This window comes from Pangasianodon hypophthalmus, chromosome 1 (assembly GCF_027358585.1).
Source record: "Pangasianodon hypophthalmus isolate fPanHyp1 chromosome 1, fPanHyp1.pri, whole genome shotgun sequence".
NCBI lineage: Eukaryota > Metazoa > Chordata > Actinopteri > Siluriformes > Pangasiidae > Pangasianodon > Pangasianodon hypophthalmus.
The window spans coordinates 11,716,400-11,840,777 of NC_069710.1; the positions used below are offsets into that span (position 1 = coordinate 11,716,400).

Below are 124,378 nucleotides of genomic sequence, written 5' to 3' on the forward strand. Positions count from 1 at the left end.
CTGCCCTGTTCTGCATACATGAGCTTACTGATGCCCACGACTGGCTAGTGTTGCTGTAATTGACACATGGAACAACCAAGCAGATAACAATTCAGCAAAACATGCATTCACCATCAAAATGGTAAGCTACACCTACACAACAAGTCTCTCCTTACAAATAAAATTTACTTCAGATCAGAGTCCACTAGTAACAACCCACTGAACAAGCAATCACAGCTTGGTCGATTCACTGTCATGAGAACTGCCTGTCTTGTTCCACAATCAACACAGCCTCCACATCTATAGAGAATAGTTCTGGAATAGCTCAAAACCTCAACCTTCAATGTGCTTATAATCTAGTTCCTATCAGAGAGGGTGATGAATGGAAGACGGCCTTCAGTACAAGTTTAGGTCACACTGAATATTTTGTAATGCCATATGGACTGATCAATGCCCCCCACTGTCTTCCAAGCCTTCACAAATTATGTTCTCACAGGCATGCTCAGAAAATTTGTGATAGTCTGCATAGATCATAATTAAATCCCTATCCCAGCACAGTGAACACATCAAAAGGGTGTTGCAGAGACTCAAAGAGGTCTCTCTGTCAAGGAGGACACAAGTTCCACAAGTTGCAAGGCACTTTTCTGGGCTACACAAGTCAAGCGGGTGCTGACATGGACGCAGCCAAGGTCCAAGCTGTAGCAAAATGGCCAATTCCTAAAATTATTAAGGACATTCAAATTTAACATTTCTATCTGCAATTAATTAGAAACTTTGGCATTGTTGCAACCCACCTCACATCACTCCTTAAAAGAGGATGAAAGAAACTAGTCTGGAAATAGCCAAGCATATAAAACATTCAACACCCTAAAACAAGCATTCACCTTCACTCCAATTCTAAAACCCATGTTTACCATTCATAGCAGAGACTGACACCTCCAAAGAAAGAAACAAGCCAATTACCTAAACACCAGGGTACCCCATCTAGCTTGCATCTCAAGAAAATTTGCATCTACTTAAGGAAATTAAGTAGAAGTCTTAGTGCGAATACTTGGTAAGTACTAATAAATGTGTTCACAGTAAAACATTGACATATTATCCTAGAAGACAGATACAGACATTCCATTTTTGTTAAGCCAGTTGTGATGTGCACACTTGTGCCCGATGTAGTGCCACTTCAACCGAAAACAGCCAGTTCTCAAAGTGCCTGAAATTTTTCATTAAAAAAATTGTGTAAAAAGTGTGATTCCTGCTCTGATGCTCATCTAAAAGCCACCAATAGGAAGATGGAGGGGTGGGCCTAGAGTGGTGAGGGCTCTTGGGCTTGAACCATTGTTGAGGCCCTATATACACTATATTACCAAAAGTATTCGGTCACCTGCCTTGACTCACATATGAACTTAAGTGCCATCCCATTCCTAACCCATAGGGTTCAATATGATGTCGGTCCACCTTTTGCAGCTATTACAGCTTCAACTCTTCTGGGAAGGCTGTCCACAAGGTTGAGGAGTGTGTTTATAGGAATTTTTGACCATTCTTCCAAAAGCGCATTGGTGAGGTCACACACTGATGTTGGTCGAGAAGGCCTGGCTCTCAGTCTCCGCTCTAATTCATCCCAAAGGTGTTCTATCGGGTTCAGGTCAGGACTCTGTGCAGGCCAGTCAAGTTCATCCACACCAGACTCTGTCATCCATGTCTTTATGGACCTTGCTTTGTGCACTGGTGCACAGTCATGTTGAAAGAGGAAGGGGCCTGCTCCAAACTGTTCCCACAAGGTTGGGAGCATGGAATTGTCCAAAATGTTTTGGTATCCTGAAGCATTCAAAGTTCCTTTCACTGGAACTAAGGGGCCAAGCCCAACTCCTGAAAAACAACCCCACACCATAATTCCTCCTCCACCAAATTTCACACTCGGCACAATGCAGTCCGAAATGTACTGTTCTCCTGGCAACCTCCAAACCCAGACTCGTCCATCAGATTGCCAGATGGAAAAGCGTGATTCATCACTCCAGAGAACGCGTCTCCACTGCTCTAGAGTCCAGTGGCGGCGTGCTTTACACCACTGCATCCGACGCTTTGCATTGCACTTGGTGATGTGTGGCTTGGATGCAGCTGCTCGGCCATGGAAACCCATTCAATGAAGCTCTCTACGCACTGTTCTTGGGCTAATCTGAAGGTCACATGAAGTTTGGAGCTCTGTAGCAACTGACTGTGAAGAAAGTCGACGACCTCTTTGCACTATGCGCTTCAGCATCCGCTGACCCCTCTCCGTCAGTTTACGTGGCCTACCACTTCGTGGCTGAGTTGCTGTTGTTCCCAAACTCTTCCATTTTGTTATGATAAAGCTGACAGTTGACTGTGGAATATTTAGGAGCGAGGAAATTTCACGACTGGATTTGTTGCACAGGTGGCATCCTATGACAGTTCCACGCTGGAATTCACTGAGCTCCTGAGAGCGGCCCATTCTTTCACAAATGTTTGTAAAAACAGTCTGCATGCCTAAGTGCTTGATTTTATACACCTGTGGCCAGGCCAAGTGATTAGGACACCTGATTCTGATCATTTGGATGGGTGACCGAATACTTTTGGTAATATAGTGTATATATATATATACACTGTGACATGAATCAGCTCCAACCAGAAAAAAACAAGGAACAAGCCAATACAAGTCTGCTATGTGCTATCTGTTATTCTGTCTATGATTCATACTTAAAGTGCACTGGCTGTTAAATCTAGATAGTACTTCAGATTAATTATTTCCAACTACCTGGAATGTATGTGTTGGCGCTTTCTGAAAAGAAAGCGATCTGAGCGCGCAGAGAGGAGAGACCCATGCTCACACAATGCGAGCATTCCATCTCCGTTAGAGTGGCTTCCGCATGGGGACGGCCTAGGCAGGAAACGCATACTGAGTGGCCGTCGTCAGTGTGCAGGGCGGAGCTGCACGAGCTGCAACGACGGCGCAGCATTATATCAACGCCGCTTGCTCTTTTAGAGGAAAAGTTCTTTTTTGAGAAAAATATAATACCTAATTCATGCAGTAGTTGTTCCTTTAGGAACAGCATTTAGAACTGCATCCAGTTTTGTGTCTCTGAAAGAAGATTGCTGTCACGTGTCACTTATTTACATGTATATACTGGATCATTTTCTGTCTGAACATGCAATTAAATATTTAGTTAAATCCTTATAAAAATGGCAACTCTTGTTTCATGCATTCATGAAGAACTTCATGTAGCATGATTTTATGCATTGTCCTGCTGCTGCATGATTGGCTGTATGGATAATTGGGTAACAATTTATTTTAAGGAACGCATATAAAAGGTTAATGAGGGTATTTTTATGTGTTTACTAACGCACAAATTGGACACATGTAATTTGTTTATTCAAGCTGTATTATTCTTTATTCACATGTTCCATTTTTAGTGACTTATTCAGGTTTTCTTAGCTCATAAGTATTTATTGCACATTATCACATCTAATAATGTGATAATTACTCATTTTCAGCTAACACATCTAGCTTTGCAGCAGTACAGATCTTTAGGAATAAAGACTAGTACATAGTGAATGAACTTTTCACACATGTCTGATTTGTGCTTTATTAAGTAAATAACAAAACCTTTATTAATACCTTATAGTATGTGTTCCTTAAAATAAAGTGCTACCGATAATTGCATAAATGTATGTTTACAGCAGGTTTACAGGGTAATTAAGGGCTTAATGAGTGTATTTTTGATCATATGTAATTTAATGAGAGTAGCCGGTTTATTTTTTGTGGTATATATTGACATCCCAGTTGGAGTCGTGAATAAATGATGCTATATAAATCACCCAGAGAGGAAATTCAAACTACCAGCTCTGTTATTACAGATCATACAAATAATTACATGTTTGTACGTACTGATTCAGGGGCAGATATAGGGTGATAGAGGCCCTTGGGCTTGAACTATTATTTGGGGCCCTATACTTCCACCATGACATGAAAAAAGAAAAAAAACTGCTCCAGATGGGGAAAAAAATAAAGCTGCTATAACACATAACAGTATCTAATGTAATAACAAACAGCAAGTAGTATGTATAAATTTGTAAAATTTATTTTGGAGTGATATAGTTGACATTCAGAACAGATATTTTAAGTTACGAAAAATTCAGAGAGTCCAACTTTAGAGGTGCAATATAATCTAGTGCATAATATTGCCCAATGTATACTGGAGCAACATTGTCAACCTTGCAGAAAACACCATACTGATATGGAATTAGCAGATAATGTATGATATATTAACAGCTTCTCTTGGCCACTCTCATACATCAGTTGCATGCTGGGATCATATTATGTATTTTATCAATTAAGTGGAAAAGTAAATGTTAACCATGCCAAAAAGATAAAAACAATTACCACAGAATTGAACAGAAAAAAGAATAACACTTCCATATGAGTGGTTAGTAACCAACAATATAAAAAAATACATACAGTATCGTGCTTGAAGACAACATTGTGTTAGTTTGTCATATTGTGCACAAATCACTAATGTCAGTCAACTCATTTTTCATAACATCTTGTGTTGATCATATGTGTCCATGATTTTTTGTTTTGTCTGAACACTAAACACAGAAAAATGTCAGCAGTCTTTTTTCTGTCTTCTTTTAATTAAGCCTTACTTGATTAAAATCAGGACAATTTAAAAGAAAGACAACAGGTAAACAAAGTAGCCATTTTTAATCATGTTTTACTAAATACAATTTTAGAACATGTTAAGTTTATTTATTCACTTGACCTTTTTTATCACAAAATGAAAACAGTCAAGAAAATAATGTATCTACCAGGGTTAATGTGCTTTGCTTTATAACAATAAAAACGAAAAAGGAATCATGCTTTGTCATAATTCATACTTACTGAATTCATCTGATTGGTCAGAAGGTGTTGATTAATTATCTTTAACAGCAACTCTCACAATAGCGCTGGCTGTAATTTAAATAGTATATTTACATCAATGCACTTGTTCTAATATGTTATTGTTTCTATAGTAACAACTTATACAGATACTTGTTTGGAGGAAGATCTATATAATCAAAGGCTAATAATATTATTTTCCAAAGATAAATGTGTGTAATTCCTGAAAAGGTGAAGTTTTCTGTAATCAGATGTTTGTTTAACATTTTATTTATAAAGAAAATACATATTCTTAGTAAACTGTTCTTAAAAGGGGCTTGATACTTGCTGCAGGCAATATGTGCACTATTAGTTTAAAATGATCTAATTATATAAAGCATGTAGAAACTGTACAATACAGCAAATAATCACGAGCCTACTCTGGAAAAAAGGCCCATTTTTGTATTATGGATTTGTGGACTTTTTAGAAATTGAAACAGGCTTTGGCCATAACAAGTAATAACGGTTACTCTTTTGATTTTGTCTTTGTGCTGGAAATTACTGACGAGCGTGTGTGCATAGTGGTCATCCTCTCTGAGAACTCACTTTCATTTGTTGTGCAGTGACCAAAACAAACAGGAAACCACTCTTTCAGGATCATTAGAAATAACTTCCTGAATTTCTGCCCCACAAAGGCGTAGATTATGGGGTTGAGGCAGCAGTGAATGAACGCTATGGTTTCCACCCACTGCATAGCCATGTGCAGGTCCTGATTCCACTGACAGGTGTTCATGTAGCCCAGTTGAAGTTGCAGGAACTTCAGGAAGATGACAATGTTGTAGGGTGTCCAGAAGAGGAAGAAAACAGTGACCAAGACCAGCAGGAGCCTGACAGCATTGTGTTTTTTCCGAGACTTCATGGTCGTTAAAATGGGGATGATGCGTGAGTAGCAGAACACCATCACTGAGAGAGGAATAATGAAGCCGAGGATGTTCAGCTCAATGTAAGAGAATAATGTCCACACTGTCCCTTGGGGATATTGCACAAAATCTGATTCATTCTTTACTTGGGAGAAAATGATGGTTGGCAGGGAAGCTCCCAAGCTAAGTGCCCACATAAGCAAAGCCAGGGCTATTTGAGCTCTGACAGACCGGTGCTTGGACAAGAGGGAGGTATAGGTGTGGACAATGACAGTGTAGCGGTCTATGGTCATGAGGACCATGAAGAACATACTTCCATAGAATCCCAACATGTAGAGCGCTGTCACTGCATGGCACATGAAGCTCCCGAAGATCCACTCAGTGATGGCAGCGTAGTGGGCCCAGAAAGGCAATGAGATAAGGAAGAGGATGTCAGAAAGTGCCAGGTTGAAGAGACACAGATCTGGCATGTTGGATGTTTTGTGGTACTTGATCAGGACACACAACACCAGGCCATTGCCAATGAATCCTACAATGAAGACAATGCTGTAGAGTGTAGGGAGGAAGACTCGCATGAAGTCCATTACATAGTTGGTGTTGCAGTCCTGGTACCTGGTGCCATTATCTGTACTTAGGTCATAGTAGTCAGAGAAGTTCTCAGCTGTTTAAGAAAAAAAGCATTGCCTTTATTGTTATGCATCACTAAATACTGTAAATAATATTTAACATACAGCAGTAATGAGCATAGTCCTCAGCTGTTTATGGAAAAACAAAAGAAAACGTTCTCATTATCACTTATTGCATGAAATTTACTATACAACAATATACAGTTATACGCTATACTCAAAAAAGAAAAAAAAAACTATAACATAAAAGCCGTAGGGAGGAAGACTCGGCTGAAGGCCATTACACTGAGTTTGTTGCAGAACTGTGGAATTTGGTCATAGCACGTGGAGAATCAGAGTACTTAGAGTACTCCTCAGCTGTTTATGAAAAAAACATTGGTCTCATTATCAATTGTTGCATGAAATTTAAATTACAACAATGTATACTCAAAAAACCCAATGGGTAAAAAATGGGTAATGCATGTTTTGTTGGTGTTGTTGGGCAACGTGTAAATGCAGCCGTCTAATTGATCATAATCAGAGTTGTCCTTGACTGTTTCTGGAAAAATAAACAAATTACAATGAAAAAAAAAATGCATAGTCAAAAAAAGTAAATTGCAAATGATAATGCATGTTTTTCTCTGTTGCATCACATTTCTAACAATTTTTAATAATGAATCAAAATAGCCTCTTGGTTCAAGTATATTGACAGAACTTGTGAGTTTGAAGAGCAATTACTTTAAAATTCTACAGTAGAATTAATTGATCTTTACTGGGACTATGGTGTAGCTCACTGTGAACTGATTTCAGTGGGTTTGATCATCTACCAATTTGAAATGTCCCTTTTATAATGAATCAAAATAGCCTCCTGGTTCAATTATATTGACAGATATAGTGACTTTGACTTTGCAATTACTTTAAAATTCTACTTTCTACTTTATATTTCTAAATTAATTCATTTCTGATGTGAGCATAGAGTAGATCACTGTGAACTGATATGAGTGGGTTTGAGATTTGAAATGTCCCCTTTATTTCAGCAGTAAGTTCAAGAGAATTATTAACATTTTGGTGTCAGAGACTTCGTCTGTGAAATGAACCATCTACACTTTTAAAAATTTTATTCATGGTTAGATTTATAACAACAACAGCAATAATAATAATAATAATAATAATAATAATAATAAATTTGCTGATCACCTGACTTTCTGCCTGTTCTAGTTTATGGTTTTTGCTTCATGTTTTAGAATTGTTTGCCAGTGTCTTTGTAATAAAACGCTAACCTGCACTTTCAGCAGGTTTTTAGCAATAGCAGAAAGCAGCTATTCAGTTGCACTGTGTCAGCATAAAATGATCTAGACATTTTAGACACACTTTACTAATTGTAGTGAAGCTCATTAATGGCTACAAGGCAGTTGATAGGGTTTACAATAATGCAAAATGGAAAAGGTGCACTTACCGTTTGACATGTTGGAGCAATTCGTGACAATGTCTCCTCAATCCAAGAGTGATTGTGTATATACTGGTATATGACAAGATGCTGAGCTATGATTTTTCTGAGATGGGGCTTTGTCCTGCTGTCAGAACAGTGAAGTCCATAAAGGTTAATGTACTTCAGCTACTGGAATTTTAGCACATCCATGTGTAATTCCAAAAATATATCTTTTTATATGTAAAATATATATTTTTATAATATATTTGTAAACTTCCACAAAGGAGAAATGTAGCAAGAATATCTTGGTCACACATCTTAATATTTATTAAATAGTTGTATTGATATGTATTACATTCAAATGGTAAGATATATTAATGACAGATACCTGAAGTCAGTGTGTTAGTGTCATAATCCCCACTGCTTTCTTTTGATGAAAAACTCATACAGGATATAAAGAAAACCAAATAAATAAATCAATTGAATCACACCATTGTGGCCACACCAAACTAAGCATTTATGTGATTTAAAATATTACAATTTATGTCAATCTTAATGACCTGCTGATACTTTTCATTCAATAACAGACATTTGTAAACATCTCCAGCAGTCACTGAAAGATGGATGCTTTAGAATATGTTTTGAAAAATGTAATTGCTGTGGTTGCCTACATACCGTCTTCACTGGAAGCCTGCAGGAAAGAGTAAGTAAACCAGAGTGTGTGATTGAGCAGCCTATAAATGGGCTGTTACAGTGAAAATCTCATTGTGTATTCACATAAATTTGTGATGCAATGATGTGATCATATCAGCATGGATTACGCAAACATCACGGTTCATAGGAAAAGCAGCTCATACTCTTCCATATCAATACATGCCTATCTACGTGAAATAGTCTTATATCAGACAAGGCACAAATACTTATTACAGACACCATCCTGACAACTAACCTTGTATGGGTAGTGACATGTTAGATCATTTTTTGATCAACAATATAAACAGGGTTTGCACAAGGTCCTTAAAGTGCTTAAATTATTTGTTTTTAATCATTTGAAATGTAAGTAATGGAATACTTGTACAACCCATGTCTTTCGTGTCAAAGTGCTTAAAAGTGCTTAAAATTACTTAAAATACTTTCTTTTTCCCATTATTTCATTTCTGATAAAAGTGAAAGTAACAGTTAGATTTACAATAAATATTCAATTAATAGCAGGGTTAGCACTGCTTAGCTAGTTAATGCTAATATTAGTTACCTATCTATATGCCAACATGAGCTTATCTGTATTCTAAAGGAGACTGTTATCATTTGCACTACATTGCACTAATTCTGGAAGTGGCTAGTTAATGTAGATATTAAATTACACATTAAATATTTACATTGCTGTGTAGGTTAGCCTTTCACCTTTAATTCACTGTATTAGGATTCCAGTGGGTCAAAAGTTTACATACACCATGTTGACTGTCTCTTTAAACAGTCTAGGAGATTTCAGAAAGTAATTTAATGACTTTTAGAAGATCCTGATTGGCCAATGGCATAATTAGCTAATGGGTGTGTACCAGTGGGACTATCCTGACAGTGCCTTTTTGCTCTTGATACCATGGGAAAAACCAAGCAAATCAGCCAAGACCTCCACAAGTCTGGTTCCTCCTTAGGAGCAATTTCTCTACAACTGAAAGTACCACAAGCATCTGTACAAAAAATGTATGCAAATATACAATTCTTGGGACTACACAGAGACTGCGACTTTCAGGAAGGAGGCACTAATTAACTCCCAGTGATGAACAAACTTTGGTCCAAAAGGTTCCGCTGAACCAAGACAACAACAACAACATAGGAACTGGTGAAGGAGTTGGAGGCATCATGAACCAAATATGTACATCCACCATTAAGAATCCTAAATCACCATGGCCTGAAGGGCTGTTGCACAAGGAGGAAGACCTACTCCAAGACCGGCATAAAAAAAGAAAAACAGACTGAAGCTTGCAGGTAATTAACAGGATGATGACGTAGCCTTTTGGAGGACAAAAATTGAAATGTTTGGCCATCATGATCAGCATTATGTAAGGAGGAAAAAGGGTGAGTCTTTTAATCTGACAAACACCATCCAAACTTTGAAGCATGGGGGTCGCTGCATCGTGTTGTGGGGTGTTAAAGGGACTGGTGCACTTCAAATAGATGCCATCATGAGGAAAGCAGATTACACCTCCAAAGTTGTAAGAAAAAGGCTTAAAGACAATGAAGTGAAAGTATTGTCCCAAAATCCTGAATGAGTTACACCAGTTCTGTCAGGAGGAATGTGCAAAAAGTATGGAGAGAAACTTGTGGAAGGCTACCCAAGTGATTCAAGTTAAACTAATAAAAAGGCAGTGCCACCAAATACTAACAAATTCTGACGCACTGAAAATCTCATATAATAAATAAAAGCTGAAATAAAATCTGTCTCTTACCTATTATTTTGAAATGACCTCTTATGGAAATAAAGTAGATACCCTAATTGACTTAGCACAGGAAATGTGTGCTAACATGAAATGTGTGGAGTTGTGAAAAATTAGTTTGAATGTCTTTAGCTTAAGTGTATATATTATACATTTTATATATATATATTATATATAATTTGGGCTTAGCTCTACTTCTTCCCAAACTTCACTTTGCAGCTGTGCCATTCTGTCATGTTTGTACCTGTGCCAATATGCATGAAACTTGTTTCTATAAAGGAGGTGGCACACCGGACACGCTGTGCCACGTAACAACACGTTCTAAAGAAATATTGATTTCAAAGAAGGTACCTAAAAATGCATACGTCTTGAATTGAACGTTGACTCTCAATGCCAATATGAACTTCAGCTTGGGCAAAGTTGGTGCTGTGTAGAAATTGTATGAAGTCAGATACAGTCTATTTCTCTCACTGTTAAGTCAGGCGTGATGTGCACACTGGTGGCCAATTTAGTGACACTACAAACAAAGACAGACAAAGTTCTGGGAGTGTCTGAAATTTTTCATTAAATTCTCAGACTGTAATTGCTGCTTTGATGTCCATGTTCATCTAAAAACCACCTACAGGAGGATGCAGGGGTGGACTTAGAGTGGTGAGGGCCCCTAGGCCCTTACATACACCATGACATGATTCTGCTGCAACCAGATAAAATCAAGGCTGCTATAACACACAAAACTGTAGCTTTTTCAAATCATAGGTCTATCATTAGAGGATCTTCACTGTATAATCTGAAATGGGGAATGCCTAATCACAGTCTGTTAGAGAATTCGGAGTGAATTATATTGGGATGATTTCATACAGTTTGAAAAGGAATAATTTTTTATTTCATTCTTATTCCAGCTTTTTCAAATAAGTCTTAACACCAGCTGGTCTCTATTTGACACTGAGACTTGTTGTTTTGACATTTTGGTTGGCTCTTCTAATTCATTTCATTTGAATATTCAATTCAATTCAATTCAATTTTATTTGTATAGTGCTTTTAACAATGGACATTGTCACAAAGCAGCTTTACAGAAATAAATGGATTCACAAAAATATATTGTAAATATTTGAATTTATCACTGTGAATTTATCCCTAATGAGCAAGCCAGTGGCGACGGTGGCAAGGAAAAACTACCCGAGATGATATGAGGAAGATACCTTGAGAGGAACCAGGCTCAAAAGGAAACCCATCCTCATCTGGGTGCAACGGATAGTGTGATTATAAATAAATCCCTTCTATTATTGTGTACTATATGGACAAATAGTGCAATTGTGCAACCAATAAATTCATCACAGTTTTTGCAAGAATATGTTCCTTCTTGACTGGACTACAGATAATCTAATGCCATTTATCAAATTAGTTTGTGTGAGCAAAGTGACTATGTAGTTTACTCCAAAATAAACAGTGACTTTGATTAATTAATTTTTTTGTTTTTTGACAAGGTTTGAATCTGGACTAGTGATTCTAAAAGCCTTCAGGTATTAACCAAGTAGCATTGCCTAATATCAACTGTAAGACACTAATAACCTCTAATAATGCCTCCAATAACATACACATATACAGAGTCCTGTTAGAATCTGGGAGTGGATGATGACAAAGTCCTTAAATAAATTCTAAAAGTCCTCAGGTATGGATGTGTTAGGGAAAAATCCAACACTCAAATCCATTTAGTTTTTTGACAGAAGAAGCCAATACAAGTCTGCTATGTGCTATCTATTATGCTGTCAATAATTCATACTTCAAGTGCACTGGCTGTTATATCTAGTTGGTAATTCAGATTTGTAATTTCCACCTAGCCGAATTGGACGTGTTGGGGCAGGTACCCTGTAGAGAAGAATGAAAATAATATTACCTGCCAACATGTTCCTCTGAAGTCAGACCTGTCTAGCAAGAACTTTTGGTCTTTTAACGATTGACACTGAATACTGACTCTATATGGTCTGTAAAATAACATTGTGTGCCCCTACTGTTTTGGACCCACTGCTTTTACTCTATATGAACAAACTGGTGGGACTTAGACTGATGGAAATTAAAGGTGAAGTTTTTTTTTTCCAGTGAAAGAAATATGCTGTAAAATAAAAACTGCTCTTTGATACTGTCAAAAGCAGGTGCAGGAAATAAACTTGTTTTGATGTGAAAAGTTGACGTTGAAAGTGGATTACATGTCTGTTTAGCTCAGCCATCTTTCAACATAGTGGGGCAACAGGGTTGCTTGTAAAGCTATAAAGATCTACTTCAACTACATATCCCAGTCCAAACATGGTCATACTGCTGCATTTCAAGTAGCTTAAACTATTTTATTAACCAAGTAGCATTGCCTAATATCAGCTGTAAGACACTAATAACCTCTAATACTGTCTCCAATAACATACACATATACAGAGTCCTGTTAGAATCTGGGAGTGGGTGATGACAAAGTCCTTAAATAAATTATTTTTTAGTTTCCCAATTGTAGGTGTACTGACCTTAATCATAAAAAAACAGCACTTTTGACTGGCATTCTCTACAACTGTACTCAGGTAAGTTCTCTAGCTACTTCTTTTTGGTGGTTGGAATCAGACAAATGACTTGAGACTCAGCTGACTCAAAATAAATCAGTTTCTGTCCCATTAATATGGCATTTGACAATGATGAGGTTCTACTGGTAGACAGAATACTATCTTTGTGTCCTTGTGGCTCTGGCTGTGTGTATTGCTGCTGATATAACAGTAGTAACAGAATGAGAAGAAATGACCATCCTGTGTACTTGTTAAGGGTAGTAGCTGATTTTGGAGCAACACTGGCAACCTTGCACAAAATATCGTAATAAATATGATATAATAGCAAGTACTTGGCCACTGTCATACATCAGTTGCATGCTGTGATCATTCTTCATATTTTATCATTAAAATGAAAACAAAGTATATTTTTACTTGCCAAAAAGATCACAATAGCCAAAACAATAATAGGATTGAAAGGCAAAAAAGGAAGAGCACTTCAAATATTTAAAGACTGTTTAGTAGCCAACAGTATATCCTGGTTAAAGAGAACAAGTGCACAAGTCATCAGTATCAATCAACTTGAAGCACAACAGCCTAGTGTTTTTCTTTTTTTCATATTATAACGCCTTGTGCCTTGTGTATATTGATCAAGGCAAGAGTTTACAACAGCAAGCAAGTGTTCAAATTACATGTTTTCAGTCTGAAACAGGAATCAAGCTTTTTCATAATTTATACCAGAGTGCTTTTGTATTCTTGAGTCTGATTAGTCAGATGGTGTTGATCTCACAATAGCTGTAATCTTACATTTATATTAATGCCCTTGTTCTAATATGTCATTATTTCTACAGTAACAAATGACAGGGACATGTTTGGTGGGTGATCTACATAATTTAATGCTAATAATACACAAGTTTTTAAAAAAGCGTTGTTATTTGACAAAGATAAATGTGTGATAAAAGGACAAACCATTACTTATATACATATAAACAAAGTATGATGTGTTCTTCATTAATAAATTAAAAATTGTAATCATTGGCAAACTGCTGTGGTAAAAGAGGAATGAAACACTTCCGTATGTGTTGTTATAGGAGGAAAAAATTGCTTTGGAGTGGTAACAGTAACTCGGATTCATCACTCCACAATGTTGGGGATCCATTTCTTTGAATCTTTTACACTGTGCAAATAGTATGACAAGAGAAAGACAGAAAGCATTAATGAGATTTAATAGTAGTTAACATGATGTGATTTTAATCATTATTTTTAAAATGGACTTAGTGCAGATAACGTTCACAATTAATTTAAAATTGAAAATTAAGCTTTTTTTGTTTGTTTGTTTGTTTTGGGGGGGGGGGGGGGGGGGGGTTGATAACATGCGATTACATGCAGCTACACTTTTGATTTTGTCTTTGTGCTGGAAATTACTGACGAGCGTGAGTGCACAGTGGTCATCCTCTCTGAGAACTCACTTTCAGCTGTTGTGAACTGCCCAAAGCAAAGTGGAAACCACTCTTTCAGGATCTTTAGAAATAAATTCCTGAATTTCTGCCCCACAAAGGTGTAGATTATGGGGTTGAGGCAGCAGTGAATGAGTGCTAGGGTTTCCACCCACTGCATAGCCATGTTCATGTGCTCTTGACAGGTGTTCAGGTACTTCAGTTGATGCAGGAACCTCAGGAAGATGACGATGTTGTAGGGTGTCCAGAAGAGGAAGAAAACAATGACCAAGACCACCATGAGCCTGACAGCTTTGTTTTTCTTCGGAGACTTCATGGTCATTAAGATGGGGATGATGCGTGAGTAGCAGAACACCATCACTGAGAGAGGAATAATTAAGCCAAGGATGTTCAGCTCAATGTAAGAGAATGACATCCAAGCTGTCTCTTTTGGATATTCCAACTTGCATTTTGATACATTCGATTCATTGTTCACTTGGGAGAGAATGATGTTTGGCAGAGAAGCTCCCAAGCTAAGTGCCCACATAAACAAAGCCAGGGCTATTTGAGCTCTGACAGATTGGTGCTTGGACAAGAGGGAGGTATAGGTGTGGACATGAAGAAGATACTTCCATAGAATCCCAACATGTAGAGCGCTGTCACTGCATGACACATGAAGCCCCTAAAGGTCCACTTAGTGTTGGCAGCATAGTGGGCCCAGAAAGGCAATGAGATAAGGAAGAGGAGGTCTGAAAGGGCCAGGTTGAAGAGGCACAGATCTGACATGTTGGATGTTTTGTGGTACTTGACCAGGACACACAACACCAGGCCATTGCCAATGAATCCTACAATGAAGAATCTAATTGGTCATAATCAGAGAAGTCCTCATCTGGTTCTGAAAACAGTAACCAAATTAACACCCAAAACAGGCTTGCAGAGAGGATTCTCCCGTCCTCTTTGAGCGCCTGGACCAGTGTCCCTTGACTGATGCGAGCAACATGGTTTCGTTCGGCGCGATCGAGGACGAACTGCTAGATGACAGCATGTTTCTAGCAGCGTCAGACGCGGAGGATATTTCGGGCTCTTCCTTCGACCCCGCCCCTCTGCTGTCTATGGATCCCACCGTCACCAAGACGGGGATGGAAGCCGAGCTCTTCCGCGTCCGCTTTACAGCGGTGGAAGAGCTGGGATTAGAGTGGTTCACGCCAGAGAAGCCCATTTGGAGCCGTCTGGACGAATGGTTCCTGCCGGGGTGCCGTCAGGCCCCACGTCAGTGAGCTGTGCCTTTTTTTCCAGTGGTCTCTACTCGACTCGCCTTCGAACGTCCATTTCATCCGCATTCTCCACGGTTGACGGCGTGGACGAAAAGGGGTATGAGAGACTACCTCTGCCTGCCCACTGCCATCGGATGGAGAGCGAAGGTACTCCTCCGCTGGGCAGGCGGCCTCTGCTCTGCACTCCATGGTCGTGCTCCAGGTCTTTCAGGCCAAACTCCTCCAAATTATGGACGAGTCGGGGCCCGATCCTGCAGCTTTTAAGGAGCTGCGCAGTGCGATGGACCTGGCCCTTCGAGCGACGAAGGCAATGGCTCAGGCCATCGGGAGGTCAATAGCCAATTTAGTGGTGTTGGAGCGCCACTTATGGCTGAACCTCACAGAGATCAAAGAGGCGGACAAGGTTCCTTTCCTAGGCTCTCTGGTTTCTCCCACGGGGCTGTTCGGACCCGCCGTCGAAGGGTTTGCAGAGCGCTTTACTGCTGCACAGAAGTCGTCCCAGGCATTGCAACACTTCTTGCCAAAGCGCTCAAGCTCTGCGAGCGTCACCAGTCGCCCCAAACCTGCTCCAACGCAGCAGCCGGCTAGACCTGTGCCTGCGCCTGCTCAGCCTACTCAAAAGCCTGAGCCTCCGCAGCACTCTCGCTCGGCCAGACGCCACTCATTTTTGACCAAGTTGACGCTGGATCCTGCACCTCGGGCGTCATCCTGATCTGCCAGACAGGAAGAGGAGGGGGCAAAGTCTCGCCATCGCCGGACCACCCCCCAAACGATCTCTGTTATGCCTCGAAGCACCCCATTCTGTTCCGGGTGCCAGTGGCAGTGTGTTTGTAAATGCTGTTGTGGACACTGGGCCCGTTCTGAAAGCGCCCACACAAGCAGCTGCTGTTATAGCGAGAAAAATAAAACACAAACATTTTCAGACAGAGAGCAAATTTCCTCTTCCACTTATAATGAATGTCAGGTCTCCTGACGGTGATCTGCCACTCGAACCAATCCAACCCCTCACCACACGGGCAGAGGCCTGGCAGGCCATCCCTGGAGTGTCAGATTGGGTTTGGGGATTATAAAACGAGGTTACTCACTCCAGTTCGCTCGAAGACCCCCGCAATTCAGCGGTGTGGTTCCCACCTTAGTGCAGAGCAAGGATGCTCACGTCCTACACTCCGAGGTGATGGCCCTAATGGCAAAGGGTGCCATAGAAATGGTCCCGCCAGCGCAGAGCGAGTCAGGATTCTACAGCCGTTACTTCCTTGTCCCCAAAAAGGGTGGCGGCCTTCGGCCCATCCTTGATCTCAGACACCTGAACCGCACGCTTATGAAGCGGCCGTTCAGGATTACTGCTTTGAATCAGATCCTCTCGCAAATATGCCCATGGAACTGGTTCTTTTCTCTGGATCTGAAGGACGCATACTTTCACATCCAGGTAGCCCCCCAGCACAGACGATTCTTGAGATTCACCTTTGAGGGAGTGGCTTATCAATGCACGGTCCTGCCCTTCCCTGGCTCCTTGCACTTTTACGAAGTCAGAGGGGGAGCTAGTGTCCCACAGATCCCTTCTCCTCAGCCACTTGGAGTGCCTAGGATTCAGGGTCAATTTCACCAAGAGCTCACTGTCCCCCAGCCAACGAACTACATTCCTGGGAGCAGTTTTCGACTCAGTCTGCATGAGGGCAGCAGTCGCGCCAGAACATGCGCTAGCCATACAGCAGCTTGCAGCCTCCTTCAGAATTTGAGCCCTTCGCCCCCTCAAGACGTTTCAAATGATGCTAGGCCTCATGGCCTCCGCATCACCAGTACTACGGTTGGGTCTGCTTTGCATGAAACCCTTCAGTACTGGCTGAAACGACAAGTTCCGCCCAGCACGTGGCGTCACGATTGCCTTCGTATCAGGGTGACCCAGACCCAGACCCAATCCTGGTCAGTCGCAGAAGGTCGGCTACACATCAACTGCCTCGAGATGGTGGCAGTATGTCGAGCCCTTCAGACCTTCTTGCCGGACCTGAAGGGGCACCACGTGCTAGTCCGCTCGGACAACATGACAGTGGTCGCCTATATAAATGGCCAAGGCGGGCTCTCCTCAAAACGCCTTTTCGAGATGGTAAAACGCCTCTTGGAGTGGGCACATCTCAATCTGCGGTCGTTAAGGGCAGCACATGTCCCTGGCGTGCTGAACCAAGGAGCAGACATGCTATCTCAGAGCAACGTCCCCTCAGAGGAGTGGATGCTCCCGCAGATGGTTCAGAAAATCTGGGAGGTCTTTGGCAAGGCAGAGGTCAACCTCTTTGCCTCAAAAGACAACTCTCACTGCCTGATGTATTTTTCGAAGAGCGAGGATGCGTTGACCCACGATTGGCCCAACCTCCTCTTGTATGCTTTCCCCCCGATCGCTCTGATCCCTCAGGTAATCAGACGAATCAGGGACCACAAACACAGAGTCCTCCTAGTGGTCCAGCTCTGGAGAAACCAACTTTGGTTCTTGGAGCTATCTCAGCTGCTTACGGCAGCCCCGTGGCCCATTCCCCTGAGGCGGGACCTCCGCTCTCAGGCGAACAGGACAATTTGGCACCCCCAACCCAAGTTGTGGGCGTTGCACCTTTGGGCTCTCAACGGGAATCAGTAGATCTCCCTGAAAGTGTCCTAAATACTATATCACAGGCTAGAGCCCCGTCCATGAGATGCCTCTATGCTCTTAAATGGTCAGTCTTCTCTGCCTGGTGCGCAACCCATGGCGAAGATTCTATTTCCTGTGACATATCAGTGATATTGTCCTTTCTACAAGAGCTGTTGGACAAGGGTCGCTCCCCTTCCACGCTCAAGGTCTATGTGGCAGCTATAGCAGCTTCCCATGCTCCTATAGCAGGACAGTCTGTGGGACGAAACAACCTAGTTGTTCATTTCCTGAGGGGTTCCAGGAGGCTTAATCTGCCCCGGCCCCCTACCGTCCCTGCGTGGGACCTACCCACGGTCCTGAGGGCCCTTAAGGGGTCCTCTTTCGAGCCACTACAGTCTGTGAACCTAAAAACCCTATCGGTAAAGACCGCCCTGCTACTGGCGTTAGCATCGGTCAAACGAGTAGATGACTTACAGGCGCTCTCGGTGAGCCCTGCCTGCCTCGAGTTTGGGCCTAACGGCTCCAAGGTCAAAATTAGAGCCCATTCCACTCGGCGCGTAGCCTCATCTTGGGCATGGTCTAGCGGGGTGTCCATGGCAGACATTTGTGCGGCGGCCGGCTGGGCCTCGCCATCCACGTTTGCCAGGTTCTATAGCCTGGACATTCCGGCCTTGCAGGCTCGGATCCTATCTGCCTGAGAGGCACGTGCCTGTTTATGACAAGGCGAATTCCTTGTGCGTTCTTGGCCCTTTCTAAAAAGTACTGAGACGACACAGGATTATTTTGGAACGACTATTTTAGGCTGGGCTGTCCTCTGTGAGTTCAGCCCTCCTGCCTCCTGCAGGTTCCTCCCTTCTTAAACTGGTCCCTCTGAGGCTTATTGCTCAAGGCCAGTTCATGCCTGTCGTTCCACTTTCATGGCACGGCGTGATTGCATTGGTTCCCCTTAGCGTCTAGTGACGCAGTACGAGTGTAGTCTCGAAACGGAACGTACTTGGTTACTAACGTAACCTCGGTTCCCTGAGATACGGGAACGAGTACTGCGTTGCGGGCCATGTTGCACAACTCAGAGTCATCGCTTCAGTCGAATTGACATGAGATCTTATGGTGCTAGGCCCGCTTATATAGCCAGATGGCTCCGCCCATCCTGGCAGGCGCGTGCAGTTCCGCTGCCGAACCATTGGTTCGCTTCATTGCACTGCACGAACCAATGGCCATGCAGTTTCACTGCGTGATTGTAAAGGCTTCAGTCATCTGAGAAAAAGGAGTTTTCCCCTTAGCGTCTAGCGACGCAGTACTCGTTCCCGTATCTCAGGGAACCGAGGTTACATTAGTAACTGAGTATGTTTTTCTCTGTGGTGTCACTAAAAGAAGAAAAACTTTTGGAAGGTTGGCTTCTTAATCAGCTGTTGAACATACTAGTAAAGAGTTTTACACTTTTATTATTGTGCTGGAGCATCATCTATAGGAAGTGGTAGATATTCTGGTAACACTGTCCCGTAAGGTCCTGAAATAAACATATATTAACACTTAACTAATGCCCTTATAATTAATGCTGCAAATCATGATATTACTTAACACAGGGAGTTGCCAAAATGTTAACATTTATCTAATTCCACTTCCTGTTCATCATTATGAAAGCATTATTTAATGCTAATACATTACTAATTATTATATATTATTAATATATTTGTGGACCTTATATTAAAGTAATACAGACAGAGTAATACAGACAGTAATAAATTCAGCTCAGAGAAGCAGAACGCAGCTATTCATTTGCACTTTGTCAGTTTTGCTAAAATGATCTAGAAGTTTTAGACACACTTTACTAATTGTAGTAATGACCATTAATGGCTACCAAGAAGTTGCTAGAGTTTACAATAATGCAAAATGGAAAAGGTGCACTTACCGTTGGACATGTTAGAGTAATTCATGGCAATGTCTCCTCAGTCCAAAAGTGATTGTGAAAGAAGGCTGTGTATATTGGTATATGACAAGAGGCTGAGCTATGATGTTATTGTGGCGAGATGAGTGTGGAGAGGAGGAGGAGGAGGAGGAGCCAGACATGAATAGGAAAGAAAGGAAGCCAAGGGAAAAGGAAAAAAAGAAGGGAAAGAGGAAATAAATAAATAAATAAAACAGAAGCCAGAGTAAAACATGCTGGTTACACCAAAATATGGCGAAAGGCGAGGGAGAGGAGGAGAAAGAACAAAGGAAAGAAATTACAAAGCAAATGAAGAATATGAAAAAATGAATAGAAAACCTGTGAATGTGAACTACACTATATGGCCAAAAGTATGTGGAAACCTGACCTTAACACCGATATAAGGGGCTTCCCCAAACTGTTGAAATAAACAAAGTTGAATATACACAATTGTCTAGAATGTCTTTGTATGCTGCAGATTTCCCTTCACTGGAACGAAGAGGCCCAAACATGTTTCATCGTAAGAATGCCCCTGTGTACAAAGCAAGCTCCATGAAGACATGGTTTGCCAATGTTGGTGTAGAACCCGAGTAGCCTGCACAGAACCCTGACCTCAAGACCACTAAACACCTTCAGGATGATTTGAATCGATGATGTGCTCAACCTCACTAATGCTCTTGTGGCTGAATGAACAAAAATCCCCACAGCCATGCTCCAAAATGTAGTGAAAAGCCTTCCCAGAAGGTTCGAAGTTATTATAACAGCAAAGTGGGGACCAACTCCGTGTTAATGTCAGTGGTTTTGGAATGGACAGATAACATGCGATGGTCAAGTGTCCACATACTTTTGGCTATATAGTGTAGATGTTTCACTAAGGGTAACACCACAACCAATCTCGCAATTCATGTTATACCAACTACTCCACTTGGAATTTCACCCAGAGAATTATTGAACAGGGCACACTAGCCCTAGGTTACACAGGTCCATTCTGCAGGAAGAACCAGAGGTAGGGTTTGGTAATAATAAAATAGGAGTTTTATTATACAAATTGTGTTAAAAATAAACAATACATTCACCCACCAGTCACATAAAACATATGCCTTACTCTTTAAAATATCAAGACAGTGGATAAAGATGACAGGGTGAGTAAGTTGTTATCACATAGTTACTGCATACAAAAACATAAATAAACCAGACAAAACAAACCAGACAAGCAGACCAGTCAACTATTAGTCATTCGGAGCTGAGGATTACCGACAGAAAGAAAGACAAAGCAAGACCTCTCACTCTCTACACCCCCAGCCATAGACTTGAGCACCATATACACGCACACTCTACCAAGGTAATGAACACAGCACTTAGTGAAGAAATCACCACCAACCGAGAGGAGGTAGAAATATTTCTGCCGTCGTCCTCAGCTCCTAAAACAAAACAAACAAAAAAAAAAAACAAGAAAATTAAGAAATCATAATCTCCATTAACACAAAATCAACAACACATAAGGCATAAAAGAATAGCAGGGGAGACAGAGTAAGTTCCCAAGACAATGCCAGGTTGCACTCAACTACTCACAGGGCTAACTGCCCGGCTAACAGGCCACCATAAACGTCGGTCCAACCCCATACACACACAGCACACACACACAACCAAAAACAGTAACCAGCACACAATATGTACAATACACCGAAGAAACAGAATGCGGCCTCCGGATAGAACCCGGAAACCGTGAACTTTTCCTGCAAAACTAGAAAGCAAGCACGTCTGCCCCAACAAGAAGCAGATAAGCTCCCTGCCCCAGCAAGAAGCACAGAAGCTGCGACAAGAAGCAGCAAAGCAGTTGCAACAAGAAGCAGCAAAGCAGTTGTAACCCTAGTGCATGTGCCGGTAAGAGCCACGTAGCTTGCACTTGTCATATCAACACATCTGACAGCCTGCAGAAGATAGAGATACTAATGAGAGAGAGACACACTAATGCCCAAAATCAAGTGTGACTTACTGATTAGAAGGCCTCACCCCAATGATATGCCCCTTTCAGTCGGTACAGTCCACAGCTTGTGCCCCAAATCACCAGCTTACTGGGATACATGGGAGAACACAGTAAAACACTTTATATCGCCATCCATAAAGCTCACTACGCCATCACGAAGATAATAGATGGGTGACCTCCATATATTATCTGTCCTCATTATACTATTTTGTGGCCTTTATATATTAACTGCTGGTCTCAGTATATCAATTGTTATTGTAATTATGGCCTATATATATGAGTTTATGAGCAAAACATTGCTAAAATTACAACAGCAGCTCCATATATTATTATTTGTAAACTGAGATGAAGCATAGTGTATAGGCAGGGGATTTACATACACAGTTAAACATACTGGAAACTGTGGCCTAAGTACTCGATGAAGACAACGTTGTAGGGTTTTTCAATCAGTGTGTCTGCAGGTTTTCATTCCAGCCAAGTAGGAGCCAAACCTTATGGTTGTTTGAAATTCAACTGATTTAAAAAGTGGAATCAGTATGACTCCTGCTTGTTTGGACTGAAAACCTGCAGCCACACTGTTTCTGGATATGATTAAAAATCCCTGCTGTAATCAGCCCTAATGTTTCTGTTGTTCAAGGCCAGGTATATGCTGTAGTCCAGTGCTACAAGGTTGATATACTCAAGACAAAAGACAAATGTTTTAATGCTCATTTGCTTTATTTTCTTTGTGGCTGTGCTAAAATGAGAATAAAGTCTACAGAAAGTTTTTGGGTTTCATAGTTATTTGATAAACTGATTGGTGAACAGGTCCACTCTTTTTATCTATTCTCATTTATTTTCCATTCAAGTTTTTAGCGTTGTGCTGCAGTGCCATCCGTCGGTGCATGTCTATGCTGTCAGAACAATTTCCTTCTGAAGGATGATGCCTCAAAATGCAAGAAAATTTAGGGTCTCCATACTCACATTGTGCAAATAGTGTGAAAAATATATGATAAGAAAACATGTATTAAGTCTTAAAGAGATTTAATAATACTTAATATAATGTGATTACATATTCTATGCATAAAATGTGCACTAAACAAAAAAGAGACAAATATTCAACAACCTTTTCTAGAAAAAGAGGAAACTAACCAAAGTAAGAAATTGTGAACTTTTTACATGTGCTTTTTAGAGCTCCGTCTCCCTGAGAACTCACTGTCGACTCTTGTGTACCGACCAAAGCAAAGAGGAAACCACTCTTTCAGGATCTTTAGAAATACATTCCTGAATTTCTGCCCCACAAAGGCGTAGACTGTGGGGTTGATGCAGCAGTGACTGAACGCTATGGTTTCCACCCACTGCATAGCCATGTTCAGGTCCTGATCCCACTGACAGCTGGACATGTAGCCTAACTGATGCAGGAACGTAAGGAAGATGACAATGCTGTAGGGTGTCCAGAAGAGGAAGAAAACAGTGACCAAGACCACCATGAGCTTGACAGCTTTGTGTTTCTTCGGAGACTTCATGGTCATTAAATTTGGGATAATGCGAGAGTAGCAGAACACCATCACTGAGAGAGGAATGATTACATTTAGCTCAATGTAAGAGAATGATTTCCACATTGTTCCTTGTGGATATTCCACACTACATGTACATGCATCTGATTCATTCTTCACTTGTGAGAAAATGATGGTTGGCAGAGAAGCACCCAAGCTGAGTGTCCACATAAACAAAGCCAGGGCTATATTAGCTCTGATAGACTGGCGCTTAAAGAAGAGGGAGTTTTGGGCATGGACAATGACAGCATAGCGGTCTACGGTCATGAGGCTCATGAAGAAGATACTTCCATAGAATCTCAACATGTAGAGCGCTGTCACTACATGGCACATGAAGCCCCCGAAGATCCACTCAGTGATGGCAGTGTAGTGAAAAGACACAGATCTGACATTTTGGAGGTTTTGTGGTACTTGAACAGGACACACAACACCAGGCCATTGCCAATGAATCCCACGATGAAGACAATGCTGTAAAGCGTAGGGAGGAAGATTCGGCTGAAGGCCATTACACTGAGTTTGTTGCAGAACTTTGGAATTTGGTCATAGGTGAGAAGTAGTACTCAGAGTAGTCCTCAGCTGTTTATAAAAAAAACAATGGTCTCATTATCACTTGTTGCATGAAATTTAAATGACAACAATATATACTCAAAAAAAAAGAAAAAAAGAAAATGCATGTAAGTGTAATGCATGTTTTGTTGTGTGGCTGCACTACAAAAAGTAGTTGAACCTATTGGTAGTTTGGCTTCTTTATCATCTAATGAATATACTGATGAAGTTGGTGGATTTACAATTTTACTCTTGTCCTGGAGTGCCATCTAATGGGACACATAGGTATTGTGGTAACAATTTAAGGTCCACAGCTAAATACTATATATTAATACTTAACTAATGCCTTCAAAATGAATTATTACATGCATTATGCATTAACAGTCCCAATTCATATAGGAACAGCCATTAATAATGGTAAAAGCTAAGTATGAATTTTTTGTTACCTCATTCTCTTAATTAACGTCATGACTTGCATATAATAAATAAATAAATAAATAAATAACCAAATAAATAACCAAAATTATAAGCTATAAAGTTCAGGCAAATTAAGACCCTTTTATATTTTTTTTTTCCAGCATATTCCATTCTAAACCAAACCAGAACACATCATATATTTTAAATACAAATAAATTATACATATTGTTATGTTTTTTACCTGTGGTATGAAACATAATTTGATAATACAGTGTTCTAAAATCATGTTTTAACTCCAAGTTGCGTCTTAAGAACTACTCTTATTAACATATGCCACAGTCCTTCTCGTGCTTTAATGGATCAACCTCCAGCGAGATCGTCACTACAACCGTTTCTATAACATCACACCAATAAAGTGGGTTGATTTTGATCATCTTGTCTAAAAGCAACTTTTTAGTGGTGCTGCCTTGCAAATTGCAAATTGTCCCAATTTACTTAAATAAACTAAAGTTTGGGGTTTAAATACATTAGGTACAAAAAGACTTAATAACTGTAAATACTTTTTTATTCATGCTGGCAGTCTTGATATTATTTAACAAGATGAGTTAAGAAAATGTTAATATTTAAATATTACCATTATTTATGGATGTTCACATATGACGCATGTTAATGCATATGTTTTGTTGTTTTGTGATGTGATAAGGATTAGTGCATGTATTAAATCGTCATTATGAAAGTATTATGAAACTGATGCTATAAAAGCATCAGTTAAGTATTACTATATTCCTTATTTATGGAATTTTAGCAAATTTTAGAGACTCAGTCAGAAATTCACATCAAAGAAGCAGAAACTCACTTTTTGGTTACATAGTGTCAGTTTTAGTGAAATGCTTATGAACTAATTATAATTATAGTTCATTATAATTGATTATAGTAATGACAAGTAATGGCTACCAAGCAACTGCAAAATGGAAAACATGCACCTACTTGTTGTCATGTTCAGGAAAATCTTGCCCATGTTTCATCAGACCAAGAGTGATTGTGAACGTAGGCTGTGTATACTGTTATATAAAAAGAGGCTGAACTATGATTTTCTGAGGCGGAGCTTTTTCCTGCTAACACAACAAAGGACCTAGGTTAATGTACTGCAGCTCATTTTAACACATCCATGCACTGCAAAAAAAAAAAGATGTCATATTTGGTTTATTGTATCGTAAAAGGAAATACTACATGAATTTGACTATATTCAAGACACACCGATCACCCGTTTCATTAACACCACTGACAGGTGAAGTGAATAACATTGATTATCTCGTTACAATGGCACCTGTCAAGGGGTGGGATATATTAGGCAGCAAGTGAATAGTCAGTTCTTGAAGTTGATGTGTTGGAAGCAGGAAAAAATGGGCAAGCGTGAGGATCTGAGTCATTTTGGGTCAGATCATCTCCAAAACAACAGGTCTTGTGGGATATTCCCAGTATGCAATGGTTAGTAACTACCAAAAGAGGTCCAAGGAAAGACAACCTTCCGTCGATAGGGTCATGTGCACCAAAGGGGAACAAAGGCTAGCCCGTTTGGTCCGATCCCACAGAAGAGCTATTGTAGCACAAATTGCTGAAAAATGTTAATGCTGGCTATGATAGAAAGGTGTCAGAACATACAAGACAGCTTGCTGCTTATGGGGCTGCATAGCCGCAGACTGGTCAGAGTGCCCATGCTGACCCCTGTCCACTGCCGAAAGTACCTACATTGGGCACATGAGCATCAGAACTGGATCATGGAGCAGTGGAGGAAGGTGGCCTGGTCTGATGAATCACATTTTTGTTTACATCATGTGGATGGCCGAGTGCGTGTGCATCAATCACCTGGGAAAGAGATGGCACCAGGATGCACCATGGGAAGAACGCAAGCCGGCGGAAGCAGTGTGAAGCTCTGGGCAATGTTCTGATGGGAAGCCTTGGGTCCTGGCATTCATGTGGATGTTACTTTGACATGTACCACCTACCTAAATATAGTTGCAGACCAAGTACACCCCTTCACGGTAATGGTATTCCCCAGTGCTGTTGAAATAGAGAGTTGCGAGACTGCCATAGACTTCTGTTGTAATTGGAGAATGCGGAAGTGACACTAATCGTTGGGCAACTGATAGTTCCAAACACTGAATAGTTCCAGCACTGAACCCCATTCATTTCAGTGTTTCCCAAACACACTCACAGGTAACCTGAAAAAATCATTTATCAATTATAGGCTTCATAGAAATACTAAAATTGAATTTTGAGTAGTGGAGTGCAAATACCCCACCAAACAATAACCCAAACAAGCTCTCTTCTACATTTTGGCAAATATGTAAATAGTGTACATGAGACATACAAATAATTTGAGCTACAGAGGCATTTACACATCTTTACTGTTTGTGTGTATATCAAGGGACAGTCCTAATGCAGTGGAAGAAATAGAAAAATGGATACAGAGACTGCACGGCCTTGTGGTTGGACCAGGTCTAGGGAGAGAAGACTTGTTACTGAAAACAACCAAGGCATGTGGAATATATTCACTCTCCTGTGCATTCAAAAGTCTCTTAGGCCAGTTGCTTGTGCATAAGCACAAAACTGAAGTCATACTTTTAACAGTTGTTAGATTGAATACAGTGATGAATTTAAGCTGCACAACACAACTTTTCATGTTTATGGCTTCCTGTGTCCAATAACTCTTTTTTTGTCAACATTGAACATTCAGGGGGAAAATAAATAAATAAAATAATAAATAATAATAAATAATAAAAACAATATATAATATGAGATATAATTTTTTATAGGGGCTGTCCTTTTATTTATCAATTTCACTCATTAATTTCAGCCTAATCACTTTCCAGGAATTGCATAAAAGTGTCCCATATTTGAATAAATTTATTTAGTTTCCCTCTGACCATATAGGTTAATTTCTCCAAAGCAAGGCCGACTGATCTATAAAGGTTAGATGTTATGAATACTACTTCAGTTTCCAGAGAAGGGGTGCCAATTAACCCCTCCCTGTCTTACATTAATTCTAGGGTGAGGTTTTCCCTATATCCTCATGAAAAATTGACAGTAAATCCACATTTTAAAGCTGATATTTAACAAAGTTTCCTCCCAGGGGACCATGCCCCCAGACCCCTGATGAGTTTGCACCCTGATAATGAATTGTTTCTGTGTTGTTACTTTTGTTATTAGGGAGATTGCTTGTCAACAGGCATATCCACTTGGTGTTGCCTAGCAGTGGTCACGAGTAGAGGGAACTGCTGAAATTAGCTGAAATTGCCAGAGATTGATGGTGAGGAACATACCCCATGTCCACAATGTCCGAGCCCTTGTAATTGTAGGAAGGAGAAGTTTAGGTGTTGGGCTAGTCTACGGGTGTAAGGTTGGTTTAGGATTTATACAGATAGGTCAATGCATTTGAAGGACACAATTTTTGGTTATTTTGGCTCTGTCCTTCAGCACACTGGATTTGAAATGAAACAATGATTAGGAGTTTAAAATGCAGACATTCAGCTTTAATATGAGGATATTATTTGTTCATCAAATTCAAAGAATCTGCAACCAAGATCATTTTATTTAGGTTTATAGGAACTTGTGCAATAACCTTTGGTCCTCTGAAATGGGCAATTTCTACATGGTTTACTTGATACAACCGAAAATACCCACAAATTTAAGCTGAGAGTTTGCACTTGAAGTCCATAGCAGTAACAGGCTCGACTCGACTCAAGTCCCAGTCTCCTCTGGGGCCTACAACATGGTCTGCTTCCAGTGGTGTAACTAAGTTGAAGTACTTATACTTTAATTGAGTATTTCCATTTAATGCAACTTTATACTTTTACTCCACTATATCTCAGATGCAATGCAAATATTGTACTTTTTACTTCACTACATTTGTCAGACAGCTTTAGTTACTACAGTAGTTACTTTTCAAGTAACTGTACCATTACTTGCGGCATGGAGTTTGAATGTTTTTGCTATTATTATAAGGATAAAAATTTGACTCTGTGGTTCTTGCATGTGTGTCTGGTGTTGTTTTGAGCAGTCATCATCCAGTGAAGTTTATTGAGTGCTCATGGCCAGGTGTCCAGATCTCCTTTTCTTCTTACTGTTGTCATGAAAGAAAGAACGCAGTGGCTATTTTGAACACTTTTATGCCTTTCCTGGTCTGCTTTCTGCCATCTTTCTCTCCCTGTATGAGGTGGAATGAGTTTCTATGAAGACTGCCCATTCAAGGAAAAACTTATCTACCGTCTCCGTGGATATATTGTACAATAAATTGTTTTGTTGAATGCAATTGGTTGCCTTGTTTATTTTGCACTATTGACCAAACTTCTTTCTTGGGTTAAACTGAGCGGTTACTTGCATTCATTGATATTCGCTTGTCGTGCATGCTTATGTGAATGTCTTAACATAAGATAACATTAGGATATAAGTTATTATAACCATAGAAGCATGAGAAAAATATTAATGCTTACATACTGTAAATGTATTCTATGTTATGGGAGCAATCCCCCTTCCTTCCAAAATTAAACACAAAAAAACAGATTAATGCTGCCTCTCCATCACTCCCCAGAAAAAATGCTACTATAAATATAGTCAACGTAGTAATCAATGCACATCATGTGTTAATATTTAATGAAATTTGCTGCAAATACAATCACTGCTGTTGCCGGTCCTGCTTAAACCCATTCAAACAGGCTGACAGCGTGGATTTGTTTGGAACTATTGAGAGCCACATGAACCACGTTTTGCATGGCGGCGAGAGCAAAAAGTATCACCACTCTTTATACTTCAATGGCGCTGGTATTCCCTAATGGCAGTGGTCTCTTTCAGCAGGATAATTCGCCTACCACACTGCAAAAATTGTTCAGGAATGGTCTGAGGAACATGACAAAAATTACAAGGTGTTGACTTGGCCTGCAAATTCTCCAGATTTCAATCCAATCAAGCACCCGTTGGATGTGCTGGACAAACAAGTCCGATCCACGGAGGCCCAACCTCACAACTTACAGGACTTAAAGGAGAAGAGAACAATGACATTATATTATCACTAATCATTTATTCATCTTCAGTATCCGCTTTATCCTGGTCAGGGTCGTTGTGGATCCAGATCCTATCCCAGGAACACTGGGCACAGAGTGGGAATGAACCCTGGCCAGGAGGAAATTCACATGGGATCACTGGGGCTATGAAACAGCAATGTTACTCACTGTACCACCGTGGTACCTAATTTCAGTGATATACTGTTTTTTTTAAGTTATTTTTAAGGTGTGTCCATGAAATAAAATACTAAAGCTGTTAGATCTATTTTTTGGCCACTATATACTTGTAGGTTGTATACAGTAACTTTGTGATACAGTGACATGATCATATCAGCATATAGTGCACAAACAGGTCATCATGGATTTCAGCTGTTCATTTGCATTGGGCAGGTCATCATGGATTTCAGCTGTTCATTTGCATGGTATTGACAAAGCAGTGATACACTATACGCAAATGACCAACAAGACAAAAAAGAAAAACTGTAAACATGGTTGCCTGTCACAGAAGACCAGACAAATTGAGAAATGCTGATCATATATACTGGAGTTCCAAAAAAAACTATAGTTGTATTTACCAATGAATCATGTTAAAACTACATTAAACTATGCAAGGAAAAAGAAGCTTTGCATACAGTATTTCATCACTCTAAAAAAGAGAAATGCAAAGAAATGAGAAGACACTTACATTGTCTACAGTGTTGTAGGGTGCCATCTTCCAAATGAAGTCTTGTACATTACATGAATTGATTTTGGCACTTTTACACATGGGAATTTGTGTATTTGAATATGATCACAATTTGAATAGATTGAGAAGGGAGGATTAGGTATCCCAAGTCAGATATTTTAGATGAAAGAGAAATCCTTTGTTTTTTGTCTGTTTACCTGTTTATTTTACAAAGAAATGTGGTATTTGTAAAGCAGCACATCCTTAAACCAAGACTCCTGATGTGCCAAGACTATGACACCATTTTTCTGGAACTGATACCACAACAATTCTCAAAGGTACTATGTGGTAAAATGTCAAAGCAGTCTTAAAGACACGTGCCTCAGCACAGACAGCATAGGGTTAAAAAGAATCCCTACGAAGTATCCATTACTTTGGAACAGTAGGCCAACTGTCATGCCCATGTCCTTTGATTGCTTATGGTTTACCTCTTTAACACCATCTAGTTTTTGCTATGTTCCAACAGCCTCTTGATGTCAATGAAGCCGTTAAAAGTTTTATGTCCTAAAGCAAGGTTTACTATCTGCAACTGAGTACGCCCTGGAGTTCAACAAATTAGCTGACAGAAGCAGATGGAATGAGACTGCTGTAGTAATGTTTTAGGGGCTAAGAAGGGATGTTCTTAAAAAACCTGGCTTGCTGGGACAGTGAATTGTCACAATATGCATTAATCTATTTGGCCATTCACCTAGACAGACTCCTTGAAAGGTGAACTCAGCATTTTCTTTCTCTCCCTGGCAGCACGAACAGCAAGAGCAATTCCTCAAGATCCAGAGCTAATGTAGATTGTTTAACTATTCATAACCATATGGAGAAAGGTATCTGGTTCTACTGTGGAGAGGACATCCACTGAATTGTTCAATGTCCAGTCCATCAGAGAAATATAAGAAATCACAGCCTGGTCCCTTGCTGCCTTGTCCCTCAATTACGACAGCCTGTATGTCTTTAGAGAGTACCTAAACCACCCAAGAAATTACTATATTCAGAGCATGAACCCTACCTCCACACAGACTTTACGACTGTGCCAACCACCTGCTTTCAAGCATTAAATTCTACAGAAAACTAGGCTACAGAAGAATACATCAAGAGCCTTTGCAGCAAGGCTATATCAGACCTTCTACTTATCCTGTATTTATAGGTTTCTTCTCTGTGCATGGGTCTTCAACAATGCATATATTGTAAAATATATTACATATATTATCACAGTAAAATATAGATACTCACTGCTTCTGATGCCCTCAGCTCTGGAACAGTTCAAAACCCTGACCATTAGTGTGCTTATAGTCTAGTTTTAATCAGAGAGGAATGGAAGACAGAATGGAAGATGGTCTTCAGTACAACCTCAGGTTACTATTAATATTCTGTAATGCCATATGGACTAGTCAATTTTTCTGTCCTCCAGGCCTTCACAAAAGATGTTCTCAGAGGCATGCTCAGAAAATATGTGATAGCCTGTATGGATCATGTTTAACTCTGCCCAGCGCACACCTTTCCAATGCATACTGGGATGCCAACCACCTCTCTTCCCTGCCCACAGGTGCACCATCTGTTGATGAGTGGTTTCAAAAAGTGAGGTAGCATGAGAAGAAGCACATTGATATGTCAAGCAGTTCAACAACAAAAGGAAGTCCTCGACAGGTACCCCTTTGATACAACCTATGAACCAAGTGATCATATCGTATAGCTGTTGACCATGGACTTCATACCATTTAGGGGTGGTAAAAAAAAACAAAAAACTTGTGTCCCATTACATCAACCCATTCAGAGTACCCTCAGTATGTCAGAATGGCTGAGCAGTCTAAGGCGCCAGACTCAAGGTACGAACCTTCCTGTAGAGAGGATTCTGGTCTCCAGATGGAGATGTGGGTTCAAATCCCACTTCTGACAAGAATATTTGCAAATTTCCCCATTGGGGACAAATAAAGGATTATCTTATCTTAATCCATCAACTAAGTAACCTACAAGCTACAACTGCCTTATCATTACTGCATATCCAATGGGTTCCATGCTGCTTTTATTCAGAGTAATTTCACAAGGTACAAACTGCTGAACAATACAAAGCTCTTGAAGAATTTATAAGAGTTCATTACTGGAATAATTACAAACTGATTCCTGGTATGTTAAAGTGGGGGAGTGGTGTAATGAGTAAAAGACTAATTCAAAACCTTAGGAAGAATCTTTGATATGTACTAATAAATGTCTTCAGAAAACTACAATGACATGCTATCCTAGAAAGTAGACATGTACAGACTATTTCCATCTCTGTTAAGTCAGGTATATACTGTAAAATTTTTGTCCCAATTTTGCTTTCAGAGACAAAAATCCCACACTGTAAAAGAATTCTTTGGTCATGAGTTCAGATGAGTGGTCATAGAATCCATAATGTGACATTTCACTAGTGGCCGATTTAGTGACATTGCAACCAAAGATTGCCGGTGACAAAGTTCCTGCAGTGTCAGATTTTTTAAAAATTAAAATCTCAGTGTGATCACTGTTACGATAGTCATCTAAAAGCCAACAATAGGAGGATGTAGGGTTGGACTTAGAGTAATGGGAGCTCCTGGGCTTGAACCAGTGCTGGAACCCTATACATACATATGTACACATAAATCAAGGCTGCTATACCACACAAAACAGTAGTTACTATAATATCATGATGATATGGGATTAGCAGACCATTCATGTTTATATCTACTTACCATTTTTCTATTTCTCTGTAGTTAGCAATTATTAATAAATATAATAATAAAAAAAAATTAATCACATGCTCAAATACAGGGTTAAAAATGTGGCAGCTCAGTGGTTAAGGCTTTGCACTTCTGACTGAGAGTTCAAATCCCAGCACCACCAAGCTGCCACTGCTGCGCCCTTGAGCAAGGCTCTTAACCCTCAACTTCTCAGTTGTATAAATGAGATAAGGATAAGGATGTCTGCCAAATGTCTGGATAAGGGTGTCTGCCAAATGCTTTCTGGTTTTGGTGCTTACTGTTCTAAACATATGGTCTGAATCTTTTCTGCTGTTGTAGTTCTGTTATTTGTAGTTATCTCTACTACATAATTTGAACATGTTACTCTTTGACTACATATAGTTTTTTTTTTGGCTTTTTGTTTTTACAGAACAAGCTAGTACAAGTCTGCTACATGCTATCTGTTATACTCTCTATGATTCATACTTCAAGTGCATCGGCTGTTAAATCTAGATGGTAATTCAGATTAGTAATTTCCACCTAACTGGTTGGTAAATGTTGGAGCAGGTACCCTTCAGACAAGAATAAAGATAATAATACCTACCAGCAAGAAATGTTGGTGGTTGTTTCACAGTCTTTTACTGATTGACACATAATATTGGCTCAGTAAGGTCCTAGTACCTAGTCTATAAGAACACATTGGTGGGACTTGAAGGAATTTAACAATATAATGTAGAAATTATGAATTATATTATTATATATTATATATAATATATTATAATCATATATTATCTTATTATTTTTTTTTTTTACAATTAAAGAAATATACTGTATAAACTGTCATTTGTAGGTTGATACCGTCAGTAACGTGCAAGATTCTCACAGGATATGCTTTTTGTAAGTAAACATATCAGCACTGGAAGTTGGTGCTGAAACAGACGAGTCTGTTTATCTGAGCTATCAATGTAGTGGGGCAACAATGTTGCTTATGAAGCTATAAATCTGTGCTTTAACTAAAGGGATTTTCCAATACCAAGGCAGTTATGTTGCTACATTCTATGTAGCTTATACTATTTCACTGTCATGTCAATGCTGGAAACGGCATTCAACTACACTACCTAGAGTACTACACGGCCTACAAACATGGCCGCTACAGACTACAATACCCAGAACCAACTGAGACAATCATGTTCAAGTTCACCATTTTACTGATTACACACACATGTTCACAATTACAGACCCCAGTATAAAAGGACTCTGAATCCGCTCTCAATTTGCAAAGTATATGCCCTGATACTCTCCAGTTTGTTACCAAGCCCTTTTATTGCAATAGTCTGCCTGGTTATTTATCTTGTTTTGTGTTTCACTTTTTGTCTTAAGCCTTGCCAAGTTCATGTTGGTTGCTAATTGCTTGACCTCTGACTCTTATTTTGAGCTCCTGCCTTACGTTTTGGAATTGTCTGCCTGTGTGTTCAGTAAAGCTGCTGTTTACCTGCACTTGTATACGCTTCTGCTTCGTGACATTAATCAGTGCCAGTTAAGAGCGGATCACTGGTCCACATATTTGCTTTAGGTACAGTTTTTATGCTGGATGCTCTTACTGCTGCAATCCTCCCCAATTTTATCCGGGCTTGGGACCGGCACTGAGAGCGTACTGTTGCATGCAAGCCCAGTGGCTGGGGTCGGTTCCCTGGCCGGGAATCAAACCCAGGCTACAGCGGTGAGAGACCTAACTACTAGTCCTCCAGGAACCTGGTTAAAGTACATGTAATGTGTTTAAAAAATAATAATAAATTCTAGATTTAACTGGAAAAGGCTGACCTGTATTACTCCACTGCTTCACCAAACGTGTACGCTTGTCTTTAATTAAGCACTCATATAGTGTCCTGTTAGAATCTTTGGCTGCTCCCGTTAGGGGTCTCTGTTCTGGTACCTAGGTGGTGGAATGAACTTCCCCTAGATGTCTGAACAGCCGAGTCAAAGACTTACACTATATTGCCAAAAGTTTTGGGACGTCTGCCTTTACATGCACATGAACTTTAATGACATCCCATTCTTAATCTGTAGGGTTTAATATGGAGTTGGCCCACCCTTTGCAGCTATAACAGCTTCAACTCTTCTGGGAAGGCTTTCCACAAGGTTTAGGAGTGTGTTTATGGGAATTTTTGACCATTCTTCTAGAAGTGCATTTGTGAGGTCAGGTACTGATGTTGGACGAGAAGGCCTGGCTCTCAGTCTCCGCTCTAATTCATCCCAAAGGTGTTCTATCGGGTTGAGGTCAGGACTCAAGTTCCTCCACTCTCGCTCATCCATGTCTTTATGGACCTTGCTTTGTGCACTGGTGCACAGTCATGTTGGAACAGGAAGGGGCCATCCCCAAATTGTTCCCACAAAGTTGGGAGCATGAAATTGTCCAAAATTGGTATGCTGAAGCATTAAGAATTCCTTTCACTGGAACTAAGGGGCCAAGCCCAACCCCTGAAAAACAACCCCACACCATAATCTCCCCTCCACCAAACTTTACACTTGGCGCAATGCAGTCAGGCAAGTACCGTTCTCCTGGCAACCGCCAAACCCAGACTCGTCCATCGGATTGCCAGACAGAGAAGCGTGATTCGCCACTCCAGAGAACACGTCTCCACTGCTCTAGAGTCCAGTGGCGGTGTGCTTTACACCACTGCATCCGACGCGTTGCATTGCACTTGGTGATGTAAGGCTTGGATGCAGCTGCTCGGCCATGGAAACCCATTCCATGAAGCTCTTTACGCACTGTTCTTGAGCTAATCTGAAGGCCACACGAAGTTTGGTGGTCTGTAGCTATTGACTCTGCAGAAAGTTGGCGACTTCTGCGCACTGTGCGCCTCAGCATGCGCTGATCCCGCTCTGTGATTTTACGTGGCCTACCACTTCATGGCTGAGTTGCTGTTGTTCCCAACTGCTTCCACTTTGTTATAATACCACTAACAGTTGACCGTGGAATATTTAATAGTGAGGAAATTTCACGAATGGACTTATTGCACAGGTGGCAACCCATCACGGTACCACGCTTGAATTCACTGAGCTCCTGAGAGCGACCCATTCTTTCACAAATGTTTGCAGAAGCAGTCTGTATGCCTAGGTGCTTGATTTTATACACCTGTGGCCATGGAAGTGATTGGAACACCTGTATTCAATGATTTGGATGGGGGTCCCAAAACTTTTGGAAATATAGTGTACCTCTTCCTGAAGTACTTAAATTAGCATTTTAAAAAATTGTGTTGTCTGTATGCTTCTCTTACTATATTACCTCCCCAAAAGAGTTTTTAGACTGATGGTATTCTTAGTCCGTGACCTAGTGAACCAGTATCAGGATGTATTTATTGATAGACACTTCAAAGCACTTCTGTAAGTTGCTCTGGGTAAGGGTGTCTGCCAAATGATGTAAATGTAAATAAATCACTGGTCTGCATATTTGATTTGGCACAGTTTTTATACTGGATGCCCCAATTCTATACAGGCTTGGGACCAGCACTGGGAATGCACTGTCCTATGAAACCCCAGTGGCTGGGGTTGGTTCCCTGGCTGGGAATTGTACTTGGGTTGCAGCGGTGAGAGCCCCAAGGCCTAACCACTAGTCCTCCACAGACCCTGAATGTGGATGCTGCAGTCCATATATATAAAGATTTAGGGTTCCTTGGAGCACTTGTTTAGATTTTTTTCTTAATTAATTGCCAGTAGTGGGTATATTATACTAAATTATACTTTAAAACAACACAACAACAACAAAAACCTCCACTTTTGACTGGCAGTGTATATGCTTTTATTCCATTCTCGAGATTCTTTAGCAACTTCTTTTTGAATGTTTTTTTTTTCTATCCACTTAAAATCGAAATGAACCTATAAGAAGTTCTTTGACTTCTTAGTCAGGTAATAACTAAACAAACTGAAAGATGACCATCTTTCCTCTTTTCTTGTGGGAAATTTTAGCACAGTGCAGCACTGCCATCTTTTGGTAGCTATGGTTATTTGGACAATGGCAGCATTTTAGAAACGAATTAAGAAATTCAAATCAGAAAAGTCTTATTTGAAAAAGTTGGATCTCATTTTCTAGGGAGAAAAACTAAATGCAGACTGTCAGTTTAAGCTATAAAAAAAGGCCACCCTTTACAATTTTGCTATTATGTGCAAGGCTATAGTCATATAGTCATCAACAGTTTGTCTCCATTCCTCTGTCCTCCAACCTTGCGCAGATGTCTCTGCATCAAAACATTAAATTTAATTAAATTTTATTTGTATAGCTCTTTTAACAATATGCTTTGTCGTAAAGCATACTGAACAAGCCAGTTGACAGTGACAAGGAAAAACTCCCTAAGATAACATTAGAAGGAAACCTTGAGAAGAACCAGACTCAAAAGAACCCATCTTCTTGTGGGTGATACCAAATAATGGACTAATAAATCATTACTCTTCTACAACTGTATACCATAAAGAGAAGCAATGTATAATAAGAGTAAGTTCCCTAGGATGGAAAGTCTTTATGAATACAGCAATAGTTCTTTGATATAAATCTACAGAATGCATGTGAGATTATCCACTAAAGCACTGGGGAATCTTGGGCATGACCTTTTCTTGCAAGAAAGCACAGCTAGATGTACAGTAGATGGAGACATGTCTCGTTTCATCTCCCCCAGCATCAGCAACACCAGGTAAGGTCTGGCTGACAATGACGACAGGCAAACCTTAATGATTAAATTCTGAAAAAAATAAATTTTTATTCATGTGTAGTTTAATGAGAGTAGCAAATTAATTATTTGTGGTATGTTCACATGCCTGTCTTTCATCTGATTTTTTTTAAAATCTCAAACAAGAATGCAGTCTTCAAGGTGGTAATCACCATCCTCCATCACTATTCCTGTATCTTCGACAAGACAGCAAATGCAAACTCACAAGTCTGATTTTCATTTCGCAGTGGTTGACGGTCATGAAATATTGCAGATAATTACGTTTGTAAGCAGTGACACATTAGTTAGCATTAGTCATATTGCTATACAGTGCCTTGCATATGTATGACAACACCTTAGAATATACTCTCCACAGTGAAGCATGGTGGTGGTAGCATCATGGTGAGCATTTCCCTTGGTCTCTTGGTTGCTTCTCTGACTAATGCCCTCCTGACCTCCTCACTGACATTTAGCTCCTCTAAGCATAGTCACAGTTGTTCCATATTCTTTACTTTTTTAATAATGGATTTAATGTCACTCCATGGGATGTTCATAGTTTGGAACATTTTTTTATAACCAAAACATGACTTATACTTTTAAAGAACTTTGGTCCATACTTGTTTTGATAGCTCCTTGGTCTTTATGATGCTGTTTGTTTATGTATGTACTCCAGCAACTTCTGGGGTGTTCCAGGAAAAGGTGTGTTTATATTGAGATCATGTGACACTTTTGCACACATGAGGACTCCAGTCAACAGTGTGATTTCTGATAGCAACTGTTTGCACCAGAACTAAACAAGGGCTTTCTTACCAATGCAGGTGAATACTTTTGCAATATTTATGCAAAAAACTTTTTAATTATTATTTTTTTTTAATTTGTAAATAATTTTGCAAACTGTATTGCATTTTCTCCCCACTTCAAAATTAAGCAATATTTTGTGTAGATTCATGACAAGTAACAGTATAACCTAAATAAAAGATTGTTCTTCAAGAAGCCTACCTTAAATCTAAATAGAACCAAGCAATAATTTGCCAAATGTAAAAATATCTCTTGTTACAAAATGTTTGTAACAACAAAATTTTGGTCTGACATGTTTTCCTTCTTTGGGATTACTTTTGAAATGAAATCTGACATCTTGTGTTTGGTGAAAAAAGGTAAGCCTTTTTAGTCTATCCTGTCTGAGGATTGAGTGTAGTGTGCATGATTTTTTTGCCTTGTGGCTTGCCTGAGAGGAGACACAACCGTACCCCATGGAATCTGCCAGCTTGACCAGTTGATTAATCTTCACAGTTAACTGCCAGTTAACTGTATAGTAAACTGTCTGGCTTTATTATTGAAAAGAAACATGTAGAAATTTAACAGAGTTTGAATATATCTTTTCTTACACCAGCTAGTTAGACCCAGCTAGCACAAGCTAAACGGTGGCATGACTACGTACTCACATTGTGAATCATCATCACAGGCAAGACAGAGCTTTCTGACATTATATGTCATATAAATTTGTTAGCTTAATCACACGGGTATCTGTCATGGTACTTCAAGCAGGATCGTAGGCTAGCTAGTGGATTTTTTTAAATCCAATTCAAACACTTAAAGTTGTTAGACTCAAACAAACCATATATAGAACGTCAAATAAAGTTAAAAATCGCTAACATAAGTAATCATTTGAGAACTACAGCAACGATAACAAGCTATTTAAATTTGTAGACAAAGTTGGCTGAGAGTTCGTCCGCCATTTTTTTTAGCTCAGAGGCTTCAGAAAATATGACGTCATTTCCAGTAAGGGGACATAGTGAGCATTGATGCTCCCTGGTTTTTGCGGTGCATTGTGGGATTTTGTAGGGAGTAAACGTTCCAGTGCACTGGAAGGCTTTTGTGATTGAGACAGTCCTTAAAATGGCCGACTTCCTGATCAGCGCCATGACTACTGAACTAGGGAGCTGACTGAGACGCACCCATAGTTTTTAATAAACTTCAGAAACAACACTAAGATGCTCCTCACACACACATATATATATATATATATATATATATATATATATATATATATATATATATATATATATATATATATATATATATATATATATATATATAGCTGATATAATTTATTTGGTAATTAGATTAGCCAGCTAATTCTTGTCTTTTCAGTTGAAGGGTAACAAGACCTAACTTAGACTACTTAAAACCAGCCATATTCTAGCAAGATAATTTAGCTAGTTAGCTACCATTCTTTCTTAGATAACAGGAAAATGAAAATAAGTTCTTTTACACATAAATGTTCTGTTATTTCTATCATCCATTTCTTAAATATCTGATTACATTAAGGCTTTTGAGTTTGCACAATATAATTATATTGAACAAGCAGTAAAAAGTTCACTCAATTTTAGCTCAGTCATGTTTAAGGTAAAAATGTCTTATCCATGGCAATGAGATTCTGAGGTGGTTTTAGCAGAACAAGTTATGATTCATTGGGACAATCTTACTGTATTAGTCAACACAACAGTGCAGCTTGCTCGGCAAACTAAGATTCTGTCATTTCAAAAGACTAGGTTCTTGGTTTTATTAAGTATGCAATGTTATGCATGTTTAATTAGATAAAGCCTCATTTGTGTAAATAAAAATCAATTTGTTAAAAAAAAGTTTCAGTAAAAATAAATATCTGTAAGAATGTCACCCGGCAAAGCTTTATTGTGATATAAAATAAACCTTATTCACCTGTAGTGTGTCCATGAAAAAGAATTAAATAAAAAATAAAATAAATAAAATAAAAATAATTAAAAATTAAATTAATACCACAAATAATACCACAAATAAAAAATCAAATCACAAAAAGATCCAGTACTTAATACACCATATGTATTAATTATTCTTTTTTTATTATTATTCTTTTTTTTTTTCTCACTTTACATTTCCTTATGAACGCTTACAATCTCACTTAATGAACTCCTTTTCACTTTACTATTGTATACATACAATTCGCCTTCTGTTGCTCGCGCCTAGTTACGGTTGCTAAGCTGCGATTGGTCAAATGCCCTCAAGGGGCGGGGCATAACAAAGGGGTCAGTTTGTATTTAGTCTTCGTGACGTAGAGCGGGAAGCGTCTGAGAAGGCAGCAACAGTAGGCGGATTAAACTTGGCTAGCATTAGCACCAAGGACTTGGGCACATGAGAATTCCAGTGAGTATTTTTTTTTCTTTATCATTTTTTTTGCTTTACAAGTAAAATAAAGTCTTATCGTACTGACGTGTCTCTGCTTAAAGTGTAACTTAACACAGACAAAACAGTTTTGAACTGACTGGTGCAGTTAAAAATAGGCTGAAACCCAAACGCCTTCTTACTCCCTGTAGAAGCGCACTATGTAGAGCACGCAGTAGTGGGCATTAACGCTTTTTGTAGTGCACTCTGTGTTCGGTTGGGAGTCATTTGGGATTCAGCCGACGTATGTAAACCCAACAGGTGTTTTTAACGCATATGGACATTGAGTGGGAAAAAAGGGGGAAAAGGTATCACAGTCAATCTGTGCTAGTTGATTATTGATAGTCTTACAGGTCCTTTTTTCTGGGGGGGGGTCAACTTTTTTAAAAATGTACATTTATTTATGCAAATGAGGCTTCATGAACGAGGCTATGCATAAATATGCATAAATTTGCAGACTTAATAAAAGCAAAAATCTAGATTTTGGATGATGTTGGAGATTAAAATTTCACATTTATTTCGAGTGGAAAGTTGAAATAAAGTTTTCTGGGAAATATTTTTTATTATATAAAATAAAATATGAAAAAGAATCTATAAATAGTGAAATTTTCAGTATATGATCCAACAATAATCAGCATTTTGGGAAAATCTCTCTGTAATAAGTCTTTTAATTAGGGGATCAGAGGACAATATTAAAAATATAATATACATATCATAATGATACATATCAGGAAACGAGTTTTTCAGGGATATATGACACAAAGTGATTGTGCTAAGGGGGCGGAGCGTAAAGTCTATTCAATAATTCGTTGGGGTGAAAAAAGAAAACAGTATTTTCCTTTCTACATTTTAAGTGAAGACATGTTAAATCTGACAAATGGTTGACATGACTGAAAACCTGTAGTGTCTTTCCATATTAATATTCTTGATTTTTCCATTAGGTGGTATGGAAATCAACAGGCTGTGGTCTGGAATGCACGTCTGTAAGTCCCGTTAAAAGAGCAGATGAAGCCTGATCATTGATAAACACCACACTAAAAGTATGGATATGAGTTATTCTGCAAGACCTCCAATAGGGTATGTGATGTTTTACTTATTTTAACATGCAAAGTCATTTGAAGAAAAAAAAACACACACACACACATTTGCTTAAAATGTAGTCAGTGGAAACATGTTTGGTGTCCAGCTTTAGTATTTAGTAAGAAAACACATCAAGTCTATTTGAGATGAATTCAGTTCAGTTTTATTCGTATGGTGCTTTAACAGCCGACATTGTCACAAAGCAGCTTTACAGATCCCTAATGAGTAAGCCAGAGGAATCAGTGGTGAGGGAAAACTCCCAGAGACGACATGAGGAAGAAACCTCGAGAGGAACCAGACTCAAAATGGAACCTGTCCTCTTCTGAGTGACACCGGATAGTGAGATTATAAATCATAAAGGTGTAGAAGAGTAAATACAAACAGTACTGAGTGTGTTTACAGGATGTTCAGAATAATGTTGTGAATAAAGGACAGACTTTATGATTACAGCAGCAGGTACACATCTACAGTATCCAGAAGGTTCGAGGAAAGTGTGTGATGATTACGTCATGTAGTTTGCATGATGCTAATCTGTGGTCATAATCTTCCATTACTTGTTCGCCACGGCCCGAACACACCCTTCATGTCTAGGTCTGTGAATGAATGTGTAGCCTAGTTTTTTGTCTGCCTTTCTTGTCGCTTCGTCTTTTGACCCAAGAATACAATACAAATCTGATTTGATTAAAGTAATGCACATGTTTGAAGCTAAGCCTTAAAAAACAATGAAGTGTTTGCCAACATTGTCCAAGGAGCTTAACACATCAGATACATACTGTATATCAGGTTATTATTTTTAGTATTATATTCCATATATGAATTCTCAAATCTGATTGGTCAGAAAGTGTTTTCTATAACAGCAGCTCTGACAGTAGTTCTGTCTGCAAGGAAAATCACAGGTTTGTATTAAAGTGATCATTCTGCTACGTTATTTTTGGAAGGAGTCTCCAGTGCCAGCACTTTGTAACAGTCAGGTATGAAGCTGTAAAATAAAGTTTTGAAACAAGGACAGAATAGTTGAGGACAGAAGAGTATGTGCTTTTTGGTTTCTCTGTAACATGACAAGCTGTGTTTTTTTTCATTTGTTAACTTCAAGAGAGAAGAAGAAAGGTAGGTAAGGGAATAACGTCTTATAGCTGCTATAACATAAATGATAACTAACTTACTACAACTATAAAAGATAAACTTTAGCAATAAAAAGTTTTTTAATAAATAAAAAAATTGTTGATGTTGGCAAATTGCTGTTGTATAAGAAGGATAAAACATGCCGAAGTGTGCTGTTATTGGAAAATAATGAACTTTGGGTTGGTAACATTAACTCATTGATTACTGTCATCGATTATTTTCCTATAACAGCACAAATGCGCTACGCTTTATTTGCTTTATGCTTTACATAACAGCCAGCAAACAGATTGCGTTATCTTTATTATGTTAATTTCTGTTGTAATATTCACCAGTTTATGCACACCAAAGTGTTTAAATAACCACACATATGGGCAGGGGTTTAATAGAAGTCTAGCCAATGCGAGAATAAATAACAACTTCAACAGGAGTAATGGTCATGGTTTGGAATTCAAATGTAGGAGTTTTTTTTTTTAGGAGAATTCAAATATCAATTCCATGATCCATGACGTTCACCATACCTTTCTCTTGACTCTAGGTGTGTAGAACAGTTGCAATGCCATTTGGCCTGCTGCCCCTATTTAACAGGACAACAGTCCTCTTTGTGCCCCTCACTCTCGGCCCCCGGTGCTTTTATGTAATCAGACCCCATTCCATAGCTCATTGGGTTTATTTAAAGCCTGCAGTTGGTGAATGCTCTCACAGAAACGTCTCCTCTGGATCAAAGTGTGTCTCGTTCACATATTTACCAAAGAAGCTTAATGTGAAAAGTGGCTTAGTGCTGCTTTTGTATGCAATAAATTTTAAAAAAAAGGGCCAGTGGAGGAAAATTTAATTGGTTTATTAATATAGTAAAATTTTTAAAAATGCAACATTATATTGCATTTCTAAATCATAATATAGTTATTTAAATTATTAAGACATAATGTACATTTCAGCTACACTTTATGGCCAAAAGTTTGTGGACACCTGACCATCACAACCACATGTGCTTGTTGAACATCTCATTCCAGATTTTTACTTATAATAACTTTCACTCTTGTGCGAAGGCTTTCCACTAGATGTTGGAGCGTGGCTGTAGGGATTTGTGCTCATTCAGCCACAAGAGCGTTAGTGAGGTCAGGCACTGATGTTGGGTGAGGAGGCCTGGGGTGCAGCTGGTGTTCCAGTTCATCCCAAAGGTGTTTCCAAACTCAAGTTCTTCCACTCCAACCTTGGCAAGCAATGTCTTCGTGTAGCTTGCTTTGTGCACATCGGCATTTTCATGACAAAACAGATTTAGGTCTGTTGGTACCAGTGAAGGGAAATTGTAATGCTACAGCATCCATAGACATTCTACACAACTGTGAGCTTCCAACTTTGTGGCAACAGTTTGTGAAGAACCACATATGGTTGTGATGGTCAGGTGTGCACATATATACACTATATGGCCAAATGTAACACAGTGATTGATTTGGGCAATAAGCAATAAGTAAAATTGCTTAGGATTCTAGGTAGTACGGGATAGGCCTGGGCTGGGGAATATCATTTGTTTTTTTTCATCCCATTTCATTCTTTGTATCATTACGTTCTTTCTGTTCCATCCTTTTATTCTTTTCTTTCATCCATTTTTTTGTTCTACCTTTACCATTATTTGTTTCGTCCCATTCTTTTCATGTTGTTCTGTTCCTGTACCTTTTGTTCCCTTTTTTCCCATTTGTTTCTTTTTGTTCTGTTTCATTCTTTTAATTCTTTTTTTTGTTGTTGTTGCTTTCTTTTTGTTCTGTTTTTTGCTCAGTTTTTTTCCATTCCAACGCCCACTAAACATTGGCACTATAGTACCTATTACTATAGTCCATACTATACTATAAATATTGTACATTCTGAACATATCTGTAACATTGAAAAAACAAGTATTTGGTAAAACACATTTCATGTTGAATTAAAAAGGTCTGACAGTACCTATGATATATAGGTCATATGTCATGAACTTTGAAATAAAAAATAAAAATAAAGTAAAATGTGATGTAGATATCATATTGTCATTTTGACCTTACTGGTCAGAATGAGGGGGTGGGAGTGCTACTAAGGAAGGGTGCTTTCACATTATGCAGTGTTTAGTCTGTTTGAATGAAGAATTCCAAAGCAATTCAACCCTGAAGTGAACAAACATGTTGTGTATTATGGGGTTGTGGGTGCAAAGCTCAGACTGAGCCAAAGGACAGAGCTGTGGCTATGTGTACTTGGCAAAGGATTGTTTACTTTTTCCCTCACCATATTTCCTACTAATTACTGAAGAGTTCAGTGAGTAAGTTTTCAGCCCTACACACCCCTTGGACAATGTTTAGTTATTTAGTGTTTTTTTTTTTTTTTTTTTTGATTTGTTTAATTATGTGCAGTGGGAAACCAAACTATAAAACTACTTAAGTGAAAATGTTTGGGTTTTTTTGTGTTCTGAACCAAGTTTGGCCAAGTTTTGTTATTGAAAATGGCACAAGTCTTGGCGTTGTGGTATGTGTAGTCCTTGCACAAAGATTTTGTGCATTTACATTTTTCTTGCAGTATCTTACAATTCTGCCACTGCCTTGTTTGGGTGTTTTAAGTAAATCCCTTAACCTTTAACAGATCAGTAGTGTGCTTGGTTTAGACTCTAATTTTCTTAGGATAAATGTATCTGTGACAGTGGAGCAAAGTCCTTCATATCGCCCCAGTCTGCAACTTGTTTGCCCTTGATGTGTACTTGAATAATCTGAGTTGGATTTTACTGTGCAGAGACCTCTTTTTTCCACTTTGGTCACACTTGTTAAATTTAGGAACTCATAAAACTGTGCTTTTATAAACCTTTATTCAGAGGTGATGAATGCTTACGTTTGCAACTCAGTGACCACCTTTTGAAATTATAGCCTGCCATTTAAGGAGACCTCTTGAAACTGTATATAGCTCGAAGTTGAGATCTAAGTATAAAAAACTCAGCATCTGACCTCGAATACTTGACCAAGGCACCAAAACAGAGACTTGTTTAGTCTCTGTAGTTGTTGTTGTTATCTCCATGACTCTGAAAAACAATAACAAAAATCCAACAAGTAACAGGTCCGGCTTATAAATAATACACTTGTGGTAGGAGAGTAATGATATGTCATTGTGATGGTATAGCTCAATAAGGAAAGCTGAAACAGTTATATTGTTTGATGTTGATACAGATGATGACGTCTCAAAAAATTAAAAGACAAAAAAAAAAAAAAACAATAAAAATACAAAAGAAAACCTGTGACACTCCTTTTAAAGATGCGGAAATTAGACTAATTACAACTACTACTACTGCTGCATTTACTACTAATACTACTCCTACTATTACTACTGCTGCTGCTGCTACTGCTACTGCTGCTGCTGCTGCTACTACTGCTACTACTACTACTACTACTGCTGCTGCTGCTGCTACTACTGCTACTACTACTGCTGCTGCTACTGCTACTACTACTACTACTACTGCTGCATTTACTACTAGTACTACTCCTACTATTACTACTGCTGCTGCTGCTACTGCTACTACTACTACTGCTGCTGCTGCTAGTACTGCTGCTGCTACTGCTGCTGCTGCTACTACTACTACTGCTGCTGCTGCTGCTACTACTACTACTGCTGCTGCTGCTGCTGCTACTACTACTACTGCTGCTGCTGCTAGTACTGCTGCTGCTACTGCTGCTGCTACTACTACTACTGCTGCTGCTGCTACTACTACTACTGCTGCTGCTGCTACTACTACTACTGCTACTGCTGCTGCTACTACTACTACTGTTGCTACTGCTACTACTACTACTGCTGCTGCTGCTACTACTACTGCTGCTGCTGCTGCTACTGCTGCTGCTGTTGCTACTGCTGCTACTACTGCTACTGCTGCTGCTGCTGCTGCTACTACTACTTCTGCTGCTGCTGCTACTGCTGCTACTACTTCTGCTGCTGCTACTACTACTACTGCTGCTGCTGCTACTACTGCTACTGCTGCTGCTGCTACTACTACTGCTGCTGCCGCTGCTGCTACTACTACTACTCTTACTACAACTACAAATTCTACTTTACTACTACTGCTACTAATTATACCCTAACTACTGTTCCTATTGCTACTATCACAATAGGACTACTACTACTGCTACTATTGCTACTTCTACTCCTACAAATTATACTTCTATTTCTGCTACCACTAATTTCACTACTACTACCATTGCTAATATTTCAATACTATTTTTACTACTACTGCTACTACAAATGACACATCTATTACAATTACTATTTCTAATATCATAGTACTACCAATAGTAATATTACTATTGCTAGTACTACTACTCTTACTGCTACTACTACTAATTCTACCTCTACTACTACTGTTACTATTACTATTGCTACTATTACAATACTACTTTGCTACTACTACTAATGCCACTACTGTTACTACAAATGTTACTTGTACTACTACTGCTAATTATACAATTACAACTGTTAGTATTGATATTATAACAATAAAATACTGTTACTAATGCTACCGAGGGCTGAAAACAATCGCTCTATTTCTCAACCAAATTTTACTTTAACAATCACACCAGTGTTACATGGCATCTGAAGCCAGGGAATTTTCCCATGAGGTAAAATTTTGAGCCAAACTGTAGGATTTGTGTTGGAACACCATATTAACAAGCTCTTTCAGACTTTGTTTACTTGAGCTTCAGTCAGTGTCTGACTTGTGTTTGCTATTTATTGTCTCTCGTAACTTTCCTAATTAGCTTCCGTCTGTTTTTCCTGCTGCATATGTTGGCCACGTCGTGGCATTTCGTGAGGGAGTGTTTTTGAAATTGTGCATAGAGACCCATTTTGAAATGCAAGCAATTCAGTGGTTTGACAATTTCAGCAAATTCAGCTACACTATATCCACAAATTGTCACGTTGCGTTTATGTTGCTCCGTGTTGTGAATTTAATAAATTACAACCCCATGGGTGAATAGGTGGACTTAAATTATATTGAGTAAAATATTTTGCATTAAATGACTGAATTTTTAATGAGTACCTTTTGCATAAAGTAAAGTCATTTCCCCAAACAAGCAGTTTTAATTTAGATCTTGAGAGAAGCAGCCTGCTTATTTGAGAACATTAAGAAAAGTCTCCTCAATGATGCTCCCTCAGGAAGATGCTTCAGAAGAAGCCAATAGCATACAAATGTTCATCAGAAATACTGTTAAGAATTTTTAAATATAATCTAGCTTTGATTTGCATTGCTATCAACACTTTTTTTGGTAACTACATAATAGCTGTTATACCACAGCCCTCTTGAATTTTCAAATCTGATTGGTTAGTAGGTGTTCATTTATTATTTATTTTTAATAACAGTGGCTCTGACAGTAGGTTTATGTGTACTGTGTACATTCTAACCATTGCTAAATTACTGTGGTATAATCTTTTTTTGTTTTCTAGCCTTTGGTTGGTGGATAAGCTACACCGCACTTCTAAGGATCTGTATTCTCATTCATAAGTGCTTAACTCTATCTGAATGTGCTTTGATATGCTTGTGCACTACGCCGTGGATGTTTGTCTGTTGTCCAGCAACTGAAGCTTAAAATAGAGCTTCCGCACTGTCATTAAACACCCTCTCTCTCTCTCTCTCTCCCTCACACACACACGCGCACACACACACACACAAACAAACACCTCCCACCTTGGAAACTCAGTGCCACACCCTGTACTGACCACTTGTCTGTTGAGAATTAAAATATATGAAGTGTTTCAGATAGCAGGAGCACATATTTTGATATGGGTGTGTTACCAACCAGCAAAAAATTATAGTGTTAGTGTTGCAGCTTCAGTTGTCTCAGATGTGTCTGATGCAGTATGAGGGACAAACTTGTGACACACTCTGGTCTTTGCTCATGTGAGTGCAGTAGGCAGTTGTCTTTTTTTTTTTTTTATTCCAAACACCACTACCAATTATTGTGCCAATGTGCCACAATATAGATGTGGCCAGTAAAATGACATTTAGATACATTTATACATTTTAACTACAAGAAAGAGGGAAAAAACATGGTGAAAGAACGACTGTTTATAGCTGCTGTAACGCACTGTATGTTATAACAGGTTCTAACTTTTTACAGACGTCCACGACATTATCCAGTTATACTTAAACAGCTAAAAACTGTGGTATAAAACCCTTAGGAATAATAACCACTTTGCGCCGGGTCACATCACACCACCGCATCGTTGATTATTTTCCTGTAACAGCAAGCCCACAAGTGTTTTATTCCTTAAAAGTAGTGCAATCATGCATTGAGAAACCTTGGAAGTCTCTAGGAAATCAGGAAGAGACAATAATTTTATCAGAAACTTTAATGTATCAGATTCATTTTAATTCATTTAATCACAGTAATCCATCGTCTTGCATTTGTCTTATATAAATGCTGCAAGAGTGAGATTCTAGCAGCTGAACAAGTGGGCAGCTTGAGTGATCATTCACAACCGTTGTAAATATTTAAAGTCCATGAGCTGACCTGCGTCATATGGCCCGTTATGAGTGCCTATTTTGGGAAACCACAGCCTGGCGCATTAATGGATAGGCCTGGTGTTGGTTTCTGTAGCATCAAGGCATAGAGAAGTAAGTACTCCTTACTGGAACTTATTGACACTTACAATTACTAGTCGTCATCCCCTTTGCAGACCTCACACATTGAAGGTGTGTGTTTCACCTGTTTACATTCGTAACCCCTTTTGTGTTATTGTTCAACTGGAAATGAAGATTATAGCCTTACTGAGGTGGTATATATGAACCAAGGTGCTTAGTGTGGTGTTTCTATTATCACAAAATTAATATGTAGACACAGTCCTCCCTGACAGCCGAATGTTTTTGAGCAATACTGGCTGAAGATCTTTCAGATTTATCCGATGGTTGCAAGTGGCAAGTAATACAGATTCAATTACAATTCCCATACCTCATGCTGCAAATAAATAGGATGCCTAAATATCCTGGTGTACATTGGGGTACTGAGATTCTATTTAGTATAGTACTGTTATCTCTGTCTCCTCAGTATTACAGACGTGTGATAAGAATAAACCTTTGTTGGATAACTCTCGCCAGTTATCTTGGTACTATTGGCTATTTTGTGCTTGCGGCTGTCCTGCAGTGCTGATTTTCTAAATTATCATTCTAAACACCTGATGCAGAGATTTAACCATGTTCGTTCGGCAAGATCAGAGCACACAGTAGAGCCAATGGAATGGTAATATGCTAGCCGCCTAACCCAAGCTAGATTATCTAAAACATACAACTTTGTTGAAGGGGAAAGTCTACACTATGTTATGAAGCCTGCGGCTCTATGTTAAGGGACAAATCTTTGACTGTACTTCTTTCCGGCGTGATGACATATCTTGATGACAGATGTGCCTATTTGAGCCTTCTGTAAAATTTCCTGTTAAATTTTAATAAAAACAAATTTTACACATTGTAGCTTTAAATATCGCTGATCTGCCAAGACATGTCTGATACGTTTGACAGTACACAAACAAGTAATTGAAGCCCACTCATAAACTGCATTTGTCTCAACTTGCTTTTATGATTTCTGACACTATTTAACTTACTTTTAGTTCTGCAGATAAAGTTAATTTTGCATGTGACAGCCTCATGTTGCCTCATCATGAACAGAAGATTAATGTTCATACCTCTGGTGTATTTACAAACAAATATGTTTTGATATTATTAAAAAAAAAAAAAAAACTTGTATTTATGTTGCCATGTAAGAGTGTTTTGAGGTATGAACCACATGACCCCAGTGATGACCTTGGGAACCCTTTCATAAGTTGTCTATTGAGGAAACCATAGAGTGGCATACAGTGTTTTTCCACAAAACAGTACAGTATGACGTTGTTAACAAATCCAGTCCCAAATTGTTCTTATCCTGGCTTAATGTAAATGTAGGAAGAGTTTCTCTGCAGGTTATCAGGTGACTAGTGATAGGCACAACTAGAGGCAGTGTGTACACCCAATCACAGCCAAGGGTGCCAATACCTGAACCTTTAGTGAGGTTATGGAGAATAGGTGCCAAAAAAAAACTACACTACATAACTACATAACTGAAGATCGCTGTGCTGTATCGTTTGGTAGAAAAGTGATTTCAGCCAGAGACATTAATCAGAACATTTCTGTGATGATTGCACATTCGACCAATTAATGGCCTGCATTATTTCATTCGCCGACACATTCATAACATGGTATCAGCAGTGAATGAGAAGGCATACATGGATTATTTAATCTATCTTCCTATGACTTTGGAGGAGAAATTACAAGTAGACAGACTAAGCACACATTGTCCAATTAAAGTACAAAAGGGGAGACGACAGACCTGTAAGAAAAGTTTATACCTTTTGTTTAGCGTGTTTGGTGTTCAGAGGAAATACAACATGAACCCAGTGTTTGTGTGTGTGTGTGTGAGATAGTTTGCCCCACATCATTCTTATTATACCATCCATGACACTTCATATAATGCATTGATCAACCCTAAAACCCTAGATATTGACAGATATAGAATTGAGCCCATCATTTAATTTCACAACCAGCCATCACTGATACAAATCACTAATTAGCTCCATTGCAACAACCGAAGCCACCAAAGATGGACACTGGACATGGCTCAGAAACATCACTTTAATTAGAAACTGTACAAATGTGATTTGTCCTTACACCCCTCACTCAGCATGTCACAGGGAGGATAAGCTGAACACAGTGCTAACTGCTCAACTCATTACATCCTGTACCAATAAGGAAATAAATTAGTTTCATCTTCTCAGAACAATAACACAGCAGGTGTTAATAGAGTGTGAAGAGTGTGAACACACACACCTCCGATGTGTGAAAGTCTGCATGCAGAGCGAGGAGGAGTAATTACCGGTGTGCAGCTCTCAGCTCAGCTGCTCAGGGACTATGGAACAGGCTAATTGTTATTTCCTGCTGCTCCCTCTCAGTCCTCTGTCTCGCCCTCCCCCTCGGGGTCCTGCTCTCTCCCAGCCCTGGCCTCAGCACACACTGTTTGTCTCCCGTGGCTCCCTTCTGCCTTGTACACCTGTCTTACTAGGTGAACGTCCGTCTTAAAGGGACAGGTTTGCACAAAAAACATTTTGGTTTAACTGTGTCCCTTCAAAAGGTGTACCGGAAAAGACCTTTAGACCTTTTGCTCATTCAGTTTGCTAGGAATGGATTACTGGCAGATAGTCACATGGCTTGAGTTAAAATAAGAACAGGAAGAAAGTCTGAGTCAATTTCTATTTAAAAATTTGTGACTGACTAGATGTGTAAAATAGCCACTACAGAATTAGTCTTAGTTGGGGATGTATTGGCTGCCTGTACAATACATGTTCATTTACTTGCATAAAATTCTCAAATGCCAACAATTGATACCACATGATTCTAAGCCTAGTGTATACTGTTGCACTAATGACAGCGATCTGGATGATCAATGATTGCGATCAATGCAAATCAGCATGCAAACTGTGCTCTGTGAAAAACATCAAGAGGAAAAACTACAGCATCTTCTTACAATACAAGTAAACTGATAAAACCTTTTTAACATAAAACTCAGCACGAAGAGTTCATCGTTGGCAGAACATGGCAGCAACCTACTCTGGCTAGACAAAAAAAAAAAAAATCAACAGTCAACGCTAGGTAAGTGAAAATAACAGCTATTTTCCAGTATGTTGTTCTTGAAGATTAGTCACTGTCAGTCCCTGACAACAAGGTATTCTGATGCAAAGTAAAGAGAAACGTACAATACTCAATTGTACAGTTATGGAAACCTGGGAAACATAAACAGAGCTGTGACATCCCTGATTAATTAACACTAAGTAGGTTACTCATTTGTACTTGATCTGGAAAAAAATGGTTTCAGTGCATCCCTGATTTTTTATTTTAAATTTGAGGAATGACTATACAGTAGGTGGAATGTAGCCTGAAGTCTGCAGAAGTGTTTTAGGCAAATCACATTTTTCCCAATTGATAATTATGTTAAAAAAAAGTCTAGTCAACTTGGATTGGCTAAGAACAGGAATAGGAAGGTTATGAAATGGCCAGAGTTTGTGTATGTAACTTACTGTATGATCCAAATAAAACTTCAAGAGTCTGTGACTAAGAACTCTTTTAATTTCAGTTGTGTAAGATGTGGACACACATCAAGTTATGTAAATCTTTGTACTTACTTCATATTGGTAATATTAATAGTAATATTAATATTAGTCATAGTTAAGTCATAGTTAAGCAATAATAATCGATTCCTATTGGCTTGGACTTTTGGACTCCTTTGAACATTCCTTCATTGACCTGCAAGAACAGCTCAGTATATTTAGAAAAAAAAAGCCTCTAGTTCTTAATGGACCATGGTAAGCATGCTCTAAAAAGCTTGCCAGACCACATCAAACAAAACCACATCAATTGCTTGGCAATTATTCCCAAACCCAGCGCAAACAATCACAGCGAAAATTAGAATGCCACGTCTGGGGATGAGGATCATGTAAATATTGCTGTTTCTTTGAAATCGCTTTCAAAACTAGAGACAATTAAACACATTCCACACAGGATCAGATAGTGCTGATATCAGCACTTATTATATTTCAGCTTCGAAGGTGCATGGATTTCCCATGATGCAAAGCCATGACAAAAGGATAAATGCCAATATCATGCCAAGAGGGAATCAAAACACTTCCACGATTTTGCTTCATGAGATCCTGTGTTCAATGAGGAGCGTCTGTGTTGAAGCCATTGCCAGAGGAATCAGCATATACTCACTTCCAAGGCCATCTGCACAGAAGCACAAGTCAGCTGGTGCTAATCACTGCTGGACCTATTTTATACACAGAGGAGTGGCGCATAGTAAATGAAGAATTCTTTTGCATGTTCTGTTTAATACACGTTTGGTAGGGATAAAATCAATTTGCTAAATATTATTCCTTCTGGATATTTACAGCTAACATTTCCTGAATGCGTCAACTCTCATAACATTGAGTCACTAGCAAATGTTAGTCAGTGAGAGATAATTATTGTACATACAACGTTTTTAAGAAGCTTAAACACAGTTCCTGGAAAGAAAAGAAAAAGTCCTGAGCCTGTGCACACTTTAGCCTCAGGTTCCTGTTCTTGGCTGAAAGGAGTGGAACACAATGTGGACTTCTGCTCTTGTAGGTTTGAAGTGTTTGTGTGTTCTGAGGTGCTTTTCTGCTCACCATGGTCGTAAAGAGTGGTTATTTGACTTAATGTATCCTTCCTGTCAGCATGAACAAGTCTGGCCATTCTCCTCTGAGCTTTCTCATCAACAAGTCGTCTCCACCAGCAGAACTTCCGCTTGCTAGATGTTTTTTGTTTTTCACACCATGCTGTGTAAAGTCTAGAGAAAATCCCAGGAGGCCAGAGGTTTCTGAAATACTCAAACCAGCTTGTCTTGCATCAACAACCACAACACGGTCAAAGTTACTGAGATCACATTTTTCCACATTCTGATGTTTGATGTGAACATTAACTGAAGCTCTTGACCTGTATCTTGGTGATTTTAAAGAGTTTAATTGTGGTTTTATCTGAGAATCTAGTAAGCACCTGGAAATGAAGTTATGCGGGCAGCGCACTACTAGTGATAACGTGTGATGGAGTTGAATGAGATCATAAGTTCATTTAATATTAAAATGTTTCCTCAAGAGAACAGGTGCAGGTAAATTAATATTTTAAACACATAACCTAGATAATATCATCAACCATGTTAACCCTGATGAGGAAATAAGCATGATATGAAATTTCATATGAGCACAGGCCTGAAAGGTATATCATATTCTGCTGGATGTTATTCTTATTACATTCGTATGGGCAAAAACGTTTTTAAAATTAAAACGAGCGGTTAAGGATTCCGGAAGGAAACTAAAATAATTTCACACGATCTGTGGCTGTTAGAAACGGGTGGCAGGCTGCCTTTTGCAAAAATTCATTAATTCATCTCTGAAGGCAGCCGTTTTGCCACATGTGGCTGCTGTAAAGAGAGGAGAGCTCTCTAAATCTTTTGAACTCTCTCTCCTCCTTATGGTGAGTAATTGGTCCCAGGACACCACTGTGTGTTTGTACCTCATGCTTTCCATCTCCCTGGAGAAGACTCTGTGTTTGTTCCAGCAGCTGTAGAACTTTAAAGACCACTAAAGCTTGACATTCTGGCTGAAGGCAAGTGGACGTGAGGAGCATCCACTTGTATTCTAGCATGAATGTTTCACTAAACAGAAACTCTCAAGTACCATTGATTGTCTCCATATTCACTTTGACCAATGAGCATAACTGCTGTACCACATGACCTCACGCACACAACCAAAGAGTCTACACAAGGGAAAAGGGATGTCGGAAATGTTTAAATGACACAAATGCCTGTTTGAAGTGAGAAGGAACAGTTCTGAACAAATGTTTTACATTATATCCTGAATATTAAAATTCTAATTATTAAACTATTGGTGACTAATTCTATAAAATGAATGAATGGGGTAAGTGAATCAATGGTGCACGCAGCATCTTGCTCAAAACTCCAGTGACACATTCCGCATAGAAATTAACTTCAAAATCATTGGATTATTCCTTTAAGGACAGCACTTCTACTAATCTGCTTCTGTAACTACATCAGACATTCCCTGGTGGGCTTGCAAATTAATTGCCCCTAACAATTGCAGGTTTTTTTCATGAGAGTGAAATGAAAAATTGGTTTACGCAAACCAAATTCTAGTTTTCTAAACACATATTGGGTTGAATTAGTAAGGCAGGGCAAGGCAAGTTTATTATACCACATTTCATACACAGTGGCAATTCAAAGTGCTTTACATAGCTAAATGCAAAATAAAGGATGAGGAGAACAAAAAATCATAAATATATAAATAATTTAACTTAGATATAGATATGTAAATAATTAAAATAGCTGCAAAGTGTTAAGTGTCAGAGGCACAGAAAAAAGTAGTGTTTTTAGTTAAGAGTTAAAAGGCCAAATCTGGGGAGTGTCTGAGAGCTTCCATCAGCTGGTTCCAGCTTTGGACTAAATAGAGCCTCTGTCTGCTTAGTCCAGTCTAGGCACCTTTTGCCGACCAGTCTGTAGTTGTCTGTGACGCCTTGTAGTTTTATACATTAGGACCCCCGTATCCGCAGGGGTTAGGTACCAAGCCCCCCCAGCGGATGCCTGAAACCACAGATAGTAGCGAATGCTATATACTGTACATACCTATGATAAAGTTTAATTTATAAATTAAGCACAATAAGACATTAACAACAATGACTAATAATAAAATAGAACAATTATAATAATAAAAAGTATGTGAATGTGGTCTCTCTCTCTAAAATATTTCAAGGTGTGACCGCAATAGGAGCACAAATTTCTTTTTTCACAATTTCATGGATAGAAGATTCATTCTGGGTGGTAAAAGTAACTCCACTTTGCATTTTCCTATAACAGCACACCCCAAAGTGATTTGCAGGAATTTTCACTTGTTTGCACAGTGGCAGTCAGTACTTTAGTAAGATTTGAATTATAACATGCGAGTAGTCAGCAATTTACTATTAAAATGTAAAGTCACTTTTTCATTGGTCAAGCTGCTCATATAACTGGAGAGTGAGGGTGGACACAGAAAATTGGGAGGCCTAGCAGCAAATGCCAGAATGTCCCCCTCAGATCCATCTGTCGTTTGAGTGAAGCAACGGTTATAAATCTGCAGCTGCTTGGGGTCTGGAGGGCTTTCAGTCCCACCATCATGTTCTATCTCCGTGTATAAATATAGGTTGCTAAGAGATCAGCATGTGTGCTAAGAGGCATGTGGCTCTGAGAGGTTCCGAGTGAAGGAACTCACCCACACAATGCAACACAATGCAAACGAAATGTGCAAGATTCTCGGCTACTTTCGAACAAGTGTTAGTCCATTAAAGCTGATTTGTGGTGATGGACGTTTAGGTCGTTTTTGGCAGTGTCAACTGAAACTCCTGACACTTGAAAATATCTCTTTGTTATGGCTAATTTACATTGAATATTCCAGAATGGTTTCATTGTTGGATTTTTTTTTCACCTAGGGATGAGTATTTTGCTCATTTTGATAGCTTAGAATTCCTTTGGAAGTGGTGTGTGGTGGGAGTGTTGAAGATATTAGCTATTCGGCTAATTCAGCATTTTTCAGCTATTAGCTGTCTTCAGCTTTGAGATCAATTAATTTAAACGCGAAGGCTGTCACTGAAAATCAAGTCATTATGATCTGTTAGAATACAATGCTGTTGAATTCTCAAATCAAATTGGTCGGAAAGTTTTGACTAATTTTCTTTAACAGCAGCTCTGACATTAGTTCTTTCTGCAAAGTTTATGTTAAAGCAGTTATTCTAATAAATCATTATTTCTATAGTAACAAATTATACAGAGGCTTGTATGGTGGATACTCTATACTCTATTTAACATTTTTGAAAGGAGTTTCCAGCATCAGCGCTTTAACAGTCAGTTTTCCGGCATGGGAAAATCTTCAGAACAGAGGAGTTTACACTTTGCGGTTTCTCGGAAACATGACAAGTCTTACTAACTTAAAGACAAAGAAAGGCCGGGTGAGGGAAGGACTGTTTATAACTCTTATAATGTAAGTACTATCGTGAACTAACTTGGTTTGGTGACTAACATTAAATAGAACTATAAAAAGATCAAAAGTATGACAAGTTGTATGAGGAATAAAAAACTTCTGGATATGCCGTTATTGTTTGTCATGACTACACTCTGGAGCAGATTGTAAGTTTCCAACCAAAATGGAACTGAAAATGTTTTTCTTAAGCTTGTGAGATATATATAAAAAGAAATAAACATTTATTTACATATGTAGTTTTGTTTTGTAAGTATTTGTGCCCATCCCTAGCCCTCATGTGATTCATCGTGCTTCCATTCGGGAGCACCAGTGATCTTCATGACACCCTTTAAATCATTCTCTCTGAATCATGGTGGCTATAACTGCCATTTCTTCCATTGTACTCTTTTATCCCTTAGCCTTTTTCCATTCCAGTCTTACAAGGAGAAGTTCCTACTGTCTAGCTAGAAAGAGGAAATAATGAATCATCCTGTGGTTTTAACTGTTTGTCCCATTGACTGAAGACTTTCAGTGACTGTACATTGTGATACACAGCGTTTTGTTCGGATATATTTAAAAAAAAAAAACACACACACACAAAGGCCTGTATAAAAGCAGGATTAATGGGCTCTAATAAAGCTGCCATTGTTTGTTACTTGGCCAACTGTGTACTGGTCAGCTTTTATGCTCCAGTTGCTTGAAGAGGTCTTCTGAAAACAGATTTTCTTGTTTATTTGAGTCAGCACACTTCCACTGTCATGAGGACGACAAATTTTGTCATGAGACTTGCCTAGACTCATTGCAAACGGACAAACAGACCCAGAAGACTTGAAATTTGACATAGATTTTGTTTTTGCTTCCTTTGAATTTGGTGGGTGTGCAGATTTAAAGATATCTCAGCCGCTATTACTGTGAATTGATTAACTATTTGCGTGTGGAAGTTGACCTACTTGTGGTAAATCAGCCTGGTTTTATTACATGGCCTGTATGAGGCATTTTGCCAATATTATCATTTCTTCAACTTCAGTCTTCAACCAGAACATAAAAAAAAAAACCTACTCCTTATTTACCTACACAAAAGTTTTCATTTGGTATGTACACTATATGGCCAAAAGTACTATATGTGGACATCACTCCCAATTGAGTTCAGGTGTTTTTCTCCACTCCCATTGATATCAGTTACATAAAATCAACACTGGCAGTAGAATGGGTCGTAATGAAGAGCTCAGTAAATTTAAAGGTAGCTCTGTCATACATCAACTGTAATTGCTATTATTGTTAAATGGAAGCTCAGCTACAAAGCTATAGATCAGAGAGCTGCCGAGTGCTGAAACACATAGCACATAAAAATCACTGACTACAGCATTCTAAACTGCATCTGGACGCAACATCAGCACGAGAACTGTACGTTGGGAGCTTCATGTGAATGGCTTTCCATAATGGCTTTCCTACCAGAATGCACAGTGCCAACAGTAAAGTTTGGTGGAGGAGGGATAATACTCTGGGCCTGTTTTTCAAGGTTTGGGCCTCTTAGTTCCAGTGAAGGGTAATGTTAATGCTACAGCATACAAAAACAACAGTATGCTTTCAACTTTGTGGCAACAGTTTGGGGAAGGCCTTTTTCTGTTTTGGGATGACTGTGCCCCTGTGCACAAAGCATGTCCATAAAGACATGGTTTGATGAGTTTGATGTGGAGAAACTCCAGTGGCCTACATACAGGCCTGACCTCAACCCCATTGAACACCTTTGGGATGAATTGGAATGTCATTTGCGAGCCAGGCCTTCTCTTTCAACATCAATGCCTGATCTCACTAATGCTCTTTTGACTGAATGGGCACAAATTCCCACAGACACACTCCAAAATCTTGTAGAAAGCCTTCAGAGAAGAGTGGAAGCTGTTATAGCTGCAAGAAAAGGGGGGGGCCAACTCCATATTAATGCTCATTATTTTGGAATGGGATGTCCAACAAGCTCATATAGGTGTTATGGTCAAGCATGTGTTTACGGAGTTGTGATCTGACAGTCTTTTCAGAACCAGGAACACGTAGATAGGCAAAAACCCTTATGAAACCGAGCAAAATAACGTGCAACACAAAGCGGTCCTGCTCACTACACATAGTCACCCTGTGGTTAAACATATTGAGAGAAAATAAAGACATATACCTAGACTCGAATAATATCTTTTAACATCTTTTCCTTCTGATGTTAAAAGAAAACACCGAGCTCATAGCTGTAATGTTAGCTAACAACTTGCATGAGGTGTTACATGACTATATACTTATTCATTTCCCTTAGTCTGTATTAACACACTTAACTAACAAGCAAGCTTGTTATATGTCAATGTCCAAGAAAGCAAAACATGGGACTGGGCAGAACAATGGAGCTAGCTAATTAATTTATGATTTGTCTACCCACTGCTCAGTATAGCCAGCTAGCTCTAACTAATTCTAGTTAGCATGAATGTTACATAGTCTGACTGCTGGGTTACATCAGCTAAGTTTAATCATGGGAATTTCTTTTAGCAATCTACACAGTCCACAATATTGTACTTTACTTACACCACTTAGATTATACATAAAAGCTACAGTGGCTTTATCCCATTAGTAAGCTGATGGGAAAACTAAAACGTACTAAAATTTGCCTGTTATTCCTGTGAAATAATTTCTGATATTGCAATTGTTTAGTAAGTATAAGTACACTAAGTATATTTAAACATAGATTAAATAGCAAATGGTGCCAGTTTGTGTTCTGTGTCACATGTCTATAAAGAAGTTGCAATCTGATCTAGCTAGACTGGTAATTTTGGTTTTACCTCCCACTTTGCAAATATGACATTTGAGAGGATGATAAACCTTTGAACAAAATCAAATGAATGGTGAAAAATTAGTATCAAAGAAGAGCTTAATTTTCAATTTACAGGATTGGTTATGTTGTCAGTTCTTTCTTTTAAAGACCAATAAAGTTTGACGCACCAACACTTACGTAGCTATATATTGTGCGAATACAAATGATTGTGTTTGTCAACTACTGCTTTGTTGAATATTATGAAAATTAACAATTAGATGACATTATCTGAACTACACATTTTCAAAATTAGGTATGCAGTTTGTTTTTAAATAATAATTTTTTGAAATATTTGGATTTAATTTTCTGGTGTTCATGAAAATCATTCTATATATATACTCTGAGAGCAACCGGTTCTTCCCCTGTTTTGAGCATAGTGCTTTAAGAAAAAAGGTGCAGGCAACCTAATCTGATACACATACTCCAAGGCAGAAAGTTGAGAGGTCTGTGAACTTTCATTTGTAGAAAACAGGCAGCTTTGTTTCTGTGTAGCGTGAACCGTAGCCAAATGACCACTCCAAATCCTCCAGCTACTTCTTTCAAGATCATGCTTTTCCCTTTTTTTTTTTTCCTTGAACAAGGTATTTGAACATGCCATCATTCCAGTTCTTGTTTTTTGTAAAAGTGTATCGCTGTGAGCTTTGAAATAAGAGCTTTCATCCACAGGAGATATTGTAGGCTATGTGTGTTGCATAGTGTCTTACATAAAAGAGCCAAGGCTCAGATGTTTTTTTATAGGTGAGTGGCTTAATAATGTCACCATTAAATCTAAGAAGTTAACTCTAAAGAAGTGAAGTGTCCTGAGTGTATTGTTGGTTTGTGTAACATTTTAAGTTTGGCTTACTTTTTTTGACACAACTTTCCCAGAAATTAAATGGGTCATTTACATGCTTTTTTATACAAATAGAAAAATTGAGCTTTTGTTAAACTGGCTTTTACAAATTTCTTTGATACCAATATTCAATCTTTTACGGGGGCACAAATAAAAAATAATAATAATTAGCAAATCCAAGGGCCACCTCCAGTGTGCTACCCAGTCATGTTTTTCTTTCCTGGAAACCTAAGTGACGAGACTAAGAAGTGGCAGCCAATGTAACGTAATAAAATATTAACAGTTAGTTAGCTAGTTAGGTGCATTTAATACACACTTAGGGAACTGAACAAGTATATGACCATTATCTTCTTTTAACAAAGTTTATAAAGTAGCACATCATCTTGGTAGAGTCTTTATTTTCTCTTGACATGTTAGTAAGCAGTACAGTTATATGGTTATATAGCAGATTTGCACAGCAGTTTATTTTGCTTGGTTTTGTCCGTTTCCACATACCTGCGTATATCTGATTCCAAAAAGATGCTTACACCTAGTAAAAACATTCTACTGCCAGCCAGAATGTGTCTCGACCGATGTGTGTAGTGCAGCAGGTTGTGAGATTCAAAACAAGTAGCGTGTGCTATAGTTTCAGCATTGAGGTGCGTCAAGCACATTAAGTTTAAACATAGCTACATTTGCAAAACAAACATTTTATTTTGGCAAGTCAACAAGGAGTACATTTGTTTCTTTTTCTGCTTGTTGAAGCTACTTGTCTGACCGTCAACTACAAATAAAAAACTAATAGCCCAGATATGAAATATGGTTGTCTCACACATTTGGGCTACTGATTTGTCCATCTTTGTTTTACTTTTCCTTATTTGTCATTTGAGAGCTGCTTTTATTTCTTTGTATTACCACACTGAGTAGTTTAGCATTCTACTCACATTGAAACTGAAAGGAACACAGCATGATGCTTAAGTTTTACCCAAGCCTCAGCCAAAACTTTAGAAAAACCTAGAAATCTGGAGTCCAGCAGAATTTGGTGATGCTTCTGCACGAGCATGGCTTATTTGATTCTTCATGACTAGGTGAATTAGATGAGGAAAGTCATCAAACTCTGAGGAAAACAGAGGACCAGTTTTCTATGGCTGTAGCAGGTCAGGAGCATGGTACATCCTATTCGACTGACCATTTCTGAGAGGATGAGAAATAGTAAGAGAGAAAGAGATCAGAAAAGCGGGAAGACAAATTTGGGTTGTGGAATGGGCAGGCAACCATAAGCACTAATCCCTTAATCAGGTTAGTATCTATTACAGAGTTGACATTGCTAGTTTAGGTCAGGGACTTACAAGCTATAGCTGACAGAGTATCAATCACAATTCACTGAGATGAAATACCTCACACACATTAGCGTTAACATGTCTGCCGTAGTACATAGTAGTGTGATTTGCTAGGTTGCCTAAATAGTAGGAATGCATCTATACTGATACTGGTATCAGATATCAGTCTGATTTATCTCATTTATAGTTTTCTAAATTAAAATATACCACTTTGGAAGCTTTGGAAACTTGATGAGAGCAAACTCCTCCCCAAGTGTCCTAAAAACCAAGCAGTCTAACTTTAAAAGGCTGAGCAGATGCATTAGTAACCCAGTCGCTGTGTGTTTTGGGAGTGCCAGCTGGGAAGCTGAGAGTTTCCTGCTCTCCCACAGGACTTGGCTTAAACCTAAAAGGCTCTTTGTTGGTGGTGGCGTGCTACTCGACCAGACACTGAGTTCTAGACAAGAGCACTTTCAGAACATCTTATCCTGTCAACACCGGAGGTGTAGTGATCTACATATATCACAGCACTGACGCTTCCCAGTTACCTTCCTAGATGTAGACTTAACATGTAACAGTAATAATCATTGTTTCTGGAGTTTCTTAACACCAAATATCCATATTAACCCTTTTGGTTTGGCCTGGACTGTTGCATATAAACCTGATCCAATGGTAGAGGGCATTTCTGATTGCATAACAAGTGAATGATACAACAAGGTTACAGTGTAGGTGAATGAAACCTTTATTAATAATTAGCAGGCTGAGTTCAAGGTCTACATGCCGTGACACATTTATATGTTTTCCATCTCACCACAGACAAGTAGAGACGTCTTTGGTCTTCCCGAATTACTCTTTTCCTTCATTTCCATTGTATTCCTAAATGCCATCGAGTGCAGATGGTCTTTCGGAAAGCAGCGACTTTTCAGCTGTGACGTGAGTCTGCCAATTCTGTTTCATGCTAATATTTGCTTTAAGTAGCTTTGCTCAGTCAGTCTGTTAAAACCAACAATTTATCAGTACGTGGTTTGCACAGGTGAATATTTGTAAAACTGACAAAGCTGAATATTTGTAAAACTGTGTAATTTGTCATTGACAAGGAGCTCAGAATAACGATTGCTTTCACTGCAACATGTGAATGATTTACACTTGTTCTCTTTCAAGGTCTCAAGTGTGAAAGTGGTGGTGGTGTGATGAAGTGAGGAATTGTAGGCTTTTGCAGATCTGTTGATTTATTGTCTGGATTTTTGGTAGACTGTCTTAAGTAATCAAGTGGAAGTAGCTACTCAGGAGCTCATAACCCAAGTAAGTTAAAGCTCCAGTGTGCAGCCCAATCCCATGTTTTGGTTGCCTGGAGACCTAATTAACCAGGCTAAAATAGTGGTAGCTAACATATTGTAGTAACATGTGAGAAACTAGTTTCTTAATTAAGTGCATTAATACAGACTAAGGGAAAGGAATGACATTGTGTTTTTGCCCTTGATAGAAAGTCAGCATGTTGTAGGCCAGCATTTCAGCTGTGGTGTTTTGTGCTTGCATCACATGCAAAATACATTATTCCAGTCTGGATAGTGTCTTTATTTTTTGTCAGTATGATTAAAAGTGAGGTGACTATGTGTAGTCTGCCAATATGACAGATTTGCGCTGCATCATCGTGAAGTACATTAAGTTTAAACATAGCTATGTACCAAGTAAAAACTTTTGTTTTGAGAAAGTCAATTACAGAGTATAGTTTTTTTTTTTTTATGGTTGGTAGACTTTTTGGTTGCTGGCAAACTGTGAATAAAAAACTAATTACCTTGATATAAAGTCTGGATATCTGATTATTATCAGCCCCATCTTAAGATTACAAAGGTTTTTTTTTTTTAAAAAAAAAAAAAAAAAAAAAAGGTGTCCAGTAACTTTGTAAATAATCTGAATGATATATATTCCAGCCTCATCAAAGCCTTAAAATGGTTGAGTGTCTGTTGTTTTTTTTTTTTTTATTTATTTTAACCAGCGTTCGTACAGATGCTTGGAAAGACATAAATGTTTAAGTTATGTGGGTATCAAATGTGGGTTTGACAAGTGCTTCATTTTTAATATACAGCTAGTTAAAAAAAGTTTACATTATACAATTTATAAGATTGTGTAGACTCAGCTGCTTCCAATCAGAGTACTTGTTACTAAAAATAACATATCCAAAAAAGGATATAAATAATACCCATGATACCTCATAAAAGTGTATTGTGTTGTAAATGATCGCACTATCAATATAACATAGTTGTATTGCCCATCCCTTTTCCTGTTTAAAAGCTTGAAGGTGTTGTTTGCTGGTGTTGTAAAAATGGACTTGTCTTTGGCCCTTATATGGAAATATGGAAATCTTTCAGGTGATATCAAGCTTATCATCTTGGATCTACAGATAAGGAATGCTCATAAAAATACCTGTTTGGTTACATAGAGAGAATCTGTGTTCTCTCTTTTTGAAGGACTTTTGTCATTCAGTTGTTTTTAATATGAAGAACTGCAATGTGCAAAGGTTATCTAAAGAGATCTTTTGTACCTTAGTGGTATAACACAAAGCATGCTACTTTTTTTATTTTTGGATGAGGTAGAAAAAGTTGATCTATCAATAAAAGTCAATCAAATAGGACTTTTTATTGTGTAGTTTATAACTATGTGTATAACTACCAGGTTTACTGCTGATTAACCCACGGTCAAGCCCTGATCCTATAAGGGCTCACCAAATGGATCATTTTCAGTCATGTGGATCCCTCACCTGTTCATCTTTCTCAATTTTGCAGAAGGAGAATGAAGGCACGTGCTCCACCTCCGCCCTCAGCCCCCCAGCCTGCCCCCCGCAAGATCTTCCGCAATGCCATCCCCGATGGAGGAGCAGCGCTCGATACCAAGGAGAATGTGGCACAGAGCACTGTGGACCTCCAAATCACACTGCCTAATGGATACGGGACCCTGGTGTCTGTGGATGGGAGGTAATTAATATCTATTAATAATAATAATACTTCAAGGAGGTGTAAAATATATCATTGGTCTGGTGTTATATTGCGTATGATATACCACAGATGGCCCTAAGTAGTGCTCTAACCAATCTCTTAATGTGTTAATGTGTGCTGTGATGATCATCTTCATCTCACTTATTTCAGGTGTGTTTCTATATGTTTTTATGAATCATAGCATTTACACAATACATCTAAGTCAAAATATTTTGGTCCAACTAATTCGGCCATTTTGTTTTCATTTGAAACCCAATTCCCACCCTATTGTCTATGCCTCAACAGTCAGGGAGGATGAGGGTTAAATTTCCTCTGAGACTACATATTTTCAAACTGTCTCTCTTCATGGGGCAGCTCAATGCATTGGGAGGAGATTGCTAACCATAGCTACAGTTGTATGCAATGTTTTGGGCACCCTTTGGCATTTTGTTGATTTTTGAAGTGAAAAGAAGTAAACACAAGGTCTACAGAAACCGTTTTAATTTTCATAATTGTTTGGACAATATTAAATAGTAAATGTTTGGACACCCTTGCCCTAACCCTAACCCTTGCAGTTGTAAAGTCTCAGATTTTAGTTAACTCTTTAGGCCTTAATTGTTTTGTTAAGCAGGTCAGGAAATGTTATTAGACCAAGACCACTCTCAGATAGATCTGTCCCTATGCTGGCTACAAAAGCAAAGCAAAACCCCCAAATGACGGCAAGGACCTGCAGGAAGGTTGAGCTGACACAGGTGTGGCAGTGCACCGTTCCACTCTGCAGCGTTGCTTGCACAAACATGATCTGCATGGAAGAATCATCAGAAGGAAACCTTACCTGTGAACTCAATATCTGAAATATGCAAGACAACATCTAGATAAGCCAGCGGCATTTTGGAAACAAGTGCCACTCTTTGACCACAATCACCAAAGGTTTGTTTGGATAAAAAAACAGAGCAGCATTTAATGAAAAGATCACCTTGCCTACTGTTAGACATGGATGTTGATTTATTATGCTTTATGGTTGTGTGGCAGCCAGTTGCACAGGAAACATTGCACAGAAAGATAGAAGAATAGATTCCAGTAAATATCAGCTAATTCTGGAAGCAAATGTGACACAGTCAGCCAGGAAACTGTGGACAGTTATCCAAAACATACCTCAAAATCCAACATGAAATACATGAAGAAATGCAAACTGATGTTTACCCTCACAGTCTCCTGACTTGAACATCACTGCAAATATGTGTAGATCTTAAACATGCTGTGCATGCAAGATGAGCATGCCCAAGAATATCTCAGAACTAGAAGCACTCTCCATGGAAGAGTGGGTGAAAATTCCTAAAAGAAGAATAGAAAGACTCCTAGATGACTACAAAAAGCATTTGCAAGCTGTTATGTCTGTCAAAGGGGGTGTTACTAAGTACTGACTTAGTAGGGTGTCCAAATGAGGCAAATGTAAATATACAGATAAACTAGATGTGAGGTAGGCTATGGTCAAACAGGTAAAGGACAAAAGCTTGGAAAGGAACGAGACTTTGCAAAGTAACACTGAGAGTCTCAGTTATTTAAAGGGAGTTGCAAACAAATGAATGTCATGAGTATTCAGGCGACTGTGAGCAGAGATAGGAGCTTGACTGAAGGTCATGTGATGAGATCATGGACTGAAGGAGTTGGGGAGTTGCAGGCGTCCATCTGACATGGTTTGAAATACAGTAAGCCAGGGCTGGGCAAAATAATAGTGATATTGTGCTAAATTATGTCTCAGTACACTTTTCTGAGATACAGGGAGATATTTTTTAATAACATTTTAAAAGTCTTTTATATGAAATTACAAATAAATAATAATATAATAGTAAAATTAAAATTATTTTTTAATGATTGTTAAATAATGTATTAATTATAAAAATAATTATAAAGTATTTTTATTATTGTTATTGCTTATAATAATAATAATAATAATAATAATTATTATTATTATTATTATTATTATATACTTTTCAACAGTTAAATCATTTATTTTTGTAGACATAAAATAAAAGTATTATCAATTTTTAGTTCAGTTCAGTTTTTATTGTTTTGTTTGATGCTTGTTCGCAAACCTACAGTATATATACATATCATGTTACATATCATGTATCAAAGAAATGGCTAAATGTCTTAGAATGTGTTGTGATATGATATTTTTATATTAGAACATGGCACTGTTGAATTCTTCATTCTGATTGGTCAGAAGGTGTTGGTTAATAGCTAGCAACTTAATAGTTGGTTTATGTAACAACACCAGGTTCAGGAGTTCTGGTTGAAAGTTTATGTTACTGCAAGGAATAAAACTTAAAGTCAGCTGAACACTAATAATCATACACCAAGATCAGACCTGCCAGTCGTGACAAATTGCTACAAATTTAATTGCTACTGACATCTACTGTAAGTATAATAATGGCCTAATAATAATAATTCAGGGTAGAGATCCACAGTTTTTTTTTTCTTTTTCTTTTTTTTTTTTTTAAATTTACACAATAGGAATCAGCAAAGCAATGACATATTTACAACATAATTGCCCCAATCTGTGTACATGACAGTGTAATTGCCTAATGAAGGTGGTGGTGGTGGCTCAGTGGATTTGGCTTTGGGCTACTAGTATGAAGGATGTGGGTTCTGGCACCGTCAAGCTGCCACTGTTGGGACCTTGAGAAAGTCTTAAATTTCATCTGCTCTGCTCAATTGCAATTTGATTTGGATAAAATTGTCTGCCAAGTGAGAAAATAAATGTTTTATCAACCAACCAATCAACTTAGAACTGAGACATGACAACAAAAAAAAATTACGTTCATTGTTAATATGTGTCTGGAACATTTTACATCACATGACAATGATTTATTTTAGTTTACCTTGAGCTAGGTTGAGTGAAGTAAAGCACGATGAACAAAGCCTTTTGTGAATAGAAAAACTATTCACAAAAGGCTTAACTAAACAAATATGTTTCCAGCCTAGACTTAAACACTGAGACTGTGTCTGAGCCCGAACACTAAGTGGAAGGCTGTTCCATAACTGTGGGGCTTTGTAAGAGAAAGCTCTACCCCCAGCTGTAGCCCGCACTATTCGAGGTACCAACAAATAGCCTGCACCTTTTGATCTAAGTAGGCGTGGCGGATCATAAAAGACCAAAAGTTCGCTCAGGTACTGTGGCGTGAGACCATTTAGTGCTTTATAGGTCAATAGTAGTATTTTATAATCAATATGAAATTTGATTGGGAGCCAATGCAGTGTGGATAAGATAGGGGTGATGTGGTCATATCTTCTGGTTCTAGAAAGGACTCTCACTGCTGTATTCTGGACTAACTGGAGCTTGTTTATGCATCTGCTGGAAAATCCAGACAGTAAGGCATTATAATAATCCAACCTAGAGGTAACAAAAGAATGAACTAATTTTTCTGCATCATGTAGTGACAATATATTTCTTATTTTAGCAGTATTTCTTAGGCGATCCTAGTGATATTATCTATATGAGCTTCAAGTGAAAGACTAGAGTCGATAATCACACTAAGGTCTTTTACTGCTGCACATGATGAAACAGAAAGGCCATCCAGAGTTATTATGTAATCAGAAAGCTTACTTCCAGCTGCATGTGGTCCTAGTACAAGTACTTCTGTCTTGTCAGAATTAAGTAAGAGAAAGTTAATAAGCATCCAGTTTCTAATGTCTTTTACACATTCCTCAACTTTATTAAGCTGATGTCTGTCATCTCGCTTTGCTGAAACATACAACTGTGTGTCATCAGCGTAACAATACCATGTGGAATACCATGGAAGCTAATACCATGTGGAATACCATGGAAGCTAATACCATGTTTACGAATAATTTTGCCCAGAGGTAGCATATATAAAGAAAAGAGCAGTGGGACAGTTGTGATACTAATTTAGAAACAAAACATTTTTGTTGCATTTTCTTTTAAATTACAGGCCATGTATGTACATGCTAATATGGATACGCTTGTAAACAAAGTTTTCGGAACAAAAAGTCTTTCATCCAAATTAGTGTTTTTAATCATTTTTTGCCCATTTCCTTCTCCCCACTTTGATCATCTGTCAATTCTCACCCACTAGCCAGATCTAGCTACACATGAATCCAGTTAACTGCTGCTCATACTGCATCACAGGGAAGCGTAACACACTCGGAGGAAAGTGCTCTCAACCCTCTTCCACATACATGAACTCACAGGCGCCTACGATTGGCTAGGGAAGAGAGTATGCCAAGCAAAACAGCACAAACAGGAGAGAAAGAAATCATCCTGGTTTTAATGAGTTGGAGTTAGACCACATGACAATCACAGGACAATAGACATCAGTGTTAGGTTGAACATGGCTTAACACCACTCATTAGTTACATTGTGTATCTTTTGGATGTATTAAGTGATGAAATAAAAACAGTTCACTTGCAGTTGCTGTGCAATTCCCTCAAGGCCATCTACAATTTAATCTTTAAAAACAGAGTTCAGCACTGATAAATGAGTAATAAATCCACTTATGGTCTATTACATTATACTGTGTTTTTTTTTCTTCTGATAAACAAATGTCTTATGGCACAACAAATGAAGTGCAAGAGATCTGAGCATTTTCTTGAAAACGGTCCTGTACACACCTCTAGTATAAGAAGAAAACAACTTTACTAGACGACACACACTCCAACATAGCCTCAGTCTCATACTGTTCATAATCATCACAAAGACTAAAAGCAGACACCACTGAGACTTATTACACAGTGGCTGAATTGTTCAGATATGGCTGTGTGCTAAAGCAGCATGATTTCTTTTTCTCTTATCTCTTCTTCTTGTTAATAATAATAATAATAATAATAATAATAATAAATAATTGCCTCTCAAAGTCTTCACAATAATCTGTGCAATGGTATACGATGCAGCACAACCCATATAATGAAATGTTCTTCAGCGAATAGCTCGCATCTGTAAACTATAGAAAAAATAAAACAATTTGGGTGTGCTGTTACAGAAAAATAATCAACAATATGGTTGTGTTTAGTTTTGTTTGGTTTAGTTTAGTTTGGTTTTGGTTTAGTGTGGTTTGGTTTTGGCTTAGTTTGGTTTAGTCTGGTTTAATGTGGTTTGTAATGGTTTGGTTTAGTGTGGTTTGGTTTGGATTGGGTTAATGTGGTTTGGTTTGGTTTGGGTTAGTGTGGTTTAGTTAGGTTTGGTTTAGTGTGGTTTGGTTTGTTGTGGTTTATTGTGGTTTAGTTTGGTTTACTGTGGTTTGTAATGGTTTGGTTTAGTGTGGTTTGGTTTGGATTGGGTTAATGTGGTTTGTTTTGGTTTGGTTTACTGTGGTTTGTAATGGTTTGGTTTAGTGTGGTTTGGTTTGGATTGGGTTAATGTGATTTAATTTGGTTTTGCTTTGGTTTGATCTAGTGTGGGTTGATTGGGTTTAGTTGTGTTATGTGTAGTTGGATTTAGTGCATTTCTGGTGTTTCCATTCAAGTTTTCTGAAGTACAGATTCAAAATGTGCATGAAAAAACAGAAACCACACCTTTCTCTCTCTCTGTCTCTTCAGTGTCACATGGTGTAATTACACCTCTTTCTGTTGGCACTAAAGACTTGTAACCCTAGCCTTCTTTTGCCCTCCCGTCTCTCTCTGTCTCTCTCTCTGTCTCTCTCTCTCTCTCTCTCTCTCTGTCTCAGGAAAGCTCTGATGGACGTGTTGGTGGACTTGTGTGCTCAGTACCACCTGAATCCAGCTGAGCACACCCTGGAGCTGGCGTCGACTGAGGGCCAGCCCATTTCCTTCAAGCCCAACGCCTTGCTAGGAACACTGCACGCCAGCCGCGCCCTCATCAAGGAGAGAACTCCAGAGGAGCGGGTACCCAGGAAACCCGCACCCAAAGTGCCAGAGGTGAGCTGCATTTTACATACAAGTAGCATTTAAATATTTTTAACATAAACACTTTTAAAAATTGTATGCACATAAACACGTCGTGTTCTGTGGTCAGATAATGCTATTTTGTTCAGCACTTCCTGTTTGACGATACACGGCATTGATATGTGATCTTTACACTGACTACTGAATTACAGTTTTCCTCAGTAGCCTGACTGTCCTTGCGTCCACGGCATTGTTTAACCAAGCTGAAACAGGGTTTGTTAGTTACTCTAGCTCCAGTTGTTCACTAGCTCTCTCGTTTAGCACACCTTCAATAAGCATCATTTTACTATCATTTACTAATGTTATTCTATTCACTTCTTCTTTATCTTCTTAATTATGTATTTGTATATGTATTTGTTATGTATATAAGTAACAATATCAACTTCCTTATTATTATTATTATTACTGATTACTACTGTTGTATGCACCTTTATAACATATCAGTGAGTGATGTTTATATTCCATGTGATGATATCGTATGACATAATACTAACAGAGTCAATATCAGGGTTTAGTCAAGGGTTAGTAAACTTCATTAAAGTGTTTGTGTTAAATCTGAAATTAAAAATGATTATTAAAATGAAAGATTAAAGGTTATTAAGACCTTGTGGATGAAAAAATACAAAATTCTAGAAAAGTCTACCATGTCAGAATTATTAGTAATTGAAAAGACTCACCTCCTACATCCTGTCTGTCTGTTTAGTCATAACAGTATACAGTGCTTTGCACAAGTATTCACCCCCTGGAGATTTTCCACATTTTATACTGTTGGTACCTTGAATTAAAATGGGATTTGCCATTTGACTTACACAGTATGTCTAACATTTGAAGGTGCAAGTGTTATTTTAATCACCCTCCTGGGTTATTACTTAGAGGCCTCTGGAGCCATGATTGTGCCATATGGTTATTTTATGATTTTCAAAGTTTAGGATATTTTTTACAACCAAATCCTGACTGGTACTTTGTCCAGGACATATTTTGCTAGCTCCTTAGTCTTCATGATGCTGTTTGTTTAGTTATGTTGTCTAACAAACTCTAGGTTGTTCCAGGACAGGTGTGTTTAAATTGAGGTCACATGACACTTTAATTGCACTCCTGTCAACTGTGTGACTTCTGATGCAGACTGCTTGCACCAGAACTAATTTAGGGTGGTGAATACTTACGAAAGCCACTGCCACTTGCATTAACAGGTTTAGATACATTTCAACTTTATTTACTTCTCAGATGGTGAAATATTGATCTGTCATACTGTAGTTGTATTCATGAACAATCAGCATGTACAAGCTAGCTGTATTATTTTTGAAGAAAGGACCAGAATAAAACCAGTTCTTGTGAGTCTGCCCTGTTTTAGCACTATTCCTTCTTTCTACGTTTGTTCACTAGAGTACTTTGAGCAGTTTTAGAATAAGCATCAAGGAGTAGCTGAAATATGACTCCAAGAGCTAATTCAGATCTCCTATTTCTGTAGCGCAGCTGATTTGTCTCTCGTTTTCACTCACAACTGCCTTTGCATCAATACAGCTTCTCTTTTTATTTTATTTTCTTCCTCGGAGACATGTGAATCCAGCTGAATGCATTTTTTTTCCAGAACTGCCACTCATGCTGCCTCATAGGGCAGCGTAAAAAAAAAAAAAAAAAGAAAGAAGAAAAAAAAACATTCGGTGCTGTCTGCCCTCTTCTGCATACATGAGCTCACAGATGCCCGTGATTGGCTAGTGTTTCTGTGATTGACAAAGTGGAGGGAGTATTCCATCCCTCCCACCCAGACAATTTTTTCCACCCAAATTGTGCTCCCATCTTCAAAATTTGAACTCGTGATCTCACTACGATAGGGTGAACGTTTTTCTGCCACGATCTTTTAAGCTAATTTGGAATGTACACGCAAAAATGTTTTCAAGTGCAAAAAGCTTCCTGAAATGTTATATTCTCACAGCATTGCTGATACTCACATTTACCTCTTATATTAACAAGTCACTCTTCTCATTAAATAGTGTATTTTTATCCTGTTATCAATACTGTTACAATATACATTATCCAACATGTTCAGTTTATTAGTCCTTAGTATTTAATGTTCCTTTCGTGTTGCATTTGCACTCAATTCTCATACTCTCTAGAAGACTTTAAGCTTGTTTCGTTGTATTATTTTGTGTAACTTCATCTCTGCCCTTTAAACTAACTCAGCAGGAAGAGCCGGCTTCTCCCAAACGCACTCGAGCCAAGGTACAGTGGCCTCCATCTCTTCGTCTCGAGTGTCCATTTCTCTCTCTCTATCTCTCTCTCTCTTTCTCCCTGGAGTCTTCCCTCCTTCTGGCGTGTGGTGAATTTTTAATGGCGGTCTTACCTTTAGTTACCATGCATTATTGCTGTCTCTCTGATACTCTCTCTCTCTCTCTCTCTCTCTCTCTCTGCCTCTTTCTGTCTCTCCTTCTGACCTTTGACCTCAGCTGTTGTCATGACTACATGACAACTTGTGACTACACTCAACTACAGAAGTTGCAGTAGTTGATGACTAGCACCACATTCATGAGTGGGATTTTTCCAATCTGCTGCTTGTTACTATGAAGTTGTGCTAATAATGCTAATATTTAGGTTTGTTTAATGCACTTGGTACACTTAATTAATATTCAAAAATCACCTTCTCTATGGTCAGAATAATATATGGTTAAACAAATGATATAAACTGTAATGCTTACACCATATCACGCATTTCTACCACCATGTTGTCTCTTGTATCTGAATATTAGTTTTCCATCACTGTTATATAAAATGTGCTGTTGGAACAGAGGAATGTAGTTATAAAAAACTTTATAACTACAATTCTCTGTTCCAATGCAATTTTTTTAAATACACCCTCATCAACTTTCCCTCACAAAAGTGCACAAGGACATGAGTGTATAATTCTGACTGGGATTGTTTACACTCTACCTTGTAAATGAGTTGTTATATTTTTGGAAGATTACGTCATTTATTGGTGCTGTTGTCAAGTATAAATGACCATGTCAAATTGCAATACTTTCTGGGGAAGTTCTCCTGATGTATATAGTGTGTGCTCGATCCCTTAGCACTTGAATGACATTTGCACTGCTGAAGTAATGGAATGTTCCTCAAGACAGCAACGGGGAATCAAACAAGGGGATAAGGCTGTTAAATGCATTACTGGACATTCAACCTAGCTTGGTCTCTCTCTCTCTCTCTCTCTCTCTCTCTCTCTCTCTTTCTCTCTCTTTCTCTCTGTCTCTCTCTCTCTCTTGTGCAGAAGACAGTGCGGCTGGTGGTGAACTACCACCGCGGGCAGAAAGCAGTAGTGCGTGTGAACCCACTCATACCCCTGCAAAGCCTCGTGCCCACCATCTGCCAGAAGTGTGAACTCAACCCTGCACGTGTGCTCCTGCTCCGTGACGCCATTAGCCAGCACGAGCTGGACCTGTGCAAGTCACTCACCGAGCTCGACATCCGTGAGCTTTATGTGCTTGACCAGACACTGGGTAAACACAAAAACACACACACACACATTGTGCATTTTAATTTGGGTATTGATATATGGCAAGACAGAATGATAGACAGGCTAGACGGAAAAAAGGACAGAACGAGCGGCAGACAGAAGGACAGAATGATAGATAGATAGATAGATAGATAGATAGACAGATGGACAGAATGATAGGTAGACAGACAGAATGATAGACAGACAAACAGAGAAATAGACAGACAAACAGAATGATACATAGATAGGCAGAACAATAGACAGACAGAAGAACTGAACAATAGATGGATAGACAGACAGAACAGTAGATAGACAGAATGATGGACAGAGAGCCAGACAGAAAAATACACAGGCAGAATGATAGTCAGACCGACAGAGAAATAGACAGACTGACAGAATGATAAATAGATGGACAGAACAATAGATAGATAGAATGATAGACAGACAGACAGAAAAATAGACAGGCAGACAGAATGGTAGATAGACAGACAGAATGACAGTCGGACAGAACTACAGAATGATAGATGGATGAACAGACAAAATGTTAGACAGACGGTCAGACAGTAAGTATGATGCTGGAATGAACAGGATGATGCACAGACATGCAGAATGCTAGATGGATGGACAGATTGAGAATGACAGACTGACGGACAGACAGAACAATAGATGGACAGACAGAACAACAAATGGATAGAGAGATGATATATGGACAGACAAAATAATAAGTGGATGGGACTGAGAATGGACTCAGATTTTGAACTTGTCATTACTTTAGTACATTAGTGTACTAAACACCCCATTGGTGTCATTTCTATTCCCAGTTCTCCAGCCTAAAATGGTCTCGGCTCCTGTCCTTAACTACTCAGGTATCACTCTCCCAATGTAGCTGCTGCTGCTGCTGCTCAGCCGTCATAGCTGTTGCTTTATGTGTTTAATTTGCAGTCTTTGAGAGCATTAATAACATTGCCCTGCCTTTCTTGTGTTGCTCATGGAACAAGTTTGGATTTAGCTATTCACGTGTAGGACTTGAGTAGGGCTTCACAATATGTTGATTATTAATCGTTATAGTGACATTTGTGGTTGCAGTACTGACATTAATAACATGCAATTGAGCCTTTTAACTCATCTTCATACTGAAACAGTTTTTATTACAGGTCTCCTTGGGCTCTATATCTACTTGGGGCCTGTGGAATTGTTACAATTCTGTGTCAACATCATCCAACAAACACAAATCATTTTGGTCTAGTCTTGAAATGTGAGCGTTCAGCAATGTTTACTATCTTGCACAATTTCAGAATTGGAATGTGGTATATTGGCCATGTTGTGCAACCCTACACTGAAAATAGGGTCCACAGGTTTGCATGCACAACCTGCTAAACTATTTTTTATTTTTATAATCATTGACAACTGGTTGTGATATTCGATTCATGGCTTGACAATGAAAATATTAGGACTGACTGTCATTAAATCACGAGGCCTCGCTTGTGGGAATGATGTGGTCACACACACACACACACACACACACACACACACACACACACACACACACATGCATACACTTAAAGACAGATAGGCAGCTGCCCTACTACTGCCTTAAAACACTAAACTTAAGGTTCTATTGTCTGTCCTTTACTGTGATTGGACAGTGTATAATTAGTCTGTCTACTTTTAGCTTCACCTACATTTTGGGAGTGGGAAGGATGATAGAGTTAATAATCCTAGTTCGCGTTCATGACTCCCTCAACTGTACAACCATTGGTGGTGCTGTTGCACTTGATTCCACAAAAGTCCAATATAATCCACCTTGACATTTGTTAACAGCAAATAATCTGATGTGGATGTTAAAAACTAAAGCTTCTATTGATATGTTTTACTTTGAAAGGCAGGGAAAATCCCAGCCTTGCTCTCCCATTTATACCAGCCACCCTTGCTTATAGTTCTGAAGCACAGCTTTTGTCTTAGTCCCAATAATGCTTACTAATATAAGTTGAATCTTGTTAACTGAAAGCAGTAGGGATAATAGCACACAGGGATGAGAACAATAACACTGTGTGTAAGGAGCAGCCATTGTTTGTGACTAAGAAGTATCAACTAAGTTTTGGACCCAACTGTACGTCCAATGTTTTCATATTAATTTCACGTGAACTCAGCCATTGCTATTTTTGGACAGCTCATTGAGTGCAATATTAAGGCACAGATTGTGGAGAAAGCCTGAAATGGATTTAGTCATAGTAATTTGAAATTGCAAAACTGCAGCACCATCTACTGGAAGAGCACATCCTCACCCAAATCATGTTGCAAGCCAGTCTCAGAAATTTGTAGGAAATTACATCCTCTGAATTTCTGATCATGTTGTGGACTGGAATGAAAGGCTCCAGTTTCAAGAACACACCTTCCCTTAATGAGACTGTAGAGACATGCAACACAACAGAAATACACACTGGATTGGGAACTTCACACTTAAACATTTGATCAGCTTTGGTTACATACTGCCTACCACATGAAGCTAAATACAAATTGATCAAACTTTATCCACCAGCAGAAGCACAAGTATGTTTAAAAATAAACCATTTGGTCAGGAAACTGTCCACTCTGTGTGTCCAATAGTAAACCTATCAATAGTTCAAGTAAACATTTGTGTGTACAAGGAATAAAATAAATAAATTCATTCATTCATCTTCAGTAACTGCTTTATCCTGGTCAAGGTCGTGGTGGATCTGGAGCCTATCCTGATAACCTGTCCTGATAACATATCCTGGAGTCTATCACATGGCCAATTCATCACATTGCACAATGCCCACACACTTGTTCATGCCTTGGAGCAATTATAGCATAGCCAATCCATGTACCTGCATGGTTTTGGACAGTGGGAGGAAACCTGAGAACCTGGAGGAAACCCATGCGAACACGGGGAGAAACTCCACACAGACAGTAACCCAGGCCTTTGGGTTTCCTCCATGTGTACCTTCAACAAAGTCATGTAGTGATGTTACAGTATTTTCAATAATTACCATCATACAGCTATCTTTCCTTTGAACCTTCTCACCAATTTCTAGCTGGTTCCGAAGGACAAGGAACTCTAACAGTTAATTGGGGTTCATGTGTACCTGCATAACTAGTATTCTACTTCACTCCTTCTATCACTGGGATAACTCATGCCAGCATTGTTTTGAGGAACAGGACTGACCTTAGGACTAACCAGAAAGGTGTTCAGAGATTACTGCACTCGTACCACTGAGAGGGGAACATCAACCTTACAGAACCTGGAGAAATTACACAGTCATGCCTAGGTAGGTAGCAGCAGCACAGACTTCCTAGACACCTCCCGGACAGACTTGCATCCGAATAATATCCATGAAGAGGAGATGCTTCTCATTGAGTGGCCATGCTGATGATGTCCATTTAGAGAAGGGAGCTCCTCCTGTCTAACAACCATAACAGATGAATTTTTGGTCTGAGGATTGGCTGTCCGCAGTTTGGTCTAAAGAGTACCCTATGGCCTGACCCGGAAAGAACAAGAAATGCTCTGCATGTTCACCTTCATGAAACACTACAGTGTCAATAGACTGATTTACATATGCAATGACCTTAGACAGAATTTCTGTCTAACCACAAGGCCACACCAGAATATCATCAACACATGAGGTGATCACTAGAGACACCCATTTCAATCTGGCATCTTGCTTGGACTGGTAAGGGGATGGCTACCACAATGGGGAGATCCTGTGCCAGGCTTTTGGGAATCATGGTAGAGGAGGCACCTTTTTCCTTTCAGAAAGGCCATAATAAATTTATTGGGCCTCAGTACTGCTAAAGAGGGAAAACTGACTCAATGTAGAGTTACACAGCACTCTGGGCACAAGACCCAAACTCACCAAGGTAGAAGAGAGGCCAGTTACTTGTCACTCAGAATGTAGTCACATGCTGCTAAGCATTTGGCTCCATATGGTGTACATGTGGTCTGACGTGTACAAGGTGAGAGAATAAGAAAGGGGAAGATGGCTGTGTGAGAGCAGTGTGTTTCACATGACCTTTGAGAAGACGATACCCAAGTGATTCTCACCACCACAGAAAGGTACAGTGACTGTAATACTGCTGCCATTGACTCGATCCATTTTTCACAGTTAAGGCTCTGGGTTACTGATCAGAAAGTTGGGGATTCAAGCCCCTGCACTGTCAAGCTGCTGCTGTTGGGCATTTGAGCAAGGCCCTTAACCACATCTGCTCCAGGGGTGCCGAATCATGGCTGACCCTGCGCTCTGACCCCAACTTTCTAACAAGCTGGGATATGCGAAAAACTGCATTTCATTGGCTCTGTAGTCATACTCTGCACAATGACAATAAAAGTTGAATCTTATCTTCTATCTTATATACTTAAAGGCCTCTGCCAAGGGCAAAGTCTTCCCCCTTATCCCCCTCATCAAGCTTGGAGGTGCTGATTTTCATCCGACTTGGCGGTGAAACGTTTGAGTATTTGTCGGAGATCCAGTTTGGATGGCGCCAAAAGAACACGCGTCAAATATGTCTCTTATTATTTTTGGTTTGTTTGTTTGTTTTTTCAGTGGCTGTGCTGGGAAACATCTACAAAAACTAAGAACGTCATACAGACATTTACGTTTATTAGCCTTATTGTACTGCATGAATTCTAGCAACATCTTACTAACAAGGCTGTATGCTGCATGAGTGTGTTTTACGCTTTTGCATAACTCCGCCCCAAAAATATGAATCCGCTACCAAGAACTGTTCATCATATAGTAAAAGCTAATTGAACTTTTATCCAGTTTATCGTTATTATAGTTGATAGAAACATTTTTCATTCAAATGGTAATACAAATGGTAACTTCTGTTACATAGTGTTGTCTATTGAAGGAACAGTTCAGCAGAAGTCAATTTTATACAATATTACGCTTGTCTACCTGATTAGCAAACATATGCTTGGTGTCTGATGTTTGCTTATTTATCTTTGCACTTGAGCTACAAGACTAGTGTAAGCTAATCTATTCTGTAAATGTCTGTCTCAAACTACATCAAATTCTTCAGTGATTGTACAGACCTGCTGATGTGATTTAGGAACGTTATAGAGGCAGCTATCTTGGACAACTGGAAACACTTTTTTTTTGTAATCATCGCGTTTCAGAACTACTATTAAAATCATGATAAAAGTGTGAATATGACTAAAATACTTACAGCCCACCTCAGCCTCAGGGTCTGGGAGTCATATTTTCAAATTTTTTGGAGTAACATATGAGAGTGTATATTCTGCCACTGGTGGGGTTGTTTTTCGATCTGGCATGGACTCTTCCTCATATGACAATGTAATTTGAACCGAGTATAGGTTATAGACAGAAGAGTAGGTAATAGTGGCTCAGTGGTTATGGCTTTGATCAGAAGGTCATGAGTTCAAATCTCGGCACCCCCCACCAATCTTCCTTTGGTGCATCTTTGCACAAAGCCCTCATACAGTGAATTTTTAATAAGGTTTTTTTTTATTTTTGTGTGAGAATCCATTATGTTAGCTACATTGTTATTGTAGCTTGAGCACAAAAAAAAATGTTGCACACAAAAATATAGCTGATCAACTACATTTTGTCTAAATTGAAAACTGAGAACTGTTTTTCCCAAAGCTGTTCGTTTTAACACGTGGTATTGATATAATATACAAGATTATCCCTACTGCATTCACTCAGTAAGAACACACTTTAAAAAAATAAAATAAAATTTACATTCCCTTAATAAGGAGTCAAAATTGTAAATACTATGGCTAAACCATAAATTTTGGCACCTATGCAGAAGAATCTTATTTGAGATATATTAGTGAGATGTACTAGTTATTAATTGATTATAAAACAAAAAACAGTTCTTAGTAGTGGACTTGACTGTGTTTATGCGTGTATTCATTCCACCTTTGCTACTGTTATTAGTTACAGTCAGTGAAACTGTTTATATTTCAGCAGAATCTCTCAACTCCAACACTAGTGCCAGTGGAGGCGAGAAGAAGGGACTTCTTGGCTTGTTCAGCTTCAATCGGAGGAAATCGAAGGTAAGGGATGTACACTAGTAACGTGCCAGTGTCTTAACACCACTCACGATATTACAGGTTAAAAATTTGGGACACGCTCACTAGTTTCACAGCTTAGATGTAAACAAAGCTATCTAACATTGCTAGCTTAGCTGTCTAGTAGTGTTTGATGGGATAACGGAAGTAGCTGCGTTTAGCATAATATTACTGTATCAGTGTAAGAACATCGCAAGTTTATTTCACAATTGTTTTCCATATTAAAGTAAAAGAAACATTATTTATTCTTCTTAAATCACCTACAACCTTAAGTTTTATTATTCATTCTTTTCACAGATATAATTAACTCATTCATACTTTAATCTCAACATTACACGAGTATGAGTTGCTCATAGTCATTATCGCGAAAACTTTGCACCTCAAATATGCATTTATGGTTGTTTTATTACTGAGCCGTAATACAAAGTAAAAAACTTAGCAACGCTTAAAACATTCAAATGTTTTTTTGTTTTAAATTTTGTGATTTATTTGTAATGATTTTTTAATTGCCAGTTTTTCATTATCCATTTCCAGTATCTAGGTATTATTCTAATACCTATGTCAAGGTGATTATTGTAGTCAAATTGTCACAGTAGCACATCTTGAATTGTCTAACTGTTACTGAACCTTGAAGAATAATGAACACAATAGTGCATGTATAAAATTCTCCAATGAACAAATCTCCATTATTTCTGAGTCTGAATGCTGAACAGGATATAAAAGGCTTTATCATGATGTCTAGCAACCCCAAACACTCAGTGTGTGTATTAGGGATGTAACACAATGGCATTATATTTCTGTAGCGCTCAAAATATCTGCATCTCTATTCGGATTTAAACCCGAAGCGTTTAAACCCCACGAAACACTGGAAAACAGGTAGAAATGTTAGCAGTATCAGCATGGTGTGTGAATTGACAGTGAACTCTGACAATTTCTCAAACTCAGCTACATCACTCGAGCTCCCAACTAGAGATATGCAACGAATAATGTATCAGGTTACATCCCGAGTATGTATGTAGAAGTTCTCTGCGCTCCCTGTTTCAGACAGAAGAGTTCTCTGATGACATGGATCAGGACGATGGCAGGCTCATGCAAAACACACACACTAACATCAGTGTAAGTACTAACCCCTGTGTGTCTCTGTCCTCTTACTAACACTAACACAAACACACACTGCCTTTCATTTTCTCTCTCATTCCTGTCACTACAGCTCAAACACAACTCACCAAATAATAATAAGCTTTAAACTATTATTATTATTATTATTATTGATTTTGTGTTTGATTGAAAATATGGTTGCTGTTTCTCAGCTTTGTTCCTGAAATTCCTGAAATAAAGATTTTCTCACTTATTCTTCTAACCTTATGGCGTTTGGAAGACTGTGCCCTAAAGCTTCACCTTATACTTGTGTATGAGCTCTTTGTGCCACCAGAGGGCAGTAGTCACACATAAATCCATGGTGTATCAGGCATTACCTGTACATTATTGATCTAAAAGACTGTGAAAAGTTGGAATATGATATATTAAAACTCTGTTGGAGATTGGTGCTTATGTTTAAAGATGATTGGGACCAAAATGATTTATCGTTGAATGATATTTGACGATACCAATGAATCTGCTGTAATACGATACAATTCTGATTCATAAGGCAACAATTCGCTATTTGATGATACCATTGAATCTGCTATGTTACGATTTGATTTCAGTTCATAAGGCAAAGATTCAAAATTTGATAACACCACTGATTCCTCTACTATATAATAAAATTCTGATTCATAAGGCAATGATTTGATATTTGATGATGCCACGGAATCAGCTACAATACAACATGATTCTGATTCTTGAGGCAATGACTCAGTATTTTTGCAATTTTATTCACTTTTATTTACACTCCAGTTCTGTCCTTTTTTTTGATAATAATTGATTTATGATTGTTGCCTCAACTCATGTCAGTCATTGCCTTTTAAATCGATGTATCGATCCAAATCTTCTGATTATTAGATCCCTAAAAGGAGGTTTAACTTCTTTATTTTTAACTTCATCTGACTTGTATAAAGCACCATAGGTGCTTAAATGCAAAGGTTTTTTTTGGTTTAGTTAAAAAAAATCCTTTTCTTTATTTAGTCAATTTTGGAACCTTTTGTGTGTTGTGTGTAACACCAATTAAATATATCAAGAAATAAAACACTAGAGGGCATTCTGTTATACAAAAATAATCAACAGTGCAGCAGTGTGATGTGGCCTGATGTGAAGTTAAGTTACTGTTACCTCCGTGAACACATCCCACAGGGTTTGATTCCTCTTATACCACATCAATTTTCTGACAATAACAAGCATATTTTATTCATTAAAGAATGTCACACTGTACCTTTCATCCATTTATAGTTGAGTTAAATGTTAATTTCTTTTATCACTTACTTATAACAGCTACAAACCGTCAGGTTCTCACCAGGCTCTCATCTTCTCTTTCTTCAAGTCAATAAGACAAAAAAAAAGAGTAGCTTGTCATGACATGTCACTGGAGGACTCTTTCCTCACATGTTAAATAAATACTGTCTTATGGAAAACTTTGTTTTCTTTGTTTTTTAAATAACAACTTTTTTTTAAAAAATGATTATTATAAGCTGAAGATTACTATATATTTTGCAGCCTTCAGTAATACATTTGTGTATTATTATGTTGTTTCATTTTGTTTATTTACAGTTTTTTTTTTTACATTTAAATCACTAATAACTCAGTCAATACATTCAAATATGAAACTTGTGCGAATTAGCATGACTTTCCATGATGATAACTGAAACCTGCAGAGCTCCAGGATAGAGACAAAACATTACATTGAGATAATTGTGCTTCATACTGTGACTGCGACATATTAAAACTGCATCATTACAAAGCTTGATGTTTAAGGTTCAAGACTGACCTGCATTATTCAGACCAAAATGGTTATCATAGGCTAGATAGTGGGAATGCTGTGATTAAACCAAACACACAAGATTAATTTGATTGATCAGAATTTTCCCAGTGGGAACAAAACAACACATTTAGGGATTGGAAATAATCCCACCACTGAAAACGTGATGTTAACACTAACATAGTCCCATTACTTACCCATCTCCCATATTTAGATTGTTTTAGTGATGGCACACATGCTACAAGCCCAGTATTGTTCATGACTGGTGATGACACACGAAGTCAGTGAAGCACTCCAGATCTTATCATATCTAGGCTGCATTTGTAAACACCGTCTCCTTGTTTCCTCCTAAAGGCCAAGTCGGGTCACACCATGTCCTTAAAAACCTTAAACTGATCATAATTTTGACTCATTGATTCAAATGTGATTGTACTTCAGGTAGATGTGAGTTGCACTTACCACCCTAAAGTTGATTAATTTCCTATAGCAGCGTGTCTTCTAGTGTTTTATTCCTCTTATACCACAGCAATTTGCCAACAATTAGAAGTGTTTTATTTATTAACAAATGGCATATCACACTTTTTATCCATTTATAGTTACATTTAATGTAATGGAACAACGGTGACACAAGTTCCTATCACTTATATTGCGTTATAACAGATATAAACAGACGTTACCTTACCAGATGCCCTTTTTTCTCTCTTGAAGTTAATAAGAAAAAACCTACTTTGTCATGTTACCCAGAAACCAGAAAGTTCTCTATCCTGAAGACTTAGCATTTCAAACTGCTAACACTGGAACATAAACCTTGTTACACTGTATAAACGATTAGCATTCTTTTTCTATGATAAACTAATTTAAAAAAGCTCTATTTATTATTAGTCTTTGAATGAATGATGGAATGGCCATTATACAAGTTGTTACTATAGAAACGAAGAACATGTTAAAATGAGTGCATTAATATAAAGCTGTGATTTGAATTACAGCCGGGAAACCCCTGTCAGATCTGCTGTTATAGAAAATGAATCAACACCTTCTGACCAATCAGAATCGAGAATTCAAAAACAATTTTTTTTTCGTTTTTTTTTAGTTCCTGATAATTGACAGCCCCAAGATATACTAGCCTCGTAACTCCACTGCTAGACAGTGTCTTGGCTGACCGACTACATTTGGAAGATAGCTACCCCCATGTTTACCCCTAGCGTTTATCCGTGCTCTCGTTGTCTGGGTTTCGAGCCCATTGTAATCGGAACTCTTTTCTTTACAGCAATATGCAAATAAGGCAGCTAGCTATGAGGCGCTTGGGGAGTCAGCCAGCTGCAATAGCAGGAGTTGAAACAGCCAGAGATTTTCTGCATACAGCCTGTACGTACTTTTCGAAGAAGGGCTCGTGTTCCACAGCTGTCTGCTAAGAAGCGGCATAAACAGCAACAAGGCGTCACGTGGGAATGGCTGCATTTTTGTAGGGTTTTTAATGCATGGTTTCATAATTGAGATTTTGTCACTGAGCCTAGTGAAGACACAGGCAGCTGCTACATTTACTGTGTGTTTGTGTGTGTGTGTGTAAGAAAGGTTAAAGCCTCTTGTTGAGTGACTCCAGGACATGCCACTTGACATTTAACATTTAGCCATACCTTCTAGCTCAATGTGTGTAATACAGCTGTTACATCACACTCACCTCCATTGACCTCTGCAACACACACACACGCATGCACACAGTTGGCCACAAATCAGTGTGCAGGCATGTTTGTGCATGTTTAACCACTGCGTTTGTGTATGTTTGTCCTCCCTCAGGGTCTGTCGGCGGTCAGCGGCGTGTGTGTAGAGGCTCGTCCCAACACTCTGGGCCAATCACAATCGGCCATGAACCTCTCCAGGCTGTCTCCCAAAATGGAGCCCAAGAAACGGCGCGCTCCAGCTCCACCTCATCCTTCAGCTCCTACACTCATGCAGACACAAACGCAGAGCAGTCCTGCACCGGTGGCACAGGTGCGAGCACACGCCTTACTCATACACTCCCCCACACACACGCACACACACACACACACCTCAAACGAAGGTACACTAACACACATGTACAAGCATATGCTGGTAATTGGTTGTCTAGTATTCAGTCAAGTGCAAAATTTTGCATCCCCATAGTTTCTGGAAGGGGAAATCTTCTATTTTTACAATTTATTTGCAAAAAAAACTTGAAATATTGATGTATCCTACAAGCAAGGAATGCAAGGCAAGCATCTTTAAAAAGATATCTAACAGAGTTTCCTCAATATTTTACCATTGTCCATCTTTGCTACTCGTTACAGTGAAACAACTATTGTGACCAATAAATAAATAAAAAAATAGACTTTCTTTTAGGGTGCACAGACTTTTGGTTACACATTTTATTTGTGGGGCATTGTTATCAAATTAGTCTTTGGGCATTTGGATTTTCTTTTTTTTTTTCTGTTCTTTTTTTTTTTTTTTTTTTTTTTTTTTTTTGGTTAAACATGCCATTTTATAATACAGTGTTCATTAAAGTCATGTTCACTGAACAAACTTTTTTTTTTTTTTTTTAAATGAAACAAAACACAAGGACCAATCATTTCCCTAGAGCCGCTCTCATAACACTAGTTTGTGCTTCCACACAGGAAATGCAATGTCAGGAAATACCCCTTGTCCTCCTGGATTTCCACTTTAAGCAGGTGTGTTAGTTCCGTATGTATAGTGCTCTAATCACCATTCTTTGAGTCCGGAATAGAAATGTTCCTCAGCTATGGGCTGTGAGTGAGCAAGTGTTAGTAATAAATATATGGAGAGGAAATACACCATCACTCAGTAGTCAACCATTGCACTTGGCCTAAATAAAAGGAGCATTCCCTGGCAACATACGCCCAATGTCTGCAAAACCTGCACACTTATTGCTAAGAATTCAACTGGCAGTTGTAGAGGTGTATAATTGAATGAGGTGTATGCATGGCACAGCATTAGTGCATCACTGAATTCACCAGTGGCACTGTCAGGGCAAATTTTTCTTCTGTACCCAACCAATCAGGTTCATAATTTTTCCTCATATGGCACTTATGTCTATTAACATGTCAATACTGTGGCCCTGGGTGACCCTTAAGACCTTTAAACTGCCACCCTTAAAAGCCCTTTTGCCTCCTCATCCCTGATCTCCAGTCTCTCAGAGACTGGGCCGCGCATGGCTGTGGCATTATCATAATAGAGTGAACGCTGTGTGATCGCTGTTTCTACAATCAAACTGATCTGCCGCTGACACAGCTAGACTTACTGAAGATATATTTCTTTTTTTCTCTTTTCATGTCCGATGCCACATTTGCATATTGTGTACAAACCCGATTTTAGATTGAAAGATTCTTGGCTGTTTTGTTGGTTTCCAATCAAATATTCAATAAAGTATAAGTTTTCCCAAGTTTCCACTGGCTTGCTACGAGGCAAAAATGGAAGACTAACTGACTTTACACCCTCCCAGCAAATCACACATTACATCTGTTTGATGCCACTAAGTTTGCAGCCTCAAGACTTATTGAAAGCGGTTGCGCCATGTCTGTGTGCCCTCGTGTAATCTGAGTGCAGTCACATGAGGACAGCTGCTGCCTCCACGCTTATTTTAGACCACTCACTCATACAGCTCAGCTCACAGATCGTCTCCAAGGACCCGCTGATTATCGCATACATCAGATTGTAAGCCTCATAATGTCATTCTGAATGGATTCCTGGTCCAAACAAGAACTTCTAGCAAAAGTTATGCTTATAGATAAAGGCATAAAATACTGTATATGAGTTTATGCTAAAAGAGTTTTAAATCCGAGTAGCATACTTTCTTTTTACAAGTCTGCTTTAAAAAAATTTTTATATTTCTATTTCTATTCTATTCTATTATCGAAGGTAGTTTAATAGTCATGTGGCATTGAATGTTGTCTTCATTGAAAATATGCAGTTGTAAGCAGAACAATAAAGGGCATCATTTTGCGTCTTTAACGTACAGCCATGTTGTCTTTGATGTATGTCCAGACTATCCCTGACTGTATTTGTGATAACTAGTATAACTAGTATAACTAGTATCGAAGTTGTTACGGTTATTTTTTTTTATTACGTTATCATAGTTGTCTACCTAAGGAATAATTCACATTATCACATTATCATTAACTTTCCTGTACACAGAGCGAGCATGGGGTAGTGTGATAGTGCTTGTGCAGTTCTTAGATTTGACCACTAGGTGCATTAATAAGGGGCAGTGAGTAGGGGCAGGGACTAGAAAAGTGAACAAATCAATGGAACACTGGCTTATGCCTGTCAAATAGCAATTTTTGTTTTGTTTTTTTTAATTGTTGGTCACTCAAAATAGGTAATTAGAATGCCAGAGGAATTTAAAATGCATGGAATTGTGAATGTGGACTTAATGACAGTTGTTGTTGTTCTTTTGACTGCTCCCGTTAGGGGCCACCATAGCAGATCATTGGTCCACATGTTTGATTTGGCACAGGTTTTATGCCGGATGCCCTTCCTGATGCAACCCTCCCGTTTTACCCGGGCTTGGGACCAACACTGAGAGTACACTCCCAGTGGCTGGGTGGGTTCTCTGCCTGAGAATCGATCCCAGGCCATGGCAGTGAGAGCACACGATCCTTAGGCACTAGACCACCAGGGACCCCAGTGAGGACTTTATGAAGATTATGGCAGATACACTGTATATGGTGGGGCTCTGACCCACTTGCTCCTTTTACAAGCCGCCACTTTTGTAAGCCGCCACTTACTGACAAGCAAACAGGTTTACTTAGCTATGCAACATGGTTGTCAATGGGGGATTCTGGTGACCCTTAAACTAGGCTTATACAGAATATTAAACTCTCTCTCAAAACAAAATAAAAATGCCAAAACAGATTCAAATTAAAGTACTCTATTGATCTTTCTCCTGGCAGTAGGCTGTATAGAAATGTAGCTGAGTGTGTCCAGTGTGGATTGACTGAGGTTTGAGATTGAACACGACACTTGATGCAGCACTTTAAATTGTTCATCTAAACGCAGTAACTAAGAACCAAGTGAAAATAATGTTCATGGAAATATAACTGCAATTTTAATAAACCCAGGACGTGTTGTTAATATAACAAACAGTGTTTCAAATGTACATCTGGAACGAGTGGAACATTCAGGAGTAAAAAGCTGTAATGGATTGAATAAATTAATATGAGGGTACATACGTGCCCTATTGTTAAATCTGTGCTGTGATACTAAGGAGGTCCTTGGAAATTAGTCCGGAAGTCTCTTAGTCTGGAAGGGTTCCCTGTGTCCAACCGTTTAACCCCTGACCCTATGAGAACCTTATAGGTTTTGGTTTGTACACAGGCCATGAAGACTCCATCAAGCCAACCACACAAAGATATAATGAAGCCAAGCAACACAATCATCACACAACTATGTGATTACAGTGGAATATTTAAGCAGTTTTGGAGCCTTCTGGCATTCTTTAAATATTGTTTGAAGATGCTATGCTGACTGCATTTGTGGATTGGCAGGAGAATTGAGCCACATGTTTGGCACAAGTCATCCATGAACGGATAAGCAGATCTTCAGTGTCTGTTTCATCTGATCAGAGTTCCACTGTCTCTTTTGAACAAGCATGCATTTTTCACTGCCCAAGGCTTCCACATCCCAAACCACTTGGCAGCCATTCTTGTTTTGTTTTCCTCCCTTACAAACTGTCAGTGGGAGCCAGTGGGTCTCTATTCTCTTTCGGTGAACATGATTTCTGAAAAAAGAGGCAAAGCTCCTCAAAGAAAGATTTTTGATCGTGCACATTTTGCCTTTCCCACTTAAACTGGATTTGCTGGATTAAGGTTTCTGCACAGCCACACAAATACACTAAATTATACCTAGTGGATCTTTGTGGACATCTGATCATCATACCCATATGTGGTTCTTCCCCAAACTGTTGCCACAAAGTTGGAAACACACAATTGTATAGAATGTCGTTGTATTCTGTAGTAGTACAATTTCCCTTCACTTTAACTAAGGCGCCCAGCCCAAACATGTTCCAGCGGGACAGTTCCCCTGTGCACAAAGCAAGGTCCATGATGACATGGTTTGCCAATGTTGGAGTGGAAGAACCCGAGTGTGGTCAGGTTTCCACAAACTTTTGGCCATATAGTGTATGTAACAGATTGTTTTTTTATGTGTTTGGTACTTATGAGTCCAGAGCTTTCTGGACTTCTCTAAGCTTTAGAATGTACCCTTGCATGGCTTTGTGAAACCCTTATAATTCCATTAAAGAGAAAAAAAAAAAAAGAAATTACTCAGAATTGATCTGCTATTAATGCTGGAGTAGTTTGTCTTAGCAGTGGATCTCAGTCTTCTTTTGATGAACTTGATTTATTTGAACTGCTGGATCAATGTCCAACTTAAGGAGCTTTGCCTCATTCAAATAAACTTGGTAAACTTGGTAATTTATGCTCTGCCTCTCTCTTTCTAATTTTGCAAGGAAAGAGGCAGACCATAAATTACCAAGCTTAAGGCTAACCAAAGTTGTACCACTTTCTACTGCATAACTACTGTCAATGAGACACCAAAAATTGTTCGAAACAGATATATACCTAAATCTGGAACAATACACACATTTTCTTCCAAAATCTGTTTTTTTCTGAAAAGTATGAAAAACATAGAGCTCCGATCTTGGATGAGATCTGCTCTTTTACTGCTATTTGCTAACTGATGAACACTCATCTCAAAACCATTTCTAATTTCTGACTGGGCAGTTCAGTGTGGTGATTTTTTGTAATACAGTAACCTTGCACTTAGGAAATGGTATCCTCAGCTTTATTTCTCATACCAGTGGAATATGTTGGACATGTGTGTGATCCAGGCAACAGTTAATTCTTCATAAATATCATGCCCAAGTACCTCTTGTCCTCAGAGTGGTGGCTCACTACTGCAGCTTCAGAGGTTCACCCTGTTAACATAAAACAAGATGAGAGGAACTGAACACACTGCTTATAGCGACTTAACCTCAGAGTAACATCAGGATGAAAACACTGTGTACTCCACAATAAAGAAACTGGTTCCTTGTAGCAAATCAAATGTCCTAATGCGTAGTTGCACAAGTGGTGGTGTTGGGCTACGTGTGTTTGTTCGTGGGTGTGTAAGTAAAGGATATGATGAAGATTGATTGAAACTGAAAAGAAGGAGTAAATCAAATGTTCCAGCTTGTGAGCAGGGTACAGGACAGAGTAATTAAATAGCTTGGCTTTAAGCAGGAACCTGCTTAACATTTAACATATTCTTTATTGCCAGCATTGCGCAGGATTACAAGAGGAAAGGCTGAGGGGGGGAAAAAAGGACTGTTATTGAAAACTTCTCTCAGGACATTACTCAGATACCTGGTATTTTAGAAGACATCATATTATTTAAGAATCTCATTTTAAACTGACACAAACCAACACACTTATTTAAACTAAATGTAATTTATACCTAGTGCAGCCCATCCACCTACTCAGAGTTAGGGGAAAAAAGCAGAACCCAAAGGAAAACCCACCACTGACACAAGGAGAATGTAGAAAAATCTACACAGGCAATAACCAGAGCTGAGAAGCGATTCCCAGGGCCTGGATCTGTGAAGTGGCAATACCATCTACTCTGCCACTAGGCCTTTTATAGTTCATATGAACTTGATGTATATCCAGATATCTCGTTTCCCTTTTAAGCTGTTGTGACACCTCATGTTTTATTTAAAGTGTAATACATTTACACTCCTAAGACAATGTTAATTAACCTTCTCACTTATTAACCCATGTATGGTCCATTATACATTGACTATCCCCAGTCAGTAAGAAACTAGTGAGGAATTATAACCATGATTAAAGTATAATTTAAAAAAATTTGTTTTTATTAAAACTTGAAGAGGGCCCTCAAATACTGTTACTGCCTTCCCTTTCATCCTCCACTCCCTTCCCTCCCACTTTCTTCTTGTGGTCTGTTGCATTGTCTTCGCTCCCAAATTGCTTCTTTTTGCACCCCTCCCCTCTTTCCTTTCTTTTCTTTGCTGTAGATGTACTGTTGTACTTTGGAGTGAAGGGTGAAGTGTGTGTGTGTGTGTGTGTGTGTGTATGTGTGTGCTATAGGCCTGAAGTCTGTAGTCTTAAATATGCATTTACTGGGAAGGTGCTGCTGTTGGGGGTGTTAGTCTGAAGTTCAGCATGAACTTTACCCTAGAAAAAAGAGTCCTCCAATAACAGGAGGGAAAATTATGTGAATAGTGCTTAATAGAGAGTGACTGCACCCAATGTTTCGAACTCGCAACCTTCTAGTCATTGGCACATAAAATTTCTTTGTCAAATACCAGAGGGCTACGTTTGGCGCCTTGAGCAGGTAGGGATTTTAAACATCTAACAGTGCATAACAAAGACCCTGGGGAGGCTGGTATTAGCTCACCTTCAACCACTGGTTAGGACAACGATGGACCCCCTGCAGTTTGCATGTCAGGATAGCATTGGAGTGGATGAAGCAGCAATCTGTCTGCTGGGCAGAGTGTACTAGCATTTGGACGAAACAAGCAGCATTGTGAGGATTATTTTCTTTAAATTCTCCAGTGCATTCAATACCACACAACCCATGTTGTTGGGGGTGAACCTGCTCTGGAGGATGCAGGTGAACAAAACCATCTTATCATGGACAATGGATTATCTTACCGGCAGAGCACAGTTTGTATAACTGCATGAATATGTGTCAGACACAGCACAGGGACGCACTCACCATTCTGTTTGGTTGTTGTGTTGGGGAAACAGTGCTCTGGTATCAAGTACACTTATGAGCAACATTGTGTTCAAAGTGTGCTATTGTCTATTGTCATGGCTTGCACAGAAGTCACTGCTTGGGTTCAGATCCAGGAAGCCATTACTGCAGTCACACCCCTCCAGGTATTTCTGTTAGACCCAACGTAAGCATTGAAGTCCCCCAGTAGCCTTATGGAGTCAGTAGGAGGTACCCTTCTGAGTACTTGCCCTGACTTCTCCAAGTTTTACTCCGTGGGACTATACACCTCATAGAGCAACCCTCTTGACCACCTGGAAAAACTTCTGCTGTGAGGCACTCAACCTGGGACTGGAGAGTATCCCCAAACCCAACAGGGACCACGGTTTGTAAGGATGTAAGGCAGATAATATCTAGTCCGTACCTTTCAAGGGGGTCTGTATGATCTCTTTTTGTTTGACCTATCCCCTTATATCTGTTCACCACGAGCGGCATCTTTGATGATTCCCAGAAGGTGAAATGTAAACTCTGCAACTTCAAATACAAAGTACCTCTTACAAAACATGTGAGGTGTTACCATCAGGTCTTGAAAATAACACTGCCCACTGGTTATTAACACTGGTTCCAGAAAAGGCAAAGCATACACTACAACAGAATCTGTGTATTTAAAGTCTTTATAATAATCTGACAGGTTTCTATTCTCAATAGGGTGACTTCTAAACATTCACAACAATATAAGGGGTCACTGTAGTTTTTTAGTTTTTATGACACATACTTTTATTAAAAGATAAATACAACCCCATTGAGGCATTTGATGAAATTCACTGGCTGAATTTTTTTTCCTCGCTTCTATTACTTCTGAAAAAGATTTTCCGAATGTGTCAGGCATGTTACGTTATATTGGACTTAGCTAAGATATGCTACATATATAGTATGTTTCATTCTTGGCATACTAAATGCTTGTACTCTAACAAGAGCAGTTCCTAATTACTGCTTTTGAAAAAGTAGGACAGGACAAGAGCCCACTATACCACACATTCCTGTTGTTAGTGTGACCCGGTCCCTCTCTCGTACCCTTCCTTTGTCCTCAAAAATAAGCATGTGTGTTTCCCCATGAAGGTCTTTTCAGGTCATTGCTACTTCAGTATGCATATACAGTTAACAGAAACCACTTTCTTTGTTCTTGGAATAAAGCTGAATATTTAGCTCAACTCTGACCCAAATTTGTGCTTTTGAGACCATCTTAGAAACTTGTTTGTGTCTGTTGTCTATGTTTACGTGTCTATGGCTGTGTCTACTTATTTCAGTTTCATCATACACAGCATTTTAACTGAAAAGCAAATTTTTCATTGTCTTCATTTGCCGTTTGCGTACTCGCATTTTCACTAGACTTTTTATATAGGAACAGTGGTTTGATTGGCATGCTTTCTAATTCTTCTCCTTGGACATTTATTGTATTATAACCAGCAAGTGTATTGCTAGTTCTTGTAACCTTGATGACAGAAACTATTGAAAATATAATTGAAACAATATATAGCAATTTTATCCCAGAAGAGCACTTACACACTCAACATTATAAAAATGTTTAAAAGGCTTAATAAAAATATGGGAAATTTCATGAACAGAAGAGGACTGATTGAACAACAGGTGATGAGACAGAGACTGATGTGTACGATGCTGATAAATTGTAAGCTTATCTTTTTTTTTTTTTTCATGAGGAGCTTACAAATGTACAGTAGAGATAGGCAGGGTATTTACTAGGAAAATTCTAACTGATAATATAGTAATAATATAGTTGTAATAGATAATATAGAGATGGCAGAATCATTAAAGACTCATAAAACTGTTTATGATGAAAATGACTACTATCAAATTAATTAAAATAATTTGTTGTTTTATTTATTACATATTAAATGCAAATGAAATTCCTTTTAGACAATATTGCCTAAAAATGTCTAAAACCTTGCTAGATAACTGTGATTTCCTTACACAGTGAATGTCATGCTTTAATCAAGCTGTTGGATAGCTACGTACTGTGGTGTAACAGACATCAATTCAGTTTGTAATCAGATACCGGCTGTCGAAATATCCACAATGTACCTACGCTCAATCAACTGTGAATGAGTGCATACACCATGCGATATATGGATAAAAGAAATTGGTTCAGCTGTTCTCAAAACTTATTTTGTCCTTTTCATCTTTCCTAGACAAAACCCAGCTCGCCAAGTCAGCTAAAGAAACGGAAAGCCCCGCTTCCACCACCTACCGTACATCCCACCACCTCCTCACCAGCTCTCGCCGTGGCTGCTGCCCAGGTACCCAGCGCTACTGCGGCATCCGAAGACTCCATGTCCGATCTGAGTCACAGCATTGAGGACTCAGAACCGGCTGCCTCCACCTGCAGCAGCTCCAGCAGCGATGACGCCGCTGAATCCAGCAGCCTGGCTGAGGAAGCCATGGCCGAGCCGGCCATTGAGTTGACCTCCAAGGTGGAACCAGTTCCAGAACCGAATCAACAGCCGGCACGCAGAAGCTTTGTTAAGAGAGAGCCTGAGGAGACAGAATCTGCGCTGGAGCTTAAAATGGAGGAAGTGGAGAACAGCCGTCAAAGTGCAATAGGTTTGTACTTGGAAATGTTCAACTTGTATCACAAAGGCTAGAATTTCTAAACATTACCTATGACATTTTTATCGAATTTCCTTCATACAAAATACCTACATGTTTAGCTGTACTTGTTGGGCAACATTCAACAAAAAACCTTACCTTAGCAGACACATCCTGATCCTGATTTAAACGCAAGCACGATCATATGTCATGACCACTATAGTTTAATAGCTTGCTAGCAAACGTATCTAGCTACTCAACATCATTTAGTTAGCTGGATAGCTGAGCTAATGTCAAACCCTTATATTCATTCCAATGCTAAGTGCAAGCTGTAGAAGTGATTAAAAAAAGGTTAGTAGTGATGTCACATGATCGTGATCAAGTTTGTGATCGGTTGACCTAGTATATCTTAAGCTTGTACGTTTTTGACCCAGAGAAACCTGTGACCACAAAATCAGGAAGTGGCATGGGCTTTATTTATATCAAACCTCTAAACGTTTTACTCACAGTAACTGGACATCGTCATAGCTTAGATAAAAACACAACTAGCATTGTTTACATAGGATTATCTGTGCCAAAGGGTTGTCAGTGAGTCCATGATGATGATATAGTGCCATTTTTTCCACTTTTTCATTTCAGCATGAGGTAGACTGTGCCTGTTAAAGATATTTTGTGTAGTTTTGCTAGTTCTAGCTATTTTAGCTTGACATGTTGAGCACAAGCATATTGGTTACTATTAAAGATAATTTACAACTTTTTCAAATTATGTTTTTAAGTGACCATGATAATCATATCACAAGTGTTGAATATCACGGTATGATACATAGCTGATTATCAGCACATGCTTAGCTTAAAACTGAATTGTTACTAGTCAAGTTTTCAACAGATTGAGGGAGTAATGACAGATGCAACACTGATGTTTCTGTGTTTTTCCCCCCGTTTTACTGTCAGCTCTCAACTGTTTACAGGATTCCCATGACTGTAGACATACTGTATTTTGAGTTCTTGTTACACAATGTTCTGGCCAGTTTGTTGCAATGGGCTTAAGTGATAGAGACCATTGGCAGCTTTTCAGAACATAATGAGCATAAAGGAATTTCTCAGGAATATGTGAGCACCTGCTTATAAAATTGTGCTTGCAATCAACAATTTAAGGAGACCAAAAATTCATCTTGTTGACATTTTGGCTACACCTTCATCAGTCTTCATCAGGTCTGACTTGGAGCAGAGTTTTCTCTCAGCGTGTTGAAGCCTGTTCTCGAAGAGAGAGAGAAGGAGAGAGAAAGACAGAGAGGTCAGCCAGAAGACTATATTGTGCAACTGACAGCACTGGCACAGGTCCAGAAACGCCACCCAAAAACTTTCCTGACCCAACTGGGCAAATGTACAAATTCCCAGGTGCATGGGCAATAACATAGAGCTGTTACATCAGCCCTGGGGTGAAGCATGACTTGTAGTTGACGCCTGTCAAACAACATTTTCTTAACTGTGTATATTAATCACATACTGATCACTTTTGTCCTCAATTCATGCAGCTAGCTTGTCTTGCATTGCCTTGGTCACATAGAGTATAAAGCACTAAATTAATAGCCCTTTTATAAGAAGGTTAGTTGACACTAATGTGAAAAGTATATGAATGAAAAATGTCTGTGTTTAATGTCCTATCAGTTATACTAATATCTCCAGCCTTGTCGTTTCTGTAGCAGATGAAATTAATTTCGATCCTGACTGGATGTATAACGCAAGAGATAGGAATCGAGACGTTATCTGTGGATTAAATCATCCTGCTCTCTCTTTCACCAACTCTGTGAAACACATTCCATTAATTACACAAATTGAAATTCACTCAAAATGAAGTTTTTTGCTTATTCTCTGATATTAGTTGCTCCACACATTACCATTGCTTCAAGTGTGTTGAGCATTTCATCTCAAAATACGGCCCAGCATATTGCTTCTGGAAGAGAACTGTCGTAATCATAAAGCTAGATGATGACTAGATGGTAGAGCTCTGTCTATTAGGAGCAAATTGGAGGCAGTAGTAAGAAAACATTTGGAGTCAGGGTCAATCATTAATTACCATCCTTGGAGCAGGTTTAAAGGTTAAGGACCTTGATCACGGGACCAGCAGGCTGGCAGCCTGAACTCACATCATGACCTTCTACTCAAGCCTAAACTACTGAGTTACCAGTGCCAATATATGTTGGTTAATGCCCAAAAGCTACAAGACCAATAAAGATATTCCATTTTGGAAACCCCCATGAACCCTTCATGAACAAAGATTTCTTCACTTTCGCCTGCCGTAACTGGAAATAAGGCAGAGTCATCATTTAAGAGAAGCAGAATCTGTGAAGCAGATACCACTGGTAAAAGAAATTGCAGCTGTAGGATGTGACTGGAGCTGCTGATAGAGGGACTTTACTAACGCATACATAGTGTAACACCATCTGTTTCATTACAGATGGAGGAACATCTATATTCATTCTTGTCCCTGTTATTATTTAGATAAACAGTCTAGATGATTAGCTAGTGTGTCTGGTTTCTGGGGCATCACTTCAGTAATTTTGAACGACCAGGGATGGCAGTCCTCGTTCTTGGATCTCAGGAATAGCTAGACCTTAAGATTCTAACTTCTGTACCTCAAATTCTGTGTTAATTCATCATAAGTGGGGGATTCTATTTTGAGTTGGAGCCCTGAATAAAAATACAAGAAAATTTAAATAATACCTAAATATCACAAAAAAAAAATCTTGTACTCTTGGATGAGTTGGAAAAGTTGCTGTATTGATGAAGGGAATAATTTTTTTTTTGAAAAGTTGCTATATTGATGAAGGGAATAAATGTGATAAATGGTGATTTTGAAGAAATAATTGTGTATACCACTGGTGATCACTGTGGTAAGCTTTAGTGGTATACTATTCTTACTATCTGACATTCAACTAGGATAGTATACAGATTTAAATGTAGCCACAGGCATAGGCCAGGTGTTATTGTCACCAGGAAAACTTTGTAAGGGCGGGTAAGCGCTTAGCTAGCTAGCTTAGCTTGCTGGCAAAATAATATATACACCAGATAGCATACTGTTTAGTAAGGTAATGTGCTGTTTTAGAGGTTGCCCATGGATGTTTGCCTAGCATCATTTCAAATAATTCAAATAATTGTTGGTGGAAGCATGTTTTGCTTACATTTCATAACGGTGTTACCGAAGCTCCTGCAATATTTGATTGGAAAAAAACAACTAGTTAGGTATGTACTTGTGTTTCTATGAATGCTGGGTAACCGTCAGTGGGACAGCAGATCTATTCAGGGAAGCAGCTGCCAAGGAATTCTGGCCACTAGCGAGAACAGCACTGGAAACCAAGGCCTTGCGGGCCATTTTGGGGCCACAAGCAGGACTCTGTGGTCTGATTGCTGAAAGCTGTGCCGAATCAGCAGTAGAGGCAGAAATGCATGTAGTAGACAGTGAGGCCATTTGTGGGCCAGTGCGTTTTGACCTTGCAGACTGTCCGGCTCTGCCAGAGAGAACCACTGTTGGACATTGAGGTTTTGCATCAGCAAAGAGGTCCAGCTGTGCTTTGCCAAATGTTGACCAGATCTGGGACAACAATTCTGTGTGCAGCTGCCACTCTGTATCTCAACAGAGTGTTCGCTGCACCATTGTGCTGTCCCTACTAGTGAGCTGATCTCAGCGAGCCTAACTGTGGGTGGGCCCACCTGAGCAGTTTTCGTGCAAGGGGGAGAATGCCATTTGACCTCATGCCGCCCAGGTGACTGGTGTTTCTGACTGTCACGACTGACCAGCGGTATACAGAACAGACTGGACAATGCTGAAGCCAGAACATCAGAGTTCAGCTGTCAGTTTCCTGTCAAACTAGGAATGTCGCCCAGACGTGATTATAGACATAGATATCCTCAGATAAGGAGTGGATTGGACAATCTGCTGAAAGACACAAGCTTCAGTTGGCTGTGAGATTCTACTCAATATCAGGGTCTAAATTTGCCAGTCTGTCACTCTATGTTAGCATCTGCATCACTGTGCAGTCAGCACAGGGGATATCCATACCGTAGCATGGCTCATAATCACTCAGCGCCGAAGCTGTGCATAGTGGAAACCAGCTAACTTGGCAGCTTACTACTAGGACCATATGAAATGAACCGCTTGAACAAAACAAACAGTGGTAAGGCTAATGTAGCAAGCTCAGCAGCAGATAGTGGCAGTATTGAGGGAGACTACTCAACCGTGTTAGGTTCACTAAGCCACAAGTCCACTTGTAAGGAGACTGTGGGGGCTGTGAGACTGAGCCTAAGTGTGTGCAAAGAGGATTGGGCGGGGATACAGGAAAATGGAGGGAAAACCAACTCTGTCCACTATATGCCTGTTAGTGGGGTCCAGCTAAATTTACAAGGTCACTAGTGGAGAGTGTGATTATTGCGAGGGAGAACCACTCAACCACACTAGCTCATGTATTCATGGGCCCGTAGGTCGCAGATGGTTTTTTTTGGTGATCTCAAAAACTGGGTCTTTTGCTTTCAGCGATCAGTTGGTGAAATAGAACTACATATGATGATTGATGTTTGTAACTAATGAGAACTGTTGAAAAGACTGGTGCTTCTTCTGCAGGAAAAAAATGGAAAAAGAATCTACATTCTTATTTTGAAATGCAGCAAAAGTTTGGAAATATAGCCAGTAGTAAAGGCCACATTGACATTTTATTTTCAGTATTCATATTAATTCTTTATTTATTTCCTTTTGAGCAAAGTTTGCATGATGTGAGCTAATAATGATGCATGGCTTACACAACCTGGAGGAAGTTAGTGTGGTGCGTTAAAGACATGGTTGACGTGCTAAAGACAAGGTGTTAAAGCTAATGATGACACTGTTTAGATTTTCTGGCATTCATCCATCATCAGTGCTCAGCCATGCTTAGTCAGCAGCATTCAGAGAGATTGTTCAGCGCCAGGAGGACATGACTCTGCCCTCGGGGACGAGCTGCAGCGTGCGTATGAGCTCTGAGGAAGGAGAGATTAAGATGATGGATTTGCCTGCTGTCAGCAAATCACAGATAAAGATAGGCTGAGGTGACGCAACCACCTTTAGCATTACTGTGCTCTCAGGATCAGGAGGTGTTAAAAGAAACACGGTTGGTTTTACAAGGAGCACATGTCATTTAATAAAAATGAAAAAGAAGATTTGTCACGGAAATATGGCTGTTATGATCTATGAGCTCTGCAGCTCCATTTCACCCCTCCTAACCACCAGGGGTGGTAAGAATCACCTGAATACCTTCTTGTCTGCGTGCTCACACATGCCGAGACCTTCAACAAAGTCATGAAGTGATTGCACGATGTGGTATGTGATATAAATATTGTTATCATGTGACTATCATTCACTCTGATGGCCACTGGCATAAGGATACTGCTGTATTTGCATGGCTAGCTCCCACCGTGTGCCTCCACCAAGGAGCAGGCCATCTAGACATATCTCCCCATCCTTTCACACATTATGGTCTCATTCCGTTGTAGATTTAGTCCCCCTATGCTGTTCTCATAACCTCCACTTTTCTGGAAAGGCTTTCCACTAGATTTTAGAGCATGGCAGTGGGGAATTGTGCCTATTCAGTCACAAGAGCATTAGTGAGGTCAGGCACTGATGTCAGACAAGAAGACCTGGCATGCAGTCTTCCCAAAAGTGTTTAGTGGGCTTGAGGTCAGGGCTCTGTTCAGGCCACTCAAGTTCTTCCACACCAGCCTTGGCAAGCCATGTCTTTTCAGACCTCACTTTGCACACAGGGGCATTGTCATGCTGGAACAGGTTTGGGCCCCTTAGTTCCAGGAAAGTGGAATTTCTTAAAGCTACAGCATACAAAGACACAAGACAATTGTGTGCTTCAAACTTTGTGGCAACAGTTTGGGGAAGAACCACGTATAGCTGTGATGGTCAGCTGTCCACATACTTTTGGCCATATAGTGTGTGTTACTCCGTGCACACTGAATATGCAATTGGTGATAGCCCAATAGGTGATTCTTATCATCTCTGGCAGTTATCCCATGTTCACAGGACCACAGTTGCACATGTAACTAGCATTTCCTTGCAAATTAAGCTAGTCATATTGGGAGAATGACAGCTTATTGGAGAAGTCTCCAGCTTACAACATAATGATTTGGGAAAAGACACAGTTTGTGTTTGATTGTTTGAGAAGAGCTTTGGAAACCCCAAATGAAGACCCTTTTGCACCCATAAAGCTTTTGCTAACTATTTTTGTTGTCCTGGTGTATTGTTGTCCTGGTGTAGGACTGCTTGTCCTTCCTTGTTTTTGGACAACTAAAACAATTTGTTGTCAGATTAATTTTTTTTAAATAGGATTATCATTTCTTCATTAATATATGTTGAAAGACAACAGTGAACTTGTGTGAACAGTGAAATATCCTAGCATTTGAATGAAATGTATGGTCCAAACAAATGGTGCAATACATGGTGTGCAAACATGATATTAAGATTTTTCAGTGAGGAAGAAAAAAAATTATTTCTTCATAAGTAACAACAGAGTTGGATTTAAATAAATAAATAAATAAAAACAGGTCTGGGTATGGACTCAAACTTTTGGACCCTACTATGGGTGGAACCCCCTTTTCTCTCCTGACTAATTCCACTAACTGCCCTGCTAACTTTGTAGGATGTGACCTACCAATCAAACCCAGACGGACCCCTTTACAGAAGCTGAGGAAGCTGGACATCCAAATGGGAATGACTTCTCACTCTAGGCCTCAGATTTTGACCTTTGACCTCAAATGTGTCCACAGCCCTATCTCTGTCATCTTGACCAAACCTAACATAAATTTGTAAGAATTCTAAAGACCTTGAACAATTTCATTAGATTACATGTTAATGAACTCATAAGTAATACTATATGTGCTAACCACACCCTGATCCCAACACTGTTGCAGTACAAGTTGGCTCATGTGAATTCTTATGAATTTTCAGTCCTCCTCCTCTTGAGCATCAACTGGTCTCTTAATAATCCACTGCCTGGCTTTTACTTCTTTTACGTCTGTCTTTTTTAAAATTCCATTCTCATCCGCTAGTCAACTCTCTCTCTCTCTCTCTCTCTCTCTCTCTTCCTAGAGCTAGCATAAAAATGATAAGCCATCAAGAATCTTTCCCCTATCATAATGACCTACTGACAGGAGGATGAGCCTTGATTTAGCACTCGTAGTCCGAGATCCTTAATAAACACCACATGTTCTTCTGCCTTCGTTTATTACTGTGAAAAGATGTTCCAGTCAGAAGTCTTTTATCATGCGGGTTGGCCAGGTGCAATTATATCAAGGCTAAACAGAAAGTCAGCCAGTGGGTCAGCCTATCCTCATCACTTTCTGACATTTTTTTAGAGAATGTGCACAGAGGCACATGCATACCAGCACGTTCAGTTCGAGAGAGACTTGAAATATGAGTCATTAATGACACAACCATAGACAAAAAGATAGCGATAGTGAAATATGTTCATATTTGAGTGAAATGTATACTGTTGCAAAAAAGTAAAGAAGCAAATGGAAACACGGTTTTGGCAAAGGTTTAATATTTTATCTGAGTTGCTCATACTACCAGTCTGTACTATATTACTATAGTGAGTTTCTCAGAGTTTTTTTTTTTTTTCCTGAAATTTTTTATAAGCTAGTTTCTAGGCTATGAGATCTTCATCGTCTCCTATTGTTGTGCCTTTGTATTTCTCCTAAATTTCTCCTTTTTCTCTCCTCCTTCCTTTCCCTCCTTTACTTCTCTTCTGCTTTCATTCCTTTTGCAGTATACTGCTGCACACCCGTCCTTCTGCACTCCGGATGCCGATGAACAGACATGTCTTCCATCTCAGCCAATCCCTCACTTCTCTCGCCTCCCTTCATCCTCCTTCTGCCCACCCTCCATTCTGTTTTTCTGCTTTTTGCCTTTGGTTATTTTATGTTCACTTATCATGTATTCTTTTTAATCAAGCATTTTTTTTTATAAGTGTCTGGAAATGTGTTTATCTCGAGGCTTCTGGGTCTATGTAAGGGATTTTGGGAACCAAGGACCGTAAAGTTTGTTTGCATGTGATTGGGTGATGGATTTTGGGGATGAAGGTTTGTTTGTTGGTTTTGTGTTTGCTGGTGAATGAGTTTCATGGATGACAGTTTTTAGCCAGAGAGAAAAGAAAGTGATTTAAAATGGTACCATTGCATGCTGACTAAATTGCTTCACATGTGAAATCTGAAACAGTTACATATACTGGTATAAATACTGCTATCATAAAAGAATTTTCATCACTACAGGTATTCTAAGTAATGAATAAAGTGTTCTGTTATAGAAAAGTAATCAGTGAGTGGGTGGTGTGTGTGGCCTGACAAGGAGCAAAGTTAAGTTTTTTTGTTTTCCTATAGCAGCATGTTTTGTGTTCAGTTCATTTCATACCACAGCAAATTGTCAACAATTACAATTTTTAATTTATTAATGAATAACACATTGTACCTTTTATCCATATATAGTTACATTTAATGATGTTGCACATCCATGACGTGAAGTTAGTTGCTATTATGGCTTGCGTTATAGCAGCCAATCACGCACAAGCCTCCCCTCTTTCCTCTCTCTTGCAGTTAATAAGGCAATAAAGCGCAGCTTGTCATGTTATCGAGAAACCTGAAAGTCCTCTGTACTGAAGATGCCGACTGTTACAAAGCGCTGACACTGGAGACTCCTTCTGTCAATGTTACATGTCTCCTTACAGAACATGTCCCCATATCGACAATTATACATTTTTCAAAAGTTAAATAACACTTTTAGGGTTAGATTATGCAGATTGTCTGCTATAAAAGGCCTTGTGTAAGGTGTTATTCTAGAACCAATAACGTATTGTAACGAGTGCATTAATATAAAACTGTGATATGAGAAGTGAAGTGCGCAACATGTAGAAAGGTGTAAAAATCTATTGAACATCAGATCTGTCATATAGCTTTTTTTTTTTTTTTTTTTTTTATCTTTGGTCACCCAAAGGAGGTAATTAGTACTTTAACACAATTTAAAATGAAAGGGGTTGTGAACGAGGACTTTATGAAGATTGACATTTGTTGAACAGATGATATATGTTGGTGGGCCTTTGCTCCACCTGCCCCTGTGGTTGACCACCACTGGGGTTCAGTGAAATAACAATTTTATGAACTTTCCTATTGTGTTTTTTTCTCAAGAAACAAGACTACAATATATATTTGACATGATCTCAATTAAGGTTTTGCATGAAAATACAGCATATTTAAGGTTTGATTATGCAACACAGTATGCTGTCAGAACAGCGAATGTCTTTTAGCTACAATTTCATGAAATCTTGAACTCCTCTCTTTTGGGACACACTGAGATCATTGCTGATTTCACCTCTGGTGTCATTTTGAATCCAGTTACCCAAGAGGGTGTGATCAGGCATCCAACTCTCAACAGCACAGTTGAACAGATCCTCTGCCATTTCAGACATCTCCAGTTAGGATGGCCATCTGATATTTGTATTGAATGATTTGGAAGAGTTTGAAGAAATTGTGCGTTCGTTCTGTTAGCATGAGTGATGTGTATGTTTTTTTTTCCATCACCCTTCCTTTAAATCAGTATTGTCAGTTTGACACGGAAAAAGTGCTTTGTTGCTTTCCCAAACAGGACAAAGACGTGATTGTACTGCCATGTGTTTATTAAATGACTGAATGCACATCTGTTAACCTGGACCCTCCTGAATGTTCTGTATTATTTGAGTTGCAACCGGCTCCTCCTGTCGTGCCTGTTGGAAAGCCACGAAATGTTGATATGTTGATAAAACTGCCTCTCCACACACCAGATAAGCACCGAGCCCAAAACTGAGACATTGTCGTACAAGTGTTCTTATCGTTACGGTGGCATCATTTTGTTGATGCAGTTTGTGCTGCGCAACTTGCATTAACACGTCCCATGGACAGGCGAGCACTCGTCTGACATCAGGGTTAAATCGAGCAGATTCAAATGAGTTTTAACAGTCCGACGGCGGTATTTTCAGGATCCTTGCTAGTTTTTCCAATCCTTATTAAATCAAATAAATTGAAACAGAAAGCCATTCATAGATATTTCTTTTACTAATAAGCATAACTGCATACTAATAAAGCATAATGGATATAACTATGTTTTTTTTGTACACTCAGGGTGATTTCACACACGCAATGCAACCTTGGTGCATTTTCCCCTAAGTTTTTTAGACAGGTAAGAATGCAGCAATTACATTTGGACCAAAGTAACCGGCCCAAGAGTGAGGTGGTCTCGATGTGATTCCAAGTGAACTGTGCAGTGCACTGTGCAGTACACTTTCAGCCCTACAGGCCAAAGATTTTTTGCTTTTTGGTTAATTTAATTACGTGCAGGATTTGTGGCCAAACCAAACAGCAAATGAATCAAAAGTATCAATTTCGCGTGAAGGCGCCTGATACTGATTATAAAATAACAGATAAAGTATAAAAACAGTGTATGTAATATATATCCTGGACATCTGGTGAACCAGCGACAGGGTCATAGACAACCAAGGCTCACTGATGCACTTGGGGAGCGAAGCCTAGCTCGTTTGGTCCGATCTCACAGAACAGCTACTGTAGCACACATTGCTGAAATGTTAATGCTGGCTATAATAGAAAGGTGTCAGAACACACAGTGCATCGCAGATTGCTGCGTATGGGCCTGCGCAACTGTGGATGACTCCTGTCCACCACTGAAATCGCCTACAAAGGGCACGTGAGCATTAGAACTGGACCATGGAGCAATGGAAGAAGGTGGCCTGCTTCGATGAATTACATTTTCTTTTACATCATGTGGCTGGCCGGGTGCATGTGTGCCTCACTTACCTGGGGAAGAGATGGCACCAGCATGCACTGTGGGAAGCTGCAAGCTCTGGGAAATGTTCTGCTGGGAAGACTTGGGTCCTGGCATTCATGTGGATGTTACTTTGACACGTACCACCTACTTAAACATTGTTGCAGACCAAGTACACCCCTTCATGGCAACGGTATTCCCTAATGGCAGTGGCCTGTTTCAGCAGGATAATGTGCTCTGCCCCACTATAAAAATTGTTCAGGAATGGTTTGAGGAACATGACAAAGAGTTCATGGTGTTGATTTGGCCTCCAAATGTCCCATATCTCAATCCAATCAAGCATTTGTGGGATGTGCTGGACAAACAAGTCCGATCTATGGAGGCCCCACCTCGCGACTTTCAGGACTTAAAGGATCTGCTGCTAAAGTCTTGGTTCCAGATACCACAGCAACCTTCAGAGGTCTTGTGGAGTCCATGCCTCGATGGGTCACACCCATGGTAGGTCACAAGGGGGACCTACACAATATTAGAGAGTAGTTTTGATGTTATGGCTGATCAGTGTGTGTGTGTATGTATGTATGTGTGTATATATATATATATATATATATATATATATATATATATATAAATTCTGTCTCAAAATACAGCATGAAATACTAGTTATTAAATTAGTGTTTATATATATATAATCAGTATTTCATGCCATATATTGAGACAGAATTTAAATTATACTAGTTTTCATACTAGAATTTTACTAGTTTAGTAATTTTACTAAATTATACTAGTTTTAATACTAGTTTTAAAAAATTTTTGTACAAAATTTACAATGCACAGGTAGTATCATAAAATGATGGTTATTTGCCTTGGTATGACTCTAGTGGTGGTGTTCTGAGACACCGGCACTGTGTATGCTCGCATTTGTTACTAAATTTGCACAAGCATGTTTTGCTGTGGTGTGGAAATGTAATTAGTTAGAACCGCTGTCCAATTATGGTTCTAGATCAGGGTTTAAGCAGTGTTTGAGCGCATAAGACATTGTATATATGAGTCTGCGATCATGTGTCTGGCAAGTGCTGTGTCATTAATTGTGTGTGTGTGTGTGTGTGTGTGTGTGTGTGTGTATATATGTGTGTGGAAGAGAGATCTGTGGTCGCAGCTGCCGTGTTTTAAGAGCTCTGCTGGGAAACGGTTGGGAAACAGCATGTGACTCATGATACGTCCAGGAACCAGAGTCTACAGCACGTACACCCCCTCACACACACCCACACATACACACACACACCACATGACCCAAGGTTACCCAGTGGTTGGTTCAAATAGCTCTATCTTTCACATCATGAATATAAAAGCAGAATTACCTTTCATCTCACTTTTAGCCTCCTAAAGAGGGTTGATGTTTTTGGTTTTAGATGACTGTGTGTGTTCTGAAATTGGAAGCAGAAAGCAGCAGGAGTGAGAGGCTGTTGTCAGGACAGATTGAGTGAGATAGAGAGAGAGAAAGAGGGGGCTGGATTTAGGAAAGAAAAAAATGGAGCTAAAAAGTGAAAGAAATAAGGTAATGCCAGTGCAGTCAGGCACGTTAACACAGTGCGAGCGGAGAGAGTGCGTCATTCTACAACTTGTTTAATTTGGCTTCCTTCCATGGATTTCAGACCATTTGGCCCTGGTTACCAAGCTAAGGTTCAGGAGGTTCAATATCGAAGTTACAGTCACAACAACAACTTTGCTCTCAATACACTGCTCTCTTCTATGAAGAAATAATTTCAGTCCCTTTAGTCCAAGTAACTGCATTCTTAGCAGTTTACAGATTTGAACTATAATACGTAATATTTTGTGTCATCAAACATTGAAACATCAAAATTCTGACACAAAAACCCAGCTGTAAGAAAGATAATAGTGGGTACGACGCCCGTTTGCTCTCAAAACAGACTCGGTTCTTCATTACATGGATTCCCCAAGGTGCTGGAAACATTCCTTTGAGATTCTGGTCCATGATGACATGATTGCGTCACATAATTACTGTAGATTTATCAGCTGCTTGTTCATACTGTGAATCTCCCATTCTACCACATCCCAAAGGTGCTCTACTGGATTCAGGACTGGTGGCTGGGGAGGCCATTAAAGTACACTGAACTCATGTTCATGGAACAAGTTTGAGGCAATTTGTGCCTTGTGTTTGGCGCATTATCACGTTGGAAGTAGCCATTATGTGGCTATAAATTGTGGCTATAAATGGATGCACGTGGTCAGCAACGATACAAACGATGATCAGTTGGTATTAAGGGGCCCCGTGTGTGCCAAGAAAACGTTCCTCACACCATTACACTACCACCACCAGCCTGAACTGTTGACACAAGACAAGTTGGGTCAATGGATTCATGCTATTGATGCCAAGTTCTGCCCCAACGTTTGCATGTCGCAGCAGAAATCGAGATTCGTCAGACCAAGTGAAGTTTTTCCAGTCTTTAACTGTCCAGTTTCGTGAGCCTGTGCTCAGTGTAGCGTCTTATTTGAGTTACTGTAGCCTTCCTGCCTTCCTCAAACCAATCTGGTCATTCTCCTCTCTCAACAACAAGGCATTTCCACCTGCAGAATTGCTGCTCACTGGATGGTTTTTGTTTTTTTACACCTATCTACGTAAACTCTAGAGAGAAATTTCATGTTGTATATGAAAATTCGACGTGATGTCAGAAGTACTCAAAGCAGCCCATCCGGCACCAACAGTCAAAGTCACTGAGATCACATTTTTTCCCTCATTCTGATGTTTGATGTGCACATTAACTAAAGTTCTTGACCTGTATCTGCATATTTTTATGCATTGCACTGCTACCATATGACAATTGCATGAACGAGCTGGTCTAGAGGTGTTGCTATTAAAGTGGCCAGTGAGTGTAGATCCTTATTTACACAGTGTCTAAGAATATCGCGTATCTAACTGAACAAATGAGCAGACTATTTATGCTTCTCAAATTCCCCAAAATCTGGGAGACATCATAAACCAAGGATGTTTTTCTGAGTTTCCGTCCCATTGGGTTTAACAAGCTCTATACCTTGATGCTTTCCTTCGAAATGTTTGAGAATGCCGTGTGCTACCAGCCTCAATACGATTTTCTAAAATTCCCTGTAGAATTAGTTAGTTGTGAATGCAGCAGCCTGTGACCTTACCAGGAAAAGAATGTCTTATTCAATCTACATTGTTTCCCTTCTACATTGACTACAAAGTCCTGCTTATGACTTTAAAGCTCTAAATGGTTTAGCTCTGGCATAACTACTGAAGCAATATATCTTATCCAGGCAGGCCTATTGTTAATCCTGACTTAATCACAGCTCAGTCAGTGGAAGATAGTTTCTTTATATCTCCTCTAAGCCCAGCTTTCCCTGACCTGGAACTCTGAAATCATGTAGATATTAGGAAAATCTTGTAGTCCAATTTGTGTAAATCCGTTTGTTCGTAGTTCTCGGATCTTTTATTTAACCAACATAAAAGTAAGGCGATCAGCAAACGGGCGTAAACTAGAGACTTCTTTTATACTCACACATAAAAAGTACCCACTTGTTTGCTTTACAATAATATTACGAGATTATTTTTTTAAATGGTCTGGCTCCCAAGTGGTACAGCTATTGAAGTCTTTCCGCTTTTGTTACGATATTCTAACGAGCTCGAATCCCAGCGATATCACAGCCATGTGTGGTGTTGTACACTCTTGCACTGGTATCTGTTGTGATCGGGGAGACAGATAACGCAATGGAATTTGGCAACAACTTTTTTTTGGGAGAAAATTGGTTTACAAACATGTCCTGGTAGCAGCAGTTTAACTGAAAAGGAATTTTGGCAGGTTTCACATTTAGTGTCATTATATGTATTGACCTTCCTTGTTATGCTTTTTAAATAGTAATACTTCCTGTTTTGGAAAACAAGCTAGCATGTTATTTAAGTTTAATTGTTTGGATGACTTCTGGTAATATTTGCCCAAAAGCTTGGGAGTCACGTATCAAAGATTGTGTAAATGCTGGCCAAAATGTCAATAATAACACCATTCTGTGATATTGTCCACTGTGTTAAACATCACAATGGATTAACCAATTAACAATGTCTAACCAATGATAAACACATGCCTACAAGTAACACACTCTTAAGTCAGGTATGCTTTATGATTTGACATGATTTAGACATGTTTTTGCTATGACTAATGTTTTGTTGTTGTTTTTCATCATGGCAACATTGTGTGTAAATCTGAAATTTTATGGGACTAACATTTCACAAAAATGTGTTCCACCAAGCTGAGCACTTCTGTTGTGCAATGAGTAGTAATTTCAAATATGATACAGTGTAAACCTGGCTTACAGTTTGGTTTGATGTGGAGACTTCAATCAACTGTATTCTAGGGAACTTTATATAAAAAAAAAATGATTATCTCAATGCTAAAAGTTGTCCATTTTGTCCCTGCTGGACCCCAGTCTGGCAGCACACAGTGGAGCAGGAAGCTGAGACAGTGTCCATGTGCAGCAGTGAGAGCTTGGCTGATCAAGGTTATGCAGCATCTGAGGGCATGGCTGACTCTCCGAGTACCTCCCCTGAGGACACTGCTTCCCTGGGTCCCGATCCCTCTCTGAGCCCCACCCAGCCTCAGGAAGACTGCGACAGCGATGAGGGCTGCGCCACATGGGGCTCGCGCCACAGGTACCTCATAATCACACGTTCTCCTAAATTAAGAAAAGAAATTAAGAAGCTAGTTTTTTTTCAAGGTTCAGATGGTTGTGTGTCTTGAATTTGAGAGCAGAACTCAGTAGTAGAGAAAGGCTGCAAGTCAGGGCAGATGACAGGGTAAGAAAAGGAGAAGGGTGAAGTTACAGAGTTTTATGCTTGGCTCCGTTCCATGGCTTTTACACCATTTTCCCCCACGGCACAGGTAGCTTATCACAAAAAGCCAATATCTCACTAGCTTTCACACAGCTGTTCTTTTTGGAATCTATATTAATTAAAGAACGGCACGTTGTTCGTTGAATCCATTTTTAGTTACATTAAATGTTGTGGAATGTACATTATAGCAGCTATAACCAGTCAGTCCCTCACTGGGCTCTCATTTTTCTCTCAAAGTTAATAGGATTTTAAAAACTGCAGATTGTCACGTTGCACTGAAACCCCAACCTTGAAGCCGTTTCTGTGTTGGAAAACTTAAAAGTTACAGCTTTACCTCTGACTGTTACAAAGCACTCATGCTTTGCTGACTCCTTCCATAAATGCTGAATAAACAACTCCTCACAGAAAACTTCACCATATCAACAGTTATGCACATTTCTTCACTCCAAATGTGGAGTATGTGGAGTGTCCGTCATACAAGTCCCTGTGTAGGTTTTTACTATAGAAAAGACAATGTATTAGATCAAGCACATTAATGTAAACCATGCAGCCAGATCTAGTCAGAGATGCTGTTATGGAAAATTAATCTGACCAATCAGACAATTTTTTTTTTTTTTAATTCGTACCTTTCCTTGGGCATAGTATATTATATTCGAATTTGTCCACTGGGACCAGCTGGAGCTCTCCCACGTTAAGTGGAGATAGCACAGCCTGGCTTGTGTTGCTCATTGCTTCTGTAAGGCTGTCTGCACAGTCTGGCTCTGAAAAAGCTCTGCTTCTGCTTTGCAGAGCCAGAAGTGCTAATGGATCTTAGATCAGGAGCTGCCTGTGTTTGCAGCGCCACCTAAAACTTTGCTTTGCACACGTCCAAGAAAGTCTTCCAGGAAAGAGCTATTTCAGGCTTCCAGGAAAGAGATATTTTTCTAGCTCAGGCATATTAAAAAGGTTGTATATTCAGTAGGCGATGAAAGATGTGTCTTTTTGACTGTGGGCAAAATCTTTGTCAGATTGGCAGCATTTAAATAATGCAAGACATGTGTTTACCTCATACCATAAAGGTAGTTTAGAAGAAAATGGAGATTCTGCATTGATTTTGCATTCTGTTTGGACAGGTTGAAGTTGCACCTCATTTGTTATTTTATGATCTCTAGTCTCACTAAAAGAAGATAAATGCTTGATCAATAGCTAATTGTTCGTGCATATATTAAAATGAATTACTCTCATTCAGTAACTATGGTGTTCTCTATGCAAGCAGTGGAAACATGCGACCCAGGGACCTGTCAGTCAAGAGAAATGATGGCTATGAGGAAGACACAGAGATCACTGCCCAGATCCAATTAACCTTGGCTGATTTGGATGCAGACTTGGCAGATGGTACAAGTAACTTAGTAGCTTCATATTGCAACCTGAAATTTCCTCCTGTCTGTGTGATTGGAAAGAACAATCTAGTATTAATTCCCTGGCTTTTACTGAATAACTAATATTCACTTAAACTTTCTCTTCCTGTTGATTAGAAGTTAATCGGTCATACGAGGAATCCGTGTGCTTGGACAATGAGATCCCTGTGTCTGTGGTTGATATGGATGTTCCAGTTACAGCCATTGACGAAGTCATTGATGACAAACCAACCAGCTTGAGTGCTGATGAGGCAACTCTATTGCGCAGTAGCCAGAACGAACAAGGTGGCTCAAACAAGGAAATCGTAGATCTCCAGAACAAAAACAACAATGCTCGCATGTCAAAGAAAGCAAGTATTAGTCCATCCCAAGCAGATCAGATTCAGTCAGATGACAAGAAGGAGCAAACAGAGAACGTCACTATAAGCCCAGGGATTAAAGGTAAAGTTGAACCGGATAAACAGAAGCTGCCAGAAACCTCTCAAAGTCCTGCAAAGTCTACGGTTACCCGTAGTACACAGAATGTTCCTGAAAGCAGACTTTGGCCTCCACCAACAGTACAGAGCCATAGGAAGGAAAACACAGAAGTGAACAGAGCCTCGTCTGTTAAAGCTCAAAACATGATCAGCCAGAACCCGGTGTCTAGATTCGGCTTGAAAACAATTACCATTGTCCCTACCAAACCAGTCGGGTCTCAAAATCACGTTATGTCAGAAGGCTCCTTGCGTATAGGTGCCATAAAAATTGATGAGCTGGGTAACATGGTCACACAGAGAGAGACTCAAGACAAATCTGATCGCCTTGACGAGGCAAGTGATGACCGAGATTCTCCACTCCTGGACAAAGCTAAGGCCTTCTGGAGCTCAGCCAAGAAGGAAGATTCAGCACCTACTGCCTATAAAAGAGCTTCTATAAGGACTGGAGATGTTGAAAAACCCCTGGAAAACCCCAAACCATTACCTGTAACAGTAACGTCACAACCTACAGAAAAATCAAGTGTTATGGAACCACCAAAACAGGTCAGTGGGCCAAGCACCAACCTCGCATCCGCAGTAATGAAAAAGCTTGCTGTTTCAGATCCTGCTGAAAATATCTTTTTCTCAGAACACAGGAAGAATCTTAATTTTCTCAAGCCTTCCAGACGAACTTCAAGTCATTATGTGGCTTCAGCTATTACTAAGTATACAGGGAATTCCTCAAGCAAGGTAGATGGATTTCAGGAGCTTCCAGAGTCAACATCTGCTGGACAAAAGCAATTAACTAGCCAAGGCTTCAAGAATGACCTAAGACCTGTGCAAGCAGTATCAAACCATAAGGCTTCAAATGCATCCGCAAACTCTGTGCCTGTACTTCCTCGCACAAAACCTTACCCAAGTTATACTGCAGAGAAGCAGGAAATCTCTAGGGAACCACAAATCATTGGTACAGACATATCTAGCACTAAAGCTTTGAACTCCAGCCCAGTAAATAGCAAGCCTCAACAGCAAGCACAGATTTCTACATGCTCTGAACTCACTCCGTCCTCTTCTAAAGAGTACATGTCCATGAAAAAGGCCCCAGGACACCCTATGCCTCTAAACAGTACAATAAACACTACCCGTCCAGCAGTGGCGAAGAAACCGGAGTTACACAGTCTTGGTCTCCAGCCAAGTCCGTTTGGGCCAGTAAAAAAGTTTAAGCCTGTGGTCCCGAAGTCGGTGGAGAAGGAGACCTCGCTTCACAGTTCACTCATGGAGGCAATTCAGTCAGGAGAGGGAATGGAACGTCTCAGAAAGGTGTAGTATCCAAAACAGGAAACACAGTTTCCATTCCTTCTTGTTGGTTTTGCAATAACCACAAGATAAGCGATGACATGTTTATTTCAGCTTGCAGTTGCTTTGAATTTGGTTGCCATGAAAACAAATATACACTTAATTATTAACTAAGAACTTTCAGCACATATTCCTGATTGTTGGTCTTTGGCCAGAAGTACCTAACATCAAAAAAATAATAACAATTATGGTACATAAGGATGCATCTGTATGCTTTTTTTTCCCCTCAGACCAAGTGTTGAGGCTTGTCGATACCGATACCATAATGAGTAACCTACTTATTATTAATCAATCAGTGATGTAACAGCATATTATATTTAGCTCTGTTTATGTTAAGGTTACATAGTGACCATGCAAAGCACACACAAGTGCATTCCTGCACTTTCTAGGCTTGTTCTTTAGAATGTTAGCTAGCTGATTTTAAACGAAGAGCATTAGCTAGCTACGTGTTTTCTTTGTAGGGTTGCAATGACAAAGACCAGGTTTTTATTTGACTTCCAAAAAAAGTACTTCTGTGCAGCTGTAAGTAAAGTACATTTTTGTTTTCACGTCACCTGTTCATTTGTGCGACAACGTCACACAATGACAACGCACACTCTTTTTACGTCACACAGTATCACCATAAAATGCTGTTTCGGTATCAGAGCATTTTTTTACGCGTAAATGAGCACAGTATTAGACTGATATCCCAAATATTAGTATTGATGCGTCCCTGATTTTGTCCTCAAATACTAATATATAATAAATTTGGTTTTAAAAAAAACATTTACACGGCTCTCCTTTTTTCGCTCCCAGGTATCCGACTCTTCCAAGACAAGCACCCTGAAGAAGCCATCTTACGTGGAGCCTGAAAATGAACGTTCTGCTCTCCTGTCGGCCATCCGAGCTGAAAGTACTTCAGCAAGACTTAAAAAGGCAAGCATAATGAGTTTAAACTTTTAAACAAAATCAAAAATTTCGTTTCAGTAGACATTTCTAACACTTTGCTGTGACTTCCAGACAAGCTCTTCAGCCGCTGTAGAGCTGGAGCAGTTCAGGAAGTCTGAGGAGAACAGGGCCAACCAGAGACATACAAGTCCCTCAACTACGCCTGTTTTCGCACCTCCACAACCACCACCAACATTTACACCACCACCACCGCCACCAACCTTTACACCACCACCACCGCCACCAACCTTTACAACACCACCGCCACCAACCTTCACACCACCACCTCCTCCTCCCTTGTCCTTGACCAAGCCAACTGTGGTGCTGCCTGCAGGGGGAAACCCAGAGTCTGCCAGAGAGGCACTGCTGGAGGCCATCCGCTCAGGCGCTGGGGCTCAACGGCTTAGGAAAGTAAGGATCTTTCCAGAATTTGAAGCGTAGCTCGAAGGAACCAGCACATATATAGCTAGCAAATGATGAAAATTCCTATTCAGCATAATTTATGTAGGGAATGAAACACTGCAGAACAAGAATCAACAACAGGGTGGTGTGAAGCATTTCTGCAGCAATTTGACCACGATGGCAATTTTTTAATTTACTTCAAACAACACATTGTACTTCGCCTCGCTAAATGGTTAGATTTAATGTTGTGGAAGATCCGTGATCCATGAAGTTAGTTCCTGTTAGTTCAGTAGATATAATGACATATAAGTTAATAACAAGTTAATAAGTTATTTGTCATGATACCAAGGAAGTGCAAAGCCTTGTGTCCCAAAAACCTGTCAGAAAACATAAAGTTACAGCTTCATCTTTGATGGTCACAAGCATTGACCCTGGAGACTTCTTGCATAAATGTTAAATAAACGCTTTCATCATGGAAAGCATCACCACATGAAAAATTATGCGTTGTTACAGCAAATTAACAACAGCAGTTATTACAGTGAAAAAAAATATAATGTAATATAGCAGGCGAGGAATGAAAAGTTATTAGCTTCTGTAGAAATACTCATTTTCGGAGATTAGTAAAAGCTAATATTCTTTACAAAGATAACGATTAAACAAAAGTCTGCTCCTATTATGGATTATGTTATGCATGCCAGTGTTTTACACGCTAATTTTGTGTTTGTTGATTTCTCAGGTCCCGGTGTCAGCAAAAACAGTTAAAGTGAATGGAAGACTAGGCATCATCCGGGCATCAGCTTCACCTCCTCAAAAACCCTAGAAGCTCTTTTCAGATTTGTTTTGAGGAATTTTCCCAATTTAGCCAAATTTCATGTTGCATGCTAACTCATTTGCTAAAGTCTATTGCATAATACGGTTATTTATTTTTTGTTAATAGTCGCATGCTGCTTTAAGTCTGTGCCAATCATTTTTATTTTTATTTTGTAATTAGGAATCTTTGTTAAGGGGAAAAGAACATGTGCTCTTGTTATTGTGTTAAGGACAACATACTCTACATCTTTTACATAAATCTTTACACTTCCTAATGATCTATCAGTATTTTGAAGGGATTTTCTGCTTTAACACATTCTGACTCAAGTCACACGAAATCTTTAATTTCATTTGGATGAGAGATTTGATTTTTTTTTCTTTAATCTGATTTATTTTTAGCTTTTCAGATTTAATACTAATAATGACGATACAGTGAAGTCAGTCAGTGCTAATTGTTTTAGTCATAATGACAATTCATTTTTTTTCTTGAAGCATCGTAGTTATACATAAAGCAAAATAAGCATTATTGTAAGATGTTTAAATTAAACATATAATATAATATATATAATATAGTATAACACTTTGTCATACTTGATCAGAGATTCATTTCATAAATACCTATTAATACCTTTTCACCATGCTGCTATTTGATAAAATTTTATTTATGCCATTTTGATCAGAAGGGGAAATGAAAAGTATCTACAAATTATAAATATATTTAATATGTCATTCATTTAATATATATAAAGTGGACTGCATGACGGACCTACAGAAGGTCTAGACAGGTCTAACTTTAAAATCCATGGGCTCTTATGGATGGAGATTATTGGACCAGAATTTTTTTGAGAGTTGTATATTTTGTACCTGTTTATAATTAGAAATTGTGTCTATGATTCATTTTGATTAGCTGCCACATTGTTGGTATAAAGTTTTTTTTTTTTTTTTAATCTTTTGTAATGAAGTGTGCAATATTTTTTGAAAGATTACACAGAAATTTAGATAAAAATCATAAATCAATAAACCATTTTGTAATCATTTAAATAGCTTTATACAGGTTTTGTGTGGCTTTGTATCATCACATGTGTCCATGTGTCTAATTAGTATATTACACAAGGTGACAAGATTGATGAACACAATCCATTAAAACCCAGGCCATTTGTGTCAAAATTCTGTTCAGTATCAAACGCATCTCAGTGATGACATGCACTTGTACTCTAACTCATATTTGGGCCCATTAGAAGGGAGAAGAACCTAAACCATGCAGGAAAATTATTCGGGTTATGCAGCAGCTTAAGTTGATTTTCAGGTTATTAAAATCATCTGTGTGAAGTTAACGCCTCCAAGATTGCCAGATTTTTTTAGCTGCCAACTTTAAACACAAGCGCTCGCTTTTAAACTCAAAAAAACAACAACAACAACTCAGGGATAGAAAATGCGGACTGAACAAAGCATTTTTTGTTTTGTTTTGTTGCAAGGGAAAAAAAGCAAGAGACAATTTAAAAAATTATTAAAAAGAAAGAATAATATGATGATATATGAGTGTAGATTATTGCCAATATATCGCTTTGTATTTAACAACATGGCTTCTATAAGCGTATAAAGTAGCACTTGATCCAGCACATCCTATTATTTTGCTTTTTTTATGTGCCGATAGTTAATTGTGCATGCAACTTAATGAAGCCATGAGATAGAAAATTGAAATCATAATGTGTGCACAGGTTATAATCTATTTTATCTTGCTGTTTTGATTTCTCTTGTAAAGAAAACATGCTCTGATTTGAAGGATAAGCTGACCAAGCACTCATCTGCTACAGCTCACTTTAATTAAATTCTTTTTCATTTTATCTATAAAAATTTGGTCCTCGAAATAAGCAATGTCTCTGCTTCAGCTCTGTGTCCTCAAGCTTTTCATGTACTTGACATTCCATAGTTTTTTGTTGAGTGTATATATAGCATTAAATACACTTCCATACAGATCTTCTTTAGATTTAACTTATTTTATGAATTTCTTAATTTTTAACATAAATAGGACTTTTGTATGTAGGGCATGTTTTGTCCCTTATCTCAAGAATCAGCAGTATATTTGACCCTGACATATTGTGGTTACATCAAACTGTCAGTCTTTGCCACTGGACTGAATACTGCTCCTCACTCAAGTTTTCTGAATTCTGTTTAACTGAAATATGCATTCAGCATGCTAACGCATGCTAAGTCTGTAGTTACATCTGAGGTCTGCATACTGATGTGTGCAATTTTGGTATTGGCCGTACATTGTTCTGCTGCAGTGTTTGCAGTAATTTGGTCCGTAATGCTTTTAGTATGGACAGTGGTCTATGTAAATGAGCACATTCGGCTGAAGCCTGAAGGAAGTTCCAGATTTGCTAAGCCAATATGACCTCAATCTTTATCATGTAGTATATGTTTAAATATTTACGATGATCAGGACGAGTAGAAGTGAGGCTTGCCTCCTTCTTTTGGGCCCCCTGACAGGTTTATGAACTGCCTCTGACAAATTTCTTTCCGTTGGGTCTCCCAGTATCCTCCTGTCTACTCAGGGCTTGATGACCCACAGCAGTGCGCAGCTCCTTCATGCAGAACATGCTGTTCTTATTGCTACATAGGATTCTGTAGAAGAGGCCTATCTTCCTGCTATTATCCGCGTCCATGGTGACTACATGTATTATGCTGTCATTTCTCAGGTTTAAAGAGTTCCTGAAAACAAAATTGGTGCTTCAGAGCTTTTTGTACCTTAGTGTTATGGACATCATTCTGATAGTATATCTAGAAAAAAAATAGTTTTGGAGATATTCTTGTTAAATTTTATAGTTTGTCACTTCTGGGAACTTTTGATGAATCGTCCTTTACTAGTCTTGTGTTTGTCCAATTAAATGCTCTCCAGAGCGTATATGTCCCGCCCATTTGTAGGGGCGGGACATATTCCCGCCCCTAGTATTTCTAGCAGAATGAATGTCGCTACTGATCGAGAATGTGATTCCACAGTCTGAGCTTCTCCATCAGCGAGAATAAATAATAGAATTTTACCTACCATTCAGACATGTTAGATGCCTCCGGTTAATGAACCTGCGGCTCTCCGTCACCATTGGCACTGCTAACGGTCGACCTTAGGATATCGTCCCTGTTAAAGTCAACAGGCGTGGGTGAAGGTGGATGTGAGAAATCCTCCAACGTTGAAAAATTCAAACTATGCTGTTCTCCATATTTAGCTAGTTCACTAAGCTATTGCCCCAACCCCCACTTCTATTATGGGCTATTTTGTGTAAATATTTATTCAACACACTGTACTCAACAGGCAGGGTGGAGTCAGAGCAGGAGGAATCTTGAAAGTAGGAATGTTATCTGCAAACCTTTATTTATTTGTAAAAATAATAATAATAATAATAATAATTTTCCAGTGAGTTGGTATTAAATTCTGTAAAGCTCCCATGCCTTCCTCAGTAAATTAAATCCATTGACTAAATGTCCACAAATTGCTCCAGTTAAGATGTCAGTCTGCATGGATTTACAACGATTTTAGTTCTGCATTACCGTGCTTCCTTCTGGATGAGTCAAAACCTGGAGAAAAGCCATGTATGGATCTGTTACTGGCAATCTCGGCTCATTCCGGTCTCAGTGACTCATACTTCAGTCTGCTTCATTTGCCATCCACATCCCCTTTTCTCTTTCCTGAGTTCACTACTGTGGGCTTTTATTATAATTGCATTCATATTTATGTTTATTGATTTACTCATTTGATATGTCATATATCCCTGGAAAAGACCGTGACAAGAAAAGTCCTGGGATGAGTACAGGACAGTCTTTATGATTACAGCAGCAGCTCTTAAGTACAAATCTATAGTATCCAGGTGAGATTAACCACTGAAACAACGGGGATATTTGGGCATAAAATGTTTCTGGAAGAGCAAATCTTTAGGGTATCCATGTGGGACCATGCTCCTTAGGGATCTTCCACCTTATCCACATTCCTTGATTAATTGACTTCACCTTGTTGGGAAATGGAATGGAACAAGGACAGTGTTCAAGCATTTTACATTAGTTAGTTGAGCCAGATGTTTTTATGGTGATATTAAAAGGTCTTGGTTTGGGGTATGTTTTTTTTTTTTTAGTTTTTCATGAATAGCTTATGCCCCTTTTCAATCCCATATTTAGCTTTCTTCCTTTGGTTACTATCCTTGCTTTCGTAACCCCTTGAAAAGGGGTAAAACTGCCCTCCTGTTTTTGAAGCCTCAATTCCTTGGCTGAAGCATCCTGGAACAGAAATATGGACTGGCTGGAAGATCCTCAAGGATGGTGTTGAGTCCAAGTCAGGCCAAATGTTCTTTCTGTCCATGAGTTATTTATGTATTCCATCAAAATACCACATTTTCCTGTTCGGTCTTCTAAAACGGCTCGTCTTTTCTCGTGCAAATATGTTATAATTTGCTAGAGCCTGTATGTTCTGAGGACTGTGGTCTGGATGCTTCTGCCTTCCCTGTCTCACAGCAGGACTAGGGTAATCCCTTCCATGGCAGGCGGCTGTAAATTCTTCCCGACCCACAATCCCTCTGTTGGTCAGAGCTCCGGCACATTTGCGGCCACTCTGATCTGCGTTACGAAACTGCTAAATGACTGTTTGCTTCCAAACTGTTGGAGCCAATAGCAAAGGAAAACAAACGCTGGAGGAATGAGTATCAAAGGTCATGTCTTAAAACTGTGGCTCAGAAACGATGCTTTACATATATACGAATACATACACACACATACACACACACACACATATATATATATATATATGTATATATTTGTTTTCACTATTATATATATATATATATATATATATATATATATATATATATATATATATAATATTTTAGTGAAAACAAAATGATGAGTAGTTTAAAAGTAGGGCAAGTGATTGTCCAGTAGTCCATTATTCCTCTGGCATGAGACAATTTTGATTGGACTACAAGATCTGGAAGTTTGAAGCCGTTGTTCAGCATTAGTCCTCAGGTTCTCAGTTCTGTACTTTGATTAGATTCACTTATAAGTCGCTTTTAAACATTTCCAGGCAATGTACATTAAAAACAAAGGTAGAATGAACAACTGACAAATTAACCATGAGAATTGTGAAAAACTCTCCAGACTGACCTCCATATTCATTTAGTTTGTCTCTTGCACTGTCCAATGTTTTTTTTTTTTTGGTTTTATTTTGTTTTATTTTTATGTATATGTGTGTGTGTATATATATATATATATATATATATATATATATATTAAATAATTTACATGCGTTACATGTTATGAGCTAGGCTTCATACCGTCTTTATTGGCAGGTTAGGAACTGGGGAACTGAAGAAACGTTGGACCACACACACACACACACACCATAGGACTGGTCTGAGCTGTAATTCCATCTCAGTTGAATTGAAAATTAAGTCATTCTTCAGGTTTGTAAAATTACTGATTTATGGTAAGTTGGTAATCGTTAAAGGAGATCTATGAGCACAGTTGCAGTTAGAATTGTGTTAATATATTAACATCTTGTGGAACATATTAAACATTGAGTCATGGGGATGAAACTATGTATTTGGGGCAAAAATATAGGTGGAATGTTAAAATAAAATACACACATAATTGTGATAAGCATTGAACCTTATATCACGGTTTTGATACAGTGTCTGCTCACAATGCCTTAATTCAAAATAGAACAACATTAAATGCCATAAAAAGCAGCAGTAGTTTAACAGTTATATGAATTGTTGAGAGGACTCTATCAAAATATTGCAGAAGTAACATGTTCTCTGAGCCTACTTTAAAAAGTCAGCAAATCTTGCAGCATATTTCAAGGAAGGTATCACACCTGGAAAAATAAATAAATAAATAAATATGTTGGTGTTATGATGTCATTATCTGTCCTGGTATATCATAACTTTAATAACTGCTGTGGTATTAGAGGAATAAAACACAGGAAAATGATCAAGGTCGTGGTGGTGTGATGCGAAGCAGAGCTACTAGCACAATCCCAAAGTTTATTTTTCAATAACGGCACATCCTGAAGTGTTTTATACCTCTTATACCACAGTCCATTGCCCATAATAATTTTTTAAATTAATAAACCACGTCATACGTTTATCCGTTTATCATTATTTTTAATATTGTAGAACATCCACAAGATATATTAGCTCCTGTTATCACTTGCATTACAGCAACTGTAAAGTCATTCTCTCAAAAGCCTCGCTTTCTCTCTCTCTCTCTCTCTCTCTCTCTCTCTCTCTCTCTCTTGAAGTTAATAAGACAAAAAAATGCAACTTGTCATGTTACTGACAAACCGGAAAGCACAAACTACTCTTATTGACATTTACAAAGCGCTGACACTGGAGACTCCTTCCATGAATGTTAAATATTCTCTCTACTGAACACTTTCCCATATCAATGTTTATACAATGTGTTTCTATTTGTTAAATAACAACAATTTGCAAAATGTAAACCTGTGATTTACCTAGCAGCCAGAACTACTGTCCGAGTGGCTGTTATAGAAAATGAATCAAAACCTTCTGACCAATCAGAGTCGAGAATTCAACAGTGCAGTGATATGACGCAATGCACATGAAGATGCAAAATCTAAAGTATAGCATATGACCCAATGTCGAACTCATCTTTCCACAGCTCACCTCTGTAATTACTCATCTGAACCGTACATTCGAGCCACGCTTTCCCAGGACTCAGTCTTTTGAGGGGGGTACTTACATGCGCGCACACACACACACACACACACACACACACACAAACACAATATCAGCTTTCTGACTGGAGCTACTGATAGACACTAAGCAACTGTTTAAAAAAACAGTATGTGGAGCAAACTATACCGCCTTTTTACTTGTGATATAGTGCATAATGTGTGTTCTTCCTAAATCGTTCAAGGGAATCCTTATTGTAAAATGAGAACTGAACTTAAAATGATTCTTTGTGAATTACCAGTACTACACTTTCTGGAAGATGATCTGTTTTCCCAGAACTCATAATTATTTTGCATATTTAGTAAGTCACAAAATTGCATATACAGGATGTATGTACTGTATATTGGGCTACACTGATCAGTCTTTTAGTAAACTTTCATGTAAATGTGTTGCCTAAACCAAATCGAACGCCAAAGATGCAGTAATCCATGCAAAATGGTATGATTTGAAGTTGATCAAGTCGAGGTTTACATTAGTTAGTGTACTTATGGGTAAATTTACACACCCTCAAGGGCACGAGTAGGATATGAAAGTTTTTCCAAATTTATAAATATAATTATTTATATTATTTCAAAGAAGCATTACAGTTTTAAAACACTTTTTTTTTTGTTTTATTTTCTTGTTGTAATTAAGGCAAGTGAATAAATTGCATCTATAACGTCTTCTTGTAAACTGTAGTAATAAAAATATCAAAACACACAAAAATTTCATTTTTCTGTTTTTGTCCACTCACGATCACTGCATTATCTGAAACTTAGCACCTTTGAAGAAAGCTTTAAACCCAGCTCTGCCCACTCTGCACAATCTCTTTAAGTCATAAATCCCTGAAAAGCTTGTTTTCTGAGACATGTCACTTTCCTTTATAAAACACACTAACACACATAGTATTTTTCAAACAATGTACACAGTTTTTAAAAAAAATCAGGTTCTAAATGATGATGTGCATTCAGGAAATTTTACATGTTCATTCCGATCCCTAATTAGAAGCTTGTTACAGAGTAAATACACAAAATGTTGATTATTGTTTGATTTCTATCAGATTTTATACTGAAAATGGAATAAAAAATATTTGTTTCATAACAACGCATGGTCATTTCTTGATTAAACAATAAAGACATGATTTTCCACCAAACTTCAGAGTAAAATAAAAATAAATTTAAAAAAAAAAAATTTCTTGTTTTTTTTTTTTTTAATCATTTATGTCTAATTTGCATAAATAAATACATATTTACTTTTTTGGAAATTTCAATTAAAAAAACAATACTATAAAATAATAATTTT

General features: G+C 38.8%; 2 protein-coding genes and 2 pseudogenes across 16 annotated transcripts; 1 reads left to right on the plus strand and 3 right to left on the minus strand.

Moving 5' to 3' along the window:
* Positions 1–4,045: 4,045 nt before the first annotated feature.
* LOC113533899 (C-C chemokine receptor type 5) lies at positions 4,046–20,057 on the minus strand. Of its 4 annotated transcripts, none has more exons than XM_053237199.1 (5): positions 19,988–20,057; positions 8,476–8,491; positions 8,189–8,227; positions 7,828–7,942; positions 4,046–6,427 (listed from the first exon to the last, which is right to left on the minus strand). In XM_053237199.1, the coding sequence occupies exons 4-5, from the start codon at positions 7,835–7,837 to the stop codon at positions 5,373–5,375; spliced, it is 1,065 nt and encodes a 354-aa protein (XP_053093174.1). In that variant the 5' UTR covers positions 7,838–7,942; positions 8,189–8,227; positions 8,476–8,491; positions 19,988–20,057; the 3' UTR covers positions 4,046–5,372. The 4 variants fall into 4 exon arrangements, with proteins under 4 accessions (XP_053093174.1, XP_026782145.3, XP_026782147.3 ...); XM_026926344.3 differs by having other exon boundaries at positions 7,828–7,945; positions 19,988–20,052; XM_026926346.3 differs by lacking the exon at positions 8,189–8,227 and having other exon boundaries at positions 7,828–7,945; positions 19,988–20,049.
* Positions 14,105–15,057, minus strand: LOC113533901 (C-C chemokine receptor type 4-like; annotated as a pseudogene).
* An 834-nt stretch (positions 20,058–20,891) lies between the features above and the next one.
* On the minus strand, positions 20,892–25,513 carry LOC113533840 (C-C chemokine receptor type 4-like; annotated as a pseudogene).
* Positions 25,514–40,724: 15,211 nt separating this feature from the next.
* On the plus strand, positions 40,725–117,409 carry cobl (cordon-bleu WH2 repeat protein). 12 transcript variants are annotated; one of them, XM_053240718.1, is made up of 16 exons: positions 40,725–40,838; positions 41,798–41,933; positions 65,406–65,594; positions 71,282–71,492; positions 74,776–75,004; positions 75,822–75,866; positions 80,952–81,040; positions 82,100–82,171; positions 85,761–85,955; positions 94,919–95,330; positions 110,611–110,833; positions 112,266–112,387; positions 112,528–114,185; positions 115,017–115,136; positions 115,221–115,559; positions 116,287–117,409. In XM_053240718.1, exons 2-16 carry the CDS (start codon positions 41,899–41,901, stop codon positions 116,368–116,370), a joined length of 4,023 nt encoding a protein of 1,340 aa, XP_053096693.1. In that variant the 5' UTR covers positions 40,725–40,838; positions 41,798–41,898; the 3' UTR covers positions 116,371–117,409. The 12 variants fall into 12 exon arrangements, with proteins under 12 accessions (XP_053096693.1, XP_053096615.1, XP_053096669.1 ...); XM_053240640.1 differs by lacking the exons at positions 40,725–40,838; positions 41,798–41,933 and adding an exon at positions 63,362–63,555; XM_053240694.1 differs by lacking the exons at positions 40,725–40,838; positions 41,798–41,933 and adding an exon at positions 63,362–63,555 and having other exon boundaries at positions 112,269–112,387.
* The last annotated feature ends 6,969 nt before the right edge of the window (positions 117,410–124,378 follow it).

Excerpts from the sequence above, each read along its gene's own strand:
- cobl (XM_053240640.1), top strand. The coding sequence starts at position 63,503 with ATGCCATCGAGTGCAGATGGTCTTTCGGAAAGCAGCGACTTTTCAGCT. Across the intron at positions 75,867-80,951 it reads TCCTGTCCTTAACTACTCAG|CAGAATCTCTCAACTCCAAC; the intron begins GTATCACTCTCC and ends TTTATATTTCAG. Across the intron at positions 110,834-112,265 it reads ACATGGGGCTCGCGCCACAG|CAGTGGAAACATGCGACCCA; the intron begins GTACCTCATAAT and ends TCTCTATGCAAG.